General features: G+C 35.4%; 9 protein-coding genes and 1 long non-coding RNA gene across 19 annotated transcripts; 6 read left to right on the top strand and 4 right to left on the bottom strand.

Moving 5' to 3' along the window:
* The first annotated feature begins 8,307 nt into the window (after positions 1–8,307).
* LOC132308724 (zinc finger CCCH domain-containing protein 18) lies at positions 8,308–16,139 on the top strand. Of its 3 annotated transcripts, none has more exons than XM_059806916.1 (8): positions 8,308–8,622; positions 9,881–10,847; positions 10,939–11,106; positions 11,220–11,399; positions 14,852–14,928; positions 15,036–15,206; positions 15,342–15,468; positions 15,623–16,139. In XM_059806916.1, the coding sequence occupies exons 2-8, from the start codon at positions 9,895–9,897 to the stop codon at positions 15,690–15,692; spliced, it is 1,746 nt and encodes a 581-aa protein (XP_059662899.1). In that variant the 5' UTR covers positions 8,308–8,622; positions 9,881–9,894; the 3' UTR covers positions 15,693–16,139. The 3 variants fall into 3 exon arrangements, with proteins under 3 accessions (XP_059662899.1, XP_059662900.1, XP_059662898.1); XM_059806917.1 differs by having other exon boundaries at positions 8,310–8,622; positions 15,045–15,206; positions 15,620–16,139; XM_059806915.1 differs by having other exon boundaries at positions 8,314–8,622; positions 15,620–16,139.
* A 3,962-nt stretch (positions 16,140–20,101) lies between these two features.
* On the top strand, positions 20,102–23,709 carry LOC132308726 (scarecrow-like transcription factor PAT1). 5 transcript variants are annotated; one of them, XM_059806919.1, is made up of 3 exons: positions 20,102–20,231; positions 20,401–20,490; positions 21,716–23,709. In XM_059806919.1, the coding sequence occupies exon 3, from the start codon at positions 21,905–21,907 to the stop codon at positions 23,540–23,542; it is 1,638 nt and encodes a 545-aa protein (XP_059662902.1). In that variant the 5' UTR covers positions 20,102–20,231; positions 20,401–20,490; positions 21,716–21,904; the 3' UTR covers positions 23,543–23,709. The 5 variants fall into 5 exon arrangements, with proteins under 5 accessions (XP_059662902.1, XP_059662901.1, XP_059662903.1 ...); XM_059806918.1 differs by having other exon boundaries at positions 21,720–23,709; XM_059806920.1 differs by having other exon boundaries at positions 20,105–20,227; positions 21,720–23,709.
* A 791-nt stretch (positions 23,710–24,500) lies between these two features.
* LOC132308727 (probable WRKY transcription factor 20) lies at positions 24,501–31,608 on the bottom strand. Of its 3 annotated transcripts, none has more exons than XM_059806925.1 (5): positions 31,481–31,608; positions 27,726–28,618; positions 27,483–27,639; positions 27,214–27,372; positions 24,501–25,534 (listed from the first exon to the last, which is right to left on the bottom strand). In XM_059806925.1, exons 2-5 carry the CDS (start codon positions 28,507–28,509, stop codon positions 25,279–25,281), a joined length of 1,356 nt encoding a protein of 451 aa, XP_059662908.1. In that variant the 5' UTR covers positions 28,510–28,618; positions 31,481–31,608; the 3' UTR covers positions 24,501–25,278. The 3 variants fall into 3 exon arrangements, with proteins under 3 accessions (XP_059662908.1, XP_059662909.1, XP_059662907.1); XM_059806926.1 differs by having other exon boundaries at positions 27,726–28,496; positions 31,339–31,608; XM_059806924.1 differs by having other exon boundaries at positions 31,339–31,608.
* A 24,110-nt stretch (positions 31,609–55,718) lies between these two features.
* LOC132310005 (uncharacterized) lies at positions 55,719–56,660 on the bottom strand. The gene has a single exon (XM_059808248.1). It carries the CDS (start codon positions 56,658–56,660, stop codon positions 55,719–55,721), a length of 942 nt encoding a protein of 313 aa, XP_059664231.1.
* Positions 56,661–61,898: 5,238 nt separating this feature from the next.
* On the top strand, positions 61,899–64,676 carry LOC132310006 (BTB/POZ domain-containing protein At5g48130). The gene is given in 4 exon segments (XM_059808249.1): positions 61,899–62,002; positions 62,094–62,163; positions 62,226–63,515; positions 63,918–64,676. Coding segments are annotated over 4 exon segments (2,223 nt in total).
* Positions 64,677–67,168: 2,492 nt separating this feature from the next.
* On the top strand, positions 67,169–74,760 carry LOC132308728 (heterogeneous nuclear ribonucleoprotein 1-like). Of its 2 annotated transcripts, XM_059806928.1 has the most exons (5): positions 67,170–67,535; positions 67,649–67,774; positions 68,034–68,260; positions 68,600–69,785; positions 74,250–74,760. In XM_059806928.1, exons 3-5 carry the CDS (start codon positions 68,039–68,041, stop codon positions 74,261–74,263), a joined length of 1,422 nt encoding a protein of 473 aa, XP_059662911.1. In that variant the 5' UTR covers positions 67,170–67,535; positions 67,649–67,774; positions 68,034–68,038; the 3' UTR covers positions 74,264–74,760. The 2 variants fall into 2 exon arrangements, with proteins under 2 accessions (XP_059662910.1, XP_059662911.1); XM_059806927.1 differs by lacking the exon at positions 74,250–74,760 and having other exon boundaries at positions 67,169–67,535; positions 68,600–69,820.
* Positions 74,761–75,720: 960 nt separating this feature from the next.
* LOC132310493 (cytochrome b561 and DOMON domain-containing protein At5g47530-like) lies at positions 75,721–76,497 on the bottom strand. The gene has a single exon (XM_059808664.1). It carries the CDS (start codon positions 76,416–76,418, stop codon positions 75,861–75,863), a length of 558 nt encoding a protein of 185 aa, XP_059664647.1. The 5' UTR covers positions 76,419–76,497; the 3' UTR covers positions 75,721–75,860.
* Positions 76,498–87,035: 10,538 nt separating this feature from the next.
* Positions 87,036–89,782, top strand: LOC132308729 (cytochrome b561 and DOMON domain-containing protein At5g47530-like). The gene is made up of 3 exons (XM_059806929.1): positions 87,036–88,194; positions 88,313–88,567; positions 89,207–89,782. Exons 1-3 carry the CDS (start codon positions 87,565–87,567, stop codon positions 89,531–89,533), a joined length of 1,212 nt encoding a protein of 403 aa, XP_059662912.1. The 5' UTR covers positions 87,036–87,564; the 3' UTR covers positions 89,534–89,782.
* A 10,463-nt stretch (positions 89,783–100,245) lies between these two features.
* Positions 100,246–108,404, top strand: LOC132308730 (threonine--tRNA ligase, chloroplastic/mitochondrial 2). The gene is made up of 8 exons (XM_059806930.1): positions 100,246–100,646; positions 101,501–101,647; positions 101,774–101,921; positions 104,284–104,537; positions 104,853–105,230; positions 105,592–105,900; positions 106,091–106,291; positions 108,030–108,404. Exons 1-8 carry the CDS (start codon positions 100,320–100,322, stop codon positions 108,288–108,290), a joined length of 2,025 nt encoding a protein of 674 aa, XP_059662913.1. The 5' UTR covers positions 100,246–100,319; the 3' UTR covers positions 108,291–108,404.
* Positions 108,405–115,991: 7,587 nt separating this feature from the next.
* LOC132308735 (uncharacterized) lies at positions 115,992–116,934 on the bottom strand. Its single transcript, XR_009482464.1, has 2 exons — positions 116,612–116,934; positions 115,992–116,438 (listed from the first exon to the last, which is right to left on the bottom strand). It is a non-coding gene; the product is annotated as an uncharacterized LOC132308735 (long non-coding RNA).
* Positions 116,935–127,786: the final 10,852 nt, after the last annotated feature.

Raw genomic sequence — 127,786 nt, forward strand, 5'->3', positions numbered from 1 at the left:
AGCTATTGTTGAATTGTTTAGGATGTACATGCGTATCGGGCCTCTGTTTGGATTGTAGTAGTATAGAACTTGCGCGTGGGCCTGACCCACTTCTATTTTTTCAGGTACACGACAGTTCCAAGCTTAGACGTGTTCGTGCCAAGCAGAGGTCTCTATTCACTCTTCCGACGATGTAAGGCTCTCTCTATAGTTTTATTTCTGGACGTTTATTACAGTTGTTTTATCTTCCGTTTGGATGTTTAATAGGGGTCCACTAGAGATGGATTCCCAAGTTGTAAACTGATGGAGTTTTGGAGTTTGGGTTTGATGGATTTTTAATATTTTGCGGATTTTATTTTTAGTTCCTTCCAGCTTTAATTTCATTTCTTAATTTATTTTGTATTCCGTGTTCATTATAAAATATTAATTGTTTGATATTCCCTCGGGTTTGGGCCTGGGCCTGATCAACCCGTGTCTCGGATCCGAGGGGTATCACAACATTTGTTTAGTCTCAGTCCTCAAGTATGCACTTGACCTTTTTTGCTCAATGTCTGGTCTGGACATAAATCTCTCAAAAAGTGAAGTCTATTTCTCTGAAATCAATGACCATACACAGCATAATATCACTTCACTATTGGGAATCAATACAGGTACACTTCCAGTGAAATACCTAGGTGTACCTTTAATCTCCACCAACTTGAAGGCTCAACACTGCAGCTTATTGGTAAACAAGATCAACCACAGAATCACTAACTGGACCTCAAGATCCCTATCCTATGCAGGTAGACTACAATTGATTAAGTCTGTTTTGATCTCTACACAAAACTATTGGTGCAATATTTTCATTATACCAAAGGGTGTTTTAGATGAACTTAACAAGATTTTCAGGAGGTTTCTCTGGTCTGAACCAGAGATGAAATCCACAGGCTCTAAAGTGGCTTGGAGTAGGGTATACAGCCCTAAATATGTGGGTGGGTTGGGAATCCCCAACTTAGAAATTATAAACAAGGCTGGGATTATCAGATTTATTTGGGAACTCCTAACAGATGAATCAAACAGGCTTTGGGTATGATGGTGCCACTCTCACTTCCTTAAGTCAAAAAATCTCTGGACACCTAACTATCCTCAACCTTACTCATGGAGTTGGAGAAAAATCCTTCAATTAAGGCACCCCACAAGATTGCTTATTAAACACTCTATTAGCAATGGTGCCTCAACTTCATCCTGGTGGGACAACTGGGCTCCTGGAGGTCCATTGTGTACAAGGTTTCTAATCAGCTTGTTTAACGAGGGTGGAGTCACTGAGGCTACAACTGTGGATTTTTTCATTGAGAACAACAATTGGAACTTCCCTCTAGTTCTAACCAACTCAATCACTGAATTGTTAACCCTTCTTGCTCCTGATGTACATAGATCAGACATTAAGAGATGGACAGCTTCACCAATAGGCCTATACTCCTTCAAGCACACTGTTGCACACCTTTCAGGTGAGTTCCCCATTGTCCCATGGCAAGATCTGGTTTGGCACTCTCCCATCATACCAAAAATGAAATTCAATCTTTGGTTGGCTGTTCAATCCAATTTGCCTACCTTTGATAGCAAATCAATGGCTACACACCATAACATTTGCTCACTGTGCAATATGTCTACTAAGTCTCATAGTCACCTGTTCTTCAACTGCTCCTTCACGTCGCCCCTTTGGCGTTTCATCAAATACAAGACAAGTATTCACACAGCAATAGACAAGTGGGACAATTTAGTGATGTGGATCAGTGATCATTGTAAAGCTAATACTCCTATTAATCTACATAGGACACTATGCTTTTTTGCTTTAGTGTATCATACCTGGGAAGAGAGGAATGCAAGAATCTTCAAAGGTCAGAAGTCTTTGCGGAGGGTGGTTTGTGTAAAGGTCTCATCCACAATTGCTGCAATTTTGAAATTGGGTTATTTGAGGGACTGTTCTTCCTCTAGATCGATTCTCCAAGGTTGGAATCTCTCACTGTCTTACTGTAGACCTTCTCCTCGGCCGTCGGACTAGTTCACGGCGGCCCAGCCATTGCTATATCTCCACCGGATTGTTTATAGACTCCATTTTCATCCTTCAGTTAGTGATAGTTACTTTGTATTTGGGTTCGTCCCCATTTTGGGCTTGTATGCTGCCTAGGCGCTTACCCGTTTTCTACTTTGGGCCAAAGGCCCACCTCCTGTAAATTTTTATCCACATTTGAAAATTGCTTTAATTTTTGAAAAAAAAACTATAAATTAAGTATTTTCGGTATTCGGTGCTCTCAAATGTAATGTGAAGTTCATTCTATACATAATCTAAGAATTGAGTTCTTATAATTTAAAATTCAAACCTGATCAAAGTTAATCCATTCACACTTGAATTTTGATTGGATTGAACAACGTAGTTAAAGTTTGTTCCAACTCTGAATCCTTTAAAGTTGTTTTTATGACTCCAACAACCCAAATCATCACCAAGTATGTATATATATATAAATATGTATATATATATATATATAATTTAATTATAAAATAAAAGAGTATCTAACCAAATTATCTTTCATAAATTGAATGATATGACCTATGTCTGGTAATATAGCATTTCATATATTGACTAAAACCAGCTTTCGCTTACCATCACATTTGATCAGGTTGCCAATAATGATCGTGAAGGATCGATTGAGAATCAAGATGTTGATTTGATTGGAATCTTATTATCTTAAACCAGGTGGTTAGACCATGCCAAGAGCCAACATCACAGTCTTGGACTCTTTTAATTACTTTATTAGGTATGAGAAGAAACGCAAAGTAAAATATGTGATGTCAGCCCTCTTCTTTTCCCTTTTAATTAAGTTTATCTGATATGGACATAGGTTTAAAATTTAAAATCGTCTCCAGTGATTTGTATTGAAAAAAAAAAAAAAAATCAATATTTAATGTTATATTTATAAAGTGATCCTTTCAGATTTGAAGACACATTCTTTCACACAGTCACACTTGACTATCCAAATATTTTATTATTATATTAGTTCACAAATATAGTAATGTAAAATTGAAGCCTGAAAGAAAAAATAAAAATTATATTAAATATAAGGTTAAGGTCCAATCGAAATGTCCCTATTTATTTAAGCAACGTTTTAAACACGAAATAACCTAAGCTCGTCGTATTTGTCAACGAACTCAATTAACGTGGCTAACAAATAAAGCTACGAAATTATAGTTTATGTTTTACCTTAATTGATGCTATATTTGTAAATCGAATTTATACTATAATATTGTCTCAACTTGTGCAACACAATACCTTTCAAAAAAAAAAAAAAAAACTTGTGCAACACAACGTATGAAATTCTTTTTGGGCCGAATCAAGCCCAAGCTGCTGGATACAAAGGTGAGGGCGGGCAACAGTTAGCTTAGCAGGACTCGTCATTTAAGCACTTGTTTCACAGCGTTTTTGCTTATTTTGTGTTGTCCAGTGTGTTCAATAGTTGTTGAAAGTATATCTTATAATGTTATTATTGTTGTAACAATTTTGAAAATAAAAACATGAAATCATATTTGAAAAAATTGTTACAGATTTGAAAAATAATATGACTAGTTTAAAAAGTCATTTAAGAATTTTTTTTCTAGTACTATTCATCACTACAGTATTTTTGTTGTAGTGCATAAACAACCGAAAACATCAATTTGGTGTTTCTAGTTTTGGCCTCTTTTTCAAAAATATTGTGATACTATTCAAATAGTAGCAAAACGTTATCAAACATGCTTATATATTTTGCTTCGCTAGAGTATGCTTTTTAAAATAAAAAAAACACAAAACAAAAGTAGTTGTCACGCGGTGCCTTAGTAAACTAATTTGGCATTGAAATTGTTTTACTCGTGTGTTCTTTACAGACATTTATATCACATGGGTGTTCTTTTTGATTCGTGAATTCGAATTGATCCAATTTGATGATCGGATTTGTTTTTTAGCCCATTGATTTAGTGGCTGATTTATAAAATAGAAATTCATAGGAATGAAATTGATTCACACATTATGATTTCAAAAATCTGATCCAATCTGTGAATCTAATATGATCATTCAATCATATAGTATATTCAAATATTACATATTCATATATATATAACCCTAAACTAAACCCACAGCCTCACTCTCTTTAATAAATACAAATATATTGAGTTTTTTATTCCAATTTGAATTTTAAATTAGTTATAATAATGTGGGGTTACTGTTTTGGTCACTACATGTTGTTGGATGTGTCAATGATCATTTGGTGTTATTTATTTATTTATTTTATTGTTATTTTTAAATATATCAACTTATGTTTGATAAATTGAGAATTCATTCATAGGGAGAAAAAAAAAATAGATTTATTTGGCTATTTAGAAAAGCTCAATATGTAAAATCAATTCAATCCAATTCAATATTTTACGATCGAATAAAATTAAAGTTTTCCAATAACACATATTGGATTGGATTTAACTTTCATCAATCCTTAGGAATCAAATTGGTTAATGGTTTAAGTTTAATGTCTAAACCGAACCAATCCAATCCTTGGTCACTCATAATCATACTTGTCCGTCTGAAAAAAATAAAACATAAGCGTGGTGACAGTACATATTGAACCAAGATTCTTTCTTATGTCATTTTTATTCCATATTTGTACTATGCTTAATGCAATAATTTTACATTGCGGACGTAATTACTTTAAATAGTGAATGCAACAACTTCAAATTGACAATATAACAACTATGTAAATATGTTAAATCCTATATTTAATTGTGTTATAATATTGCAACTGTTTTACGAGGGCCGTATCTTTAATATAAGTGCGTTACATAATTTTTTTAAAAATTATTGCATGAGTATTATATTTTGTGATATAACTCTCTTGAGTGATGTTCCTGTATTCTTCGCGCCCTTGCACAGGATCCGAGGTGATACAAATGATTTTATGTTTGAACTTATAGCTTTGCTTCTAACCGGAAAATTGTTTTGACTCTAAATTGATGGTGATTCTATATGGGCATGTTCATATACCTAGACCTGATATTTGATTTTCACATCTTTTAGTAGTTAAAAAGAAGAAGAAGAACATTGGAACCTGGACACTCATTTTGCATGAAAACATAGGACAACCGCTTGGTGAATGGGTAAATGTACCAAACACGTGAAAGTTAATGTGGGCACCGAGAATAGTAAACTTTGTACAGGTAATTTTATAGTGCATTGGTAAATGTAAAAAGTATTAATACATCTAAATAAACTTTAATGTATTAACATGACATCTGAAGAAAGGAAAAAAATACTTGGGACTAACAGCAAATATCACAAAAGAGTAGGGCAACAATAAATAGGAAAGCAAAGATGGTTTAAAAGTATAGCAAAATATAAACAAACACCTACATACTAATGTGGTGTAATAATATAAATTCATTAAAAATCATTTGTTTGGACGTAAATATTTTTTTATGTAAAATATTCTTTTTATTTATTATTTTTCGGTGTTTGGTAAGGATCGGGAAATATTTTTTAGATAAACTTTAATGTGTGCACAATTAATTCTCTCTCTTTAATGTTCCTCACCAACAAAGAATAGTCCTTACAATTTACTCGCGGTCTCTTTCTTCAGTATTCCTCACCAACAAGGAATGGTACCCATAAACCATCCCCCTCTCTCCTCGTTACCTTTTCTCTTTGTATGCTAAATCATCTATTTCTCTTTCTTAAGTATTCCTCATCAACAAGGAATGGTACCCAACCCCCTCTCTCCTCGTTACTTTTTTTCTCTCTCTCTACGATAAACCATCTCTCCCTCTCCTCATTACTTTCTCTTTCCACTTTTTTTCTATATCAGAACATGCTCTTGACCTATATGTTCATCTACCAATCTAAATTTGTATCCATTTTTCTCTCTTTTCTCACTCTATCTATATAAATAGAAAAATAATAGTGAAGATTAGATTTTTAGATTGGGAGGACTAAAAATGATTAATTATTAGAAAGAAATATGATTCAATAAGATTACGAATGGTTAGATGAATCAAGATGGAATAATGATAGGGAGATTGGTGAATTATCCCTGAATAGAATGTTTTTATCTACCTCATTTACTTAAACAGTTTCTAAAAATGATTATTTAACACGAGATAAGAATGGTCAAATTCGATATTAATTCGGTGATTCCTTTTCGGTTCCCTATCATTACTCGTCACGATAACATGTGAAAAATGACTTATTGAAACATTTTTGATAAATTATTTTTTACATGAAATATAATTTTCTAACCTTTGAATGCCTCAAAACACAGCCAGAAAAATAATTTTGGAAAAATATTTTACTGTAAAATAAACGTAACCTTAATGATAATCACAAATTCATGAATAATTTTAAGATAGGGCCCACTACGGGGACAGCTCATCACCAAGAAAACTAACACCTCAATGATAGTGGGGCCCACTATGGGGACAGCTCATCACGACCATAAACTAATCACCTCAATCATTCCTTCAAATGTACATTTGTGTCGCTATTTCAATTTTAAATTAGTAGAAGTTTATCTAATCATGTTTGCTATATTAAGCTGACGTGGAAGGATTTAGATAAGATTGGATCAGTTCAGCCTTCAGGCGTCATAACACAACTTTCAATTTGTGATGCACCAAAATTTGCTAATCTTAATAACACTCGCCGAAATATTCCCTCCTTTTTTATTTATTTATTTATATCTCCTGCCCCAAACATTAGTTTTGTCTTCGTATGTAATATAAAAACCTGCAATTATTTTAGACCAAGACATTAAGCTATGGGTGCAGTGGTGCACCGGTGCAATTCCCTTTGGACTTCAGGGGTGGTCCATTTTTTTTTTTTTTGTGAACAATAGTGTCAGGTGGATGAATATGGTCCAAAATTATTTTCTTGAGCTCTATTCAAATGAATTGGCTCATTTTCGTTATGTTGGTTCAAGTTAAGAGCCATCTTAATCTTTAGATCACTAATAATAAATATAACAATACAAATTAAATTTAGGTCATCAGAATCTTACTTGAATTAAAATAGATTGAGAATTTTGGACTCAAATGAATTCGAAAAAATAAAATGAACTGTTCGAAAGATGGGGTTTGACTTGAGTTAGTGCAATGAATTAGGAAAATCAGAGCTGAAAATATTGACAGTTTGGGCAACGTTTTACGTGGTAGTTTAAGGGAGAAAAATCATAACTGCCCTAAAATTTCTCTGTGGGTAGATCTAAATTTGGACTCTATATAAATCTTTAGGATAACGTTGATTGGAAGTCATATAGCCCTCCTTCCCAGCCGGTTGAACCGGTCACCTCCCAAATTGCACTTATTACCCAAATTACCCTTGGCCATCACATTATTACATGTGTATCGGACCAAAATATAAATTTGTATTTTTGGGCCACTGACTAAGTAGGACCCACGAATTGCCAGGTATGATTTTGTGCTTTGGACCATGTAGGTCCTACTCGACTGATATCTGGTCCGAGGGTTACAGTGGGTTTTTATCTGTATGTAGCAACTACCTGCGTCAGCCAGACTGTGTAGCAACTCTCTATATTGACTATGAGCTATAAGGTGACTGACTAGTGGCATCCATGGAAAGAAAGGCTGGTAATACAAATTACACACACACACACATATATATATATTCTGAAAATATAATGTCAAAAAAATAACAACCACCAGATAGACATTCGTGGGGGCAAGATTGACGGCATGTGTGCCATCTATGCCACACCAAAGTCCATAAAACTCTTTGCTGTTGGTCTTACTCACAGACAAAGATTTCCATACACTTTTGATAATAATGGGTCCCACAAGAACTCAAATAGAAACCCTAAAGTGGTAACTGGTAACTCTTGTTCCTGTACTCTTGGTTGACACTGATCCACCTTTGATCTTCAAAGCCTAATCATATAACTTTTTGCTCACAAGAAAAGAAAAAGAAAAAGAAAATTCATGCTCATACAATCAAGTTTGATCCATAATAGAAACACCTTAGTCTATCTTTTTTTCCTTCTAAGCTTTTCCATCATTTTTTTGGCCATATAGGCATATGACATAACTCTGTGGACCCTAACGGGATATAAAAAAAAATGTGGACCATACAAAATTCAATATGGACATTAAAGTCATTTCGAGCTGTGGGCTGTTCTCACTGAATTCGAAATTCATGGCGCATTTCCAATAAATTCCATTAATTTTCCGTAAAGACAAATACTATAGTACTAGTATTTGTTAATTTTTCAAATTATTTTTCATTAAACAAGAAAAGCATCAAATTTTAAAAAATAAAAAATATATACTTGTATGTGTATATAGGTTTTCTCTGAGCCTTTGCTGTACGGAAATTTGTTGATTCAAACAAAAGAGACCCTTGAAAACTATCCTTTCTGTCATTTTACTTTCTTAGATAATGCTGTCGTTTTTAGGGAGAATTTATTTTTATTAATGAACTTTTTGCGGAGAATTAAGGGGTATGATTTCAGAATAGTAGAAGATAAAAATAGCAAAGAGGGTGAGGTCGAGGTAGAGAGAGAAAACCAGATTAGTCAATCAATTATGGAAGAGTTTGAGGTCTGACCTTATTGTTTGTTCAGAGGCCTGCAAGAATTGGTGGGTATATGAGATCTTTGCTCTAAAATGATTGGTCTCCATGCTTTTCTTTTTCAACTTATTTTTTGTGGTCAATTATTTTACCAAATTTGTAGATTCGGACATGGTTTTGTTTCTGAACATGGGTGTTGAACATTGAGAAAGTGTTAAAGAATTTTTCTTTTTGTTTCGTTTTTTGTTTTTTTTTTTTTTTTTTACTGTTTTGTAATGGTTAATCCTTTAGAAAAAATATGTGATTTTGGACTTGGGTTTGTTTAAGAATTGCTGCAGAACAATTATTTGAGTGTTTTAAATCTTTTTACATGTTGGGTTTTCACTGAAATGATAGAAGTACAGACTTTTGATTATGTGAGGAACTATTCTGGAAAAAAAAAAAATCAAATTTTGGATATGGGTTTGTTTCAAAATTGTTGTAAAACAGTAGTAATTGATGCTCAATATGTGTTTTCTCTGATGTTAGGTTACTGGGAAACGTCAAAACCTTGTGTTAATTTCTGTTTCTTCTCTCAATTTCTTAGTAAAATGGTTTTATTTTTGTTCGTGGTTGAAATGATAACTATGTTTCTTCCTTCAGATTTTCCTTGGAAAAGAAATTATCCTTTTCTGGTCCTAATGTTTCTTCAAATCTGGTTACCAAAACCAGTTTTTGTTTCTTACTCCATTGTGATGGTGAAGATGGTCTTCTTCCCTGTTATTTTAACCAATGAAGAAGCTTCTCATTTATAAAATTGGGTTCTACTTCTCAACATGGAATCAACGTGTTCATTTTGGTGGGGGTTGTGTTGATGCATTTCTTGTTCAAATTAAATTTCCTATTATGCCTAACATAAAAATAGTCGCTTTTTGCCCTTCCAATTTCTCCTAGACTACATTCAGCTTTAGTATCTGTGTTATCTGGCTATGACTTGTATACCATTTCTCCTTATATGGCAAAAAAAATTCTGTTTAATTTATACCCTTTGATTTGGTTCTATTCTATTAAAATTTAGTAGAAGAAAATGGAATAAAAATTCTAGGTTTTTTCAATGTTTCAAGTCTTACCCATATTTGAAGTGTTTGTTAATTCTTCGGTTTTCTGGGGCAGGAAATATTTTTATGAACCTTATTGATCTCTCGTCTGAAGACATTTTTTGATGTGTTTGTTTACTAATTTTGAAGCTGTCTTCGATGAAATTTGTTTTCTTCGGTTAGATTATTATTATTTTGTTCCCCCACAAGTGTAAAGTATCTCATCCAACTCTTGTTTCATTTGTTGTAGGGTTGGAGTTTGAGATGGACTTTTCTGAGTCCACAAAAGTTCTATACAGTAGAATCCAGAAACTAGAGCCTGAAAATGTCTCTAAGATTGTTGGGTATCTCCTGTTGCAAGATCCCGGTGAGCGCGAGATGATCCGGCTGGCCTTTAGCCCTGACAATTTGATCCACAGTTTGATTAACAAAGCTAAAACTGACCTTGGATTGTCTTCTAATCAGGCAGTTTCTGCTCCAATTTCACCTCCTCAGGTGAAGCCAGCACTTTCTGCTGATCTTCCTTTACATTTCTCACCATTTTCACCATCTTCATCGCGCTCTTTTTCTTCTCCGGCAACACTTGGGGCTGCTAATCCCTACTGGGATCCACAAGTCACTGTTGATCAGCAATCAGTCCACAATTTTGGATTTGTCCAACCACCTTACTCGGAATCAGTCGCTGATGACTATTGCCTCCAGAACCAACTTCAGTTTCTGTCTTTGGAAGACCAATTAGACTCGATTAATTCAGTTGGTTTGGATTTCTCTAGCAATCTCTATTACCCAGAACCTGCATTGGGCCCAAGAACCAGTCGCAGGTCTCCGAGCCTGCCTGAATTCCCTATTAAGGTTTGCCATTACTTTAGTAAGGGGTTCTGTAAGCATGGAAGCAACTGTAGGTATTTCCATGGTCATCTCATGCCAGAAGGCTTCTCTCGCATTGTCAATTTAAGCCCAAGTGAGCTAGCAAATGAAGATCATGTAGTCTCTCCTGGCTCTCTTGAAAAGCTAGAATTGGAAATTACTGAGCTTCTGAAATCAAGGAGAGGGTTTCCTGTTTCCATTGCATCTTTGCCAATGTTGTACTATGAGAAGTATGGGAGGACTCTTCAGGCCGAGGGGTACCTCACAGAGAGCCAGAGACATGGCAAGGCCGGTTACAGTCTGACCAAACTTCTTGCTCGACTGAAGAACAGTATTCGTCTAATTGACAGGTACAATTCATTTCTTTTATTGGTTTTCATAAACTACAGGTTTTTCATTTGATAAAGCATATAATGTTGGGTTGTTACCATTGCTTTACAGACCTCATGGGCAGCATTCAGTAATTTTGGCAGAAGATATACCTAAATACATGGAATACAATGCTGAAAGAAATGACCATGGAGGAATTGTTGCCGGTTCTCGGCAGATATATCTCACTTTTCCGGCTGAGAGTACTTTCACCGAGCAAGATGTGTCCAATTATTTCAAGTAAGAAAGTCATATGCTCTTATCTGTGATTGCTGGTCTTTTTGTATTTTGTATCTTTGGTTTCTCAAGATTAAAACTTCCTATTTTCCCTTTTGGTACTTCTTTTTGTGTAGCAATTTTGGGCCAGTTCAAGATGTTAGGATTCCTTGCCAACAGAAGAGGATGTTTGGGTTTGTGACTTTTCTTTTTGCAGAGACTGTCAAGCAGATTTTGGCCAAGGGGAATCCTCATTTCGTTTGTGGGGCTCGTGTTTTGGTAAAACCCTATAGGGAAAAGTCAAGGCTTTTTGACAGGTATAGTTTTAGCGTTTTGGAAGATGGAAATATATATTTTTGTATTGCTCGTGGCATTAGCGGTACTGTTAATGTATGGTTTAGTTTTTTCCTTAAGTTTGAAAGGCATAATATCAGAACTTTCCTTTTGTTTACGACAAGATTCTGCTCAACAATGCAGCCTAGTGAGGCCTTTTTTCTTTTAAAGTTTTGTTCATGTCATTTTTGGCCTTTGTTTTTGAATCTTTCACTTGTTATGTGTATCTTCTCATAGCTCTCAGACATGCAGATCTATACTTTGGCCTTTCTTAGGTTTTGTATAGTCCACTGAACTCAACTTTTTCATAGCTATTGGAGCAGCGGTACAGCTGATTAGTTGTAGGTTTATGTTGGGACTTTTTGATGCATCAATTATCACAATGTTAGTATTATTTAATTCTCTAGCATTTTTTTTTATTGTGCTTGTTCTGTAATGTCCTAAATGGGGGAAAAATGATGAAAATTTTAGTTCTCTCATTGCCACCTTCTAAGATTCCAGCTGGTCGTTGTCCTCATGTACAAGTTAAGTCCTTAATTTGCTTATCCATAGGCTTTTTAAAGTCGTCGTCATGACAATTTTATTTCAAGGTTCCCTTTATCCTCACTTTTCCCTGATAATTTAAATTCGATTTTGAACATCGCCACAAGAATTCTGTTTCATCATTAGAATCTTTTTTCAAAGTTATTTTTGTACTATTGCAAACTATAGAAACCATAAAATTGGGTCAAGTACACTGACACTCCCTGAGGTTTACCCTAATTATTGATAGATGTTGTGTCTAGAAAAATCTAGACACCCCTTGTTAGTGTCAGAAGACTCAGGATGATGATAAAAAAAAAGAAAGTGTGAAATGTAATGTTTGTCCCTTTTTTTATAATGCATTTTTGGACAAAAAAAAATCTTTCAGTTTTAATGACTAAAATGCTCATACCAACCCCCCATGCCTCACTCTCCCGCCTACCCTTTCTCACTTCACCACCTCTCATCCCTCCTCCCCCTCTCCTCTTTCTCTCTACTGACCAATAAGCTAGCTGAATTGTCTTCCCTACTAAGTGAAACCGAAGCCTATTTGGAATATATGCGCACACACACACACACACAAGTTTACAAGATTGAGATCATATATGTATACATGTAATCACGTCAATGGATGATCGATTGGATTGGGCGTGCTTGCATGCGACAATGTGGGTTCGATAACGGCTCCTTCTGCACCTGCTGCGGCTCCAAGCCAAATACATCATCACCAACACCTTGGACAATACTCATCAAAGTCCACAATGGTACCTGGTCTGACAACCCAATATCAGACTTTAGCTTTTACTAACATTCTGCATTCTTATAGGAATTGAAGAGTACAGCCTTTTTACTCTATCAATGTATAGCAAAGGAAGGGCTATATATATATTGACAATCAAATGAGTAATAATGATCTATTACCAAGGATTTTGGAGGAGTGAGAGGAGACGGCACTGAGAATTTGCAAATCCCTAGCTGAAATCGAAGCGCGCTTAATGATGCAACTCTCCATCCCCTTCTTTCTCCAACAATGGTTTCTCGTCTGTCAAAACAAGAAAATTTCCCTTCTCCATTTTGGCTCTCCCTCTTTCCTCTCTAAATCAAACACCTTCATCTCTCTATTTTTGTCTATCTAGCTTTCTCTCATTCTTTTCCTCTGTCAATAACACTTTCTCTCTTGAAATTGCTTTCTTTGTTGGTTCTACAATTTGATATGTTAGAAGACATTGAATTGAAGAATAAGATGGTTCTTTTGTTACTTTAAAGAAGGTCTCTTTTTTATTTTATGGTTAATATTAATATATATATTTATTTTCTTTTTTACTTATCAAAAAATATATATATATATATATATATATATATTTTTCTTCCCTATCCTCAAAGAGGAGGGGAGGGGTTCGATCCCCGGCATGGGCAATGTGTGTGTGAGTACTTACCTGATACAAAAAAAGAAAAAAAAAAAGTGAGGCTCTATAGTTTATATTAGGGGTGACAAATTACAACACGACACGACACGACAAAATGACACGAACACGACATGAGTTAAAAGGGTTTGGGTCATAAAAGGGTCGACACGATTAACTCGTTTATTTAACCGTGTCGGGTTAGGGTTGAGGGGTTCAACCCGTGTAACCCGTTTATGACCCATTTAAATCAACATGTTATAATCATGAATATGATTTATGTAATATGTTACTTGTTTAAACCCAATTACTATGGATATTTAAGTATTTTCAACATAAATCTTGTTTATGCCTTATGATTTTTCTTTTTATTTTGAATATTAGAGTTAATTATGACAATTTTTTTTCTATTATTTAGTATTTGATTAAATATTAAATGTCTTATTTTAATAAACAGGTCATTAAACGGGTTAACACATTTACCTGTTTAATAAACGGGTTGGGTTAGTGTTGAGGATTCTTGACACGATTATTAAATGGGTTGGGTTTGGTTTTACCTATTTAGTATAATACCCTTACATTGACACGACACGAACACCACCCACGAATACAAATTGCCACCCTTAGTCTATATAGATATATCTGGCATTATAAGTTACAAAGCAAGTAAAGGGTAATTTTGTCCATACAAGAAAGTAACAATGGGGCAACTTGGTCAGTTCATATGATGCATTAAGGTTCAAGATGTATTTTCACTACCTGAAGGGGTAGAGAAGTAATTTCACATGGTGTCAGATTATTGACATAATGGCTGATTAACTGGAGGGGATGGGTAGTTATTACGCGCCAAACCTCAAGGGGGTGTTTCTATAGGTTCTCAAACATAGAATCTATGTGTAATAAGGATAAACCCGATGTCAATGTAATTACCCTAAAGCTCCGTTTCATTGGAGATTTGGAGGGATGGGAAAATGGATGGAAGGGGGAGGAGGAGGGATAGATGAGGCATCCCTAGAGAAGGAAAGGTGTCTCCCTCACTTTTTGTTTGGTTCAATGGAAGGGATAGTAGAAAAGATGGATGGGGTAACACCTTTTTTTTTTTGTTTGATTGGAAGGGAGGGAGAGTTTTTATATTCTTTTTACCAATATAGTCTCATTATATAAAATTGTAGTAAAAAGTTGTTGTCCATTTCAAGTTTTTGAAAAGGTTAAAATTGAAAATTAAATATTTGTCGGTAGTTATTTCTTCACTCCCTCCTCTCTTTGGCTCAATTTTGGAAGGATGAAAAACTTTCCAAGAACATAGGTAAGGAGGGATGCTTCCTCCTTCCTTGCTTCCTCCCTCCAAACACGAACACTTTCATCCATACTTCCTCTCATCCATCCCTCCTCAATCCTTCCTTCCAACCAAACATAGCATAAAAGATTCCTCAATTTTCTGCTGAAATGGATGTTTCTTGACTGTGAGTTGAAATTTTAAGGTCAATTCTGACAGATATGTTTCTGTGCAGAAAGTATGCAGATAAAATTCAGCACCCTATGTACAATGGTTCACACTTTCTAGATGCAGAATCTGAGCTTCACTCAAGTGAGAAAAATCCTCAAATGAATTCCCAATTATTTTTATTTTATTAGTTTTTCTGATGCATGTTACCCTAAATGTTTGATAACATTTTGTTACGGACTTTTCTTTAGTGCCTGTAGTTTCTGAGAATTCAAGAATTGTCAGGAAGCAGCTCATGGAAGAACATGAGCAAGCTCTTGAACTTGAGAGAAGGCGTTTCTCAGAGTTGCAGTTAGTGCCTAAATCCTTGAATCATCACGCATATTTTACCCATTCAATGGATGATGTGAAGCTTTCAGAAGGTTTCAATCTTTATACTCCATAGACAATAGTAAATTAAAATCTTCTTGAACTTTTTTTTTTTTTTGGTAGATACATTAATCCCTTTTTGATATTCTTCTAGCCTAATTTTTTTCCTTTTCTTTTTGTCACCATAGCCCGTGCAGAACAAGCGGAGTTCCCATCTCCGGAGCGTCTCAATTACCTTCTGGATGTTCTGAACAATGGTTCTACCAGTGAAGACAACATTAGGCATATAAGCACCAATCACAACGAACAGGACAGGTATGAGTTATGTTTTTTTTGGGTATTTAAGATAGTGTGATGAAAGGGGTAAGAGTTGTTTATTATTATTATTTTTAAAAGTCTTCTTGGAAGTCAAACAGAGTCTAAATCTTGATAATTTCTATTTGGGTTTATTTTCTAAACATTGCAGCAGTCAAGGACTTAATCTTCCCGACAGTCCATTCGCATCTCCAATAAGGAGTGGCATTTCAACAGTCATATAGATTCAGAAATAGAGAAGAACAATAGAGGTAGAGAAATGAAGTTCAAAGACCATTTCATGGGTTTGATACGACACAAACTTTCTCCTTGTTTCACAGTTTTATCAATTAATCTCGAGCGCCAGTCAGCAGTTCATTGCGTGTTCATACCTAGTGAAGCAGAAGCAACAGATGGTTTTTCTTCTCTGTTACTTTAGGGTGGAGGAGATTGCAAAGAAGAGTGATACAAAAATCTAATTTGTAACAAGTTTCTTAATTTTATATTTTTTTACTAACGTTAATCACAGAGAGGTCTTTAGAAGGGAATGTAATTATAGTATGCTTTTAGTTGAAGAAGAAAGGATCTAGAAAAATTTGCAGGATTCAGGGTGAAAGAAAATGTAGAGATCTCTGCAAAACTCAGAGACAAATGCTAATAATAGTTCAAATTATACAAAGTTACAGTCTTAATCTGCGTCTCTTTTTGAGTCTTTTCAGTGCATGGATAACTTTTGTTTTTATTTCCTTTTATTGTTTAATGCTTTTAATCATAACAGTATTGCAGGTAATTTTCTTATCTTGCTCTAAACAACTCAAGAAAGAGATGTCAAATTCTAGCCTCGCCTTTTACTATGAGACTGGGATACAATTTATTTGGTGTGACATTTTCAAATTACAATATATTTTAACTAGAACAGTGGGTTAGTTTTTAGAAATGATTTCTTTCTGATATATATATATATATATATATATATATATATATATATAATTTGCATTTTTAAGAGCATGGTGTTTTCAATCGTCTTGAGATTTAATTTCCTTTTTTTTTTTTTTTCGAGAATGGCAAGCAGCAACACAAACCACTTTTTTATATTTTTTGTAGGTAAGTGAACAAAAGTAGAAAAATAATTTTTAGAAGTTTTTATTTATTAGAAAGTGTGTCAGATGGTTCCATGTTTTTTAGTTTAATTGGTTTAGTTGTTTGAAAATAGTTTTATGTTTCCAAAGAATTAAAATTAGAAGTGTTGAAAACAATTAAGAAAAGACTTGTTTTCAAAGAAATTTTTTTTATAATTATCTAAAAACAGTTTATTTTATTTTATTTTATTTTTAATAAAATTGAAGTAAATAGACCTAGTTTTTCAGGAAATTGCTTTTGAATTTATATTTGCAGCGATAAACCCTTCACAACCCCAATAATGAAAATATTGAATGATTAGTATATGTGTAGTGATATTTGGTTTTATTACAGGAAGACATTTCATATCCCATGAGTGAAGTTTTTTTTTTTAATAAAAACACACACAATAATGATGTAAAAGGAAATGAAAACATGTTCATAATGTTTATCTTTAACCTATATAATGGGTCCAAGAAAGCAAAAAAAAAAAAAAAAGAAGCTCTAATGATGTAAAAGGAAAGGAAAACCATGTCCATAATATTTACACCATATAATGGGTCCTGCATGCTATTAGTATCAGCAAACATGATAGTTGTTGGGTTGTATAGCACCTGCATCATTGTGTTATTTACCCTCTCTTTCTCTCGCTTATTATATATATATATATATATATTGAATAATTGACATAAAGAAAGAACCAAGTTCTTATTCTGGTGCAATTAAATAATGAGGTTCACAGCCAACCAAAAGGATCATTGACTGTCTGATGAGTGAGGTCAGAATTGCGTGTTGTTAAAGTAGGATTTCTGACTATAAAACAAGGAGGTTGATTGGAGTTTTGTGGACCACTGCCACCAAGGTAATGGAATTTTTACACTGCAGCTGAGTAATGAAATTTTTTTCGAAATAGTTGATATTTTGATAGGATGATAGAAAAAGAATTATTTCGTCTCAAAATTTGAATAATATTCATTACTTGAAAGTGATTCTTTCGGGCATTCATCGAAAGGGGACACTTGCTTCGAATTTAACCAATTGAGATATCTAGAAACAATATTTTTTATTATTATTTCTCCATTCTAAATTCGAAGTGGATTATGATTTTATTTATGTATTTTTTCTAGATTCAAAGACTAACCACGAAATCACAAATAAAAAACAGAATAGATTCATAGGTTTGCCAAATTCCACAACAATTATGTGAGTCATAATTATATAATCGTGACTTCTTTTCTATTGAATGAGATAGAATATATTATCAAACTTACTTTATTTAATCGACAAACGGTTAGGGTAAAAAAGTGTAGAGGGAGAGAGCAAGACAATAAACAACTACTCACTTCTCATCTTTCACGGCTTGTCCAATTTTAGTTTGGGCCTGATTAATTATAGTTCAAGCCCATTTTAGGGCAGGCCTAAACTACATCAAGCTAAAGATCGTGTTAGAGGTTAGAACAGGTTCAAGGTGGCATAAGACATCCTTGTTTCCTAAGCCAGCTCATCGCTACAATTATAAATATATATAAATATTATTCGTTGGTGGTGGTGTTAACACATCATCGGTTCAATCGTTTCATTATCGAAATTTTTTTTTCAAAATTATACCATGCATTGTGCAATAATTCAAATTTGTAAAAGAATGCTTTATAATTTATTCCATGTTTGGAATTCACAATATTAAATTAATAATCGGAATTTCCACCCTTACACTTGCATTGTGGGACGCGAGTAATCTATTAAATTGTAGGGAGGGAACAATGTTGTTGATATGTTCAATTTGTTTGGTCTGTGTCTTCTTCTCCTATAAAGTCGTAATAAAGCAGTCAAAGAGTTCAACAGGAAGGGTAGCGATGGGCATTTTAGGGTCAGAAGGACCCACCTGAGACCCAAAACACCAAACCAAAAAATTGTAGTTGGACCCATTTGTAAGTTTGTAAAGTCTGTAATTTTAGAAAATGAAGATGAAGACAAGAGCAGAAAGAACATTGGAATTGCAAGTCATACATATATGTACATTTTTTAATCGAGTCAGTCTCCCAAAAGCCCAAACATAGTCGGTGAATGAACAGAGAAGTTGCATAGCTCTGTTATCTTCTCTTCTTGTATTTTGGTCCGTAGAATTTACTGAAATACAAACACCCCACACACACACACACACACACACACATAGTTTTATTATATACAGTAAATAAGTTGGACTAGTACCTTGGCGTTATTGTGCAGAATTGGGCCCCATCAAATGTGGGCTAAATGAAGCCACCTGGGGTTGAGGGGTACGTGCTATAATTATATATTTGATTAATATCACACGCGGATCTAGGAAACATAGCACAACTGATGATGATTATCAACAAGAATAAATAATAAACAAGGAACTTTAATATAAGCTCAAGAAATAGTTTAGCGATAGAGATTTACTCACATTTTCAACTTTTTGACAATTATTATTAAGTGTATGTGTCCAACACCACCATCATAATTTTTTTTAATAGTTTTATTTTCTATAAAAAGTGTTTTGTGAGGAGGATAGATTATTCAAAGTAAGAAAATACTAGTAAAGGAATGGGCAAAAGAGTTATTGAAGATAAGATGGTGGGGCCAAGAGATAGTCGACCTTTTTGGAGGGGACAAGCAAGCAACAAGATTCTCTTTTTTTTTTTTTTTTTTTATCTTAAAATCTCTGGACATTTGATTCCAAAAACATATAGAGTTGTGTTTTGGGGGAATCCACTGCGTGATTACGTATTTATGATTTTTTAAATCCCAAGGGGGGTGGAACTTTAACACCTTCCAGAGAGGAACGTTCATATAGCATCTAACTTAATTTTACTAAAATACCCTCCTAATTCTTTAATTTGTCTTATTTGTTAATGAAATATTTATTTATTGAGCAAAAATATATTGGGAATAGTTATTTTATTGGGCTTTAAATTAGGTAGAGTTGATAATAAGAGGGGATTATGGTCAAGTAAAGGAATAAGACAACAATAGTGATACTGAAAGGCCATTCTGAGAGGAAAAGAAAAAAGGGGGAGTGGAGGTGAAGTGGAAGACACTTGTTCCTGCGTCATCTCTCTAGTTGTAAAACGCCTTTAAACCAAAGGTGCTCTCTCAGGAACCGTGTGGGTCACTGTCCTAACTTGGTCCCACTATTCTCTCTATTTTGCCCCTTCTATTCGCTAAATCCACCATATTGCTCATACCACTAAATCTTCCTCCTTTAAATTATAGAGTTCATTCTATCTTTGTGGTTCCTTTTAAAGATGATTTTTTTTTTTTTTTTTTTTTTTTTTTAAAGTTGAGACAGAGAAAGAAAAATGATTAGATGGACGGTAGAAGCTAAAAGAAACGGGAGATACATAAATAAGGGGGAAAAAGGAAGAATAAGTGAATGAATATAAGTGGTACATCAAATTTAGCATAGCCAAAAATTGAACAACTTAATGAACATAAGTGGCAAGAATGTAGTTTTACAGAACATTAAGGGCTTTTCGCTTCCATATTCTTCTTATAATGCAGGTGTTTTCCTCTGTCAGGGGACTCCTCGGAGTCCTCTCTCTCTCTCTCTCTCACACACACACACACACACACACACACACACACACAAACTCAGATTCTGGTATGGAGCGTAATACGAAACTGTGATTCTTCAATTACGGTGGGTATGTAATGTCAAACCAGCGACTGATTTTACATTAACAACCGAAATTATTCCCCCACTAAGTGAATTGTTATTGCTTTTTGCAGACTTTTTCCCCCCTCTTAATTGTCTCTGTTCTTGAGGTTTTTGTGACAATTTGGTTTTGACATTGCCAATTTGGTTTGGTTTAGGGAGTTGGGAGGATTTTAAGCTCCGAGTTTATTACATTTTCATGGATGATATGGAGTTACAGAGCATGGTGGGTGATAGATCCGTAAAAGGTAAGATTTTTCACTTCATTTGTCATCATTTCTCTCAGGTGCTTGGAGCTTTAGTTTTGTGTTAATGGGTCTCACTTGGAATGTCCATTTTTTCATTTTAATGTGTTCTGAGGTTGCATTTTCAAATCAAGAAATGGTAAGACTATTGCTTGTCTGTTTATTTATTTGTTAATTGTGCAATCTGTGTACTGGGTTTTAACTGTTTGTGAGGACTGAAGACATAATTAAGTTAAAATAATTGAGATTTAGGGAGAGAGATGAAACAATTTTTTTAAATGTGTATGTGTTCATACATAATGTGTATGTGTTCTTTAAATTTTCGGTTGTGGTGAAGAATAATGTGTTCAATTGGTCTTGATATTGTTAAGAGCATTGCTGGGAATTGGCAGTTTAGTTACATTACTGGGTCTGCTGTTTGCAAGAACCCGAAGTGGAGAATTACTCCATTTTATCGTGTTAATTGATTTCAGATTTTCTATTATTTGTAAGAATGCCTTGTTATTTGTTGATGCTTTATATGGAAGTCAAGTAGATTAGTAGTGGAGTTGTGTGTTTCATGGTTTTTGTTGCAAGAAATCTCGAATCACGGTGTATCATACAATCCTCATTGTGGTTGTTAAGATATCCATACATGAATGGTTGTTAAAATATTCAACTTGAGAACATGAAGAAGGGAAAGGACTGTGATTAAAAGGAAGAACCAGCTAGTTTGAAGTCGTAATAGTCGTATAATCCCCAACTTTGAAGTGTCCCCAAACTTTTATCGGAACTTTGTATGGACCTTGATCTCATTTTCTGAGAGTCCTTTACCTGCCGGCTGCCACCAATTACTGAACCAGAATAGTATTATATAAGATTAGTTGAAACAAATTGGTTAGAAGAATTGTGATACTTTTGCTAATTCCATTTTTTATTTTTTATTTTCAATGCATGGTTGATTCTTTAATCTTTAAGGAGGAAGGATCTTTTATTTGGTATGCGAGTAACAAAATTGAAATAGCAATGTTGTTAGATGTAAAGCAACAGATTCAGGGGAGAAAAAGAAACTTTACTGATTTAATACTGATAGCAGGAGTGGTATTCTGCAATAAAAAAACATTTCTATTTTGAGTTGGAAAGCTTATTGGAACACTTGATTTTTCAATCGTATAATTACGAGTTTTCTGATTGAGAGTATAATCTGAAGACATGTTTTAGGGGCATAACTGAAGTCTTTTTTTGTCAGACAGATCATCTAGCTGTTTATGAAGAAAAATTGAGGGCATCCTGTTCCACAGCCATAAATACTAAGTTACTTCAATAGAACTCCACATTCAGACATCGAGTTTGTGTGAAGTTCAGAGGAAAAAGAAAAAGAGGAAGACTACCAATTTAATCAGAAAATATACGGGGTCCAAGCACAATCATTTCTTTAATGCAAGCTTCACAGCAACACAAAAGATCAACAATGTCCAAGACATTATACTACCATCCGGAGCAGAAGGTTGAGGCATATTGTTTACCTCAGATTCAAATGTTAGACCACCAATTATGCAACACTACCAGCAGCGGTGGGAGCCACTTCTCTGTTTGGACTTCCCGAGAACAGTACTGCACTTTGGAATCGTCCTCAGCAAACGGCAGTTATACTGTTTACAACTCACCATCAACTGTCACTTTCTCACCCAACGGGAGCCCCATGTCCCAGCAAGATTCTCATTCATACCCTCCTGACCAGCGGCATTCCCCAGACAGTAATCATGGTTCTCCTATAAGCGGTTCCTGCATAACTGATGATGTTAGTGACCTTAGGCACAAGTTGAGAGAATTAGAAACTGTAATGCTAGGACCTGATTCTGATATACTCGACTGCTATAACAGTACCTTACAGGGCAGTATTGCCTCACCGGAGATGGACAGCTGGAGACAAATGATGGATGCGATTCCCAGAGGGGACTTGAAACAGGTTCTCATTGCCTGCGCCAAAGCCATATCAGATAATGATTTGTTGACTGCACAATGGTTGATGGCTGAATTACGGCAGATGGTGTCAGTTTCAGGTGAACCAATCCAACGTCTGGGAGCATACATGTTGGAAGGGCTTGTTGCGAGACTGGCCTCTTCTGGGAGTTCCATCTATAAATCTTTGAGATGCAAAGAGCCTGCAAGTGATGAGCTTCTTTCTTACATGCACATTCTGTATGAGGTTTGTCCTTACTTCAAGTTTGGGTACATGTCAGCGAATGGTGCCATTGCAGAAGCAATGAAGGATGAAAAGAGAGTTCACATCATTGACTTCCAAATTGCTCAGGGGAGTCAGTGGATTACTCTAATCCAGGCTTTTGCAGCTCGGCCTGGTGGGCCACCCCACATTTGTATAACGGGTATTGATGATTCGACTTCTGCTTATGCTCGTGGAGGAGGACTAAATATCGTTGGTCAAAGGCTATCTAGGCTTGCTGCGCTATTTAAAGTGCCATTTGAGTTCCATGCTGCTGCCATATCTGCTTGTGATGTTCAGCTTGTGAATCTTAGGATTCGACCTGGTGAAGCTCTTGCTGTCAATTTTGCATTTATGTTGCATCACATGCCAGATGAAAGTGTCAGCACTCAAAATCATCGGGACCGACTGTTGAGGCTGGTTAAGAGCCTGTCTCCCAAGGTGGTGACCCTGGTTGAGCAAGAGTCTAACACAAACACTGCCGCATTCTTCCCCCGGTTTCTAGAGACACTCAACTATTATACGGCCATGTTTGAATCGATTGATGTGACTCTACCAAGGGAACACAAGGAGCGGATCAATGTGGAGCAGCACTGCCTGGCAAGGGATGTTGTCAATATAATAGCATGCGAGGGGACTGAGAGGGTGGAACGGCATGAGCTTCTCGGCAAGTGGAAGTCACGATTCAGAATGGCGGGGTTTACTCCTCACCCGTTAAGCTCTTTGGTGAATGCTACCATCAAAACGCTGCTAGAAAACTACTGTAACAGATATAGGCTTGAAGAGAGAGATGGAGCTTTATATCTTGGTTGGATGGACAGAGATCTGGTTGCTTCTTGTGCATGGAAGTGAAAACGGGGTATCGAGATTGACTTTTACTTTAGGATGAGAATCAGCAGGCTGAGGTAGAACTTTCAATTTTTTCTGTTTTCTTAATGTGTTAGCTAGTAATAGTTTTACCAGAATGGTTCCCTCAGCATTGTACTTCTATTAATCAAAATGAGCTGCTTTCTTCCCCATCATATATTCGTATATTTCTTATTTGGTGACATAAATTGCATTGATTGAGATCATTGTCATGTCCTCCAAATTCATGTCCGCCTTATTTGTTACCTCAGAAACCGTTTTGTATAAAAGTGACCATAGTTTGTGGAATCTTGGGGGTTCTTAGAACAGCAAGTTCAAGCATTCATACGATTATGGTAAAACCCTAATTCCTTAATGAATATGGAAACTGATCCAAGTGAACTCTTCTTCTTACAGAATCAACCCACATTACCCATGAAATGGAGAAAGCTAATCCAAATAAAATTTTAACAGTGTTTGGATCACTAGGAGAGACTGGGTAGGAAATTGTTGATGCTAATGTTTGTGCATAATTAGGGAGGGCAAAATAAAATAAAGGAAAGGAAGGGTAATAATTAAACCTAATCTTGTTTGGATTATTTGGGTGCGAGGCGATTGTAGTATGCCTTTCCTCTTGTTTGGAAGCACAAGAAAAGAAAGTAATATTTTGATTAGATGAGTGAGTGGGCCACAGATATTAAATCCTGAATGCTTTAAGAATCAACCAATCACATAGTTGCCAAAGAACCAGATTCTATAATAACTCAAATTATTGGATATGTAACAGGTTTCAGATTGTTTGAGCAGATTCTACAACTTCATTTACTCCAGCTTCATTCGTTTCTCTAGATTATGCTTTAAATTTTCATACATTTGGAGATCATTTGTAAATTTCACTCAAACGAAAGGATCCGTTTTTTTTTTTTTTTTTTTTTTTTTTTTTTTTTTTTTGTGTCCCCCACCCTTTTGTTAAAAAGCTCCACGTATTTGCTTTTTCAACCCATATCAGGCTTATCAGCTTATTGATTTTCCCCTATCTTCATATAAAAATATTTTCACAGAGGAGTAATTTTCAACTGTTAATTATGCAACTTTAAGTTGGAAAAAAAAAAAAAAATCGTTATTTGTTTACTCTTTGTTCTCTTCAGCTGAAACAGGGAAGACATTGCATTCAACCCAGTTTATAATAAGTTAAAAAGAATTGACTATCATCATCACTGACTGAAAAAAATTGTCTCTCATCAGTTTCACATTGCATAACTATTTTAAAGCTCAAAAAAGTTTTAGCAGACAGCTATATGTATCCTGCAGACACCAAAAAGATGACCACAAAGGTGTGTTAGTACCAACTAGAGGAAAAAAAAAAAAAAGGATGACCACAGAACTGCAGGTAATACAAAATACTATGAATGCCTGCTAAATTTAGGAATTTCATATAATATCTAAATTTTATTTCTTCTTCCTTATTAGAATAATTTACAACTAATCAAGTTTTTTCTACCTTCTGTCACCAATTAGAAGCATAGTTTAAGTCAGGGTTATAGGGGTAAAAGCACGGCCCCCTCTCTCCCCTCTCCACCTCAGGGAGAAAAAAGAAAATAAAAAAGTAAAAAGAAAATCATCAATGCACACACCTCCTCGTTTAGGTCAATCAACATCATCATTTGAGCTAGAATACACAGCTTCAAGTGGGTCTGAACAAGCGAGTTCATCTTTGAAAATCCTCATCTGGAGTTTGTTACTCAGTTTGCACTGATGCGAACAGCCATTTCAAGACCAACTGCATTGTTCTCTTCTGCTTTAGATCTCGACTCCTCGTTCAAGGCTGTTATATTACTAGTACTAGCTCCTGCTGCATTAGAGGTAACAGTCCTAGTAGGAGGCATATCATGGTCATGTTGTCCCTCATATGTAGTAATGACCACTTTGGGATCATGGGATGCTCTCTCTACATGTTTCTTAACTGGGCAACCAGCATTTGAGCACCTGTAGTAACTCCTACATAACAAAAAAAAAAAGAGTGAATTCCAATGATAGAGGATATAGATCTGCATCACTTTCCCTGCCTCTCTGGGTGGGTAAGGACATGCATCACAAGTTGTATGCAGATATTAGAACAGTGAAAATTCTGTATCGGCTTTCAGTCAACTTATACAACAGCGCAAGATTTGTTGCCAAAAAGCTATGTAACCTTATTATTTAATTAGGAACAGTGTATGCTATTTTAAAACCAAAATTCTTAACCAAAAGATGAGCTGTCACTCCTAAAACCAAAACTATGAATTACTGAATTGAAAATCTATGCTTCAACATTTAAAATCCAAGACCATGGGGCAGCCCATAGAAGGAACTGGGAAATGGTTTGACACATCAATCACCTGCTTTTAAGCAAGTTCTTGAACCGTTGATTTAATTCCCATTGGAAAGTGATTGATATTCCCAGATTGGAGGCATGAAAGAAATGCAGAGATGCTGCTTTTTCATTCTCTTCATCATTGCCTTCCGTGGGTAAATGATAATCTACTAATGTGAAATCTAGGTTCAGTTTCCCAAGCTAATAACAAGATTTAATACTTGCAGTGTCTGATTCTCTACTTGCCTTATTAATTCTTGAGTAAAATCATCCATTTTGGTTTACTGTATATGGACCATCGACTAATAACCCAATGGAACCAGATCAATGTTCTTGAGGATGACAAACACAACCACGAATGGACATCAAACACTTGGAACAACTACAATTGAACGGAGCGGGAGGTGATGGTGGTGAGGTACTCTCCAGTACCACAAACAGAACTGAAGATGGGTCAGAAAATGGGTTGGTGGATATAAATATAGAGAGAGAGAGAGAGATTCTGGTGATATAATCTAGTTCAACAAAGATGAAGAAGAAAAAGGAGAAGGAGAGGAAGATAAGGGCAAAAGCGCACACGCGTGATTAAAATAATCATGAGCACATCAATGAGTTTTCCATCAGTTGTATTAATGGCGAGTTGTGCGAGGGTAGAAGCATATTTTAACCTTGTTACTACCCAAATCTTGTTCTCCGACTGAGATGTATGAAATTCCTCCTTTTGGGATTCTTAGAGATATAAGTAATCCAGAGTCCATCTACTTTGCTGGATGAGAACTCGTTTTCTCTCTCTCTCTCTCTCTCAACACCACCAGAACCAGTTCTTCCACTTGGACTGTGAGTATGGGACCAGATCAAGGATATAATTGAGCTGATTGTTAGTCCTCAACAAGGTGATTACCAGTGGAATCTTGTTAGCTGAAAGAACCACACAGATACAGATGCCACATGAATTACAGAGAATGAGTATTTGTCACATTTATTCTTATCTATGACAATCCATAACTAAAATAACAAGAAATCCCAAAAAGATATTGAATTTTAAAAAATTACATGCCTGAGGATGACTAGACGTAACAGATGAATCACTTCATCGTCCTAGATTAGAGTTGATCAGGTGGATCAAACTAAGAAATGTATTGGGTGAAAATCTTGGTCTATTACAATGCAGAATCTTCCCAATGCCTAAATCATTCAAAACCACTTGGAGAATGACATATCTTCAGATTATTCATTACCAATGAACATATGATGCAATACAGTTACACATCAAAATTTAAGGAAAAATTTGGTCACTGTCTAAAGATTGAAATCTAGTACTGACCTTGGATTTGGATTGCCTTTTACTAATTTCTGTCCATACTTGCGCCAGCGGTAGCCATCATTAACTACGTCAACCTCACTCCGAGTCTGAACAACAAGCCGTCGTTCACCATTCAGCTTATCTGCCAGATTCTCATCAACCTTACAGAGATCTCTCTTCCTGTTGCAGATTATGTATTTTTTATTTTATTGTGGGTGGAAAAATTAAGAAAAGTTAGCCCATGGAAGCATCTATAGAGAACAAAATTGAACAGCTCATATTTGACATACTGTCTCTTTGAGTCTGGATCATTGTCGTTTTCAACCTCGTCTTTTGTTCTATTTGATCGTACAAGTACATCATCACTTTCTCTAACAATAGAAAGCTGAGGAGTTTGAGTAGGCTCCATATGATGAGATATCTGACCGTGTGCATCAGACAATTCCTCTTCAAGAAAGACATCAACACACAAGTCAAGTGATTAATTGGTTAGGATACAAAGCCAGAAATCAGCGATAAAGTTCATCTCTTACCTTCTGCAATAGCCATAGCAGGCTCCTCTACTCTTCTTGCTTGGATGGGCTGAACATTGCTAACAGCTGCCTGGGAACTAGGTTGAGGTTTAGGATGTTCATGCTTGCCCCGATAAATAGTATCTGTGATCTGCCCTGCATGAGAGCGTTCCACTTGCCTCTTCGCTTGGCAGTTCGGATGTGTACATTTGTAATAGCCCCTGATAAATTCATTTCCCTTAACAAATTTCTGCCCATATTTTCGCCAATTATAACCATCTTCCGGTGCTTTATCAGGTATTATAGTGGGACTGCTTCCTTCTTGATCACATTGTAATGCATGAACCCCAGTATCAGGGATCTTGATTTGCCGTAAATTATCTGACGGTTTTTCTGGCATTGTAGAAAATGTGCTTCCTTCTTGATTGGACCCAATATCAGTACTCTGTCTCTGATGTAAATTATCCAATATCTTCTCAGGTACTTTACAGGAAGTGCTTCTTTCTTCATTGGATTGGGTTGTGTGATCACCCCTATTAGGGCTCTGTCTCTGCTCCAAATTATCAGACATTTTAACAGGTACAATAGAGAGAGTCTTTCCCTCTTCATCAGATTGTGATGCATGAATTGCAGCACCAGGGCTCTGTCCCTGCTGCAATTCACCCAATGATTTCTCTGTTAACATAGAGAGGGTGCTTCCTTCTTGATTGGATGGTGATCCGTTGAACCCAGTGTCAGAGCTCTGTCTCCGCTGCAATTTATCAGAAGCAACTTCATCTTGTACACTTTCCCCTGAAGTAACCATGTAAGTTTGTTATCGGAGATGCTACAGATAGATTCAGTTCTCACACATTAAACAGGAGGTGAAGGTGCAAATGCTCAACATAAAATGCCTCATCTTCAGTCACTCAAATCTACAGAATAAAAGCAGATAATATTAGCCAGATATTGACATGTCCCAGGTAGAGGGTTGTTAGGAACTAGAATAATTCAAAATTGACATAATTTGGAGAAATTCACAGCTGAAAATGAGAGAGCAACACATGCCAAAGGGAAAATTTTCTACAGAAAATAAAAACTCTACCATAAGAAAATAAAATAATCTAATTTTTTTGTGCAACTGTTTCAGAAATTAGTAAACTATACCACCAGAATCAAAGTGTCAAAAATAAATAATTAAAATTTTTACAGGTCTTAAAAGGTCAGGATATTTTAATAACGCATCAAAGAATAAGAGTAATATAACCCCAAGGGTAGGCTTGGGAAGCATTGGGTCTAAGGTTCGAGTCCTCTTGGGTGCATTGAGCACACGCGCGCCCCCGCGGGGGGGGGGGGGGGGGGGGGGTGGGTGGTGGTGGTGGTTGGGGGGAAAAAAAGAAATAATATCATAAAAAATAAAAAGTACTACTATTGTTGGCAATTATCAGTACATTTTCTTCTTAACCCAAACCATCTTCTTCCGATCATTTAAAATAGACAACAAGAACCATGCTTTTTAATTTTCAATATATCAAAAGCCATCACCTTTGTTTTCCATTTATGTGAAATTGCAAAATTTCCTAACACTACACCAAGGGACTAACAAAATGTGTTCCCCCCGATTTGTTCTTTGGGAGGGACCAAGTTGCCATATTGATAGAATAAGAGTAACATAATGATGATGACAATGGTGAATGTCCCACAATTCACCAAAAAAAAAAAAAAGTGATATAAATGCCTCCAATTTAGGAGAAGCAGGACAACATTAGAACTGCAGGCAAATTGCAGAATGGAACAATTTCAAATTTAAATAAGATCAACACCACGCAGCCTGTCCAATTTGCACTGATACTAATATAGACTATGGAGTGGAGTCCAATAACATCCAAAAGTGAAAAAACTTGTGTTTACATCAAGTAAGTTAGCTATATCTTAGCTCATAATTGACCTAAACTTCTAAAAGAACACCTAAAAAAGAAAAAGAAAATAAAGAAAGAAAATAAGAAGTTTAAAGACTCTCAGGTCTTTACACCTAACGGGGCATGAGGGCTGGAAGTTTCAGTAAAGTTGCCTGCTAGCAGCCCAACAACCAGTAATTGTCTACTTAAATCAATCTAAAAAATAGAAGCATTAATATGTAATGAATTATCTCCTGTGTGCAAACCTGACAGATAATTAAGAAGAAACTAAGAATCAGATCAGTTGCTCGAGGACACTGGCCTCAAGTTCCATCCAAACACAATTAACGTGCTTCAAGGCATCACCTGTTTTTCAATCATTATTCAAAACCAAGGTAGATTCACATTTTTTCTTCACTTATCATTTTTTTAATCTTTTCAATTTATTTAACTATTAAACAGTAAAGGTAGAACAGAAAGCTTGTCAACAATGACCAACTGTGGTCATAGGGACGAAGCTACCTTCAATTCAAAGGCAGCTTTTGTATTCAGTAATAAATTTAATATTTAATTTGTATCTCACGTGATTACTTATGAAAAAGACAACTATAGACTTAAGTTATGAGACTACCTAATCAACTTGCATGTTGAGTCCAAATGTACTAGCAACCGGTTTAAATTGGTGCACTGTTTCAGATTTATCAATACATTTAACTTTTATCTCTATTTCTTTTTTGCTCACAGGGCTCCAAAATTTTAAGCAGGCTTAAACGCAATGAGGTAATTTCCATCAGTTCCTTACCTAGCATAATAGTAAGCCTACCTAATTAACTTGTGGATTATTACAAATATAAATAAAAAAAGAGGAAGAATTTCTGTTTCACGAAAGAAACAATTTGAATATCTTTTCCAACTGGAATTTTGTCTTCCCACACTTGGTTTACTCATAAAAAGAAAAGAACCAGGTACCGAATAAAAAGTGTGAAAATTAGGATATTTTGATAAAAGTTTTTTCCCGAAACAAATCATTGTAGAAAATACAGGCCTTGACAAAATGACATCCATAACTATGGAATCAGTTACACACATGCACTTATTTTTGTAATATAAAAAATTGGGCAAGCTGCCAACTTCTTGTTGGGCAACTTTATACCCTAAGTCCCTAACACATTTGTAGTTTTTCTTCAAATATTGAATATTTAGGTTTCCAACTAGACCATACGCTAAATAAATATAAGAACCTTGGAAGGCAGATTTGCAAAGTAAAGCCCTCAAATTCGTTGTTCATACAAATTACATCCAAATTTTAAATGTTTCCAGCAATGAAATTTTGTTCATAATTTCAAGCATAATTCTTTTCCATACAAGTATTTAACTACCCGGAGAGAAATTTCAAGAAATGAAAAGGGAACAAAACATTTTAGAAAATAATAACAGAAGAATTATAACATATTCATTATATGACATGTAACATATCAATTAATTTGCAGGAATTTAAATCAAAGGAAGTCGAAAAATATAATAGAGATATGGTAATAGAAGTAAAGAATACAATGAAATTAAAGTCGACTATATCAGCAAATAATTAGGCGAAATTAAAATTCGAATTTCCAGAAACTTATCGAGAGCTCGTCAGTTAACTCCAAAATACTTCAATTGCAATTAACATACAAATACGTACACACGCGCACACAAATATAGTACCGAAAAGAAGAAACGGAAAATCGATCAGAAGAGCCCAAGTTTAAATCACAAACCCTAGATATTTTTGACAACAATTCTCCAAAAAACGTTTCCTTTGTTGTGGTAACGGAGCCGGGAAGATAATCACATAGGTAGATCACAACAGAACAACCGGTCGAGCCACCGGAGAAACTCCGAAGCTGTGGCGGACTTTACCTGAGACTGTCAAAGCGTAAAGCTTCACATCAGAATCCACAATTGACTAAACGAAGCATAACAAGAGCTGGAGAGATGGGGAGAGAGAGAGAGAGGGTTTGGTGTGACTGTGTGTGTGTGTAACGAAGAATGTGTGTGTATTTGTTGCTGTTTTGATGGGCGAGACCGTATCAAAGACCACGTGGTGCTCTAAGAATGACCGTTGGATATTAATTGGTGGGGTTCACGTGTGAGGATTGTAAGGCCGTTGATGATGAGAAAGTGTGGGTCCAGCGAAGTTGCTACTACTCGCGGGACTGTACATTGTTTGACTTGTTCACAGCGTCATGACAATTTTGTCCTCAAATTTTTCGCCACTTTATTTTAGTGATTGGTCATTATTGATTTTCTTGTAGGACTAGTTAGTAATGTTTTGGAATATGCCAGGAATGCTCTAGGGCCATTTGTTAGCATGTACCGTTTGCTTTGGAATACTTCTGATAAGGATCTGTTTTTACAAAAGATAATTAAAGTGTCAACAGTCAAAGTAAGATAAATGTGTCGAAAGCTGAAAAAAAAAAATTAAAAAATAAAAAAGAAAGTATTATTTCACATCTTATTATTCATAAGTTTTTATAGGAGTAAATTAGTGCTTGTATTAAATAATAATAATAAATAATGTAGAGAAAAAGGTATCGGCTAATTTCATACTCAAAAGTCAAAGCTAAAAGATTAAGGAGAGAATGAAAATGGAAAGAAAGGAAACCAAAGGTAATGGAAGGAAATAAAAAATAAAAATAAAAAATTATGTTTGGTATGAAATGTTAGACGAAAATGAAAGAATAAAAAGGAAGGATTTGAATGGATGGAATAAGGTTTGAATAGTAATTTTTGTTATTCTTTCAAAAATGAGAGGAAAGGAAGGAAAATTTAATATTTCTAATAAAACTTTGTTAATATCAAATTTATCCTTATTTTTATAAAAGACAAACTCTATGAAAATGGGTATGGTTTTAAATTTATTAAAATTGTTTCATTTCCTTTCTTTCTCCTATTACTATCATTTTCCTTTCTTTTCCTTTATTAATTAACCAAATACGATAAGCAATTAATACTATCATTTTTTTTTTTTTTTAATTTTCGTCCTAACTAATGTTATCATTTCTTTTCTTTTTCACTGTACCAAACAAATTGTTTTGTGGTGTTTTTTTTGTATTTATTTAAAAGAATCGAGACAGCTCAATCAACAATTGTTATGACTTAAGATTTTTGTCTGGGCATAATGTGTAAATTTTATGATTGGCCATGACTAACAATCCCGGAGTCATTTAAAATATACATGGACGGAGCCAATAAAGGGCCAGTGGGCACGTGCCCTGGCCCTGCCCTCTATAATATAATGTTAATTTCCATATATATGAAGAAAAAAAATTATACAGTGCCTCCCTAAATTTTGTGGTTTCTAAAATTATCTATTTATTTACTTTTAAAATTCCTTAAATTTCCTTAGAAGAAAAAGTTAAATTTTCTTTTCTCAATCGAAATTCTTAACTTTTTCCTTTTATAGTTCTCTCAATTTTCATTCATACAAAAATATATCTATTTAAACTTTTGGCAATTTATTTAAATAAAAAACTAGTTTTTTAAAGAAAATTTTTATCAAACTTTCTGAACAAACACAAATAAGATTTATGCCAAAATTATAAAAAAAAAAATTCAATTAAACAATTAGATTTTGATTTGTAAAAAAAAAAAAAAGAAAAAAAAAATTCATGTAACACTTGATAATCATTACACAATATATCAATAAAAAACAAACAACAACAAATCAATTTTGACTAACTTAAATCAAAGAATATTGGCAAGTAAAAAAAAAAAAAAGTGATAAATAAACATTGTTACTTTTTTAGAAACTTATTTGAGATGGAAAACAAAACTATAGTACAGTATTAATATTAAAAAATGCATATATTGGATCAAGGAAAGAATGTTATGTGTTTTTATAAACTAAAAATCAATACAACCATATGCCAAGTAAAATTTTGAGAAATTCAACTTTTCTAGAGATTAAGAAAAATTAGAAAATCATAACTAATTAGTTTAATCCAATCTAAATTTAGGAAAACCAAAAAAAAAAAAAAAAGACACACACCCACACAAAAATACATATATACATACAAAATTTATATAGAGAGAGAAAAAGAAAAAACTTTGAGATTAACCTGGATTGCAGTGTGTATAAAAATCATCTATATTGATGAGAATTAAATAATTTTTTAGGTCAAATCAATATATGTGTGCAATGAAATAAGGGATTTTTTTTTTTTTTTTTTCCTTTTTCGGAAGTTACATTGAAATAAGGATGGTAAGGGTATAATTTTTCTCTGTGTGTGAAATTTGTCTCTCTACACTCTCTTTCTTTCGGGAGAAAAAAGGGCAAATAAATTCAAGTGGGAAACAAGACAAAACAAAAAGGTCAAAGGAGTGGATGAAAAACATTAAATAGCAGTGTGAATATAGGTAATTTAAAACCAAAATATAAAATGCTTTCCAAAACAACAACACTCCAAAAATAAATTAACAAAAATAACTCTCTTTAATCACCAAAAAGAAAAAAGAAAAAAAACAAAAATAATTATAAAAAAAAAGTAACAATTGAAAATTTAACAAAACAATAACAATGATAAAAAAAAAAAAAAAACAAATTAATAAAATAAGAATTTAGATTCTTCAATCAGATTTTGGTTTGATATTTAAAATTTCAAATGAAATTTTTGTTCTAGATTTTGTAAAAATTAATTTCTTATAAAATTCTTATAAAAGCATTAAAAAAAAAAAAAAAAAAGTAATGGAAAGAATCATGTATAAGATGGAATTTTAGGTTAATAAGGTTATGGAAATAATTGTGTTTGAGTTAAAAGGATTATAAGATAGTCACGTTATGAAAATGATGATGTTTTAGTTGAAATTTTAAGATACCCACATTAAATTTTTATGCGACTCAGTTTTTATCGGGTTCTATAGTAGTTAATTAAATCAATTGTTTTAGATTATATATAAACTATCCTTTGTTAAATACTAATTAAAGAAAGTTTTTTATTTTTATTTTTTTATTTTAAGATGGGCCAGTATAGATTTTATACCATATATACTATACCATCTTTATTTTAACCTATACTATAAAAAATAAAAATAAAATAAAAAAATTCCAAAAAATTAAGGGGAGCCATGGCCACCCCCAGCCTCCCCTTCCCTTCGCCCCTGGCTCCAAGCCTCTATGTAGAAGTATATCAAGTAAGGGTGGTAAATTACGACACGACACGACAACACGATATGAGTTAAAAGAGTTTGAGTTTGACATAAACGGGTTTGAGTCATAAAATGGTCAACACGATTAACCCGTTTATTTAACCATGTCGGGTTAAGGTTGAGTGGTTCAACCCGTGTAATCTGTCTATGACCCATTTAACTCAACATATTATAATCGTGAATATGACCTATGTAATATGTTATATATTTAAACCCAATTATTATGGATAGTTAAGTTATTTCAACTTAAACCTTACCTATGCCTTATGATTTTTCCTTTTATTTTGAATATTTAGGTTAATTATGACAATTTTTTTTTTTTATTATTTAGTATTTGATTAACTATTAAATATCTCATTTTGATAAACAGGTCATTAAACGGGTTAACACTTTTACCTGTTTAATAAACGGGTTGTGTTAGTGTTGAGGATTCTTAACACGATTATTAAATGAGCTGTGTTTGAATTTACTAATTCAGTATAATATTCTTAAATCGACATAAACACGACTCACGAACACAAATTAAGGACTCAAAAAAGAAGATCACTTCCATCTTTTCACTCTCTAATCTATTAACACAAATTATAGCACCTATTAATGTTTAGGGCAAATGGAAAATTTATTCGATTTTTTTAGATTGGAAACATAAATATAATTTTAAAAAGGGCAATACTATAACCAATTTAAAGGACATATATACTCATGATGTCATCTCACTATTGTCTATTGATTATTTGTACTTAAGGGCGGGCCTTCCCAAGGCGGTCGCCCAGGGCCTCCAAAATTAGAGGGAAACAAATTTTGGCCCTTCTTACACTACAAGTTTTTAACAAAATGCTCAAGACCCAAAGAAGCCCAAAATAAATGGGACAACTACAAGTCTAATTAAGGCCCATACACAGCCAGTACAATGAGGATAGCCCAACCCTAAACAAATCCAGAATTGCCAAAACTGATAGCTAGGACAAATCAAGTCTCCAGTGACGCAATAGAAAGCTCCATCAGAGTTTGTTTTGGTGATCTATTCAGGCCATTTTAGGACATGGGCCAATTTGAAAGGGCCTCAAAATTAGGTCACTCATCAGCCGCCCTCTCTCTTCGTTCTTTCCACAGTATTAGGGCTAAATTTACAAACCACAACTCTTGCTACTCGATGAGATCAATTGGTTTCACGATGCTTTCAGACCTTGAAGTTGATAGTTCATTTAGCATGTATCGTTAATTCGGGTCAATTTTATCCTTGATTTCGGAGGCTTAAGCTTCACAAAGGTTTCAAAAAATTTCTTAAGTAAAGATCTATCGCAAACCATATTAATTTTCTTTTGCATGTTATGTGTCAATTCTATTGATTCCGGTGTTTTTGTATTATATATATAAATTGGAGTGACAATGGTGGTAATAGCAGAGCAGAGGATCCTAACTATTGCCTATTGGGCGAAGCTGAAAGTTCCAAGTTATGTTGGATATCGTAAATATGATTTTTGTGTGACTCATTAAGTTGGATAGGTTTAGGATTTTTCATGAGCTTTCACATGTATAAATTTATTATAATTTTGTCTTCGCTGCAAAAAGGCAATATTTGTTTGCATTTGTGGAAAGGACATTTTCTATTGTCTTCTTGGATTCAGATTGTACAATGTGTCAAGTTCTACAATGTGTCAAGTTCTACGGTGCCTTGCTCCAATTGAATTAGTGTGACTCTAAACTTAAATTGGTATATTTTAGACATATTCAAAACTTTTGATAATCAAATTACCCAATCCTGTTAATTCCCTAATCAATAAAAATCTTGAAAACATAGCCATACTGCAAACCATAAACAAAAAAATATCAGTTTTAAAGAACTTTGAAAATATAATAGAGATTTCTTTTGGGTATCTAAATTTATACATACGTGAATATATAATAGAACATATACAATCTTATGTTGGTATAATGTAAAAAAAATGTCAACCAGCAGGATAGTATTTCAATTAATTGATAACATCAAGGGGCAACAAATAAAAATATGATATATCAAATATCGAGGTAAAATAGTATATAAGTTTGAGCGAGCATATAAATATAAATATATATATATATATAAATGTAATTCCCATGGCAAATCCCAGGAGGTAATTGCAGAAAGTCTGCTCCCCAAGGCGATAGGATATGAGAACACCTCCCTTTGAATGCAGGATACTCCCATTGAAGGGAGTCTCAACTGCTCAGACTCAAAGAGGGTTTACTCTGCGACGATTTATCATTGGACTTTACGAACACGGAATAGTTCGCTCCAAATCATCATAATCGTCACCCCCAATTCAAAACCCTAAAACAAAAACAAAAACAACATATATTTATACATATACATACACACAACAATACATATATCAATATAGAGTGAGACCATCCGATTATAACAAGCCTTTTGGAGCAAAACCCTAAAATTTCTGAGAAGAGCGTTGTTGTCACTAGGATATTTATAGGTTGATGGTTCCATTCTGGCCGTTGATCGAATTTAATCGCGTGGTGAATAACTCAATACATTTTTGGCAAGTAACGAAATCGCCGTAAATTTCCTCCCTCCTGGTTTTGTATTTTGTTGGCTTTCCGTTATGCCCGTGACGCCCGTCCTAGAGTTTATTATTTTTATTATTATTCAACGTAAAGAATAAAGAGTAAATAATTAATGATCAATAAGTCATTCTAACCCTCTAAGCCACATAAAGCAGGAGTGCGATAGCGACAAAATTAAATCATAAATAGTAAGAATTTGAGCGCGCGGAGTATGAGAGCGACACCTGTTAAGAAGGATTGTGTGAGTTAGATTATTCCTCCACAGACAAATCATAATTGTGATGCTAAAATTATTAAATTAGTCTTACCTTAGAGAGAAATTTATAAATATAAAATTATAGTGGCAATATTGGCAGCAACAAAATTTTTAGATAGAAAAAGCAAAATTATTGAGATAACATTGACAGCCACAGAGAATTTTTAGAGAGGGAAAAAAATTTATTGAGAGATATAACAAAAATTAGACATATATATATGGGCAGATATTTTAGAGAGAGAAAAAATTGAGACATTATAGAGAGAGCTGTTTACTTGGACAAGTCTTGAAACACACCCAAACGGCCCATTTAATATTCAAATATATACAAAATTGGTAGGTGCATTCTTGTCACATAAAAAAAGCACTTTTGGATATTTAAATATAGATGAGCTCACCAAGGGCTCTTTTTTAACGGATCTATTTAATAGGTGCCAAATGGTTCAAAAGATGGATAACTTTTTTAAAAGTATTTTTTGCACATTTTCCATATAGCAGATTTTTTACAAGATAATTAGTCGTTTTGCTATATACTACATTATTGATAGTTAATAATTGTTTTACAAAAATAATATCACATTATTATTACAATAACAATACTTTATATAGAAAAACTAATTTATGCTTTAGTGGTAGGCACAAATCACAAATCACAATATACAATTATACAAATATCATATAAATAAAAGAGTTTGGAGCCTGTGAATGTGAATATCTCAAGCTCCTTCCAAGGTGTGGTCCGCCCTTATAGAAGGTTTTTATGAAGCTCAACTTTGACACTGTATTCAACTCCATAGCTTTGACATGCGGTGGAGGCATGATTTTGAGGAATCATTTGGGCCAACAAATTAATCGGTGGTAGTTGAAGGGAATTGTCAGTTGGTGCAGCGCCTTCAACCCAATGTGGAGTCACTTGTGATGGTCCTTGAGGATATTTCTTTCCTTTTTTTCGGTTTGTCCGGAATCTTCTCTGGCTTAGAACTCCACAAAAAAGAAACATAGTTACTTATTTGATTGCTGAATGTGAGGATTTGAAGCAGAACATATAATTTCAATGGTTATATTGTGATTGTATGATTTCTCCTTTTAATTGATATACATGTTTAAATGCCAAAAGCTACATCCAAATATAATTAGATCAATGAGTTGATGTTTCTAAATTCATTATTTTTTTTTTTCTTTTGAGTCAAGATAAACTCTATAAGCTTACAGCTTAAAAATCACAACCATTACAAATAGTTTATGGGCTGGGCTAAGCCTAATGTCACGGGCTTAGAGTTTCAGCACCACTCTAGCTACTCCCGTGCGGCACCAAGATGTTGCTTCTACTCTCACAAGTACTTGGTCAGCCTAACTAGCGTGCACACCTTAGCCAACGCACTCCTCTCGTGCACTTACTAGTGTTGTAGTGGCCCTCGCCCTCTCCTCACTTGGCTTGCACACTCATACACATTAAGGCACTTAAGTTTGCAAGAAAAGAACACTTCTATTACTTCAAAGAATGCTTTATACAAGGCTAGCTCTCAAACTCTCTATAAGGCTCTCAAGACTCACTCTAGGACTTGTTGGCTACAAAATAAAGTCCTACTCCTATTTATAGGCATCCCCATCCCTAATGGATGGCTATGATGCATTCTAACCGATGGTGGAGATCGATTCTCTAGAATCTTCTTCCACCTTCTTCACACTTTCATATATAACTATAAGTATCTACAACATTCTAGAACTCTCCATACTACTCCACACAACTCTGGAGAACTTTAGAACCTTCCACACAACTCTACAATATTCTACACATATCTAGAATCTTCCACACAACTCTAGACTACTCCGGAAGATTCTAGAAACTCCACTCGCCATGCAGTTGCCATGCAGTGTCCTACTCAGCGCCTACGTGGCGTAACCTTTATAGACGGGGCGTGACATTCTCCCCCACCCATTTCCGTGACGCCCTCGTCACAGTTTCTTCAACTCACCCAGCTTCTCGCAGGTCATTAGTACTTGCGCATATGTCCTTGGCCCAAACGTGCGTGCGCCCTTCGGGAAGTGTGAGGTCCTCACGAGCGTCATCGTGTTGACTGCCACCTTTGAACTTTCCTTCCTGCCTACGAGCGGCACCATGTATGCGGCCTTGTCTTCCTCGCCTCCAAGTATCATCAATGCACTAAGGCATGGTAGTCGCGCGACGTTGTTCTTGTCCATGAACTCCAGCCCCAGCACCATGTCGTAGTCGTCCATCTCTGCAACCTGGAAGTCGGCCTTGCCCTTCCACCTTTGCATGCATGGCTCCACCTCCTTGCACACTTTGCTCACGCATGCCTCCTCGAAGTTGACGGCTTTGATTCAGCCCTCCGTTTTGTGCATCTCCAAGCCAAGTCGTTGCACCTCCTTTGGGGTAATGAAGTTATATGTGGCGCCCGTATCCACTAACGCTTGCACGGCTTTGCCATTAACTTGCGCATCCACATAGTGCACCCTGGTTACCTTCTTCGCCTTGCCCTTTTTCTTGGTGTCATGCGCCATGCTACTCAGCATCTGCATAGCCCCCATGCACTTGTCTTCATTGCTGCCAGCATCGTCCATCTTTCCCTTGCCCTTATCCTCAAAGGCGCTCATGGTCTTCTTATTGGGGCAGTGTTGCAATATGTGCGGCTCATTGCATAAGTAGCACTTCAGCTCCCCCTTGCCCTTGTCGTGGTGCTCTCCTTTGTCACTAACCTTGGACCTCTCTCCATAGTCCTTACTCTTGTCATGGTGTGGACATTTCTCCTTATTGCTGTGTTCATAATCACTGGACTTGGGCGAGCCCCATTTCTTGAAACCCCAGTCTCCCCCACCTTTGCCGTGGTCCTTTCTAGGAGACGTGGCCCTTTTGTCATTGCGCCTAAAGTCTTCAAGGCGCTCCGCTATAGTCATTGTGGATGCCAAGTCTCTAGGCTCCCTCCTTCTCAGCTCTGTGGCCACCCAAGACTGCAACCCATCAATGAATAAGCACACGCGTTGCCGCTCCGGCATCTCTGGGATCTCCACATCAAGTTGGAGTACTCGTTCGCATACTCCCTTATGCTGCCCTTCTGCTTCATGCGCCTTAGGTTGATCATAGCGAAATCCTCGACGCATTCGGGGTAGAATTGCCTCTTAAGTTGCCTCTTGAACTCCTTCCATGTGTCAATCGCTCTTGCGCCCTTACCGATGAAGCGCTGCCTCCACCATAGAATAACGGTGTCCGTGAGGTACATGGTGCCTATTTGCACCTTCTCCTCATCATCTTAGATCTTCATACACTTGAAGTACCGCTCCATGTGCTAGAAGAAGTTGTCAATCTGGCGCGTATTCCTTGCCCCATCATACTCCTTGGGCTCTGGTGCCTTCTTCTTTCTTGGCTTCACCATGACTTCGCGTGCCTAGGAGAACTCCTTCTTGCACTCGATAATCTCCACGCGCAAGTCGTCTACTAGATCATGCAAGTCCCTTTCCTTCTCTCGTGCCTTGTTGGCGATGCTGTCAATCAACTTGTAGAGCTCCGCCATCTTTCTCTTGAGCCTATTGAACTTAGTCTCCGTGTAGACCAATTGTGTGACGAGCTTCTCCTTCAAGCTCTACTCCAAGACATGGACATGGTGGTCTCTTTCGCTAGCCATGTCTACTTCAACAAAGCTCATTTGACGAACCTGCTCTGATACCAACTGTCACGGGTTTAAAGTTTTAGTACCATTCTAGCTACTCCCGTGCGGCACCAAGACGTTGCTTCTACTTTCGCAAGTACTTGGTCAGCCTAACTACCGTACACACCTTATCCAACGCACTCCCTTCGTGTGCTTACTAGTGTTATAGTGGCCCTCACCTTCTCCTCACTTGGCTTGCACACTCACACATACTAAAGCACTCAAGTTGGCAAGGAAAGAACACTTCTATTACTTCAAAGAATGCTTTGTACAAAGCTAGCTCTCAAACTCTCTACAAGGCTCTCAAGACTCGCTCTAGGACTTGTTGGCTACAAAATGAAGTCCTACTCCTATTTATAGGTATCCCCATCCCTAATGGACGGCTAGGATGCATTCTAACCGATGGTGGAGATTGATTCTCTAGAATTTGCCATATATAACTATAAGTATCTACAACATTCTAGAATTCTCCATAATACTCCATACAACTCTAGAACCTTCCACACAATTCTACAATATTCTACACATATCCAGAATCTTCCACACAACTCTAGACTACTCTAGAAGACTCTAGAAACTCTACTCGCCATGCAGCGTTCTACTCAGCGCCTGCGTGGCGTAATCTCCATAGGAGGGGCGTGACACTAAGCTCATTTTATACTCGAATCAAGTTAGGGCTGGGTTAGTGACACATTATATAGACTGACCCATTTAACATGTCGCTAAAAACATTTATTGCATAATTTGTATTCCAGCTAATAAATAGCAGCAACATTATTAGATAGGTGCCACAAATGGTTGTCAAATACAAACAGGACATACGAGTACGATATGATATAAACATAGATACGATAATACGCCAAATTTCAAAGGAATATAACACGGGTATGATATGATATAGACACATATACAATAATATGACTGTAGGTGCAAAATTTCGCTTAACCAATTACAATTGAGAGAGAATAATACAATACACTCAACAAATAATAAAAATAAACAAGAACAGTGTCTATAGAAGAATTGAATTGCTCGCCCCTTTATTGGAGGTCTAGGTCTCTATTTATACACAAAAAGTTGGTAGAATTATAGTATGACTCTCGTTGCTTGTCCCCCAATTCTTCCCTTACATGAGTTTCTTTACAAATAGAATTCTTTCCATTGTATTATATTTCCTACGTAGGATTTGCTTTGTATAAAGACTTTCCTTCTGGGTTGACTCCTTTGCTTAATAAGACTGAGCCATATTTAATTATACTTGGGCCGGATATGGTTTGGCGTAAGTGACTTGACTAATGAATTAAAACTTCAACAGCGGTGATGTTGGGTTAATCGATACTCTTGCCTGGTTTTGGAGGCCCAACATACATGATAATGGGTTAAAGCACAACGTAACTTGGGCTTGATCCGGATGGGCTAATGAGATATCCTAAATGCAGATTTGTATAATGGTGACGTGTTTCATTCTTATTGGAGGGAAATTTTTCCTTCCACACTTTGCCCCCAATTCCACTTTAATTGCGTTACGGCTCCTAATTAAAGGGGAATTGAAGTCGTGTAGTTGCCATTTTCGCACGAGGCGTTTCCACTTGCGTCTATTGTTATTCTGACTCAAGGGCTTCTTCAAGATTCGCTTTTGTTCTCAGTGTGCTCGTTCTGTCTACTGCGTTCTTTATTCTCTCATATCTCCAGGTTAGTTCTTCTTTCCCTTATTCTAATATTATGAGTACTTCAACCACTCCTGAGCGTATAGAGATCATAGATTCTGAGTCCACGCCTTCGTCTTCCCCTAATCTCATTAGGGTTCCCCCTCCTAAGGTTTCGAACTTTCCTAAGCCTGCAAATGACTCGGTTAATCAGCCGGATACTTCCCCAATCTAGGCTGAAACATCCAACTCTGGGTCAGACAATATCTTCATTAAGGAAGAAAGGAATGCAATTTTATTTATTCGTCGTATCCCATTCTCCATTGAATCCGTAATGGAAGAATTTGAGATTCCCGAGGGGGTAGAAATTGCAGAATACCCCAAAGGCGCTGATTTTTGCGCCGGCGAGGGCGTCGGAGAAGACGAGTTACTCCTCTCTGTTGGGTATCTCAACGCTCTTAGGTTCCCCCTTCATTCTTTCTATCACTTAGTCTTCAACAAATTGGGGATTGCACCCCTGCAAGTAAACCCTAACTTCCTTCGAGTAATCTCGGCACTTCTCATTCGCCGATGGCTGGAGAGTCTTGACCTGACTTTGGCTGACTTTCTGATTACTTATTCCATTTCTAAGCACGGGACCGAACCTGGTCGTTTCTTTTTCACCTCCCCCTTACACTAAAGGATATGTATAGACCTCCCTACTTCTGAGAGAAAATGGAAAGAGAGGATGATAATTATTAAAGGGAGATGGGCCATGCCCCAATCGAGCAAACTCCCAATCCCTCACAAGTTCGGGAAGTTAGGTATAGAACATCTCCCATTTCTTCATGAAGATTGTTCTGGCTGTTTCCCATGCCGAGTCTTATTCTTTCGATATATTTATGAGTTTCTTGGTGTTTTTTCAGTGACATTTCTTTCTTCAGCTGCAAAGAAGAGGCTTTCCTTCCTTGAAGGGCAGGTTTGAAAAGACCCTCCTTTGGTTGAGAACTTGCTTACCTCTGCAAATCTCAAAGCAGTTGCTTCCAGAGCTATAGCCGCTGATCTCATGGACCTTTCACTTCCATCATTTGACAGCTTCCCCATGACTAAGGAAGAAAAACAAAGGGTTGAAGCCTTGAAGAGGAAGGTTGCAGAGAGTGCCCCACTAACTATATTGCGCTCAAACGAACAGGAGAAGGAGATTGACAAAGTCCCCTTGAACAAAAAGACGAGGCTGAACTCTTCTTCAACCACGAAACCCAAGAGTGCTTCCAACTGAAAAAGTAAAGGGAAGAAAGCTGAAGAGATTAACCCTGAAGATGAGGTCAGCGCTTACGTCCTCGCTGAGGCTGGGGCACCTTGGACTCCTTCTTTCTCGAGGGCTGACAAGTCCATCCTCCATGTTGGTGATTCTATTATCACTGACCCATCTGCAGCGCTGGCTGTTGCTCGAGGAATGTGGCTCCCTAAGGATGAAGAAATTATCGGCAGAATGGGATTTGAACAACTATTCCCATCTGCCCTTATTCGAGCCATAGAGGTTTGCTCCTTTCTTTTCCATTGTTATAATTATCTCACCAATTTTCTTACATTGTTACTGTCTCTATCTTGATAACGCAGGGCCTGTATCACACCATGGCTCTTTGTGCCACTGCTGAGGCTCAATCTCTCTCCATTCAGAAGCTGGAGAAAGACCTCAGCAATTCTGAGAAGAAGGCATCCCATGCCATTACAAATGCATAAATTGCATATGAGGCTAGGGATGTTTATAAGAAACGTCTGGCTGTTTCTGATGCAAAAGTGGAATCGCTGGAGGCTGAAGTCTAGCGTTTGAATGATGCCCTTAGCACCTGCATCATTGCAGGGAGGCAGATGTAAGATCGTTACTCCAGTTTGGTGCGCTTATCTAGCGCCAAGGCCTTCAGGTCCGGCTTCAACCAAGGTTCAGGGGAAAAAATAACAGATCCCGAGGCCTTTGATGCTCATATGGGAGTGTTTTTCCCTTATGATGAGGGTCCGAAGGCTCAGGAAGCTGAAGTTCTTTTCGCTGAGATGGTGAAAGCTCATCCTGAGGTCTCTTTAGCTCCAAGTGTCTCCACTCCTGCGACTGGCCCATCAAATCCTCCACCCGCAAGTCCAGCTGTGGTAGATGCTTTTGAATCTGCCCCGTTTGATCCGAAGAGGAAGTAGGATCGAGTTTTCTTTTTTTCTTTTGTAATGGAACAACATTGGGAATGATAAACATGAATGATATAACCCTGTTTTTTAAGCTGTGTCACTTCTATTCTGCTTCGACTGAGTATGCATGTATGCTTTTGATATTGTACACACTTTGTTGGATGATAGATTTTTTATTTTTATTTTTAAAGGAAGTACCCTGCCTGAGGGTTCCTTATCTGTTCTAGTCCGAAGCAAAATAAATAAGATGTGAAGAAGAGATCTCCTCTAACGGTTTATCTGATAATAAAGGATTGTTTTTTTCCTTCGGTGATTTAACCGTCAAGGGAACCCTTCTTAAAATGGATTTGTGTGACGCAAGTATATTTATACTTGTTTCCTCTTGCAATTTTTCGATGTGGGACAATCTCGTGGCTTATATTACCGAACTTAGAATCAGTGAATATGAGCGTGAGAGTAAGGTTTGTTGAGCCGGACACTTAGGGTCCGAGGCGAGTAAATTACTCCCCGGGGCTGAGCCTGAGGGGAGGTTTGCCGAGCCGGACACTTAGGGTCCGAGGCGAATAAATTACTCCCCGGCGCTGAGCCGAAGAGGAGGTTTGCCGAGCTGGACACTTAGGGTCTGATGAGAATAAATTACTCCCCAGCGCTGAGCCTGAGGGGAGGTTTGCCGTGCTGGACACTTAGGGTCCGAGGCGAATAAATTACTCCCCGGCTCTGAGCCTGAGGGGAGGTTTGCCGTGCCGGACACTTAAGATCCGAAGCGAATAAATTACTCCCCGGCACTGAACCTGAGGGGAGGTTTGCCGTGCTGGACACTTAGGGTCCGAGGCGAATAAATTACTCCCCAGCGCTGAGCCTGAGGGGAGGTTTGCTGAGCCGGACACTTAGGGTCCGAGGCGAATAAATTACTCCCCGGCGCTGAACCTGAGGGGAGGTTGGCTGATCCAGACACTTAGGGTCCGAGGCGAGTAGGTTCCTCCTCGGCGTTGAGCCTGAGGAGAAGTTTGCATATACATACATATTCTTTTTTCTTTTTCAAACAACTTATCATGAGGCCGAGGACTCAAAAATGATAATAGGCCAAGAAAGCGAGTAACAGTGGCTGGGAAGTTTCCTATTTGTTTACTTTGAAGACTTTCCTCCATTGATACTCCCTTTTTGGCAACCAAATGTAATGGACTACGCATATATTAACCACATTTCTTTTCTATTTTTATCCGATGTGGGACATAAACTAAATTTTGTCAAAAAGGTTGGTGTAAGGAATGCCTCTGGTATTGAGCTTGACAGCCTTTAATACCAGTGGGCCCTCCTTACACCGCAATCAACTATTTGAATATTCCCATATATAACAGAATGTAACTCATTCTTTTTTATCTATGTGGGACAGAGAATTTTAACCATAGGCCATAACTCATGTTTTTTTTTTTTTTTTTTTTCAAATAAAAATTTCTTTGTATAAAAATTGCATAATGCGACGCAAAGTTGCATAATCATAGAGTGGTATGGCCCCCATTTTTATGGAAAGAAACAAATGGAGTAAAATTGTACTTAATATGATAGAAGCAAAATAAAGAAAAGCTTGGCTGACTGTGAGCATACGCAGCCTTATTTGTAAAGAATTCTTAACAAAATTGACAAACTTATCTAATGGAAATACCTTTTAAGGTGTATTGCATTCCAAAGACGCGCAATGGGACATCCGTCAGCTTCAGCCAAACGATATACTCCATTCCCCACTACTTCGGTAACCCTGTAAGGTCCGGTCCAATCAGGTTCCAGTTTCTTTAAAAGAGCTGTCTCTTGCTTCAGAACCCAATCGCCTACCACAAAGCTCCTGAATCTGACGCGTTTGTTATAACTGTTGCGCAGCTGTTGCTGATATGAAGCAAGCCTAATGCTGCAGCATCCCTTTTTTCGTTCAAGAGATCGAGACTATGTTCGAGCTGCTGACTATTGTTTCCCTCAAGCAACAAGAATGTCTGAAGGGTTGGAACTGCTGACTATTGTTTCCCTCAAGCAACAAGAATGTCTGAAGGGTTGGAACTGCCGCTTCGGTTGGGATCACAGCTTCGGATCCATAAGCCATGGCAAAGGGATTTTCCCCCGTCGGCCGCCGTGGAGTGGTTTAGTACGCCCAAAGCACCTGAGGGAGATTCTCGTACCATTTTGTTTTGAGTTTCTCCATCTTCTTCTTTAGACAACTGAAAATGGTTCGGTTAGTTATTTCAACCTGTCCATTCCCTTGTGGATGATTGACTGCAGCTAGCTTTTGTACAATTCCATGCTCAGCGAAGAATTTTCTTGTACTTTTATTGTCGATGTTCTTACCATTGTCCATCATGATGACTTTCGGAACCCCAAACCGGCAAATGATGTTGTTCCAAAGAAACTTTTTACCTGCTCATGGGTCACACTTGAGTAAGCCTCGGCTTCAACCCATTTAGTAAAGTAATCTGTAGCCAGTAGCACGTACTCCTTTTGCTCCACGGTTTTGGGTAAAGGGCTCACCATATCAATCCCCCTTTGTGCGAATGACCATGGATTTGCCATTGCATGCAAATCTTCAGCAGATTGATGCTTCATTGGACCGTGGCGTTGATATTTGTCACATCTCCGAGTATACTCTTCTGCATTCCGGGCCAAGTACGGCCAGAAGTAGCCTCGAGTTAGAACTTTATGTGCAAGGGATCTACCCCCAGAATGGTTGCCGCAATCTCCATCATGGATTTGTTTCAACACCACAAGAGCCTCAGTAGGGCTTAAACATTTCAGGTAAGGACCTGAAAATGACTTCCGGTATAAATGGTTGTTAATGATGGCATATTTTGCTGCGGTGAGTCGGAGCTTCCGTGTTTCAGGCTTCTGGTTTGGAAGAATTTCATACTTGAGGTAGGCTTCCAATGAATCAATCTAGCATGATTTTTGAGGAATAACTGGAATCACCATTACTTCTTGCCGAGGGTTAATGCTGGGTTCGTCCAAGACGTCAATCGGCACAATCTGAGTCAGATTTTCATTTGAGGATGACGCTGCTGTGGCCAATTGATCTGCTTCAGCATTCTCAACACGAGGTACCTGACAGAATTTGATTTGATCAAATCCCCGTGTAACATTCTCCACAGTTTCTTTATATGCCTTCATTCTTTCCTCTTTGGGGTGGTACTTGTGATACCCCTCGGATCTGAGACATGGGTTGATCAAGCCCAGGCCCAAACCCGAGGGATGTCAAACAATTAATATGTAACCGAACACAGAATACAAGATGAAATACGAAATAAAAATAATAATAAGCTGAAAGAATCTAGAAATACAATCCTTTATAATTAAATACTTAAAACCTGATAATCCAAAACTCCATAAGTTTACAACTCGGGAATCCATCCATTAGACCCCTTATTTAAATTCTCCAAACGATACTGAAATCATAAAAATAAAATCCAAAGCTAACATAGAGAAAATTCCTACATAATCGGAGGAGTGACTAGCTGTATCTGCTCTGCACGTCCAAACTCTAACCCTGGAACTGACGAGCACCTGAAAAATAAAGAAGTGGGTCAGGCCCACATGCAAGTCCTGATCTACTACAATCCAAACAGTAATCCGATACGCAGATACATCCTAGGAAGACTCAACAATATCTAGAGTAGTCTATATATGTATATAGTACACACTATAGGACGTTCGCTAGTCCAGTAGGTTTGTCTCAGCCTGAATAGAAGGCAACATACGAATACGCACCCTAGGGTGGGCATGAGTACCTAGACCTACCAGGGAACAACACCTATGTCCAGTTATCCATCCTGGGCGATATACGCGCCCTAACCATGGTCATGAGACTCAAGCTCATTCCACGGCACCGTATAATATATATATAAAGTCCGAACTCCTCCTAATACAATATACCATCCATCTGTGTAGTGGTCTGATATATGTATAATCAATCCATCCTGAAACCATAGTAGGTCATTCAATTCACAATTGATATGACACATGTAAGTGATGGACTTAACCTTTATGATTAATTCATACCTTAATCCAAATTTAGGTAGGCTTAGTGTCTGAACTAATTTGTACCTAGTATGACACCGTCCCATACTGGTGCATACCATCCTCCAGTTTACATAGTTAATAACACAGTATATCTATTTATTAACCACATCCCAGAATAAGCATAAATATAGTTTAGCGTGTATAGAAACCAATTTATGCCTCCAATACAACATTTAGATATCCCATTGCAGTTCTTTATAAAAATAAAAGACTGTACACTTAGCTCCTCCAGTTAGCGTAGTTTGACGAAAACAGTGTCAGATACTAACCAACTGAGATACCCTTCGGATCCGAGACACGGGTTGATCAAGCCCAGGCCTAAACCCGATGGAATATCAAACAATTAATATTTTATAATGAACACGGATACAAAATAAATTAAGAAATGAAATTAAAGCTGGAAGGAACTAAAACTAGAATTCGCAAAATATTATAATTATTAAAATCCATCAAACCCAAACTCCAAAACTCCATCAGTTTACAACTTGGGAATCCATCTCTAGTGGACCCCTATTAAACATCCAAACGGAAGATAGAACAACTGTAACAAACGTTCAGAAATAAAATTATAGAGAGAGCCCTACATCGTCGGAAGAGTGAATAGAGACCTCTGCTCAGCACGAACACGTCTAAGCCTGGAACTGTCGTGTACTTAAAAAATAAAAGTGGGTCAGGCCCACGCGCAAGTTCTATACTACTACAATCAAACCAGAGGCCCGATACGCATGTACATCCTAAACAATTCAACAATAGCTAATAGTCCGTAAATATATATATATAGTCACACTAAAGGACTCTCACTGGACTACAGGCCGGTCTCAACCTGAATAGAGGTAACATGCTAAAACGCACACGAAGTGGGCATATGTACCTATACCTAAACAGAGTACACCTCCAACCATCGTAGCCAGCTACACATCCCGATGCATATACGCTCCCTAGCCATCGGTCCTGAGGCTCAAGCTCATACCGAGGCACCATAACAGTACATATATAAAATCCATCCAAAATCCCTGGTATTGCCGCTCAACAAGTAGTTGCCATGACAATACAAATCCACGGGACTTAACTTTTAGTTAATCCCATCCTTATTCCAAGTAGGTGGGTAATGATATTGTTTTAAAAACCAAACCCATCCTTAGTATGCCACCGTCCCATACCGGTGCCTACTTTCCAATCCTCCAGTAGTCAATAATACCAATAAATCAAGTATATATCAACTAAATTCCAATATCCAACATTCAATGTTAGCAGTGATAAAATAAGCATTGATAAACAGGGTCACAACAACAACATATACATGCCCAATTTAAGTTGTTCCCTTTAGTCTGATAGAAAGACAGAATTAATTAAAACTTCCATTTAACACCTTACAAATGACATACAGATATGTAGGGTATGTATCACAAAATCCTAACCTCCACAGTTGATACTAACTGTGATAATGTAAGCATCAAAACAATATTCACAGTATGTATGTAGACATGCTCAAATTATAGTGTTCCACAAAACCGATCTAGTGTTAAACTCAAATCCTCCTAGTATTTAAGTTCCAACAGTTGCTATTACAGAAGTTAAGATAGCTATCATCTAGACCCATCCTTCCAATAATTTATACTAGCAGTGGTAAGGGAAAACGTGAACCACAGAACCACAATGCATCCACAAACATGCTTAGTCTAGGTTGAACAAGCATACAACACTACTGTAACTACCAGTTTCATAGCGAAACAAATATCATTTTAGTTTGGTTTAATCTTCATTAATCCTGAAATCATTTAAGAGTGCAAAGAGTATGAAGCCTAAGGGAAAGAGTAAGGATAGAATCTTGCCTCGGAAACTTTTGTTCAAAGTTTCAACGTCGTCTTCTTAAAAAATCCCGACGAGTTCCAAAACCTGGTTACTGTTCACGGGTACGAAACACTATTCCCGAACTCAAAATCTGATCTTTACCGTTCAGATTGTGTGACACTGAGTCATGAACCTATCCTCCAAATTTCAGCTCGATCGGACCACGGACGAAGCGGGATCGGATGTTTGATGAAATCTGGGCAGAATGGAAAAAACCTGTGCGACCCAGTTACTGTTCACGAGTACGAATCACTGTTCCCGAGGTCAAACTCTGATCTCTACCGTTCAGATTGTGCGTCACTGAGTCATGAACCTCTCCTCCAAAATTCAGCTCGATCGGACCATGGACAAAGCGGGATCGGATGTTTAATGAAATCTGGGCAGAATGGAAAAAACCTGTGCGACCCAGTTACTGTTCATGAGTACGAATCACTGTTCCCGAGGTCAAACTCTGATCTCCACCGTTCAGATTGTGCGTCACTGAGTCGTGAACCTCTCCTCCAAAATTCAGCTCAATCGGACCACGGACGAAGTGGGATCGGAGCTTTGATCAAACCTTGGCAGAATGTGAAAAACTGCGTTTTTCCTTCTCCACTTCCACAAAACGTGTGCTTTGTTTAAAAAAAAACCCTACACAGACGTCTACCTTATACTTATAGAGTTTTCCTAAACCCTAGGTTCATTTAAGTCTAACTCACAATCCTAACCGGCCCATCTAATTAACGTAGAAACCTACGACGGTTATAATATAAAATCCTAATTTATACTGTAATTAAAACCCTAGTTAGATGTATTTACCTAATTACCCTATTCACCATTAAATACTTAACAAATAATCTAATTGAACAAAATAATAATTAGTAAACCCAATTAAACCCAAATAAGACACACATAAAATAAGACACACATAGAATAATTAAACCAATTACACTTAAACCATTAATGCCAATTAAATAATTAAAACACTAACAAGTAATTCCAATCAAATAACTAAACCAATTACACTTAAACCATTAATGCCACTTAAATAATTAAAACACTAACAAGTAATTCCAATCAAATAACTAAAAATAAATATCATTTAAATAAATTAAATCACCACAAAAGAAAACAATTAAACATCTAATAAAAAAAATAATGACACATAATCAAATAAAATGCACTTAAATAATAAATTAAATACCATTAAATACCAGGAATATCTTTTTTAAAATTAGGGGTATTACACCAACCACACTCCAAAATTTGCATAAATATAGTTTAACATGTGTATAACCAAATTGTGCCTCCAATAACAATTTTAGAATCCCAGTTCCAATCCTTTAAATTGACAAATCAAGATTATACAATTTATTTCTCCATATAATACCATAACTGATGCGTTGTATGTTAGTTTGTAAACATTAGTTAATTCCAGCTAAGAACACATATATTTTAACAGTCATATGCTCTTAACACAACTAACAATATGATTCATAATTTAAGATCATGCAATAAAACCAATTGCTAAAACAGTAAGCAGCGTAATCTATATATTTAACCATTCACCTACGAGCCCTCTATTTAATCTTAAATTAATTCCAATCCTCAATAACTGAATGTGAACTTGCTTCTTAACATTATTATAAGTCTCAAACACATATTTACAACATTTAGTAGCTTCAAACAGTTCCAGAAAATTCAATTTCAGCCAAACGAACCACAAAAAAACAGTTTCTGGACCTTTTAAGAGAGAGCAGGATTTAGAAATTAAAAGAGCCTGCTCTTCTTTTCTTCAGAGCCGGCTCTAGGCTCATTAGAGCCGGCTCCACAACATCCTAGAGCCGGCTCTACCTTCTAGGAGCTGGCTCTAAGGGGTTATAAGAGCCTGCTCCCTTTTCCCCTTAGCAGCTTCGTCCGCTTCGTCGTCTTCTCTATTTTCTGTGAGTACCAGTTCTTGTAGAAATTTTTAGTGCATGTTTTAAGGCCTAATTCAGTTCCAGATCGATTGTGAAACAATGATATATCATCAAATTAGAATTGAAAACAAAATACTACACAACGAAGCCAAATTACAAAACTACAGTTTATTTACTATCTTTCTGAAACAATGAAGAACAGGTTCAATTCCATGAAGTTAAACATTGATTAAATATGCATAAAAGTTGTAATTAAGCCTTAGTTTAATCCCTGGAGTCTTCCTAACCATGCACAGAACACAGATTAGGGAGATAGAGAAGAACAAGACTTGCCTTGAGTTTCAGACTTTGAAACTCTAATTCCACAGTTTATGTAGTCTTCCTTGAACTGCTCTGCCAATTCCCTAAGTTCACACTCTGTTTCTTAGCAGCCCTTGGTGATACAGACGTAGCTTTATGTTTTCTAAAACCCTAAACCCCAGTATGTACATGTATATATAGGCTTCAATTTACCAAATCCTATTCCAACTCTGACTATAAGTCGGCCAACGATAAATCCTAAAACCCTAAATTTAGATAAATAAAATAATTACACCGTGAAAAACTTAAACATTTAAATTAAACCAATAAAATAAAATAAATTAAATTAAGTCAATTTAAAAACAACCCATTAACATAAAAATGAAAAATACTCAATTAATCAATTCAAACAAAACCAAAACCAAAACCAATTAAAATAACAACTAAATAAAATCACAATTAATTCAAACATTCCAGCAAGCAAATAATCAATTAAATAAAAAAAATGCAATTAAACAAATAAATAAATACCAATTAAATACATGTCACATAGGTAAACAATTAAATAAAATAATTAAACCAAATAATCACGCAAAAATACAATAAAAATAAAAAATAAATGCCGAGACTATCCTTTTAAAATTAGGGGTATTACAGTACTGACCTGTCACTTGATTTATAACAAGCTGTGAGTCACTAAAAATCTTTAAACAACGTACCTAAAGGCTGCTGACCAATCGAAGACCAGTAAGTAACGCCTCATATTCGGCCTCATTGTTCGTAGCAGGGAATTTCAAGCAAATAAACTGCTGCAACTTGGTGCCTTCGGGTGTTGACATAACAACCCCTACCCCTGGCTTGATTCGAGGAGCCATCGATCCGAAGCTCCCACTGTGGTTCAAGGGGTTCCGGCTCTTCGGGAGTGTCTTCATATTCTAGAAGAAAGTCTACTACGGCTTGTCCTTTGTGCGACACCTTCGGTTCATAAGTTATGTCGAAGGACCTGAGCTCGATAGCCAATTTGGTAATTCTCCCAGATAGATTGGGTTTAGAGAGTATACCCCGTATAGGATAGTTAGTGAGTACCACAATGCTGTGAGATTCAAAATAATGCCAAAGCTTTCTCTTGGCATAAACCAAGGCTAAGATGATTTTCTCTGCTTTGCTATACCGTGTCTCCGCATCTATCATTGTCTTACTTGTGTAGAAAACTGGATATTGCCTCTTTCCTTCCGTTCTAATCAATGCTGCACTTGTCGCTATACTAGAAATTGCCAAATACATAATAAGAACCTCCCCGGGTTTTGGAGCGGATAGAACTGGTGGTTCGGCCATGTAACCTTTCAACTGATTGAGGGCCTCCTGCTGCTGAGGTCCCCATATATTTTTATTCTTAGATCTTATAGTATTGAAGAATGGTTTGCACTTATCTGACAATCAGGATATAAACCGGCTGAGGGCTGCGATCCGACCGGTAAGAACTTGTACCTCTCTGCAATTTTTTGGTTCCTGATTCTGGATGAGGGCCTTAGCTTGAGCCGGACTTACCTCTATTCCTCTTTTATTCACTATGTGGCCGAGGAATTGACCTGATGATACCGCAAATGAGTACTTGGATGGATTCAGCTTCATGTTGTACTTCTTCAAGGTATCGAAAACTTCCTGGAAGTGCTTCGGATGGTCTTCATTCTTCACACTTTTGACCACCATGTCATCTATATATGCTTCAACTGTCTTTCCTAATAAATTGTCAAAGATCTTATTGACAAGACGTTGATAAGTAGCCCCAGCGTTCTTCAGTCCAAAGGGCATGACCCTGTAATAATAAGTCCTTTTTTCTGTAATGAAAGCCGTTTTTTCTTCATCTTCAGGGTTCATAGGAATTTGATTGTATCCCGAGTATGCATCAAGGAATGTTAGCCTCTCGTAGCCGATGGTAGCATCAACCATCTGATCTATCTTGGGCAGAGGGAAGCTATCTTTAGGGCAGGCTTTGTTAAGGTTGGTATAATCTACACAAACCTTTCACTTTCCATTATTCTTTTGTACGACCACCACGTTTGACAACCACTGTGGATATTGCACTTCTCGAATGAAACCTACTTGCAACAACTTGTTCACTTCTTCAGCTATAATGCGATTGCGTTCGGGGGCAAACCTTCGGTGTTTCTGCTTAACCGGTTTGAACCCCGGATCCACCTTCAGGCTATGGCAGGAAACTAAATGATCGATTCCTACCATGTCCGAGTGATCCCATGCAAAAGCATCTGCATTGCTCTGAATAACATCAATTAATTTTCTTCGGACGCGGAGGAGGAGCCTAAATAAGTGACCTTCTGAGGGTCGCCGAGGATAACTTCCAAGGCTTCAAGGGTCTCTTTGGTGGGTTTCGCAATTTTTTCTTCTTCCTCTACCTTAAGATACTTGGGCAGAAGGTTCTGTAATTGCTATTTGGGTATACTTTTGGAAGCCACACCTGGCTGCTGCTGAGTAGACACCTTCTTTGCTTCAGCCTGTGTCAACATATAGCATTCCTTCTCAGCGACTTGATCGCCCCATAAATTAATCACTTTTTTTCCCGTCTAGAGATAAACACTGCATCACCTGGTGAAGGGTGGACGGAACTCCTCTCATCCGGTGTATCCAGCCTCTTCCCATAATGAGATTATAAGAAGGATGGATCTCTGTTAAAACAAAGTTATCCTTTAGAGTCCTCTTCGCCGCAGTTACGGACAAGTCTATTACTCCAAAGGGATTTACTCTTGTGCCATCGAATCCCATCAACGGGCTGGAGGTAGGTCGAATAGATGATGACAGGATCTCTAGCTGCTCAAAGACCGTCTTTGTGATGATGTTGGCGTTACTTCCTGGATCTATCAAAACCTTCTTGATCATACAATTGGCCACTAAACGACTGATGACCAATGGATCCTCGTGGGGGAGTTGAACTCTGGATAGGTCGCCATTTCCGAATCCAATACTGATGCTACCCGAAGTGATAACATTGACCGAGGATATCTTTCTGAGCTTGTGGGCTACCCTCAATCTGGATCTATATACCCTCTCGGACTCTTGATCATCTTCAGACCTGCCATGTATTACATGAATGACTTTTACTTGCGTACCTTCCACCTTGCGGGGATAGACCTCGCGGGGCTTTGCATACTCCTTGGTCACAAGGTAATCCGCCGACTCACCTCTGGCGATCATATTCTCCACATATCGCCTAAGGGATCTGCAATCATTGGTTAAATGCCTATAATCTCGGTGATAAGCGCAATGCTTGCTTTTGTCCCTTTGCTCCAGGGGTTGCTTTATTGGCTGCGGGGTTGTGAACTTCATCTTATTCTCTTGGAAGAGCCGAGCCAAGGTAGTTCGAAGAGGTGTAAATCCTTCCTCTACCCTTTGTTTCTTCTCAGGTTCCTGGGTGATCGGCGTTGAGGTAGATTGGCTTTTTTGAATCTTTGAAGTTGGAATTCTCTCTCGAGGCTTGTTCTCCACCATCACGAGGGTGGCGTGCTGCGTTCAGTGGGCTATATTTTCCTCAAGCTGAATGTAGATTTGGGCCCTGGTATTGAGAGTCTGCATGTCGGGGTGAGAATATTTGACCAAGGAAGTGTGGAACTTCGTCCCCTGAATCATCGCAAGTTTAAATGTCTCTATAGCAGTCGCGGGATGACAATCTGCTATTTCTGAGGCTTCCATGTTGAATCTTGATAAGAAATCCTACAATGTCTCCCTCTTCTTTTGCCTTACGGTGAAGAGGCTGGCAATACTCTTCTTTGCTTCTTATTTCCGCAATACTGTGCCAGGAACATGGTGCACAGAGTTACGTAATCCGGGATGGACTTGTGCGGTCTATTCCTGAACCACTCTAGTGCTGCTCCTGTCAAGCTGGTAGGAAAAACTCTGCACATCCAAGGGTCATTACAATCATGCAAAGCCATCTTTTGAGCGTAATGATCTAGGTGTCGAGAAGGATCCCCCGTTCCATCAAACTGGGTGAAAGAAGGCATGGTGAATTTCTTGGGCCTTTCAACCAGATACACATCGTCAGTGAAAGGAGTTTTGACCAAGGAATTTTTGTGTTCTCTAGCCATCTCAGCTGGTGTTTGAATCTTCAGGAGTCTTTTCTCATCAAAGGCATCCTGAACACCTGCACCATCTGGAATTCCATTGGACCACACCGTGAGCTTATGGCTGGATTCGACTTGCTCGTCCTGCGTGCGATGAGGGACGTTATCTGAAGCCACAGCCTCGGATCTTGCCCTCTGTTATTGTTGAACCTCATTTGGCTGAGCCTCATTGGGTCGTGCCCCATTAGGTGGAGACCCATTAGGTGGAAGCCCGGTAATCGGAGGAATATTCTGATTAGGGGGTGCTGCTGCGTCACCCATTGGTGGCGGTGGTGCCAATTGAGCCATCGCCGTTTGCAGAGTGTTATTCTGCTGTTGAAGTAAGGCGATCTGAGCCACGCTCGCTTCGTTTGCCTGACGAAGTACGTCAAACTGGTGTAAAAACTCTTCACGCATCTTCTGCATCAACTCCGTCTGTTGATCTGTTGAAGATCCTCCATTCGACATTCTGGATGGTAGTTGCAGGATTCACCTGTAAAACAAGAGTGGGAATATATTTACACACGTTCCCACAGATGGCGCCAAAATGTAGGTGCAAAATTCCGCTCAACCAATTACGATTGAGAGAGAATAATACAATACACTCAACAAATAATAAAAATAAACAAGAACAGTGTCTATAGAAGAATTGAATTGCTCGCCCCTTTATTGGGCCTAGGCCTCTATTTATACACAAAAAGTTGGTAGAATTATCGTAGGACTCGCGTTACTTGTCCCCTAATTCTCCCTTACATGAGTTTCTTTACAAATAGAATTCTTTCCATTATATCATATTTCCTACGTATGACTTGCTTTGTATAAAAACTTTCCTTCTGGGTTGACTCTTTTGCTTAATAGGACTGAGCCATATTTAGTTATACTTGGGCCGGATGTGGTTTGGCGTAAGTGACTTGACTAATGGACCAAAACTTCAACAGCGGTGATGTTGAGTTGATTGATACTCTTGCCTGGTTTTGGACGCCCAACATACATGATAATGGGTTAAAGCACAACGTAACTTGGGCTTGATCTGGATGGGCTTATGAGATCTCCTAAATGCAGATTTGTATAATGGTGACGTGTTTCATTCTTATTGGAGGGAAATTTTTCCTTCCACAATGACAAATTTCAAAAGAAAATAACACGGGTAAGACATAGATACGTTAAAAATAAACATATAATATATAATATATATATATATTATCTTTTAATTAATTCATGATATATTTTAAATTGCATTGAATCTTACGTTTTAAAAAATAATAATTACAAAACCATCCTGTTATATGGTCTCCAATCAAAAACTAAATTATTCAATTTTCAAGATATTTCTTTTTATATAAGTAAATCACTTTTTAATATTATAAATTAGAAAAGTGATTTACAATTAAAAGAATATGTTGTGATTGGATGAAATCACTGGACGATGTGACACTCTTAAAATACTAGGACATGACCATGTATTGAAGATTTTATAGGGTACTTGTGCACAGTGAACTTCATATATAGAATGTAGTCTTCATATAATCCACTTTATTAATTAGTATAACTTAACGGTGTTAAAAAAAAAAAAAAAAAATAGTATAACTTAACCACGTGCCTTCATTTGTGCGCAAATTTTGAATACTAGTATAATTAATTTTACACACTTCATTGTTGCCATTAATATTCTTTATTTTCTTTTTCAAACAAAATATGGTTTTTTTTAAAAAATAAAATAAAAATTTGGGCACCTTGTCTGCTGCAGATGAAAAAAATGGTTGTTTTCTAATAGCAATCAAACCAGGACTTTCTAGCAGGAAAATAATTGATCATCGAATAGCAGCCAAGGCATGGCTGTAAATTAGGGTAAAGTGCAAAAAACCCCCTTCAATTATTGGTCATGTGCAATTAACCCCCCTGAACTACAATTTGCCCCCTTGAACTATTGAATTTGGTGCAATTAATTCCCAATGTGACATCTCCGGCCAATTGGTGAAAACGAAAATAGTAAAAGACAATTTTACCCCTTATAAAAACTGCGTCGTTTCAGTGTGTCCCGTCTCTGAAAAAAAAAAAAAAAAAAAAAAAAAAATTTCCTTCTTTACTCCATCCTCACCGATCACCACGTTCTCAATCTACATCCTCACCGATCCCGTCTCTGTAAAATCCTTAACTTTCTTTCACACTGAAACTTGCTTTCCTCTTTCTTTATTTATATATAGAGATAAATATATCATATATATATATATATATATATATATATATATATAGAGAGAGAGAGAGAGAGAGAGAGAGAGAGAGAGAGAATCAACGTCGGCGACCATAACTTCACAACGCCGAAAATCAAAGACTGTTCCGGCGATGTACGAGCAGTGAGTTCACTCCACCGTCCTCTCCACCGCCGGCCGCCACCATCCGAAGCCAAGCTCGTAGTCGTTCAGTCCCGCCGGCCGCCATCAAACCCAATCACGGGCGAGCTTCTTTATAACATCCCATCACCGGAATCGCGGCTTCTTTAATCGCTGATTCGCTACTGTCCTACGAGATGGTCGGAGAACGTAGAACGACTTTTTTGTGCTCGGAGAACGCTGACAATAAAGAACGGCTACGAGATGGTCGTGACGACGACAGGGTTAACTGGTGGTCGGCGACAAGGACTGATGATGGCAGAAAATAGAACGCCGGCGAAATAATCGGAAGTTGCAGGTTGTCGATACAATCTGATATAGAGAGGGTTTGGTGCGTACTGACGCGTGGTGCGCGATTCCGACGATGGGCAAGGAAGGAAGAAAACACTGCGAGCAAGGATCAGCATTGAGTACGGGATGGCTGTGACTAACTGCAACCTATGAGCTCGGTGAGGATGGCGTCGAAAGGTGATTGGGATCACCGGGACAGGTCTGTGATATCGTCGGATTCGTAATCGGATTCCTACCAGAGACCGAACTTGCTACGAATCCGTGGCCGGCGTCTCGACTCCGTCAATCTCTTCGCTCCCGACAAATCTCCGTCACCGATTGCTTTGCTTGATGGTGATTCCATGGTGGTGATGCCGGCCGTAGGAAAGAGAGAAGATAGAGATGGCAGGGGAGTGAGAGAAACTGAATAAAAGTGGAAAAGAGTTGCAGCTGACACGTGTTGTCGGTTTTGGTTGGGGAAAAGCAAGTCGGGTAGAATAGCACTGCTATTTAGGAAAATAAGGCAATGTTTGGTTGGATTTAATGGTAATAAAAGGGGCATTATGGTCTTTTAGATTCATAAAGGGTTGTATGGTCATTTAAAAAAATTTGGGTTGTCACGTGACCCATCATGTGCGTCTTCACGGCCAAATTCAACCGGCTTATCACCGGACGGGGTAAATTGCACCAAATTCGTTAGTTCAGGGGGGTTATATGTCAAATTAGTAGATCATGGGGGTTTTCTGTTACATGACGCATAATTGAAGGGGGTTTTTTGCACTTTACCCTGTAAATTATAATACTACTAATAGCTATTCTATATTTATAATTATAAAAATAAGATGACCAAGATCCAAACAACTTTATTAGTCTCGTTTTGCCACTTCATTGTGTGTGTGTGGATATATATATTTTTTTGCATGTTTAAAGGAATGTATTGCTCGAGTTCTAAGGACCTAAAGCTGTAACTCTGCTCCTTTCTAAGGAATTTAATTGATATATTTTTTATTGTATAATTAAACTCTTTGGAAAACAAAAAACTATTGACATAAACAACTAAGCAATCCTATATACAATATCAAAACATATATATTAAATAAATTATGGGGATTGAGACTTGTGGTAGTAAGCAAAGCAAGCAAACCCATCAACCAAAAACCACCCCAATTTTCAGAAGCCGTGCCGTCTTGGGTGTTAGCTTATACCACAATTCACACTACAAAACTTCATCCGCACTTCATCTCCTTCACTTTTTAATTTATCATATATTTTGATATCTTCTAGTTCCACCTTTTCACTTTCCCAACACACTCTTTCATCCATCTATGTGATTCATGTCATCTTAAGAATACATTACCATACAATTTGTACAGTGAATCTTGGCATAATGGTAAAGTTATGAAATAACGGGCTTATCATATGAAGTTAAAATTACACACAATATGATCTCTTCAAATCCTGTAATGACGAAATCTCGTGAATTGGGATAGCCTTTTAGCCCTTAGCATCCAATTCAATGTTCAGGATCAATCCATCATTTATACATGTGTCTACATGGGTTACATACTAGAACTCGGTTATACAAGAATCACATGAAGATTTTCAACTTCCCAACACTCGAGAACGTTTTTGAAGCCTTAAAATTTGGATTTTGAGTTCCACTCGTGTGCCTATGACTTTGACTAAAAAATGTGCCACAATAGAAAACTGCACGGGTGTGTGAACAAAGTGCTTAAACCACCTCTTTTCTCTCTTTCACTCCCATTCAATTCCACTGGTTTTCTGGGTTCTAGAACCTCTAACAATAATTAAAATACTATTATTTCGATCTTTGGGACCAAGATTAAGCATTTATGGCAATAAAAGAGAGTAAGACATACAAAAAACTTATGTTTATCCTTGGTTATAAGTTCAGCTGTGACTGTGATCAATAGTTTCACTTTCACAGATTCTAGTGTCCTCTAGTAATGGACACTGCTAGCCTGAAAGATGGTACATCGGTCTCCACTCTATCCAGTCCTTTCTTGTCACCTAATGTTGGGGCCTTGCTTAAGATCAAAACTATTTCATGGTAAGATGTCAATTCATTAATTCTGTTTTATCTTTCAAAGGATACCATAAAAGAATTCTTAAATGTATCTTATTCAAAAATGTTATTTCAGGAGCCAAGAAACCGGTTTACCTGTTTCTGTTCGTGTTCATGCTGCCGATAGGACCTTTCACCTGCACAAGGTAAGTTAGTGGTAAGAATCTCAATTCAAGTTTAAAGTTTATGCATATAGAAGTGAAAACAGAAACTATCAACCAAACATATTTTTTTTACCCTTTTTCAATTTTATGTTCTCACTAAAACAGAAAACTGTTCTCAAAAAAACCTTAACAAGCAGACCCTTTCTAATTCAAATTTTTTGTTTTTTTTTTTGGCTTTGCAGTACCCTTTATTTTCGAAGAGTGGATACTTCAAGAGGAGATTGAATGAGTCAAATGAGGTTGAGATACCACAAAATTTCCCAGGAGGACCAGAGACCTTTGAGATGATTGCACTGTTCATCTATGGTTCTTCCACATTAGTTGACCCCTTCAACGTTGCAGCCTTGAGATGTGCAGCAGAGTTTCTTGAAATGACGGAAGAGTATGGCTCCGGCAACCTCTGTGACAGGTTCGATATTTATTTGAACCAAGTGGTCCTTCAAAGTTGGGATGATACATTAATTGTTCTCCAAAAGTGCCAAACATTGCTTCCATGGGCCGAAGAGCTTCTAATTGTGAGCCGCTGCATTGAATCTCTCGCCTTCATGGCTTGTATGGAGATTCTTGATCCAGAAAGGAAAAGGGACCAGCCAGTGGTCACATTGGAGGCTTTGGCTGGTCAAGCTTGGAGCAATGAAACGGTGAAGGAGTTAGTGAGCAAAGATTTGTGGATCAAAGATCTAATTGCTTTGCCATTTGGATTCTTCAAAAGGCTAATTGGATCTTTGAGAAGACAAGGAATGAAAGAGAAATATGTGAGCCCCATTATTGTTTTCTATGCAAACAAATGGGTAGTATCAAAGAAGACACGCCAGTTTTGGGAGAATTCCGGTGAGAGAACCGGAGATAATGACACGAAGAACAAAGTTTCAGTGATCTTAGAGGGTATTCTTGATTTGTTGCCAATGGGAGAGAAGGCTAGTAAAGTGATCCCACTTGGGTTTTACTTCTCATTGCTTTCTAGGTCTCTTGAACTTGGTTTGAAGAGTGAGAGCAAGACAAAGTTGCAAGATCAAATTTCATCTCTTCTACAATTGTCACAAATGGATTATTTTCTCTTTCCAACAAGAGGAACAGCGTCCATTTCTCACAGCATTGAGTTGGCTACAATGGAGAGCATATTCTCAACCTATGTGTCATCTAACATGGATCCAAATCATGCTCCTTCACTGAGTAATTTCAGAGTTGCAGAATTGTGGGATGCTTATCTTTCGCATATAGCTGCTGATCCTAACATGGGGCCTAAAAGATTCATGGACCTCATTGAAACTGTACCTCTATTTAGCAGACAAAGCCATGATCATCTCTACAGAGCAATGAACAACTTCCTACTGGTAAGTTTTATCACTGCTTAAACTCTGGTACAACTTAGTTTGAATAGGGTCAGTTTGACATCAAACACTAAGCAAATTAAAATTGCATTTGATCAACCAAACCCTCTCACCTCTTGACCTACATAACCAATCTCCAATTCAATTCGAGGGTATTGGTAAGATAAATCTAGGTAGGTTCGCATCAATGAGTGCAAAAGAATCATATGCACGCGCACACAAACCTTATACATTGCTTCTTAATTGGTTTGGTTTACTGATTTTCTGTCGTAACAAAATTGAACATATTAATCTGCAAATACCCATCTCAAATTCATCAATATGTTATTGTTGGCACATATTTGCAGCCTATTCAAAGCTCAATCTTTTTTACTAGCTAAGAGGGAAGTTTTTTTTGTTATTCAGGCACACCAAGACATGTCACAAGATGAGAAAGGGTTGGTATGCAAATACCTCAACTGCCAAAAACTATCACAGGAGGTGTGCATTGAGGCAGTCCAAAACGAGTTGATGCCACTGCGTCTGATTGTCCAGGCGCTTTTCGTTCAGCAACTAAACACTCATCAAGCCTTCAAAGAATGCTCAGACTCATTTAGATATGCACATTGTGGCGAATTCTCGGGAAGCCTCTCGAGCTCTAGATATGCAAACTCCAAAAGCCAGAACCTAGGTGAGAGTCCATACATAGATGGAGGAGAAACAGGCAATTCTAGACCACTAAGCTTCTCGCTGCAGAAAGACACAGCAATGCCAAGGTCTGAATTCTCAAGGAAGGAGTACGAATCCACAAGCTTCAGAATCCAAAACCTTGAACAAGAACTCTTGTCCTTGAAGAGAAGCCTTCATTCCCAAAACATTTCGAAGAAAACAGAAGCAGATTCGAATAAAACAAAACAAGTTACAGGCAATTCACAGAGCTTGAGACCATATGGTCTAGAGGGAAGGACATTGAGCAAGAAGAGGAATCCACTAGGACAAGTGACTGCTTGCATCGGTTCTGTGAACTTTGCTTCCCAGAGAAAATATGCCAGTAGGCTGCTCAAGGTATTTAGGAGCATAAGTTTGTTTGGAAGAGGAAAATCAAAGAGGAAGCCAGGTGCTCCTGGTCTATGGGCTTAGGTGATTTAACGCATTAACTATATATATATATATATGAATCTATGATTTTGATGTATGATAGTTAAATCAGTAAACAAGAATCAAATTTAACCAGGAATTAGAGTAATTAATCTGTCAAGTTTACTGAAATGGAGGGAAATTTGCAGATAGTTGATTTTGTTCAAATAAGAGAACATATTTCATTCGCTGGTTAATTTAACTGACACCGGCTCATATTTGGTCAAATATTAATATTTTTAGAAAATTACTATTACTCATATTATAATCATTTGTTTAGTTTTTCACTCAGACCCCAAATGTTACTTTTTAAAGTTGTCAGATTATTTTTTGAATGTAAAATAATATTGCTACCCATTTGACTTTGTTAAAACCCCTTTTACCCTAAATAAATTATTTAAAAGACAAAAATACTGGTGACAAACTTTGTCTTTTCCACTTATTATTGCCATCTCTCTCTCTATTTTGGCTTCAATGTAATTTTTTTAATAATATTTTGCTCTGTATGATCAAATATGCCAGAAAAAAAAAATTATTTATGCAAATTTAGATTTTGGGTTTGTTGTAGATTTTCCCTATTTTTTTTAAAAAAAGTTTCCTTATTGTCTTATGTTTTTTTTTTGGTACTATAATGATTTTTTAACCTCTAGACGTGTATAATGCATTATATTTATATAAACAAAAAAGTTATAATATGTGAAAGCTCTTGATTCTTGAACTTCAATAACGAATTTCATTTGCTTTATATAGTATTCCGACCAAACGATTTAGACACATAACACATTACAAAAGAATACACATAAATCACTGTAAAAATAAATTTTTTTTTTTTTTTAACCACTTCAAAATTCAAACTGAACTGAGGATTATTATTATTTTTTGATAAATGAATTTTATTAAAGAGCACAAAAGCTCTGATGATTGAAAAATTGGAGTAATTTGTGTTTGTGTGTTATATAAAGGATATATTTCTTTTATTTAGTTGTGTGACTCCTTTTCTTTTATGAGTTTTATTTGAAACAAATTATTGATAATGTATTCAACTAGTAATGGCGGTGAGGTTGTGGGAGGTGACCCACATACGACGATAAAGAGAATGTATGACTAAGAGTGAGAGTGAGGGTGATGTTGGATAATTAATTATTGAGGGTAATTTCATCCTTATATAATTATAATATTTTAGATTAAAAGGCTAAATGAAGGTAAAAATATTATTTCACACATTTTCTGATGGTGTCAATAATGAAAAAATAATTTGGAGTGTCAGTAATTTTTTAAAGGTGTTTTAAAGTGATATTTGGTTAAATTTGAAAGGGTGGCAGTGAAATTAACCCTTTATTCAACTAACATAAACACAAAGACATATGATATGTTTGTAACTATAAAAACAACTTTCTATTTTCAAAAAACATAAAACTTAACAAAAAAAAATCTCCTTTGTTCATTTTCCTGAAAACTCATTTATAAAAGTGTCTATTTTCAGATAATTATAAAAATTATTCTCTAAAAACTATTTTTAAAGTTAAAAACTAAATATGTCCATATTTATTCGTTACTCCAAACATGTCTATGTGTCAATCTCACAAGTACAAATCAAAGAAGTTGATAAATTATTAAGTGACATAATTTGAGATCCTTGCTTGAGAACTCCAACATAACATGGAGGGAAAAACTATTATATTGAAACTTACTTCTGACGATTTTTGATGATACAAAATGTGTGTTTTTGTTTTAAATATTAGTGTTGTCCTACAAAATCAACTTAATCATATTGGACCTCCAAGTAAACATCATTATTCATTAGAGAGATTCGTAATAGCATCACAAATTAAATTTGAGGGAAAAACATGCGCAACAACATCATACACCCGAGGGGATCCACGATTTAGAGATTTCGTAATTCCATTTACAGTTAAATTTGAGTAACTTTTTCTTTTAATAGACAAGCTTCTTCCTTTCCATATGTAAACATGAAACATACCACATTCGTATATAAAGTTAGTGTTATTTTCTGCAAACAAATTGAAATTGAAGAATACCATCAACATAAAGGGTGATTTAAATATTACAGCACTAAATATTGAGTAAGATTAAATCAGTCAACACTTTAGGACAACTCAAATTAGAATCATTAAAAACATAACATAACCATTCAAAATTAGAATCATACCACACGAATGACTAATGAACGATGTAAATTCAAAAATTCAAAAATATCAAATCAACACAGCAGACAAATTTTTTTCATTTGACTGATAGGGTGAATTTGAGTTTATTTCAGGTAAATACATAATCGATGAATCAAGAAAAATCATGAAGGCAACACAATCAAGCAATCAGAACCGTTGGTTGCCCATTCCTTGCAATACTAAAAAGCATGATGCTAGTAGCCGAAAGTATTCAAAATCTACGGCTGCTTCTTTGCAATCAGAGTGTGGGGCTCACATGATGTGGGCTCAGACATGAAGTTACACGAGTTGTTGAACTGTAGGGTAGATATTCCTAAATATGGCACCACCTCCATTTATCAGATCAAACATTCCATTTTCATTTGTCCATTTTCTTTCTCTCACTACAACATATATACTCGTATTTCTTTTCTTCCCACAAAAAATAACAGAGGAAAAAATAAAATAAAAACACACTTCCATTATAAGTTATATTTATATATAGATATATCTTCCAATAATTATACATCAAACCTTGCACATACATCTTCTTATATACCATCTGTTTGGTTTATCTGAATTTGCATTGTTTGTAATTAAAATTAAAAGAATTGAAAGAACAAAGAGAGAGAAAACAGGGGGCATATTGAGGAGGATGAACACGCCCTCGGTTCTTACTTTGCCTCCTCTCAGATCTTAGTTTTTTTCAATATTTCTCATCTGGGTTTTCTTCAACAAGGTGTTCTTTTATTTATTTATTTTTTCTTTCAACAAAAATCTGGATATGTCTCGGGTGTTGGTAAATTGCAAATAAGAAATTTTATGATTGATTTCGTTGTTGGGTTTTTTCAGGTTGTTGGATATTTAGTGGATTGGTCGTCGAAGGATCCCATCCTATGTTTTTGAATTGAATCCGAGAAAATTCAATTGGTATCCGAGATACCATTTTGTGTTTCTCTCACAATTATCCAAAACAAGGTATACTTTCTATTGTTTGATTGTTTTTATCAATCTACATTTCAATTTCATGGTGCTTCAATTGTTATGATAGCTACAAGATGGAATTTTGATTGATCTTTTGATGCCCAGAGCTGTCTATGTGATGGATCAACTGTATAAGATGTTGAAATGGTCTTTGTTTAGAAAGAAGTTTAGCTTTTGTTTTTGAATTGAATAATGGTGATTTGAATTTATAAATTTTAGAACTTGGATTGATGAAGTGATATTTTCCATGTAGAGAAAATGCAGTCTGATCTTGGTAAGTTATTCATTGGTGGAATTTCTTGGGACACAAATGAGGAACGTCTAAAGGAGTATTTTAGTACTTATGGGGAGGTGATGGAAGCAGTAATTATGAAGGATCGGACCACCGGACGTGCTCGTGGTTTTGGCTTTATTGTCTTTTCCGACCCAGCTGTTGCTGAGAGAGTCATTAAGGAGAAGCACAACATTGATGGTAGGATGGTAAGTTCTTTGAATCTATTGTATATTAAGTGTCGTATTAGTAAATTGATCACTCAAAAGTATTGGGGTGTGTTTGTCTATCTGTGGGTGGAAGGAAGGAAGAGGATTCATCTTCAAGTTCAAAATTTTAATTGCCCAGGTTTGGTATCGGTCAGATAATATATACCATTCAGTTTCAGATTAGGCCAAATGTATTTCATGTCATTGGTTCTTGCTTTTGTTGCTCTTTCACGGTTTTACTTTTTGTGCACAAATTTTGTTGTATAATTTGACTTCAGAAAGTTATTGAATTGTATACTGTTTGAGTTGGGGTTTCATTATCGAATTCCTAATTGTCAGGTTGAGGCAAAAAAGGCTGTTCCAAGGGATGACCAGAACACAATGAGTAGAAGCAATAGTAGCATTCAAGGTTCTCCTGGTCCAGGACGCACTAGAAAGATATTTGTAGGAGGTTTAGCATCCACAGTTACAGAGAGCGATTTTAAGAAGTACTTTGAGCAATTTGGGACAATTACAGATGTTGTGGTGATGTATGATCACGCCACTCAGAGGCCAAGAGGGTTTGGATTCATAACTTATCATTCAGAGGACGCGGTAGACAAAGTGTTACTCAAAACTTTTCATGAGCTGAATGGTAAAATGGTTGAAGTCAAGCGAGCAGTTCCCAAGGAGCTATCACCGGGTCCTAGCAGGAGCCCACTTGGTGGATATAACTATGGAATGAATAGGATCAATAGCTTTCTCAATGGCTACACTCAAGGATACCCTCCAAGTACAGTTGGAGGCTATGGAGTTAGGATGGATGGTAGATTCAGTCCAATCGCTGGTGGTCGAAGTGGGTTTGCTCCATTTGGTTCTGGTTATGGAATGGGCGTGAACTTTGAACCAGGGTTGAGCCCAAGTTATGGGGGAAGTGCAAACTTTAATAGTACTCTCAGCTATGGACGGGGATTGAACCCTTATTACATTGGCAATTCAAATAGGCTGGGTAGTCCTATCACATATGAAGGAGGAAACTCTTCTTTTTTCAGCACAGCAACTCGGAATTTGTTGGGTAATGGGGGGTTTAATTATGGAACAAACCCTGCAAATTCAAACGCTTATATGGGATCAGGAAGCGGGAGCATTGGAGGAGGCACCTTTGGCAACAGTGCAGTTAATTGGGGTTCTTCTCCAATTTTGCCTCAAGGTGGAGGAAATATTTCTAGCAACAGCGGTAATATTGGTTATGGAGGTGGTGAAAACAATTATGGTTTGGGAGTAGGAGGATACGGCAGAAGTGGTGCAACTAGTGGACCCCCCACATCATCATATACTGCATCAAATGGGGGTCATGACGGAGCTTTTGCAGACTTCTATGGTGGTGGTTTGGTTTATGGAGACTCCACCTGGCGTTCAGCAAATTCTGAGCGAGACGGATCTGGCTCATTTGGGTATGGGCTTGGCGGAGCTTCTGATATTCCATCTAAAAGTTCTTCTGGTTTTATTGGCGGTTATAGTGTTACTAAGAGGCAGGCAGATAGAGGTAAGAGTCTGGTCAATTAATCTATTAGCTAGTGTTTGCTCAATCTAATCTTTTTAATGACATGCTATCTAGTTTAGAACTTTATGTTACATAGCCAATATGCATGTTTTCACAGAACGTCAATAGTTGCATAATATAATGAAGTATGCTGTTTTAAATAGAGAATTATTATTAATTTTCTAAATTATGCACAATATCATCTGGATTCCCTCACACTTATTGAATGTTGTCATCTTATTGAACATCCGAAAAAGCGACCAAATTGCTCTCATGATTTCATGGATGCTGTAATTTTGACTAGAAATTGTGGTGAAGTTCACATTCTGAAAATAAAATAATGTTATAATATGTAGTTCATTGGGTGAACTTCAGTCGTAACCATAATTTTACTTCCACTATTTTTATGGAAAGAAGAATATAATTGATTACTAATGTGAATGTCATGTTTGAGGTGCGGAAAATTATCCGAAGTAGGTGATTGTGACTGAGGAAAAAGATTAAGTATTAGATTGAAGGTTTGACCCTTGACGTTTTGTGCTTTTAATACTTGATGCACTCCTACTCTTGCTCTGGAAACTTGATTAGGCGAACTCATGTTGATCCTTGTTTGGACCTCAATCCTGTAGTTGGGTACACGATTCCTAGTTTTCAAACTTGATTTTTCTTTTGTTGAGATTGTGGAATTTGCTCTTTTATTGTTTGAAGAACTAGTTTTGATTAATATTGAGAGAAATGTTCCCTGATATGGTGTTCAGTTAGTCTTCTGCTTATGTTCTGATTTACTGGGTTAGAAGTTGATTGCTGAGAGGTTTGATCTTGGTTCAGATAATCTGTTCATTTTCTCCTTCTATGGTTTTTTTTCTTGGTGTTGAGGATCTGCTCTTAATTTATATGTGATCTTCTGGTTTGGTGTGATACAAAGAGCAGTCAATATTTTATATAGACTGCCTTCTTTCATACTATCTTGGTTATGGATAGGGTCACTGAATTTTGAGTTAGTTCAAGTTGAGTTTATTTCTAGTTTCTGTTAGTTCATGCGTATGGTAGTTTAGTTGAGTTAGTTCAAGCCGAGTTTATTTCTAGTTTCTGTTAGTTAATGTTTGTGGTAGTTTTGTTCTTGTGTTTGCATGTGCTGCAGAGTTGCCCTGTTGGTGTTCCATATCTGGGGGTTGTTCCCTGTATACTGTATCCTGTTCATTGGTTATTGTTATCGTGTTCTCTTTTGATGAAATCTAACTTACTGACAAAAAGATATTGAGAGGATTCGTTCCTTTTTTAAGACATTTGATGGACATAGTAGTTTGTTTTGTTTTGTGGTGGTGTTTTTTTTTTTTTTTCATTTATGCCCGAAATTTATTTGGGTGGGGACACACCTTAATGCTTCGATATAACTTGGACTGGAAAAAAAATCGAGGAAGCTGAAAAATTAGGGAAACATAAAGATCCTATATTGATTTTAATAAGTAAAATTGATAAAATGGAAAAATTCACAATAATTTTAAAAATTATATATTTGATTTAGAACTCCTGTATGAAGAGTAGCAAGTATATATAGATGATAGAAATTAATCAATGCAGCATGTTAGGACGCCCTTAGGATGTATAGTAGTAATATTCTGCTGTTGAACATCCCCCTCATTCAGTCTCACATTTATGTATTTAGTATTTACATCTGTTGTAGTTATGCTAGACAAAAGTGTAGTCTTTTTTGATAGATACAAAAGTGTAATTTTAATTTAATGCTGTGAGTCTTCCACTCTTCCCTATCATCTGTTCACTGAGTTTGTGTATGGCATAAAGGAATACATAGAAAAGGATATTCTAACAGTTGGGAATGATGTCATGGACTTGTTCATTAACATTCTACTTGGGACATTGGAGGATTGGTGCCACTCTTTGCTCCTAAGGTTCAATGGCTAAGCATAGAGGCAATATGTAACGGATGTGCCACATCCCTTCTCTATGATTTAATATATATTTATGTCTCATCACTGGAAGATTCAGATCCGTGATTGCGTGTTTCCCATTTTTGTGCAAGACCGGGATATGTACTATTCCTCTAAGTTTGGTGTGCCCTTGTTGATATGATAAAAACTCAGGTCTCTCTCTTGTTCTCTCTGCAGGAGGCGCTATAATTTTCGTTTCTTTTCTTGTCATAAGTTGACAGTGGGCTGTGTGATTGAGTGGGAGAGGGGGTAACCTTCATTCTCAAACTCCCATTCCCCCCTAAACCCTGAACCCTGATGAAGGCTTGTTTGTTTCCAATCACTAGTAGAACCACATAGAGATATTACGAGGAAGCTAGCTGGAACTTTTAATCCTTAAACTACAGCTTCCCGCCCTAGATCAGCCCAATTTTGAAGCCCATCGATGTAGCTGATTCTTTATTTGTTATATTAATTGGAGTAGAATAGTAATGATAGATATGGATGTGCTGTCTGTGGCTGACTGAGGTTGATTTGTTGCCACAGGATAAGTCTTGATCTCATAGATCTTACCTGTGTATCCTTTTATTAAGAGTTTGTGAAATTATATAATTTATACAAATAACAGCAATCCCCATGCTTTTTGTTACTTTCTTTCTTTTGTTTTTGTTTTAGGTGGTGTGTGTAGAAAGGGAGAGTTGTCCGTTGACAGAGCTGTAGGAATAAGTCTTGGTAGTAGTCTTACCAATCTCTATGTTATTTTGATTCCATAGTCTCACCATTATTGGAGAAGAATAGGATTCAGCCCTCAAACCTAGCGTGAACAGTTAATGTTAAAAGAGAACATAATTATGTACCCAACACTAGATAGTTGGGACAAGACTTTCTTGAGATTAATCTAGTTAGGTAATAACTCACAACTGATTTAGTTTAATGATTACTTGTGACATTCATAAATAGTGACAAACAAAAGATGCACAACTCTATTCTGGATCTTGTTTTTGGGTTGCTCAAGCAGGAATCTTTGAGCAAGTTGTCCAATGGTTTTGGTAGATGTTTATTTTAAATATGTGCATGGTAATAAAATTATGAGGCTTTTTTTTTTCAAAAAAAAAAAAATCTTTAATTTATCCTGATTTTCATGGAACCTATGATTCCTAAATTTCTTTTGCATATTTATTAATACCAGAACTGCGTAAAGTCCCTTTTTTTTATAATCCAGAATTACTTTAGAGATGAAAATTACAAGTAATACTCAATTGAATTATTTAGACTAAATATAAAATAAGACCTTGTGCTTTTAATATTTTAAATAGTGTTGGGTTTTAGCACACATAAGGATCCCCCCTCCCCCACTTCTCTCTCTCCGAACAGTTCTCAGTATTTTCCGGGATCTCCCTAATTGCGAACTATCCATGTGTCGAATAATTCCCATTTTCCAAATATTTTCATGATTATGAGTAGAGAGATTTCTTTACTATGCTCTGAGCAAAGACTAAAGAGTAGAGAGGAGAGATCTTCCTCCAATCCCTTAAACTTATTGTTTCAGGAATTTTCATATTTAAAGCAGTGAATTGCTTATTGCAATCCATTTTATCAGTTTCACCATTTTAGAGATATTTACGAAGTTCTTCAATTTGGAGAAAAGGGTTTCCTTTTTTTTTTTTTTTTTTTCCCCTTGAAGTGGAATGGGACTTCCTAATTTCCTAATTGTCGTTGTAGCAGGTTTAAGTTTTATCAAGTCTAATTGTTTGAGTTTGAGCTTATTCCTAATTGATTATGTGCCAAATGATATATAGAATTCATTAATTGAATAGGAAGAAGAAGAATGCTGCACTCTTTGTTTGATGTGGTACATTTGTTTCCATTTTTTTTTTTTTTTTTTTTTCGGTGGGGGTAGAGAAATGGATGGCCTTTTTTATGGAAGGGCATTTCTTTTTTCTTGGGTGACTGGAAGGGTGAATAATTTGGTAGATGGTTTCTTGTCTTTAAGAGTATTCAGGTTCAGTGGCTCCATACTGGGATATGTAGGTGTTTATTTTTTATTTTTTATTTTTTATTTTTTTTGTGGTAGATTTTCCATAGGTAAACCTTTTCTTTTTCTTGTCAAAAAATACAAAAATGCGTCAAGGTCTCTTAGACTGACTTTGCCAACTTTAAATGCTATAAAGTGTTGGAGTTGACAAGGCGTGCTTTGACTATGACTTCTAGGATTAGGGACTACCTAATTTCCATCACACGGTTTGCTAACATGTGCCTTGGTATCAAAGTACTGCATAAAAGCTTCTACATTTTAATTATTCAAGGCATGTCTCAACTATTTAAGGTCATTTACATGAATCCCGTTTTACTATTTCATTATCAAGGGTCATAATTTTTTCCCTCTTTAATTTTTTCTTTGAATTTAGGCTCATTTTTTTTTCCAATTAAACCACAATCATATATAATTCCTTATTATCTAAACATATTATTAGTTCTCACTTCTCGTTTTGGATTTTATCTTGGGGTGTTTATGAGTTCTGGTTTTCACTTGCTGCAGGAATTACTGGCTAGGAGGATATTGGACGTCAGAATTTTATAGTTGAAGTAATTTGGTGTAGCAGATGAACTGTGACATTTGCGCAGTCCCTCGTTAATATATCACTTTAAAAAATTGGTATCTGGAGCTGACTGGTTGCATGTTTTGAAGAATTAAGTTTAGGGATAGAAGTTACAAAGGATTTTGTGTTAAGGATTGAGTTTTGTGTCACCATTTTAGGTGTTATTTTTTGGTTTTGAGTGAGATGTAACATCAGGTTGCGGCATATAGTCGGGAATGTATCAGGCATCTCTGGTGAGGCGGGTGATACATAAAGAAAAATTGACTGATTCTTTTCTGGAGGGTTCAATTTCTAAAATTTATACTTCCTGCTGTAATGTCTCTGCAAAGTTGCAGGTTGTGGTCAGTATGCCTTGTTTTTGTTGTTCTCTGTTTTTGGGATTTATTTCTCCTCAGATTGTATCAGAGGTTCTTGTTGATTTACTAGTGTGAAACATTTGAAAGTTGCCCATCTTGGTTCCCGTGAATAAGTTTACCCATATTCTGATTCTCCTCCCACACGAACTTTCTTTGCTACAAGTTTAAGCTTTACACTTGTGAGGTGGACTATAGAATATGCATATTTGACACCATGTTTTTCCTCTGCTCTGGAAGGACCAATTAAACTAATACAACTCGATTTGTTCTCAACTTATTTTGAATAGTGGTACTATTAAGAATTCACACCAGCTTCTATCTTTTGCTAATCTGGTAAATGGAATAGGATGGGCGAAATTCTGCACATCACATTGCATATTTACTTGACAACACTGTTTTTTCCATTGCTGATTCATCTGAGCTTCTGTAATATCTTTTCTCCTTCAGCTTGAAGCTTCCGTGTGAGGGTTGGCGTTTATTCTAACTCTTCGCAACCATTATATATATTGCATTGGGGAGCTATATTTTTTGCTTTGGTCTAATATTATAGAAAGATGCTAGAATTATATTGCAATTTTTATTTTATTTTTGAAAGTATATTGCACTTACAAGATCATGATTAATAATAATAAAAGCCTAGATTTTCTTTTCCTTTCTCTCTCTTTTTTGACCAAGCCCTACCTATACAGTTCGGCATGATGCCTGCTGCACTCATTTGCCTTTTCCTGTAGTTGCTTCTTTGATATTTCTAGCTAGAAATTTAGTACCTAAAAGGTTTAGAAGAGACTGGAATCTGCTATTGGCCAAAAGGTGAAAAGAGAAGTTAAAGATTAGATGGAACATTGCCTTGCTTACCTTCTAGTTGTTCTCTATTTTTTTTCTGTCTTATTTTATATAATCAACATATAAATGTACGTACCTTCCAAATATAAATATATATATATATATATATATATATATATATATATATATATAAATGTAAATAGTTGATATATATACTGAGGTACCATGGTAAGGCAGACAAATAAGTTCATTAAATCAGAAGTTCAACTGTCTTGAGGAGTGTTGGATAGATGATAACAAACTACAAGAGCTTTATAACATTGAGTAATAAACATGACCTCTCTTATGAAAATGGTTCACAGACAAATTTGATCACTTATTTGCTATAGTTCCCTCTATGAATCTTTGTTTCTAATCAGATAGAAAATTAAGTGCCCCCATTGAATGCAGATTTGGCATTGACATCGAGTGAACCTGAGGGACATTGTTGGTAACCGAACTTCCTGCTTGCCAAACAAGATTGACAACAGTTCCATTATCAAGTGGACCTACATCTGCGAAGATCATCATCTCCTTATTCGAATATTCTGCAGAGATGTTTGAAACCTGAAAGCTGAGAGTCCCCGGTAGCATTGAAGGGCTGTAACTGGTTATCGGTGTTGGATAGACAGTCATAGTCCCATTAGCGTTTTGAAATGCAACAAGTGCCTGTGAACCAACCATGCCTGTGTCAGTCGGATTGATTGCCCACGCAACCCATCCGTTGGAAGTTTGGTTGGCTCTATAAGCGATCTCAAGTTTTCCAGTGGATGGAATGTAGTTCCAGTGAAGGTGGGCTTGTAAATGTGGAAGGTCGGTGCAAGAAGTGAAGGCTCTGTTGGATGAAAAGGTGTAGTTTGAGCAAGTTTGAGCATGGGAAATGAGGAAAAGTGAAGCAAGAATACAAAACAGTAAAAGGGTTGTAGCCATTGGTTATCAAAATTTCAATGGCTATACAAAAAAGCTTTAATAAGAGAAGTGATGATGATTGAAATTAAGGTGACTGGTTCATGAAGTTAGTTTCTTTGGATAACTGCAATTTGTAGGTTAAGTGAGGTGATTCAATGTAGATCAATCATGAAAGTTTTCTTCTCTTGCTTCTACTTAAATGTGACTGCTACTTTTCCAACCTAATACCAATTCAGCAACAAAACGTGGTCCAAGAAGTGAATACTGCCTGATTAACCTAATATGCTAACTGATTGGAAAGTTGTGGATTCATCAAGCACATACATCTTACTAACTTTTTCTAAACCTGTACAACTCTTAGATGGATTATTTCTTTGCAAAAAATATAAAATAAAATAAATGATGGATTATTTGCTTGTAATTAAGGATAGAAAAAAGATGTACATCATCCGACTTTGGAGGATGCTAATTGAGGGGTTGTGGGTGGTGTGTGATGTCATGCAATAAGGGCCCACACCCTCTCACATAATTTTACGTTGGCATTCTTAAAATTTAAAGAATGTATAGTAACTTTTTAAGAATATCCCGTAAAACTATGTTAGAGAAATATTATCAATGGTGGCCACAGCTACTTCATACAAATAATAACGTATCCCTTTTTACTAGGGCATTGAATGATGGACCACGATGCTAAATGACTTTTTTTTTATAATGAAAATCCTGTTAATTGGGTGATGTGGATGTGGTCATTAGGTATATAATATCTAATTTTCCTTCTGTTGCTATCAAGTGCATGTGTAATTAGAAACAGTTGATTTGAAGATTAGTTATAGTAATTTAATGAGAAAAATAAACATAACATCGAATAAGTTTCACTAATGCTGTTACAATACCATTCAAAGTTTCTTTTTTTGGTTCAGACTTCAGGGTCAGACCTGAACTCTTCTAACTTTGAGTTGAAAGCTTATATTGTGTGTTACGCAGTTTTTATTTTATTTTATTTATGTATATATATAGAATGACTAGTTCATCAATTGTTCATAGTCTTTTACTTTGTGCCCATGATTGAATCACATTGAAAAATGCATATCTTATGGCTAATTATCAAAGTTTCCAAAATATCTATGTTATTTCACGTTTTCATAAATTTCTGCTTATTACATATCCTCACTTAAGACAAAAACCTTAGAATTTACAACAGAGAATTTAAATTTTCCATTTAAATTTATTCTGGATTTATCTATTTAAATTTGTTGCCTCGTCCATGAAACATACCAAAACACACTAGGGTTAGGCAAATGTGAAAGAAAAGTATAATGTTTAGAAATTTAAGTAATCTTAAGAAAAGGAGTTGTAATCTGAACCTTAAATGTGTCTTATCTTGTCCGGTGCATACGACTTGTGAGATATTACGTGTGCTTTGAGATAGATTAGTCCCACACGTAATGTCACATACTTCCTTTTTAAAAAATTAAAAAAAATAAGGAGTTAAGACATAAAAAAAAATGGAGGAGATTGTTTGAGTCTTATGCTTATATATGAAGTTAAAATTGGTGATGATTGAAGACGTAAACAAAGTCTACTGAGATTTTGAATCCTTTGGTTTGAAGCCATGGTTCTGCACAAATACAAATACATGTAGTCAACAAAGGCTGCTGATTCACCATCTATATAGTTGTGTGTTGTGATCAAGTGAAATGAGCCCAAAATGACTATTTCAAAATGTCTCGTAATTCTCTCCAAATAGTAGGTATCAAGCAAATTTAGGGTGGAGGCTTAATGTCCCTAAATTAATATGCATACACAATCTTATTCGCACATACTTAAGAACCTTAAAGTCGGGTACTGTTATGTTGTCCTCCCTGACACTAAACAGCGATTGAGAGGTTTCTTTATATACAATTATATGCATAAAATATTAAAACAATATCTATAATGAAGACTTCTAACATTTTGTTTACTCCTTACTCAATAGTTTAAGGCAGACTTTGAACAATTAAGTTGAATATGAAACTGACAAATATACATGGATAGAAGTGATGATATTTTAATAGCACAAATATATATATATATATTTTTTTTGGGGGTAAATTTTAATCCCACATCTGTTGATGCTATCACAAATAGTATTATTCTACCGAGAAAGTAAAATATTTTTTGTTCATAAATTTGGTGACTTCATCATCTCTTTTTGTGTGTGTATATATATTAATTATTTAATTTAGTTTATATCTGCACTAACAAATAACAATGATGCTGAACAATCGAACAAAACATAGAAAATTGTGTAGGAGCAGTCGGTGGGAATGAATTATATTTTATTTTATTTTATTTTATTTTTTGCCCTTAGTAAAGACTAGAGTCCTCAACACTTCATATATCACACATGACTATTGACTACTAATTCTTTAGACGTGTCCTTTAATTTGAAACCTAATAAATGTCTCCATTTTTAATTAGAACATCCAAACAAAGGACAGGTCTAAAGAATAGGTAATAGTTTGATGTATTTGTCAAACCCTCTCTACATATATATATATTTATAATTTTTATATATATTTACGTATACATATAAAAAAGACTTGTCATGCTACTTGGGTTATGCTTATGGCTTTGGTTGTGCCATTTGGCATAGGCAAACTGCCAAAATATTTAAATTTTGATTAAGAGGTAATTGATGAGTCATGCTGATGCAATTGTATTTTTACATATACACACACATTTATATACTGTAATTTACGTTGAGGCAGATATGATTAACGGTGGTACCACGTGGTGGATAGTACAAGGACGATATATAAAGATTTGTATTTAATGTGACATTGTCAATAAAATTCAACATAGTTTTTAATCATTCATGTGGCAACTGGCAAGGTTCAATTTATAGATTTTGATATTTGAAAATGTGGCAAAGATTACATCATGTTTAAACTATGCCAAGACTATTATTACCTGTTTTTGAAGTTTCAATGGCGGCGATCTTAGAATCCCATGGGACGGGCCAATACAAATGTTCCAACCAACAGAGGATTGATTCCTCAACTTGTCACCGGAATCTGTTGGTCTCCTTTTCTTCCTTTGCCACTAGCGACTCGTTAAAGTTCTATATCTCTTTGTGGATTAAAATTTCCGGATTGATAGGTATTTGCAATATTTAGGATCACCCCATATCACAAAATAATGTGATTTTGTCCTAAAATAAAGTAGGTGAAATTTATCATTGAATTGTTAAAATACAAAGCTAAGTGGTCATTGACTGAATTTAACAATTTCCTTATTAGATTCTATATTTCTTTCTATCCTTCAAACCATCCCTCACCTTTCTTTGCCCAGTGGTGTCCATCTTTTCCTCTTCTTCTTTCCCTCCCTTTCTCCTCCTCTTTCCGAGGAGAAAAGATTAGATTAATCAATTCAATCTCTTTTTAATTTCAATCCTGAGACACCCAGAATCAATTTCTTTCTCACAATTTATTTGTTTGGCTTCATTCATTCATTCACATTATCATTATTAATATTATTATTATTATCAGCATTTCCATCTCTTCAATCTTGAGGCACAAACAAGCAGTTTCCTTCTCATTTTCTCTTTTCTTTTCTGTTTGGCTCAATTAAATTATACATTATTATCATATCAACACTTTCCAGATATCTTCAATCTTGAGACACCACCCACTTGTGTCTCTTTTTGTTCCTGTTGAAACTAAAGTCGGCCTCCTTAATCAGAGGATTGGTTCCTCAATGGCAGAAACATCTCTGTTGCAATGTCTGGGTTGGTAGGTGGGTGTATGGTATAATGGTCACTTATCTAATCTGATATTTTGGAATAAAAGAGATTAAAAAATTAGGGATAAAGTTGTCTTTTCTTATATATTTAACAGAATATTTAACGAAAAATTAGAAATGGACTTAAGTGATAGTTATTTTTGAAATATGTTTGAGGATGATATTTGGCCAAACCTGAAGGGGTGTAAGTGAAATTAATCCTAAAGTTTATGTCTTGTAATTCTCTTTACATCGTAGGTATCAAGCAAATTTGGGGTGGAGGTTTAATGTCCCAAAATTAATACACATACACGGATCTTATTCGGTCATACTTAAGAACCTTAGGGCCCGTTTGGTATGTGATTTGTTTTAGGCGGGTTTTTTTTTTTTTTTTTATTTTTACAACAGAAATAGTGTTTTTGCTGTAGGAGAGTTTTGGAAAAAAAAATCGAAGCATGTTTGGGAACGATGTTTTGTTGTGAAAATGTCGGAAACAGAAATATGCAAAGTATGATTTTGGGTTATGAACAGTTGTCAAAAAAAAATATAATAATAATTTTTTCGTATTTTGATTTTGGGCCATGTTCATGAAGTGTTTTAGCACTATGTAAAATAAAATAAGGCCGTATCAAATATGTTTTTGTTGTCAAAATTGACACTATAGTAGCCCAAAAATAAAATCAATAGAAACAAAAAGCATGTCAAACGAAACCTTAAAATCAGCTACTATTACGTTGTCATTCCTGACACTAAAATAAGTAAAATATTAAAACAATATCTATAATGAAGACTTAGGACAATTTTTTTCTCCTTACACATTAGTTTAAGGCAGACTTTGAACAATTAAGTTGAATATGAAACTGACAAATATACAAGGATAGAGTGATGATATTTTAATAGCACAAATTTTTTTTTTGGGGGGGGGGGGGGGGGGGTAAATTTTAATCCCACATCTGTCGATGCTATCACAAATAGTATTATTCTACTGAGAAAGTAAACTATTTTTTATTCATAAATTTGTTGACTTCGTCATTTCTTTTGTGTGTGTATATATATATTAATTATTTAATTTAGTTTATATCTGTATTAACAAATATCTCGAACAAAGCATAGAAAATTGTGTAGGAGCAGTTGTTGGGTATGGTTTTTATTTTATTTTATTTTATATTTTTTTTCTGCCCTTTGTAAGGGCTGGAGTCCTCTGCACCTTGTACATCACTAATGACTATTGACTACTAGTACTACCCATTATTTGGACCTGTCCTTCAATTTGAACCATTTTTAATTAGGACTGTTTTTGTCAAACCCCTCTCTCTCTCTCTCTCTCTCTCTCTCTCTCTCTCTCTCTCTCTCTCTCTCTCTATATATATATATATATATACTCCTATATATTAACACATATATTTATAATTTTTCTATATATTTACGTCTACATATCAAAAAGACTTGTCGTGCAACTTGGGTTATAGCCGCCCCTTTCTCTCTTTTTACAGCCTCGCGGACGGACGAAGGGAAGTTACAGAACGGGGCTGTGTATGCTAATGAGTAACGGCTTTGGTTGTGCCATTTGGCATAGGCAAACTGCCAAAATAATTTCATCAACTTTGAAATTTTGATTAAGAGGTAATTGATGAGTCATGCTGATGCAATTGTATTTTATACATGTATACACACACATTTATATACTGTAATTTACGTTGAGGCAGATATGATTAACAGTGATACCACGTGGTGGATAGTACAAGGACGATATATAAAGATTTGTATTTAATGTGACATTGTCAATAAAATTCAACATAGTTTTTAATCATTCATGTCGCAACTGGCAAGGTTCAATTTATAGATTTTGATATTTGAAAATGTAGCAAAGATTACATCATGTTTAGCTATGCCAAGACTTTTATTCTTTGGAATTTTTACCAATACATGGGGCTTATGACCCAAATACTACAATACAATGAGGATAACGTTTTAAAATTTTAATAAATGAATGGATCACTAAAATACTACTCTAAAATGAACTTCACTTTATGCTTTATACCTCACAACAAACTATATTGCTATAATGACCCCAAACAATGGATTATTATAACACAAAAGCCTTAGAACATGAAATAAACTTACAAAAGGTCCTTGAACAAACTATTTTTTATTTTTTTTTATTTTTTCATAGTAATTAAAATTTCACAGTAAATTAATATGGACTTATAAACTTCTTTAGACAAAAGATCATATATATAAATTAAATTTAACGAAACATATAGGCTCTGATACCAAAATTAAGTTGAAGCTAACCGGATAGAAGCATGCAAATAACATAGAGATAAAATTAAGAATTAAATCACAGAAATGACTGCCGAACTTGATAACGCTCTGATAATGCCCTGTAAAAACACCTGAACACCGACAAGAACGAGCCAACAAGCCAGTAGTTCAAGTCAACTCACAGAAGAAATTATTAAATTGAAACTAAGGCTGCTTGTACTGGTTGGATTCAAGAAAATTTTAGGATCTACACTGTCTAGCTAAATAAAATCTATATATTTAATCTTTTTGTCGACAGAAGTCTTTTGTCCGAAGATACCGAAAATACTAAATAAGGAAAAGAAATTTGTTGAACATGAGCAAACTGGATTATTTATTTCATAGAAAATATACATGGATACACATTGTTTGTACATGGATACATTCTCACACAATAATTTACAAAAGGAAATATACTGAAAGAAATCACAAAGGAAACAGACTGGAAATTATGGTTAAAAGCTGGAGAGTTTGATGGTACTAGGCTTGATTGCTCTAAACTTGATTGATTCTTACTTGAGCAGAGAGGCTCCTTTTATAGGAGAAGTGGGAGATGAATCTTCAGTTGAGATTGCAGATGCTGCATAGACAGTTGAGATGCAAGATGCTTTAGTGATAAGATGGCTTGAATTATTGCTGAATTATTGATGTCTGCTTCTAGAGAATTTTATCAACTTTTACTGTTGAAAATTTGCTTTCGGTGGATCTGTTTTTATCTGTACAGTATTGAATCTGCTTTTCTTGGATGCTGAGGTCGCCTTTATCTATATACTGTGGCGAATCTGTTTTTCCTTAGATACCTTTAGAATTCTTACATATTGGACAAATTTATGCCGGTTGTGCTATCTGGTGGGCTATCATCTCTGTGCATGTGGGCCAAATAGGTATCAGTGCTCTCTGGTGAACTGGTTTCTTCATTTCTGTAGGCAAGTTCGAACTGTTCAAGTAACATTTTTTCTTCATTTATTATTTCTTCAAATTCTGGAGATATCTCAATCTCTGGAGGAGATTTAATAACATGATGAATTCTTGCTTTGACAAAAATTTCCAAGTTAATATTATGGTCATAGAGTCTGAAGCCAATGTTATAGCTTGAGTTAACATGTCGATAGGCTTTATAATAAACCAAATGGTTAAAGGTGGCTGGTTCTATATCTTTACGAATGTTGTTTACAAAATCAACATGTCGGATAAGAATTTGAACTTCTGTGGGATCAGAATGAATGTAAATTCGATGTTGTCCCAAAATTATAGCTCCATCTTTTACCCATTCTGGGGGAGTATTGTGGATTTGAAGGAGAATTGGACTTTCTGGCATGAAATTTTGAGTTAGTTTTTGTTCGAAAGTAATGGCTTGATTTAATCGATTGGAAAAATTACCTAGGGAGTTTAGATATTCTAATGGCATGTCTTTCGGTATGGAAATGCTGTAGACCATTCCTAATTCTAAGAGCTTGCTTAAATAACATGTGGTAGTTTTTGTAAAGAAATAGGTTTTTTGGGTTATTTCAAAAGGATATAAGAAAACAATGTTTACGTCTAACAAAATAATGGTCATAGGTATGAGATTCTTTGTTTGTATAAATCTTAGGAAAAAATAGTTATAACGGGTTCCTTTGGGTGGACTATTATTTTTGAGGTAGTTTTGGGTATCAACCCATTCTTTGAAATTATCAAACTTACCTTCTTCAAGGATAAGGTCTTTGAGGTCATCAGGGAAGAGCTCAACTTGTTGTCTCAGGATTTCTCTATATGTTGGGGAGAAAATGGGTAATAACTTGGCATACTTGGTTTGTGCCTGCAGAAATTGAACTTTCTGAAGATTTTCATCTTCATTAGTCCTTTACTCAGAAATAGTTGTTATGTGGGATTTGCTGTCATTTTTTTATAAGATAAATTCAGCTTTCTAAAATGAGATATAAGCGTCTTATGTTCTTGCTGTAAAGTATGATATGTTTTGTTAGATGTTACAAAATATTCACTTAAAGTACTTAGATTTCTAACGAGGGTTCTATTGAGATTATTTTTCGAAAACCAAATATTATCTAAAATAAGTTTTTGGTCAGGAAAAAGATTATGTCTAACGCGGAACTATTGAGTTGGGTTTTGGATAATCAAAAGAGGATTTGAAGTGCCTGATATAAGGCTATAGCTGTTGCTGCTCTTTGTTTCCATTCCTGCAAAAATTATTTTATCAGATAATTCAGATAATTCTTTAAAAGATTCTCTGGAAATATTTTCTTGTATTATTTCTAATTTTTCTTCAAGTTTATTAACTTTTTCAGACAACTGAAGTACTAGCTGGATTAAAAAGTTATTTTATCTAATATGTATATTAGTTAATTGTACGTCTGTTTTAAAACTTGTAAATCCTACTGGTTCTTTATCAATTTTATAAAGCTCGGCTAAAGCTGTTAGATAGTCAGGATTACTAGTGCTCATAAAACTATTGTAATAGTCTTTTAATATCAGTTTTAAGAGATTCTAAATGGTTTATAATTATTTTTTGATTTTCAGAAATACTTTAATATCGTTATTAATATCTTTAATGGTGACTAATATTATTTTGTTATTCAAATTATTTGGACTAGAATTCTGTACTACTTGTTCTTTAATATAGTCAAGATTTTTTCCTAAACGTTTTATAGAATCATCTAAGTTATTAAAGTCTATTCTATTCATAAACTAAAATTGTTGCGTTCTAATTTCTAAAATATTCTTTATTAAAATAATACTAAACCTAAGGTCTTCTATTCTACGTTGTAAACTACGCTTTGTGTCTCTTAATTCTTGTGCTATGTCACAATTCCTAAGTGCTATTTGACAAAATTCTAGGACTTGCACAACTTGTTCTTTGGGTAAGTTATGCATAAAATAAATTTTTGGGGTGAAAATATAATTTTAGTTTAATAAAGGGTTAAAATAGAAATTGGTTCATGTATTTGTAAATATACAAACTACATTTATGACTAAGTAATATATTTTTCTTACTACCACTATTTTGTAAAATTTCCTTATTCTTTTCGTCCACATCGTAATCATATTTACCTGTTTTTGAAGTTTCAATGGCGGCGATCTTAGAATCCCATGGGACGGGCCAATTCAAATGTTCCATCACTAAACAAATAAAAATAGGGCGGTGAGATTCTAGCAGAAAATTTTCATTATTTTTCTATTTTCATTGAATAACAAATTTTTGGATCCAAATCACATAATTTATAATATATTCAGTCGATTTATTATTATTATTTTGAATAAATATTAGGACCCAAATCACATTATCTAGGAAAAAAATTGTAGTTAATATCTATGAAAGTAGCATAAATTTTGTTGAAATTACAACTTGTGATACGTGTTCGTGGTTGAATTAATTCATCCTTGAGTCATTTACTTAAAATTTTTGTAGATGAGGTCCACAAATGAATGTTTTATTTTTAAAATTATTTTCTTTTTTTTCTTTATCTGAATAGAGGCTCCCTCTTACTTTCTCTTTCCTTCCATCGTAAGAATGTGACATGTGACAAACAAAGAGGGAGATAATTTAGTGCGGATTCAGAAATTGTTAATGAGATTGGTTATATATATATATATATATATTGACTAGGCAAAAATTGCTTTACCTTCTACCTTTTCAATTGGAAGTTACAAAATTTTTGTGGCCAAACAATAACCACCATGACTTATATATATATATATCATTACATCTATTTTCAGTATATTTAAATTTACTTATTATTAAAAATAGTTGTGGTCCTTGTTAAAATGTATAGAAAACCTGTGCAGCTGATGAGGATCAGAACAAATATATGCAATAATATCTCTCAATGACAAATTCAAATTGGTGCATGCAAGCCAAAAAAACAGGTACTATGATATAGGAGGAGGTGGCAAAGGGGTTACGGTTGTCCGCCACCCACCACACGATCGACCGCAAGCCCATTTCGCCATGTGCACGACGCATCTCATTGGAACACGGCATATGGACCCCATCAACATCTCTATATATATAACGCCATATATATATATACATGGTGAGGTTGGTGAGTTTTTGGTATTGACCATGACTAAAGGCACTGAATCGATGGTACATGCGGCAATTTGAACATTAGTGTGAATTTCATTTTCCTCCACATTTCCCTGTTTCAGGCTACCAGACTGAGTCAACACGTTAACGTTACTCTTTTTCCTGGTTTAAATTTATCTTTTGATATTTTCTCTATATATTACTCGTAGATATTGTTCTTCTACACATAGATTCATTAGAAAATAAATCAAGGAGACATTTATTTGGATATTGATTTATGAATCCTTAATTCATTCTTTCAACTCAAAAAAGTTCGTACTTTAGCAACATAAAAAATTAATTGCGCAGCCCCAAAAAATATTTATCCTTGCGTAAACTTATCTAGGTCAATAATCTTCCATGCTTATTTTAATGTGATTGACCAACATGTGGTAATTCCGTAATTACAGGGTTCCTCACAACAAAAGTCTTTAAAAGAAGAAAAAGAACAGAAACAAAAAAATAGAGAGAGAGAGAGGCGGTGGAAATGGAAAAGAGGGAGAGAAAAATGAAACGCTGCTCCAAAGGTCAATATGATTCTCATGTCATACACGGCAGCAATGATGTGTGAACATTTTTTCTTAATTTGATAGTTGAGGTTGAACCAACTTGGTGTGAACACACAAAAGTGGTTGAAACATCAAGAGAGATTTGCATCTTTATAAAACATATAAGAAAACCCCAAGACTTTCTAGGCTGCTTCCATTCCAAAATTTTCTTCTTTGTCTTATTAAATTGGAATCAATATATATATATATATATATATATATATATATATGCACTGACATTCTACAAAAGAGCCAGTCAACAACCCCAACTCTTCATCAACAACCTTCAAAGACTCCTATAAAATCTATATCTGCCCCTTTCTCATTGATCAAACAAAAGGTTTTTCACTACCCAGATAGAGAAAATACCTTGAAAACCATTTTTTTGTATCAATTGGGACACACCCAGATACTAAAAACTGGTTTTCACAATCAGGGTATTGATCTTCTAGGCACCTTAAAACCATTATTTTTGATAAATCAATCAATCATGATGGATATATCTTCAAAAACCATCCCGTTTTCATGTGTTTTCTTGATTTCCCTATTTGTTTCATCATCTGCACAAAGTTGCAGCACTTACACATTTGCCAACACCAACAATTTGTTCAGCAGATGCAATGACCTTCCATACCTGAACTCTTTCCTTCACTGGAACTACCACCAGTCCAACAGCACAGTCGACATCGCGTACCGGCACACCGGGATTTCGTCCACCCAGTGGGTGGCTTGGGCACTCAATCTCCAAGGGACAGGTATGATTGGGGCACAGAGTCTGGTTGCTTTCCACAACACCAGTGGGGCTGTCCGTGCCTACACAGTTCCTGTGACTAGCTATGGGACTCAGATGGCTGAAGGTAATTTGAGCTTTAATGTGCCAAAGATAACAGCAGAGTATGTCAACAGTGAGATGATCATATATGCCACTTTGGAACTCCCAAGTAATCAGACCACTTTTAACCAGGTGTGGCAAGAAGGTCCAGTTTCAGGGAACACACTTAATGTACATCCCATGGCTAACAGTAATAAAAATTCTTTAGGGTCTGTGAATTTCCTTTCGGACCAGAATACTGTTTCACCCACTGGAGGAGCAGTGATTCCAAGACTCAAAAGAAAAAATGTAAGCAATTCAATCTCTGCTTATTATTATTATTTTTTTACGAATTGGTCATTAAATTATCTTTTGGGGTTTGATTGATTGATTGATTGTTTTTTGTGATTGGGATGTAAAATTTCAGGTTCATGGAGTGTTGAATGCAGTGAGTTGGGGAATTCTGCTGCCTTTGGGTGCAGTGATTGCAAGGTACTTGAAGGTGTTCAAGTCGGGTGATCCAGCATGGTTTTACCTGCACGTTGCTTGCCAGTCGTCGGCCTACGCCGTCGGGGTCGCCGGGTGGGCAACTGGTCTGAAACTTGGCAGTGATTCTAAAGGACTCAAAGAGGAAACTCATGGGAACATAGGCTTGGTCCTCTTCATCCTCGGAACACTTCAGGTACCTAATCCTCGTCTTATACCACCTAATTATATAACACACATTTTTAAAGAGACACTTTTATTTGTTTAGCTTTTTATTTCTTATACTATCAATTATCATTCTATCATTTTAACCAAGCTCGTTTAATCATGGAATTGAATCAATTTAGTATAGAAGTTATAAGAAAACTATAGATAAAGTACCATATAAATGACATGGTTAGATGGTCATGACTGGGTGGTTGCACACTTATACTATTTAAGAATCTATTACTTTATTTAGATAAGGTGGGTGAAGGTAGTAAAAACCATTTTAAACTTGTAAGATGAAGGATTTTTCAATCAATTTTATTGTTATTAATCTCAATAAATGTAACGATTTGGGGTTGAGGTGGTTGAGACTTATATGTGTTTTGGACACATTTCAATTGTGTAAACGTTTTTTTAAACATAAATAGCAGAAGAAAGCATGCAACATGAACAACAATATTTACATGGTGGGGATAGTAATTTCAAATATGCAGAGCAATTTATTTATTTATTTTTCCCCTTAATATGTCCATACCTGCGATGGTTGTCAAGTACTTCTTCTATTATATGATTGCGCATGGTGTGGTTTAGCTTTTTAAAATTGTGGGATGTTTGTTGACGCATGTAGGTATTTGCCTTGCTTTTGAGGCCTAAGAAGGACCACAAATACAGATTGTATTGGAACATCTACCACCACTCTGTTGGATACACTGTGATTGTTCTGAGCATCATCAATGTGTTCAAGGGCCTGGAAATATTGGACCCAGCGGAGAAATGGAAAAAAGCATACATTGGCGTCCTCATATTCTTGGGCGTCAATGCAGCTATGTTGGAGGCCTTTACATGGTACCTTGTTATCAAGAGGAAGAAGGCTGGCTCTGATAAACACCCGCACGCCGCCAACGGAACTAATGGAGTTAGTGATTATGGATCTAGACCACAGCAGGCAGTGTAGAGATTATACATACATAATACATCTATGCTTTGTGCTAGGCTTGGTATCTTTTAGACAGGGTTGAGAGGGGTTATTTGGACACCATATCCCAAGGGAGATTACTCTAGCTTGTGATGTTATTCTTTCTTCGTGTGATTGTGAATTTTTTAGTAGATTAGGGTTCCCTTTAGACATTGATATGGTGTAATTTTTCTGTTATATATGTATTTATAATGTAATATATATATAGTGAGTTCCTGTTTTCGTTTATATTGACTGAGATTCAAGTTCTTGCATTAATTTAATTTTTGAGTGAAATTTGCTTCTTGAGGGGTAAGTTTTGGCACAATAATAAGATTGTTACATTATTTAGGAGGTTACAGTACAGGGACCAGGATCACCTCCAGTTGTATAGTGCAACCATTTGCTCCATTTGAAATAAGTGGCTGAGAATGTGCCACATCAATTAAAAAAATTGGGTAACTAATTTTTTACCACCCCTTTAAATATTGTATTATATATATATATATAAACTTTAAATATTATTTCTAAAATATGATAGCTGTCTCCCTTTCTCTCTCTAGAAGGGAAGAAGGAAATAGTACCAACGGCAGTATGAGGCGAAGAAGAAGAAGTGAAGAACGGCGGTCTAAAGCGAAGAAGAAGAAGTGATGATCGAAGGTCTGAGACGAAGAAAAAAAAGGGAAGAAGGAAGGTCTGAGGCAAAGAAGAAGGGAAGAAAGAAAGTCTGAGGGTTAGGGTTTGAATTTCGAATAAACAAAGATGAAGAAGAAGGGTAGGGAAAACGAAGAAGGTCTGAGGCTAGGTTTGAAAAGTTGGGATAAATTGGGATGCACCTTAGGAAAATGTTGGGATTTACCGTAGGAAAATGTTGGTATGCACCAGAACGGCGGTGAGGCGAAGAAGAAGTGAAGAACGATGGTATGAGGCGAAGAAGAAGAAGGAAATGGTACCATTTTAAATGGTACACTAACAATTAAAATGTTAAAATGCACCTTAGGAAAATGTTGGGATTCACCTTAGGAAAATGTTGGAATGCACTTTACAAATAAGTTGGGATGTTTGTACGAAAATTTTAGGATGTACCTTAGTAAAATGTTGTGATGCACCACTGTACAAATACGTTGGGATATATGTTACGAAAACGTTGGGAAATTATTGTGATGTAACAAATGAGGATAAATTGGGATACAGGTATAATTTTCAGATTTTATTTTCAAGGAAATCCTCTTATTTCCATAAGAATAGTATAAATAAAGAAATCGTACCTCTTGCTTCGATTTGGAGAAGTCTGATCTGACCTTCAATTTGGAAATAATATCGCTTATTCTACTTCGAATTAAAGCCTGCTTCCTACTTCTATTTGGAAAGAAATCAAAATTTATTTGGAAAGAAATCAAATTTTAAAATGCGTTGATTGATATTTTGGGAGAGAAGAATGGTAGCTAGGTGGCGGGATTTCAATTTTATTTCAAATGGGTTGCTGAAATAAATGAGGGAGTGAAGAAGAAATAAGGGAGGAAAGAAGAGTATATTTGAAGACTATATATATATATTATGTATATACAAAATTATGTATAAAGCAAATATGATTTTTTATCTACCATGGTAAGTACTATTCATTCACAAAAATGAAGGAGGTGATTTTCCACCTACAATATAGAAAGAATTTGTGAAGATAAAATTGTGTACAAATTGGCTATGGCGCTGTGCAACAGTAATTTGCTTCTTCAATCTTTGCACGTTTGTAATTTGAGTCAGCTTGGGCTGAATAAAAGCCAAGGCTAATATCAAGACCATGAACTAGTTTTATGTAGCCTAAAGCCTAATCCGGTCTAAAAAGCAACCATTTGTATATTTATCAATTTTATGCGAACGTCTTTTATTTTCAATAACATGAATTCAATAAAATAATGACCAAAAAGCACGAAACATGAGGTTAGATGAATCCACTAACATATGTGTATATGTAAAACCATGAGATTAATTTTAGTAGTATGTTCCCTTGTTTTTTGGGGGGAAAAAAATAAAAAATCCCCTGTTTTTAAGTGGAGAGTGGACAGTTCAAATTCTCAAACAAAACAATTGGGAAAACATTTATTTTGACTTTTTCATCTTCTTCTTGAAATTAACTAGCACCTTGTAAAATGTGATTGGCTTATTTCATCAATTTGAAAAAACAAGGCCTAAAAAATGGCAAATGTCTCGATAATTGAATGGGTTAGTGAATTTTAGAATGTCAGGATGTCAGGTTTCGACTCTCTATATCTATTAATCTAACTTCTAACCCTTTTTATTTTATAAAATAAATAAATAAATAACTTTCACCTGAAAGAACGAATTTACTATAAAAAAAATTCAAATATAAACTTTTTCATTTTACATAAATTTGCATATTCTCCCTCCAAATTTACATATTAATTTGTAAGAATTTAGGGATTGATGCAATTTTGAAAATTAGCAAAATAATGTTAAAAAATTTTAAAATTGCAAATATGAAATATAGATTTATATATAAACTTTAAAATCTCAAGGATTTGCAAATTATATATATACTTATTCACATTAAAAGATGTGTAATTATATATATTTTTAAAAAATACAATTTATTAAATTAAATTGAAAATGTAATTGAATTGAATTTGTTACAAATTATTATATATTTGTAGATATATAAAGAGAAGGGTTTCAATAGTTGAAGTGGTCGGGTGGAGTGAGAGAGAAGGATTGGTAGTGGACCTGGTGGTGGTGGTGGTGGTGGGTGGTAGGTGGAGTGAGAAATTAAGAGAGGGAGAGGGGATGGTGAAAACACGTGGATGGAGAGAGAGGAAGGGTGACGGTGGCAGAGGTGGGTAGGTGAAAAGAGAAGAAAAAAATACGCATTTATGGTGAACTCGGCCTCCAGTGGAATAGCAAGTCTTTGTTTCGTCCAATTTGATCAGTTCAAAGACTTTAATTAAGAGCTGAAGGAGCAAATTAGTGCACGATTTGAAGAAGGGGGTGGGGGGTTGAGAGGAAGTGATATTTTCTAGATAAAAAATATGTTATTATATTTGAGGACAAAAATAATATTCCATGTAAAATAATGTATATTAAAAGTTTATTTTTTATTTGGATTAAATTAAGTAAAATAATTATAAATGTATCAAAATTTATTGATAGGTTCAAAATACCTTTTTAAACTTTTAGGGATAATTTCACTTACTTTTTCTAAGGTTAATTGTAATTATAGACTGTATCCCTTAAATTTCAAAAATTACATCGTCCTCCCTCAAAGGTTACTTTGTCGTAACACTTAGCCCTCTTCAGTGAAAATCAACCTAGTCAATAATGATTTTTAATGGCTTCAGTTATTTTTAATCCTATAATACCACACATGTCCTTATTATATTTGAAAAAACATTTTATCCTTACTTTTGTATTAAAATAACCTATATCCCCAGGAAAGAAAAAAAAAATACTGTATATAAATTTTCTCATCACTGCCGAGATCGCCACCGCCTACCCCAGCAATGGCGGTTTCATCCTCTGGCCCACCGCACCTTCTACCCTTCGTCAGCTCTCTCATGGGTACTTAGAATTCCTCTTCGCCGTCCGGCATGTCTCGCCGCCTTCCCCATCCACTACTTGGGAAATCTTCCCCGTCTTCAGCACCCAACTATAAACCCAAATTGTGAGAGTGAGTTTCAATTATTCTCGGTTTATCTTTAGTTCATGCGTGCTTCAGTTCCGGCGACGGTTTCCTTCATCAAATCGGTGAGTTTCAGAACAACGAATAAACCGGAAAAGCTTTTGTACCAACGGTTAGTTTCACATTGGCACAGCAGAAAGAAAGAATCCCAACCCTAAATCATTTGTGATGCAAGCTTCATCGTCGCCATTTCAACTTGGGGGGTCATCGCGTTCTTTTATTGGTGGATGGTTGTGGTTGTCGGTATACCATAGTCGTCGAGTGACTAGTTGGGGAGTCGTGGTTTGATTTGGTTGACACTACGCTGCCTGATCTCACCGTTGTGCATCGCCGGCGAATTGGATGATTGGGGCTTTCAGCATTACCGATCGCTAAATCATCCATCCATACCTCTATTGGCCAAACCAGGTGACAATATGTTTCTTTATTCTAGAGCTCCGATGATTCCAGCACGGCGATTCGTCGACAATACAATATGTTTCTTGATTCCTTTACATGCTGATTGCAACAATTAAACAAAGTTGTAAATATATATGACGAGAAAGATGTAGAGAGACCTTGTATATAGAGTTTTAGAGAGAAATGTTCAGACATAGACTTATATAAAGTAGAAAGAGAGAAATATTGATCAGAAAAGAAATATTGATCAGAATTTTTGAAACATTGATCAGAAAAGAAATATGTGATCACAGATTCTCCAAACACCAATTCCACAATTATAGCTGTTATATCTGGCACAGTTACTGATGATAATGTTCTTCTCAACTTATCTTCATCACCTTTGAAGCCCCCTTCAGATGACGATTTCTTCTTCTCCGCCTCTTTCGCCTCTTCCTCCTCCGACGACGATGTTCATGCCAACAAGCCTTCGTCACCTTCACCGCCACCTGTTCTTGCTCGGCCTCAGATCTCTATATTATGGCCTTCAGACAGCAATCTAACCCTAGATTGGGTCATGGACCTCATCGCAGCCTTTGATTGGTCCTCCAAGAATCTGCCTCTGCAGGATTTGCCTTCGGTGTTGCCGGTACACGTGTTTGCCGAAAAATGCTGATCAGTTTGAAGAGAGGTGAGTGTAATTTTTGAAACGTAAAAAGTGCTGTAATTATGCCTAACACTTAAGGAAGGTAAGTGAAATTATTTTAAATTTTTATTTCAAAATATCAAAATATATATATTTTTAAATCATATAATTTTAAAATACAAAATAGATAGTTGAAAATCAGTTTGAACTAACAAATATGAATTAGATAGTTGATAATGACCAACTTAAAATATTTACTAGTGCATTGTTTTTAAAATAGTTAATTTGAAGAACTCAGTAATATATGACATAAATAAGTCGTGCAAGGAAAGAAAAATGAGCAAAATACTAATTATATCCTCATTCTTACTATGGACTTTTTTTTTTTTTCGGAAAGTTGTTACTACGGATTAATTATTCTTTTGTTCCAACTCGGTGTTGGACTTATTACATAAAATTTTTTTTTTTTCAAAGTCTATTATGTCAAAAATTGAAGTAAGTAAATATTCACAAAAGTTTTTTTCACACAAACACATGAGTCTTTATTTAAAAAATATTTAAAAAATAATAACCTCTTATTATGTCATATTCCAGAATCTTGAACTACAAAGATTTTGAAGGTTTATCTCGATTCTCCAAGATTGGAATCTCTCACCGTCTTACTGCAGACCACCTCCTCGGCCGCCGGATTAGTTCATAGCGGCCCAACCGCTGCTGTTTTTCCACCGGATAGTTTAATAGTGACTCCATTTTCATCCTTCAGTTAGCTGTAGTTACTTTGTTTTTGGGTTCGTCCTTTTTGGGCTTGTTTGCGGCCTTGGTGCTTACTATTTCCCTACTTTGGGCCAAAGACCCACCACCTGTAAATATATATGAAATTTGCTTTAAATTTCGAAAAAAATAAAAGAAAAAAAACTTTTTTTTTCAAAAATAATTCCAAAAAAATAAGAACCAATTTGAACAAGCAAATACTCATTAAATAGTTGAAATTTATTTTCCATCAAGAAAAAAAATATCAACTTTTTTTAATTTAAAAGAAACGAAAGAAATAATAAATAATAATTCTTGACGCATTAATAATTATTTTGTTTACAAATTAAAAAATAAAATTTTAAAATAGACTAATTTGTTACTTAGAATTGTTAACTCTACTTATGTGTTATTTTTTCAGAAGAAGAAAAAGAGAAAAAGTAGCAACCCTGACTGTAATTTATCTATAAATATTCATTGTTATTTTTATTTTTAAAGGGATGTTACAAGTAATAAATAGTTAAAAAAAAAAAAAAAAAGGAAAATTATACATAGGTAGAGTTGGGAGTCTAAAATCACAAAATGGTCTATTTTAAAAGTCTAATTTTCAATTTGACAGATTTAAACAAAATAATTAAAAATACATCAAGAATTATTATTAAAGTCCCAAATACTCTCTTTGTAAGTTGTAAGGAAATATGTCTCTTTAGGTGCTGCTCGTTTTCTTCTTTAATAAAATTGATTAATTATCAATATATATATATATCAAAAAAAAAATTTCCCGAATTATCTTTTCAAATTGATGTCATGTATATTTTTAGTGAGACCAAATTTACAAGATTATAGAATAAAATAAAATAAACGTATTATTTTGCTAAGAACACAACAAGTATTACATAATTCCAACAAAATAATGTAACAAGTACTAATATTTCATTCTCAAGCCAATGGTCATCTTTATTATAAAGTCAAGGAAATAACTGAAAGTAGTATTTCTTGCAACAATAAGTCATATGCCTTACACCATAAAATCTTATTACAATTTTTATGTTTCAAAAAGTGTTTTGTGTTTTTAATTAGACTTTTACACGATATTGGTACGTTTATTGGTAGGTTTATCTTATTTTGCTTTTTAATTTTATTTCATAATTTTGTAAATTTGGTCTTACTACAAATTATATATAACATCACTTTGAAAAGATAATTGGGGAAACTTTCATATATATATATATATTGATAATTAAGCAAAGAAACAAATAACTCAACAACAAAAAAGCAAGTCATATTACAAAGAGGGTATTTGGGACTTTAATAATAATTCTTGATGCATTTATAATTATTTTGTTTAAATCAATCAAATTAAAAAATAGACGTTTAAAATAGATCATTTTGTTATTTAAGACTCTTAACTCTACCTATATGTAGTTTTCTCAAAAAAAAAAAAAAAAAAAAAATTACATTCCAAATGTTTTGATGAAAATGAGATAAAAAGAAAGAGAATAATTTGAAGGAATCTCATCTTGTCATATTTATTTTTGAAAAGTGAACAAAAATGTTGACAGGACTCATTTAGTCTTTCAAAAATGGACAAAGAGAAATAAAAAAGATACAAGGGTTATTATTAATTTTTTTTTGGTGTCTGTTTTTTGAACTAAGATCTTCTGTTGTAAACGGATTGTACTGTACCCATGTTGTAGTGAAAAAAGATATATTTTTTAAATGGGTAACTTTAGAGTCACACCGAAAAAGGAACGATGTTAACAAAAATAAAATAGAACGAAAAAAATAAAAACAAAATATCCTCTTCTACTTCAGCACCTCCCTCCCCTGTCACCGTCCCGCCATCTCCCTCTCTCGTCACGATGTACCTCAAAATAGTATAATTGTACTGGGTTGTTCAGGCATTACCTAAAAAATAAAATAGAAAGAAAAAAAATATTCTCAACACATTTTTTTTTTTTTTGTTTCTCAACACCTTTAATATTTTTCTCAACTTATTTAATTTTGTTCTCAACACTTTTTAATCTTTTTATCAACACCTTTTAATCTTATTCTCAGTACTTTTAATCTTGTTCACAATACTTTTTAATTTTTTTCTCAATACCTTAAATCTTGTCCTCAACAATTTTTAATCTTTTTTCTCAACACATTTATTGTTGTTATCAATACATTTAATCTTATTGTCAATAATTTTTAATCTTGTTATCAACACCTCTAATCTTGTTTTTAACACTTTTTAATCTTGTTCTCAACACCATTTAATCATATTTTCAACACCTTTAATCTCTAACTCAAAACATTTTAATCATATCCTCAATACATTTTAATCTTTATCTCAACACTTTTAATCTTTACCTCAATATCTTTTAATTTTTACCTCACTACCTTTCAACTCTTTTTAATTTTTTTTCTTAACAACTTTAATCTTATTCTCAACACTTTTTAATATTTTTTCTCAATACCTTTTAATCAATACCTCAATACTTTTTAATCTTTATCTCAACACTTTTAATGTTTGCATCAATACATTTTAATCTTTATCTCAATACCCTTCAACACTTTTTAATCTTTTTTCTTAACACTTTTTAATCTTTTTTCTCAATACCTTCAATCTTGTTATCAACACCATTTTTCATTTTTTCTCAACACATTTAATCTTAATATCAATCTCTTTAATCTTATTCTTAACACTTTTTTTATCTTATTCTTAGCACCTTTAATCTTGTTATCAACACTTTTTAATCTTTTTTCTCAACACCTTTAATCTTGTTTTCAATAATTTTTAATCTTTTTTCTCAACAACTTTAATCTTGTTTCTCAACACCATTTAATCTTATTTTCAACACCTTTAATGTATAGCTGAAAACATTTTAATCATTACATCAACACATTTTAATCTTTACCTCAACACTTTTAATCTTTACCTCAATACATTTAATTTTGTTCTCAACACCATTTAATTTTATTCTCAACATCATTTAATCTTGCTATCAACACCTTTAATTTTTTTCTCAATCCCTTAGACACTTTTTTTTTTTTTTTAATCTTTTTTCACAACACCTTTTAATCTTATTCATCTTTAAAGATAACACTTTTTAATCTTTTTTCTCAACACCTTCAATCTTGTTATCAAAACCTTTTTTTTTTTTTTCAACACCTTTAATCTTTTTATTTACTTATTTAATTTTATTCTGAACACTTTTTAGTCTTTTTATCAACACCTTTTAATCTTATTTTCAACACTTTTAATCTTATTCTCAACACTTTTTAATATTTTTCTCAATTCCTTAAATCTTGTCCTCAACAATTTTTAATCTTTTTCTTAACACTTTTAATGTTTTTATCAATACATTTAATCAATACCTTTTAATCTTGTTATCAATACTTTTAATCTTATTTTCAACACTTTTTAATCTTATTCTCAACACCATTTAATCTTATTTTCAACATCTTTAATATCTAGCTTAATACATTTTAATCATTATTTCAATACATTTTAATCTTTATCTTAATACTTTTAATCTTTACCTCAATACCTTTTAATTTTTACTTTAGTACCTTTCAACATTTTTTTTATCTTTTTTTCTCAACACATTTAATCTTATTATCAACACCATTTAATCTTGTTTTCAATACATTTAATCTGTAACTCAACACCTTTTAATCATTACCTCAATACCTTTTAATCTTTATCTCAACGCTTTTAAATCCTGTTCTCAAAACTTTATCTCAACACCTTAAATCTTGTTCTTAAAACTTTTTAATCTTGTTCTCAACACCTTTTAATCTTTATCTCAACACTTTAAATCTTGTTCTTAAAACTTTTTAATCTTTTTCTCAACACCTTTAATCTTATTCTCAACATTTTTTTAATCTTTTTATCAACACCTTAAATCTTGTTTTCAATACTTTTTAATCTTTTTGATTTCAACATCTTAAATCTCGTTCTCAACACTTTTTAATCTTTTTTCTCGACACCTTCAATCTTGTTATCAAAACCTCATTTTTTTTTTTTTTCTTCTTCTTCTCAACATCTTTAATCTTATTCTAAACTTCTTTAATCTTGTTGTCAACATTTTTTTTTTTTTTTTTTTCAACACCTTTAATCTTTTTCTCAATTTATTTAATTTTGTTCTCAACACTTTTTAATTTTTTTATCAATACCTTTTAATTTTTTTTTCAACACTTTTAATCTTGTTCTCAATATTTTTTAATATTTTTCTCAACATCTTAAATCTTATCCTCAACAATTTTTAATCTTTTTCTCAACACATTTAATGTTGTTATCAATACATTTAATCTTGTTCTCAACATCTTTTAATCTTATTATCAACACCTTTAATCTTGTTTTCAACACTTTTTAATATTATTCTCAATATCATTTAATCTTGTTTTTAACACCTTTAATCTCTAATTCAACACCTTTTAATCATTATCTCAATACATTTTAACCTTTATCTCAACAGTTTTGAAAATAAGACTAAAAAGTGTAAAGAATAAGATTAAACGTATTGATAATAATATTAAGGTGTCGAGAAAAAGATTAAAAATTATTGAGAACAAAATTTAAGGTGTTGAGAAAAAGATTGAAAAATGTTAAGAATAAGATTAAAAATGTTGACAATAAGATTAAAATGTGTTGATAAAAAGATTAAAAAGTATTAAGAATAAAATTAAATAAGTTGAGAAAAATATTAAAGGTTCTGAGAGACAGAAAAAAAAAAGTGTTAGAGAATATTTTATTTTACTTTTTATTTTTTATTTTTTTTTCTTTCTATTTTATTTTTTAGCTGATGCCTGAACAATTTAGTACAACTATGCTATTTTGAGGTACACTGTGACGAGGGTGGGAGATGGCGGGATGGTGACGAGGGAGGAAGGCGCTGAAGCAGAAAAGGATATTGTATTTTCCTTTTTTTCTCTTAGTAGAGAGGCGTTGAAGCAGAAAAGAATATTTTATTTTTTTTTTAATTTTATTTTTTTTAATTTTATTTTTTTGTCTGTCAGACTCTAAAATTACCAATTTATAAAAAAATTCATTTTTTCACTACTACGTGGTATAACAAGTCAACTCCAATTTTATTTTTATTACAACATAAAAACAATCTTTTACATTTTTTTCTCTACATTTTATTTTATAAACAAAACATAGAGTCAATGCCATATCTTTCTTTGATATGAAAATTAATAATACCTATGGTTTCTTAATTATTTTCCTGTGAAAATTTAATTGGGAGAGTGGCAAAACCTCCACCACAAACCCTCAGAAAACCGCAAACCTTAGCTCAAGTTTAGAGAATAGAGAGGGAGTGGAATTCACAATGCTCGTCCTACACAGAATGGCTTCGTCATCTCACTTCCTCTTCACTTCCTCTCTTCGTGTCTCAAACCCTACCTCTTCTTTGCCTCTCCACTTTCCCCTCAAAAGCTTCGTCTCCATCTCCAGACCAAACACACAGAGAGAAACCACTATTTTCTCTCTCTACAAGAAGAGAAATGTACTATCAACATCGGCTTCTGCTGTGGCCACCGATTCGACCGATGCAGCTATCCTTACCGAAGACAAGACCTCCGATGAGGTGTCCAAGGACAAAATCGTTCTTCCCACTAACGATTCGTCTGAGAGACTTCTGCGAATACGCCACTCGGTAATATCGATTTCATTATATGTTCTGCTAATCTGTTTGATCACTGAGAAAATTGAGAAAAATAAATGAAATATGTGCATATATTTATTTCTTTTTTCTGCGAATTTTGATGTTCATTTTATATTTTGGGTTGTTTGTTTGAAAAAATTGGTGTATTAACTGTCATGTAAGTCATAGTTGTATTCGTGTCACTTTAGTGAAGGTTGTTGTTTTTTCTTTTGGTGTCCAATTAATTGATTCTGAAAAATCAAAATTCTAGTTTCTCTTACATTTTCAATATCTATCCTAATCCACAATTTGGAGCTATTGAATTTTCAGTAAGTCATGCTTTGTGCATGTTGTGATTTTATTATAATTTCTTTGATTTTAATTTATTATTTTGCTCTCTTTGATGGACAAGAATATGAAGGAAAAGTAAAGAAATTCAAAACCTTGCATATGACCGCCATGCCAACCATATCACTCTTAGAACCTTCCACACAGAAAAACCCCAACCACATATAATTATGATTTATTTTATTATTATTGAGTTGATAGGAAATGCTATATTGGTTATGCTACTTAATTGGAAAGATTTAGTGATTATATCTTCTTTTAGAATTGTCTCTTTTGAAAGTTAACTCAAAGCATTCCGCTCTGAACACATTAACATTGACTCTGATGCTGTCACTTGAGTCACTTTTTTTTTTTTTTACATTTATAAAAAACTGATGTGTTTGTTAGTACAGGATCCCAAGTTCATTGCTACCAGTCATTTACATGCGTAGAGTGTAGAAATACAATCTTGTATTCAGGAACAGACTAATACTGCATATCTTTTTTATGGACTAAACAAATCTTATGCATGGATACAGTGTGCTCATGTGATGGCTATGGCTGTTCAAAAGCTCTTTCCAGATGCAAAAGTTACCATTGGGCCGTGGATAGACAATGGGTTCTATTATGACTTTGACATGGAGCCTTTGACTGACAAAGACCTGAAGATAATTAAGAAGGAGATGGTGAGCAGAATCAGTCTATAATTACTATTAATATCCCTTTTGACAATTTGTAAGTTATTTACTTGGGAAAATATTCATTAGCCTATGGTTTCAGGGTACAGAATTTATTTCTTAAATCATCTGTAGGATCGCATTATTGGCCGAAATTTACCTCTAATTAGAGAAGAAGTTACCAGAGATGAAGCTCAAAGGCGAATAAGGGCTATCAATGAACCTTACAAAATGGAAATATTGGAAAGTATCAAGGAAGATCCTATAACAATCTATCATATTGGTAAGGCTTCTCTCACTATCTGAATTATTTTGTCCTCTAATAGTTTTGAAGTCAGATTTACTTTTCAAAGTTTAACTACTCATAAACTTGTTTTACATACCCATGATTAACTATTTTGTTATTTTTATTTGCATTTCATAGTTAATCTTTTCTTCCAATTCTTCGTTAAACCAACCTTTCAGAGTTCATTAGTCTGGAAAATTCTTACATATTTATAAAATTATGCTTCAGTTCATGGTTTTGGAAAATAAATGGGTTCTATTTAATTTATACTTTTTCACTTTAAATTAGCATTCCAAGTGCTACTTAGTATATTATTTATAAAGTAAGATTTTAGGGCTCACTAAATCTCCAGTGTGTGATGAACGGGCATGCTCTATCATTAAAGCATTGCATGCCAGTTGCTTGCCATAAATTTCCCAGCCTCAAAGGAGAATGAAAAACTGGAGAATATCTGCATCACAGGATAATGAATCATGAACAAAATAATTTCTGGTATAAGGAGGCTGTAGAGGAAATAGAGATATTTGTGCTCTATCAGTCAAATTCTCTTCCTGTCCCAAGTTTGGTAAAAAAAAAATAATAAATAAAAAAGAAGAGAGAAATCAACACTTTCTTCTAGCCATTGAATGATAGAGAGATATTTATCTTTTGTGCATTTTCACACAAGGAGCAAAGTAGCCTCTCATTTTCCTTCTTTCAACTAGTACATTTTTGTATGTCATGTTAGAGATGGTGACAGGGTGGGTTTTGGACAGGTTTCTCTGGACCCTACCTGCTACATTTATTAGCACCAAGACCTTCTCTTTCTCTAGCTTTCGTGGGTTACAAGATCGAATTGCACATCCAGCTTACTCTATCTACAATTTAGCCAGATAAAGGATCAAGGAACAGCATGAACCGGTCCCAAACCTGGGACGGGTTTAAATTCCCGATGCCCTCCCCGGTTAATGTAAGAACTCATGGTCCTTGTTCTGCCCTTTCAGAAAACCACATATCCTGATTTTATTTGATTGTTCACAATCAAATTACTATAATCTTGACTGTGAAACCCTAATTTAGGATTACTGGACTTCAATTAACACAACCTATACAAACAAAATGCAAGTTATGGAGACTGAAAACATAAACTTATGAAAAATGGAATATTAAATTCAAACCTTTCAACAATCATATATAGGGTTTTGATACAACTAAGACAATGTTAACCATCACATTTTCCATCACAATAAATCAACTTGAAATCACGGCCATCGAAAAATATAGTCTTCTTTAGGGGCATGATTTGGCCTATTAGTGCTTGGTTCTTGAGAGACTATGACGTTTGTCGAGTTGCAAAGCATCCATTGTGGTCGCTAATGGGGAGGGCTAGTGGAAGTTGGCCGAGACGTCAGCAAGAAGTCATAGGCGATAAGAGAGAAGATGATGAAGCATTAGAGAGAGAAAGAGAGATGTAGGTTAGAGAAGAGAAAGGCACAGGAGTGACTGAGAGGAGGAGGTGTGACGGGAAGGCTATCGAGCCCAAGAGGCAGAGCGGCTGAGCTGAGTGGTGAATCTGTGTTGGAGATGATAAAACTAAAAACCTAAGTACATACATATCTCTGGGGAAACTTGGGATATTAAAACAATGCAAGGGTAGTGAAGTGATTTCACTATATAATCTTTCTATTAACCCCAAACGCTCCCCTATCCCATTTATAAGCTTCCCATACCTGTTCCATTTGGGGTGGGGCGGAAACCCTGCGGGCCAGGACATTTTGCAATCTCTATGTGATATACAGTTAACGCTCAGGAACCAATTTATTCTTTTTTTAATCTTTTTTAATTACCATGTCATATACCAAAACAGCCAACAGAATACAACCAAGTTCCAAGTGCTAATAACTGAAATTCATGTTACCATCTTTGATAACCACACTTAAAACATGCATCCCTAACCGTCCTACAGTGATTAACACCACCAAGTAGGGTAAAATGAAAAAAGTTTAGAATGGATGAAAGAATAGAGCGGCATAAAAGAAAAGGGAAAAGAATCAAAGATGAAAAAAATATCTATCTATCATAAGCAAGAATCGCTCCATTTTCTACTTAAAGCAGGCTCTGTTAAAGTTATAAGTTTATAACTGGTGCTTGAAGGGATTTTGGCAGAGCCCCCTGCTTGGTATAATACTACAGGTATAGTAGATTCTTTTTCGAGGTCCATTGTACGCCTAGGCTTGTAGAAGTGAATACATATATTGTATGTGGGTAGGTCCAATGTTTTCTTTTGCATAGTTTCAGATATATGAAATGGCATGCAGCGGGATTCAACCTTCTTAGTTATTTGTCATCCTTTCTGCTCCTTATTTTATATAGTTTTCAGGTAATGAATGGTGGGATCTTTGTGCTGGCCCTCATGTTGAATCCACTGGAAATATTAATAGAAAAGCTGTTGAACTCGAATCTGTTGCTGGTGCTTATTGGAGAGGAGACACGAATAAACCAATGCTCCAAAGGATATATGGTACAGCATGGGAGAATGCAGAACAATTGAAAGCTTTCCTTCATTTTAAGGAGGAGGCTAAACGCCGTGATCACCGGCGCCTTGGCCAAGATCTTGATCTGTTTTCAATACAGGTAGCTCTCATTTGAAATTGCAATGAAATTTTGTTGTGCATTTTTTCAGTAAAGATTAACTGGTTAGAGTTTCTATTCATAGTCTCAAATATTTATGTGTGTATATATTATATTTTGGAAGTTAAAGCAAACACACGCACATTATCCACATGTCCCTAGTGGGACTTGAACCTTCAACGTCCCCATTTGGAGAAGAGAAATTATGCCATTGGGCTAGAAGCCCTTTGGTCATAATCTCAAATGTTGTCATTGCTATTCATCTACAAAGATGAATTTACAGAGTGAAACTGAAGCTTGTGAGTGAAAAATCTGCAGGATGAAGCTGGCGGTGGATTAGTGTTCTGGCATCCAAAGGGTGCTATTATAAGGCACATAATAGAGTCAGCCTGGAAAAAAATTCACATGGAACAAGGATATGATCTGCTGTACACTCCACATGTTGCAAGGGCAGATCTTTGGAAGATCAGTGGTCATCTAGACTTTTATAGGGAAAATATGTATGATCAGATGAAGATTGAAGAAGAACTTTATCAGCTTCGACCGATGAATTGCCCTTACCATATTCTGGTCTACAAAAGGAAGATGCACTCTTATCGGGATTTCCCAATTAGGGTTGCAGAGCTGGGGACAGTGTATAGATACGAGTTATCTGGAAGCTTACATGGCCTCTTCCGCGTACGAGGTTTTACGCAGGTACATCTTTCTTTCTTATAATAGTCAGAAACTGTTAGTCTAGACATTTGGATTTTTTCAGTTGATGATTTTGATTTGTTGCATTACTTGCATTACATTTTCAATGGACAATCATTTTTTGGATTTAGACTTCTTTTTTCATATGATCTATTATGGATCCAGGGTGCCTATTGACTAGATCATGGAGAGCATCATACTAACTGCTTACTGCATCAATTGGGGGCATGCTTCTGAGTCAGACCCATAATTTAAAGAACTCCCAGTGCATTTCACATACACAAACAAAAAAGAAGAAAAAATGTTGGCAGAGACCGTGGTTTGGCCTACTTACTAATTGTTTCAATTTCTATCAAATTTGCAGGATGATGCTCACATTTTTTGTTTAGAAGATCAAATCAAGGATGAAATCAAGGGTGTTCTAGATCTCACGGAGGAAATACTACTGCAGTTTGGTTTTAGCAAGTATGAAGTGAACCTTTCAACAAGGCCAGAGAAAGCTGTGGGAGGTGATGATATATGGGAAAAAGCTACATCTGCCCTTAAAGATGCTTTGGAGGATAAGGGGTGGTGCTATCAAATTGATGAAGGCGGTGGTGCCTTTTATGGTCCAAAGATTGATCTCAAGATTGAGGATGCTCTTGGAAGGAAGTGGCAATGCTCAACAATACAGGCAAGTTCTGAACACACAATAAGCTTATATTTTGGTGTGCCATTCTCTCAGCACAAATAAAATTGTCACATCTTTAGACCATATGAGTTTAATCTTTTAGTCAAGAATGCTGCAAGGTTGATACATTGCCTTGTAATATAGTTGATGTGCAGTGTAACTGACAAATAATTTTCTCTTTTAATATTTACAGGTTGATTTTAATTTACCACAACGTTTTGACATTACATACGTTGATGCAAATTCGGAGAGGCAGCGCCCTATAATGATCCATAGAGCAGTTCTTGGATCTCTGGAGCGGTTCTTCGGTGTCCTTATAGAGCACTACGCTGGAGATTTTCCATTATGGCTTTCACCAATCCAAGCTCGAGTTTTACCAGTCACAGACACACAGGTGCATGTAGCTTCCATTGTTTCACAAGTTCAACTTTAGCTCACAGAATTGAGTCTCCACTTGATTTAAGAGAAAATTACAAAGAAGTCCTACTTTTAAAAATATAAGACCATCATGCTTAGAAGAATATGTTAGAGATGCTTTTTCTCAAAGATGGAAAAGTTATTACGAGAAATTGTTAAATTAAAACCATTTAGGAAGTCTAGGCATAGAAGAATATGTTAAAGAGAACATATTTTTCCATAGGGTGAAGGAGTGAGAGGTCGTCCTGAAAAAAAGAAAAGAAAAAAGGAGTTGGAGGTAACGAATTCCTTGAGGAAGATGAAATCGGGGAAAGCTTTAGGAAAAGTGACATAGTCCACGTTGAGGGTAAATACTAGGGGAAGAGGAAGACTAAAGTTAACGTGGGTAGAGTAAGTAAAGAAATATATGATAGCATGTGGATTAAGCTGAGGTTATGGCGTTAAATAGAGCAAAATAGAAATATGGGATTCATTTGGCCGACCCCAAATAATTGGGAAAAGGCTTGGTGGTAGTGGTGGTGGTGGTGGTGATTGTTTTATCAGTCTTTTGAATAGTAATTTCTTATTTCATGGGTCTCCTCATACCTACTGTCGGTATGCTAGTAGACTTCCACGACTTGTTTTTTTTTTTTTTTTTTTTAATTCTTTTTCCCACTTGCTGTCATAATGAAGCTAGGGCTGCAAATGAACCGAGCCGAGCCGAGCTTTGGCTTGCTAGGGCTTGGCTCGTCAACTTCAGAGAGGTGCTCGGGCTCGGCTTGGGCTCGAGCAAGCTTTGCCTAGCCAAGCTCGAGCTCGGGCTCGGCTCGGCTCGTTTACATATATCGTTACTACCGATTCAAGAAATGAGCATGATTTCTTCCATGAAATCTGATCGTCGTCGACAAGAAAGAAATTTATCGAAGCTCCATCTCCAATTAGAAAGAAAAGAAAAGAAACATAACATATTTTCAAGATAAAATCAAAGCTTACAATGTTTTATCATCTCTTTATGCAAAATCAACTCGATCTACACATATGTTGTACTGCTGAACCTTAAGATCTGTTTGGGAGGGAGAGTTCTGTGTCACATTAGGAGGGCTGCTGCAGGCTAGATCTTGCGACATAGCTGTCTGAAGGATCTTGCGACATAGCTGTCTGAAGGAGTCCTGCCGCTGGAGACATCTAGTTTTAGGTTTATTTTCTCTCTTAACAGAACCAACGGTTGAGATGTATTGAAGTCCAGTGGCTAAGATTAAATCTGATTTAGATGTTGGGCTGATGAATTATATAATTTTTGGGCCTTATTAATGAATTGATGGGAGTTGGGCCAAACTTATATTGATTTGGGCTACACTTTTTTAGTATAAAATGATAAATACAATTGGGCCTTAACGAGCTTGTTCACGAGCCTAATGAGCTGAGCTCAATGATGTTCAAGCTCGGCTTGTTTACTAAACGAGCCTAGAAATTGAGCCTGAGTTTGGCTCGTTTACTAAATGAACGAGCCCGAGCCGAACTTTTAACGAGCCGAGCCCGAGCTGTTCATGAGCGGCTCGGTTCATTTGCAGCTCTAAATGAAGCCCTCAACTTCCATAAAACAGCAATAGTGGCCTCTTTTTCCAGCACGATATGTTTTTGTTAAGATAAATGGAGTTTGACATATTCATAATTGCTTATGATTTGTGGTTATAAAGGAAGCACTAAATAACGAATTTCATGCATTTGTTTTTCAGCTCGAATACTGCAAAGAGGTTACCAGCAAGTTGAAAGCTAGTGGTATCCGGGCCGAAGTTTGCAGTGGCGAACGTTTGCCAAAGCTCATTAGAAATGCTGAGAAGCAGAAAATCCCATTGATGGCTGTTGTGGGGCCTAAAGAGGTTGAAACACAAACTGTTACAGTTAGATCTAGGTTTGGTGGGGAGCTAGGGACCATGTCAATTGATGATATTATTAGCAGAATGAAGCACGCTGTTGAAAACAGAACATTAATTTGAAATGCTTGTAATAGGTAGTTGTTGGCGTTCCTGTGAACCAATTTCTTGTATAACTTGAAGATCAAATAGGAAAAAAGACGGCAATAATAAGAGATTATTATTATTTTTTTTCTATATGCTCTGGTCTCTCTAGCTTTTTGTTCATAATTGGACCAGTTATTTAGTCTTTTTCAGGTATAAGAAGGTGTATTGTGCAACAGAGAATAATTACCTACTGTCTATGTGCAAATTGTAAAACTACTTCAGTTATATTGTAAAATTAAAATATAGCTGTGCTTCGAAACTAGATTTTATTCCTTGCAGTATTCCTTGGAAAGACTTGCAAGACGGTAAGCTAAGTTGGTTAATTTTCAGTATGAAACCAAGTGCAACCAACAAGTGTGTGAAGTTCACGTGACCTGACCATACAATCAGCTACTCCATTTGGTTTTGCATACAGCAAAGAAAAGGAAATATAATTTCATCTGAAATTGGATTATTAAAGCAAACAAACCATTAGTTTTGCATTTATAGCACAAAACTAGAGTTGGCTGATTATGAACTAGTAAAAGAAAAGCATAGTAAACCTTGATAAACTGGTATCTTCTTCTTGTTCATCATTACATGGGTAGGTGTAGGTGTTTATGCTGGATCCTGAAATAACAGATATGGAGCTCTTCGCACTGCTGAATTTTTTACCATTGCCTCATTGATGAAAAGGGAGAATCTTGCTCGGTGAGTGATTACTTTAACCCTTTCATTAATCCCAGTTTCAATATTTCTGAAGGTTTTGGTTCGGGGGTCATAAGCAACGACATCAGTATTATTCCTTACCATCAAGATTTCCTGACCTCTAATATCTTCCCTCTTACCCAAGTTTACACAAAATTTCAGGAATTCTAATGGTTGAAGAGGTACACCGGAGGAGGCTAATGCAGATGGATATTGGATAACAAACTCTTTAACCCAAACCTCCACCATGCTTCCATCAATAATATTCTCCTCCATCTTTCTCATCCATATGTCAAAGTGGGTTTCAGAAGAATGATCATATATGGCGAGACACCCTCCCAACGCCCCTAGCTTTATCTGAGCACGCCGTGCCCTGTGTTGCGGGCCAAAATGTGCTGGGGGTTGTATTAGTTGCCATGTCTCCTCCTCAACAAGAAGTGAACATATCAAATATGGTATATTGTCCACAGTGTCAGCAACCAGCCAATGTATGGCTCCTCCAACAAAAACCCCAAAACATGGTGCCCAAAGTTTGCATGGCAAGGGTGGTTGCATAAGCCTCCATGAACTTGTCCCGAGGGTGTAGATTGCAGACCTAAAAGCATGGGGGTCGCGGGACAAATACCAGAAATGGATGAGCTTGTACTGGTTTGAGATGGGACTAAAGCCAAACCCACACAAAAAATGAGCAGATGAACCCAATTCTTGGAAATTACGGAAATTTGGAATGGTTAACCACTCCCCGGTCAGTGGGTTACATATGTAGTAAGGGTCAGCAATTGATGCTTGGAATGTACAAAGCAAGCCGTTACATGAATGTGCATAAGTTAAATTGGGTCTAGGGAGGATAGAGTTTAGCTTGGTATTCACAGCAGCAGCACACTGCTCATCAATCTCAACCAAGTATAACTCGGGTTGTGTGCAAATTTATAGTCTGTTAGTAGTTTATAGTAGAATTTACTCACACACCTCCAACTCAAGATCGCCTTGGACGGTAGCACGGAAACAATATCTGTTATGAGAGATTCTGGCAATTCTGGCATCGACTCACATAGCTCCTGATTTTGATCTTCTCTTGATATCTCTTGATCTTTATATTCTGGTTTTTTGTATTTTCTTGTAGCCATGACGGTTGTTTCGTAAACGGTTGTGGAACGAAAACTAATCAAAGAGGATGAATAAAATTCTTTGCACTTGATTGTGCGTGCTTATATATAGAGAATAAAATGTAATGCCTGTGTCTCCCTCCCATTCTTCAACTGATTAGGTTGGCTTGTATACTTTTTAATAATAAGAGTTATATTTTGTTTAGAAAAGGTTTTTGTTAAGAAAAGAAAATAAAAAAAAGCCAAGTTATGTTGGGCTTAGGAAAGCTTTTGTTACGAAAATTTGGGTGAAAAGTAACTACTATAATGAATACTCTCTCCATGGTTGGATTTTAATTTGGATAAATTACAATGACCTCTCCTCATGTTTAATATAATTACAATTAAATTTGAAGTTTGACATTTTTTTACAACATGTCCCCTGAGTTTGCCCATTTTTGCAAAGACGTCCCCTCCGTACAAAAAAAAAAACAATACTTTTTGTCAAAAAATTAGTTTGAAGTGACCAAAATACCTTTCAATGAAGTAAAAAGACCTTATTACTCTTATTATGTCGTTGTAACACCCCCACATTTCCCACGCATAAGTTGATCAGGCTTATACACGAAAAACGAGGGATATCAAAAACAATTGGCAATATACAAGCATGGAATACAAAATGATGGAAATAAAAGAATTTAGACAGGAAAGAAACATTAAATAATACAACATCCATCCATCCTTTATTTAATACAGTACTTCATTACAACTTGGAAATCCTACGTCAGGGATCCCTAAATATAACCCTGAGAGTTCAACGTCAAAAGTAAATAAAAACTGAAACTGAAATACTACATAAAACTTCTACCCTGCACTGGATCGTAGGAGTAGATGAGTTCGGATGATGGTCCCACACTGCTAACCTCAGCCTTGAAACGGATACTGACCGTATCCTGAAATAACAACAATGGTGGGTCAACCCCACGAGCAAGTCCTCTCTACTATGACCCAAATCAGAGAATCAAATAAATTAATCATTATGAATCGGATGAGTACTATATCTGTATACATCCTATGGGAACTATCCAATGTATAACATGACCTCAACCAGAATAGACGGTGATCACTTAGACTCACACTAGGTGGTCAAGTGTCGCCTTTCCCTACCCGGGAAATCAGCTATTATACATGGTGCACGGTACTGACAACACAGACTATAACGAACTACACAGTGATAACACCTCGCAAAGTACTGATGAATATACTAAGCATATAAATTAGGCAACACATGCCAACAATATTAAGAAATATACCGAGTATGTCAATTAGGCAACACATGCCAATAATATTAAACCACATACCCCGACAGCCACACATCTGTCTATCGCAACGAATGCATAAGGTATAAATGAGTCTAAACTTATTAGTCAGCTCACATGGTTCTATATGGCAACACATCCATATAATATAAATGCGACATAATAAACAGTCCATTTATTCCCTGAAATGCACACAGCATAATAATCATGGTTTATATATCAATTAACAGTATAAACATCCTATAAGATATCATGGATAATTTATCTGACTAAAACCATGGCCTTATTTCATTTAACAGTAATGTTTGATACCATTAAATACGATAATAACACTATTTATATTTAACAATGTCGTTAAATAAATCACATTAGTATCCGTACTGCGAACGAGCCAATAAATACTTAGAAAAGATTAATCGGCCATAAAAATAAGTAACAGGTGTTAAAATAATAATTTCGTGGCCCGTTAAACCCGTAATTACCAACACAGTACCTAAAAATCCAAGTTTAAGGTTCTGGAATTTACAAAACAGGCCCTAGGGGTATTCTGGTAATTTCCAGCAGCTGTAGGGACCCCACACGCGCCCTCACGCGCCTCCCAGAGCCTCCCCACGCGCAGCCAAGCTTTCCCCACTCTCCCACGCGCCTCCACGCGCGTCTGGCATCAGCCACGCGCCCGCACGCGCGTCTGGAGAGTCCCACGCGCGCGCACGCGCTGCCACGCGCGCACTAAGGGTGCCTTGCTGACGCGGCGTCCTCCGGTTGGTTGGCTGCATCAGCTTTCCTGCATGCGCGCCACACCGGATCAATCCACCTGCATCTCCTCCATCCAACGTTCCCTGATCCGGGTGTACCGCGGTATCATGGACCGCGATGCACCGGATCAATCAGACTCCATTAATGGCCAGGATGCGCGCGTACACCCTCCTATGGTGCGCCGCGTCGCACCGGATCACTCCGGTCGTCTCCCCCACTGCCGGCGACCGGAAAACTCGCCGGAAGGTCGCCGGAAATTGCAGAAAATGCTCGGAAAAATCTAGAAAATTCTAGAAAAATCCCTAAAGTCTTATTTAATTATTTTTAGCCATTATTAATTTCATAGGACATTAGATAAATATATACCATCCTATATAATTAAAATTCCATTAATTTAATAAAATAAAATAAATTATTTATTAACCTCCTAACCTTGGCTCTATGCATAAAAATAAGCTAAACAATTAATTTATTAATTCAAAGGGGAAAAGTAGATAATAACTTGCCTTTTTGGATTTAAAATAAATCCGCCGGTCTGCGCGTAGTCGGGTAAAATTGCCTACACCGGTCCAAGCTTCTTTCTCTTTCTCTTTTCCTTTCACTCTTATAAAATAGCTCTCTAGAATTTATATTTTGCTTCTAACTCCCTTTTATTTTCTTCTAAGGCAAGCTAGTTAATTTATATACAAAATATATAATATAAATATTACAAATATCTTATTTATAATAACTTCTCACCCATTTCTCATACTCCTACCTATATGGCTTTAAGACAATGCTATCTTTAATCAAGATATTTGATCCACCATTCTACCATAGTAAATGAAATTCTATCCTAGTATTTAATTTTTCATCATTACCTTGATTTAATACTAATATTATTATTACTAATATTATTATTAATAAAACTTTTATAATTATTATTATTATATTATTATTATTATTATTATTAAATTAATATAATTATTATTATTACAAAATAATACATCATATCATCATAATACTATATAACACAAATAATACTTTAATTAACTAATATTGATTAATATAAGCATAACCAACAAATAAAAGTATTAATAATAATACATGCATAATTAAATGAATAAATTTACTATTTTAACATACACAATTAATTTACATGCACAATTAAATGAACTTAATATAATAATGTAGTATGCACAAATAAATAAAATTAATTAACCTAACACAAGATTAATTTAAATACATTCTTTAAAATTACGGGGTATTACAGTCGTAGTATTAATTTTTTGGGTAAAGTACAACCACACCTCATGAGGTTTGGCAAAAAGACACTCGGATTAAATTTACTTATTTTTTTGGATAAAGACACCACTGAAGGTTCAAAAATGGACAAAGACACCCCTTTACATGAGAAATTGACCAAATTACCCTTTGACCATCTAGGAGACTTTTTTAACTTTACAATTTAATAAATTGGACCAATCTACCCTCATGGACAATTTATGCATAAAAAAAAAAAAGTAACCAAAAAAAAAAAACTTTATATTGTTCACTTTTTTTTTTTTTTTTTTGTTATTTACTTTATAAATGTTCCAACTTCTTAAAAATGTAGACGTCTAAAATGATTTTTTGATCCAATACATATATTTCAAATAAATTATATTTTGTTATTACTTCTTTTTTTTAAAAAAAAAAAATTAAGATGCTTAATTCTTTCATCTAAAAAAATTAAACTAATCTCTTTTCCTTAAAAATAAAAAATATGGTACCAGTATAAATTTATACATCTTAAATTATATATAAAATATTATGCATTTTCCAACATAAAAGGGAAAAAAAATAATAATAAAACAAAGGGCAAAAAATAATAATAAAACAAAGGAAAAAAAAAAAAAAAAAACAAAGGCATGCATAAAGTTATACTGGTACCTATTTTCTTTTATGTTGGGAAATGTATAATATTTGATATATAATTTAAGATGCATAAAATTATACTGGTATTATATTTTTTATTTTTAAGGAAAAGAGATTGGTTTAATTTTTTTAGATGCAAGAATTAAGCATCTTAATTTAAAAATAAAAAAGAAAAGAAAAGAAATAATAACAAACTATAATTTATTTGAAATATATGTATTGAATCAAAAAGTCATTTTAAACGTCTACATTTTTAAGAAATTAGGACATTTATAAAGTAAATAATAATAAAAAAAAGGGTGAACAATATAAAAATTTTTTTTAACATTTTTTTATGCATAAATTATTTATAAGGGTAGATTGGTCCAATTTATTAAATTGTAAAGTTAAAAAAGTCTTCTAAACGGTCAAAGGGTAATTTGGTCAATTTTTCATGTAAATAGGTGTCCTTTTGAACCTTCAAGGGAAAAACAAGTAAATTTTCTCTGAGTGTCCTTTTGCCAAATCTCATGGGTGTGATTGTACTTTATCCTAATTTTTTAAAAAAAATTATTTTAAGTAACAAATTTGCCCTTTTCTCTCTCCACTCACTTACCACCACCACGAACACCAACTGCAATTTCCAAACAAATCCAAGAATTGAGAGCTTCGTGACCTATTCGCAAGCTTCAGTGCGTGTTTTAAAAAACACAATGAGCTTCATATTTTTTTTTGGGACGAAGAAAGTATATAGATATATATATAAAAGACAACGGAATAAAAAAGTTATAAGCCAATAATTTTTTTTTTTTTGAAGAAAAATAGTTTCTTTCATACAAGAAAAGGGAGGTTTTATTATTATTTTTTTTTCTCTTAATCATTCACAATATGAATTTAAGGGGAGGAAAAAATCAATTACAAAGGAAAGAATGAAGAATATTTATGTTTGTGTATATATATATATATTTTACACGCACTAGTGGAGAGAGATGAAAGAATTTTAAAGGGTAATTTTGTCTTGAAAATTTATGTTTTAAAGTTCCATAAATGTAAGAAAGAAGTATTAATTATATCTTTCATGATTGGTATTTCAATCAATAAAAAAAATGTGACTGTGAATGGACAATTGCATAGTGCCCCTAACACTCCTCTTTATACATCATTCTTTTATACCAATATAATAATCCATTCAATAAGATTATTTCCTCAAATTTTATTATCTTTTGTCCATTAATATAATCATATACGTATGTCTTACATCTGTTATGTAAATCAAACTTCTCATTTATCTAATCCTCTGTTTTCTTGATTTTAATGTAAAAATTATATTTATTATTATTCACCATGTTAATAAGGATTTACTTTATGGTCATGTCAATGTATGATCAATTTTAAATGTAATCAATTGTGGAATGTTATCATAAAAAAAATACAAAATAAATCAATTGTGGTATTTTTTTTTATTTTTGTGGAAATTACCTAGACTAGAATTACTCTGCAACATAAAATGTTTTTGCTGTGTAATTTCAAAACGATCCATATATATTAGTTAATTTGATAATAATAATGTAATAATAATAAATTAAAAAAAACAACTGAAATGGTGTTTGGAGGCTTTCCGGCTCTTATAATGCATTAACTATCTTGAAAAAATACAGTTGTAGCAGCTTCTGCTAATACATACAAAGACAAAGCGCTTGTTTTAACAGGACTAGTCTACCACAAAAACTTCTACTCCGTGTGCTTTCATGTTAACCACCATTGATTGCCTATTGCCATGCTTCTTTATATAATTAGCAGCCATGACAGAAGTCTGGTTTTATGAGTTATAGCTTTGTTTGTAGCTCTTCAATTGCTCTGCTGTTGTCCAAGGGTGTGCCCTTTAAGTTCATACATGTTTCGAATTATACACACTTGCTCACCATATAAAATAAAAAAAATCACATCCTATCAGGTGGATTGAATAGAAAAGAAATTAATCTTAAAATATTACACCAATTCATGTAATGCCACTAAAATTTCATAAATAACATTGAACAACTAGACTTAAAGCCCATTGACAAAGCCCCAAAAGTAAAACAGCAGATCAATGTCAATAACTATAAAAGCACTAGCTAAAACTGGTTTAAACGTGTGACACTAGTTCATCTTCTCCGTGCCGGGAAGTGAAACAAGACTCCCCGCATGAGTGACCAATGTGCTAGCCCAGTATCAAAGCTAAGCTTCCTCAATGCCATGGTTTGGGGATTATAAGACATCAAAACATGATCCATATTATTATTATTATCCAACATCAAAAGTTCCCCATTTTTTTGAAAGCATAGAATCTTAACGTCGTTGGTGTCCTTGGATCTTTTACGGGACCTATAGGTGTCATCAGAATTACGGATTATCCGAGCAACCTGAAATAAATTGATGGAGAAAAGTTTAGTCCAAGACTCCTCAACCCCATAATCCGGTGATGGGATTAAATATATAGTAAATTTTTATTTGGTCCTGGCAACGGAACAAACAGAGACCATTCCAAGAACCCACTTAGTGCTACATATGATGGGCCCAAGTGTGGAAATCTAACCTTTGTACAAGTGTAATCGTTGGTACCGTTGCTGTGTTCCAGGTAGTAGAATTTATCACCGATCGAGTGAGGTGGCTTTGAATGAATTGAGGGTCTCGTGCTAAGTTGCGCCAGCGTTTGCATACACAATTGCATCGCATCAGGGATCTAATGGGCAGTCTTGTGAGTATCTCCGTCACCATGTTGGTGTCTCCGATCACACTATCCATCTCTCGCTCTTGTGTCTCTTTCTACTAATCTGCCCTTATTTTCTTTCGAGCGTTTATGCAGAAAGCTATACATTTATAGGGTTTCATTGCGAACGAAAACCCTATTTTGTGTGGTGTGGGGCTGGGCTGGGTTGGGCTGGGATTTTTTCTTATATCATTATTTTTAATCTAGATATTCTTATGGATCAACTCGTACGGTTTTTTGGTATTTAGATGGTAAAAGTATTGGCTACTTCGGGTACCAGTTGTTGCCTAGTACTCTTAACAATGAAAAAATAAATAAAAAATTCAATTATAAACTGTTTCAAGATTAATAATCGAAGATTCTTGTAGTACAATCCAAGTATAATAAAAATCGAATAAGATTTTGTTATCTTTTTTAGATTTTAAACATCGAAAAGAAAAGCAGACAAGTCACCAAGTTTGCATCGCGTAGCATGTTTAATAGAATGGACCATGTTGCATTTGCAAGGCGACCATAGCATTACCGTATCCATTATAACACACACACATGTTTAGTAAAATAGACAACCATGTTGCATTTGCAAGGCGACCATAGCATAACCGTATCCATAACACACACACAGACACACACACACACACCATCTTTTGTTTTCTTTGTGCCATGTAAAAATTATATTTATTACTCTCTCCGTCTCAAATTATATGTTTACATTTTCATTTTTAGCAGTCTCAAAATAAATATGCCATTTGAAAAGTCAAAATACTATTTTTTGTAATATTAAAAATTTAAGAGATTGCTTGGTTTGTAACTCTGAAAATAATTCTGAAGAATTCAAAGGACAGAAAACATTTTTTAGAGAATAATAAAAAAACCGTTCTCTAAAAATAGACCATTTTATAATTGAGTTTTCAGAAAACATTTTTCAAAAATTGAACCAAGCAGAATTTTTTGTACAATTTCCTATTTTCAGTTTTTTGAGAAAAGAAAACTGTTTACAAAGTTACAAACCAAGTAAGGTTTAACCTTTTTGAAATTATAAAGTAATCATCACATCCTCAAACCCATTATGGATATATTTGGTAATTCATTCACTACCAAATAGGGCTGCAACTTGGGCGGGTTTGACTGGTTTGAGGTATAACTTGAGCCCAACCCACCATATGAAATGTTAAACCCAAATTCAACTCTAACCCTATTATCAACCTTAACTACTCAACCCAAGCCCAACCCATCATTCTACTTTTAAATTCGGGCTTACAACTAAGGATTATATTTCGAGTAAAAACTTCGGGTTAATTGGGGTTACTCATATGGCTAATCCTTACTCCGAAAATTTAATATGATCTTGAATTAGTTTTAGATTAAATTACTTTTAAATAAAAAAAAATTTAAAGACTTTTTGTAGATTTTTAATAAATTATAAACAAATTTTTAGAAAATTAATTCTCCTAAATGTTAACATACAATAAATTAAGATTTAACAAAAGAAATTAAAAAGAAAAAAAAGTAATCATAGTTTAAATATTATATATAATGTATTTAAAAGTAAAATATATATATGAAAATAATATTATAATTCAGTTTCGGCTTGGCTCAGGTTGCTAGCACTTCAACCCAGGCCAAACCCTACCCTAATTAAATTCGGGTTGAAAATTTTCAACTCAAGCCCAATAAAAAATGATTGTCCAAACCCGTAAAAAATTGGTCTCGGCTCGGGTTGGGTTCGGTATACCCAACCCAAGTTGCACCTCTACTACCAATGGGTCCAATACAATTAAAAAAAAAATATTAAGTTGAATTCCTAAAAATGAACATTTAATTTGAGATGAAGGGAGTATTATTCACCTTGTTGTAAGGATTTACGTTATGGTAATGTATGAATTTTAAATGTATTCAAAGGTGTAATGTTGTGAAATAATGTAAAAGCTTTACTGAATAATGTAAAATTTCTACTTAAGCAAAGTAAGCATGTTCGTGTAAAACTTAAGTGCATTGAATGTTTTACTTTATTTAAATGTGAGTTTTACATTGTTAAGCAAGAGTTTTACATTCTTAAGTGAAAGATTTACATTACATTAGTGCAGTAAAGGGTAAATCGGTCTCCATGTATAATTACTTCTGCTTAAATTACTTTTTGATGGAATTATTTTTGAGTGTTTACATTTTAGTAATTAAGGCTTCCTAAGATGCTTTTTTTTTATTAAATTTACCCAAATTTATTTATAATTTTAAATTGAGACCCTAATTATATTTTTAATAAACTAACATACAATAATAAATTTAATCATTAATAAATGAATATCCATACCATATATAATATGTGACAAGAGAAAAACAAAAATAAAAAATTAAGAAAAATACAATTTTAACCAAATGTGCAAAAAAATTATGAAACATATCTACAATGAACACAATTGAAAAAAAAAAAAAGTGTAAAAATTATTGAAACACTTACTCTTACTTTTTTCTATTTATTAAAACCAATGTTCACGAATGAGTAATATTTTATAATATAATCCAAGAAAATGATATTTATTGCATTTTAATGATTTTCATTGAATATTTTGAAAACATATAACACGTGTAGTAATTTATTTATGAATTTTAAATCGCAATCTAATTCTTTTTACAAAATTAATGAATAGAACTAAACTTAATAATGAGATAAATGAGATTCATATCATATATAATATGTGAAAATTTAAAAATAAAATAAAATAAATATATGTGATAATATTTTTTGCAATAAAATAAATGTGTTTATACTTTATTTTTAACACACCACTAAAACATACTTTAGGGTCAAGTGTAGAAAACACCCATAAAGTATCCTTACAGTGCATATCACATCCCTCATGTGCAAAAAAACACCCTAAAGTTTCAATTTGGTGCAAATAGGTCCCTTTGACAAATTTAAACCCTAAGTTGACTAAGTTACCTTTACTAAACTATTTTATAAAATATATAAAAATAAATAATTTTGTAAAATGACAAAAAAATAAAAATAAAAATAAAAAATAAAAAATTATTGGAGGATGCTCCTGACATGCAAAAAAACACCCCATTATTATTGTTGATAATGAAAGATTATTCGGAGTTGGCACATGATTTTTTTACTCTTTAATCTGAATGGTTTTCCACGTGTATCCTGGTGTTCATTGTGATATTGATTTTATTAATTGTTTGTTATCTCTGCTCTATATTTGTCAATCTTAGATGTTTCCACGGTGAAGGAAAAGTTCCAGTTTTGGATATTCAGTATTTGACTTGGAGTAATGCTTGATCCTGCCTTATCAAGACAAGAATTGTCTTCCAAGCTGACTTGGCACAAAAAATCCTTTTGGACACCTGCGCTTGTTGCGCAGACAAAGATCTGGTCGTGTGTGGAACACGGGCTTCGGATGTCTGAAAAGGGTTGGATTTAAATCCATACTCTCCTTTGACTTCGTCATGTTGCTGACTTAGAAATTTTAATTCCAAGTCACGTTGCTAGACTTGGAGATTTTAATTTGAAGTATTGTAACTTTGGTGGAGATCTATTTCTATACGTTTCCCACAGACGGCGCCAAAGTGTAGGTGCAAAATTTCGCTCAACCAATAATGATTAAGAAAAATAAAACAACTCACTCAATCAATAATAAAAATAAACAAGAACAATATATGTCGAAGCGTAGAATTGCTTGATCCCTTTATTGGAGGTCTATGCCTCTATTTATATACAAAAATTGGTAGAATTAAGGTAGGACTCGCGTTACTTGTCCTCCAATTCTTCCCATACATGACTTTTTTTACGAATAGAGTTTTTTCTATTGTATAATATTTCCTACGCAGAACTTGCCTTGTATAGAACTTCCTATCAAAGAATTCTCCTTTTATGGTAAATCCTTCTAACGATAGGACTTGTTCAATCTTGGAAAACTGGGCTGAATATACCTTGAACCAGCTGGGCTTGAATAACGGGCCGGATGTTTAATATTGACATATTGCCCGTAATTAATTAAATAGTTCAGTGTATTTAAATTCAATTATGTGTGGATTCCTGTACCTATTATTGTGCATGCTTCATTGTTATATTAAGTTCATTTAATGGTGCATGTAAATTAAATGTGTATGTTGAAATAGTAAATTTATTCATTTAATTGTTTATTTGTTAATTATGTTTAATTAAGCAATATTAGTTAATTAGAATATTATATTTGTGTTATAAAGTATTATGATGATATAATATATTATTTTGTAAAAACAATAATAATAATTATATTAGTTTAATAATAATAATAATAATAATAATATAATAATAATAATTATAAAAGTTTATTAATAATAATATTAGTAATAAATAATAATAATAGTTATAATAATAATAGTATTAAACCATTGTCATGATGAAATTAGAGATTAGGATAGGATTGCATCAATGGTTATGGTTGGAATTGAAGCCATATGGTTGGGAGGATGGTTAGTTGATGAAAAAATAAGATATTTGTAATATTTATATTATATATTTTGTATATAAATTAACTAGCTTGCCTTAGAAAAAAATAAAGGGAGTTAGAAGCAAAGTATAAATTCTAGAGAGCTATTTTATAAGAGTGAAAGGAAAAGAGAAAGAGAAAGAAGCTTGGACCGGTGTAGGCAATTTTACCCGACTACGCGCAGACCGGCGGATTTATTTTAAATCCAAAAAGGCAAGTTATTATCTACTTTTCCCCTTTGAATTAATAAATTAATTGTTTAGCTTATTTTTATGCATAGAGCCAAGGTTTGGAGGTTAATAAATTATTAATTTTATTTTATTAAATTAATGGAATTTTAATTATATAGGATGGTATATATTTATTTAATGTCCTATGAAATTAATAATGGCTAAAAATAATTAAATAAGACTTTAGGGATTTTTCTAGAATTTTCTAGATTTTTTCGGGCATTTTCTGCAATTTCCGACGACCTTCCGGCGAGTTTTCCGGTCGCCGGCAGTGGGGGAGACGACCGGAGTGATCCGGTGCGACGCGGCACACCATAGGAGGGTGTACGCGCGCATCCTGGCCATTAGTGGAGTCTGATTGATCCGGTGCATCGCGGTCCATGATACCGCGGTACACCCGGATCTGTGGGCGTTGGATGGAGGGAAGATAGGGTGAGATGATCCGGTGTGACGCGAGTACGGAATCCGGATGCAGCCAACCAACCAGGAAGTGACACGTCAGCAAGGCACCCTTAGTGCGCGCGTGGCAGCGCGTGGCAGCGCGTGGCTGATGCCAGACGCGCGTGGAGGCGCGTGGGAGAGTGGGGAAGGTTGGGCTGCGCGTGGGGAGGCTCTGGGAGGCGCGTGAGGGCGCGTGTGGGGTCCCTACAGCTGCTGGAAATTACCAGAATACCCTTAGGGCCTGTTTTGTAAATTCCAGAACCTTAAACTTGGATTTTTAGGTACTGTGTTGGTAATTACGGGTTTAACAGGCCACGAAATTATTATTTTAACACCCGTTACTTATTCTTATGGCCGATTAATCTTTTCTAAGCATTTATTGGCTCGTTCGCAGTACGGATACTAATGTGATTTATTTAACGACATTGTTAAATATAAATAGTGTTATTATCGTATTTAATGGTATCAAACATTACTGTTAAATTAAATAAGGCCATGGTTTTAGTCAGATAAATTATCCATGATATCTTATAGGATGTTTATACTGTTAATTGATATATAAACCATGATTATTATGCTGTGTGCATTTCAGGAAATAAATGGACTATTTAATTATGTCGCATTTATATTATATGGATGTGTTGCCATATAGAACCATATGAGCTGGCTAATAAGTTTAGACTCATTTATACCTTATGCATTCGTTGCGATAGACAGATGTGTGGCTGTCGGGGTATGTGGTTTAATATTATTGGCATGTGTTGCCTAATTGACATACTCGGTATATTTCTTAATATTGTTGGCATGTGTTGCCTAATTTATATGCTCAGTATATTCATCAGTACTTTGCGAGGTGTTATCACCGTGTAGTTCGTTATAGTCTGTGTTGTCAGTACCGTGCCCCATGTATAATAGCTGATTTCCCGGGTAGGGAAAGGCGACACTTAACCACCTAGTGTGAGTCTAAGTGATCACCGTCTATTCTGGTTGAGGTCATGTTATACATCGGATAGTTCTCGTAGGATGTATACAGATATAGTACTCATCCGATTCATAATAATTAATTTATTTGATTCTCTGATTTGGGTCATAGTAGAGAGGACTTGCTCGTGGGGTTGACCCACCATTGTTGTTATTTCAGGATACGGTCAGTATCCGTTTCAAGGCTGAGGTTAGCAGTGTGGGACCATCATCCGAACTCATCTACTCTTACGATCCAGTGCAGGGTAGAAGTTTTATGTAATACTTCAGTTTCAGTTTTTATTTACTTTTGACGTTGAACTCTCAGGGTTATATTTAGGGATCCCTGACGTAGGATTTCCAAGTTGTACTGAAATACTGTATTAAATAAAGGATGGATGGATGTTGTATTATTTAATGTTTCTTTCCTGTCTAAATTCTTTTATTTCCATCATTTTGTATTCCATGCTTGTATATTGCCAATTGTTTTTGATATCCCTCGTTTTTCGTGTATAAGCCTGATCAACTTATGCGTGGAAAATGTGGGGGTGTTACAGTTGGTATCAGAGCATTCCAGGTTCGAGTGTCTTAGGGATCTGTGATTACTATACTTCCGCGTTGTGTATTCTGATAATTAGAGCCTAAATATTAGGGTTCTTTGTATTCTTTTAGTCGGTCCATTATAATGTACTGATGTTAGATTTTTCTGAATTTAAAAGAAGGATGTCTCGGCGTGGGACAAGGAATGCGAACCGTCATCGCAGTATCTCCCCAACTCAAAATGAGAATCAGGAATTTTCTCCTCAAGTTGCTGATATCATTGCACGAGCTGTGGCAGCAGGAGTAGCATCTGCTCTACGAAACCAGCAACCTCCTCCGATAGTACCTGTTCCTGAACCAATGGCACAGCCAATGTCATGGGACAAAGTTCGTCACTCGTTCATCCGGGGAAATCCACCGACATTTGCAGGGTCCACAGATGTCTTGTTAGCATATCAGTGGAAACAGGAGAGCGAGCGTCATCTTCGGATGGTAATCTGTACCGAAGTGCAGAAACAGATGCTAGCTACGTTTATGCTGATAGTCAATGCATTGCAGTGGTGGAAGTCTATTACTACTGTCGAAGAGAGGACCAGATTGACGTATGTTGAATTTCAGACTCGCTTTGACGACAAGTATTTTCCTATGTCAGTAAGATCAGCGATGAAGACTGAATTTCTGGATCTGCAACAGGAGGATATGACTGTGGCTGAGTATGAACAGAAGTTCATAAATTTGTCCTTATTTGCACCAGAGGAGGTCAATACGGAAGAAAAGAAGAGAGACCGCTTTGTGAAAGGGTTGATATGGCCGATTAAAGTGGTGATTATAGGTAGTCCTGCATACTACTTATATCCAAGTGGTTAATGCCGCCTTACAGCACTGCCAGATGAGGAGTGATTACCGGAAGTCCAAGGGAGATAAGCGGACTAACCGAGACTACTAGACAGTGGAGAAAGGAAGCAGCAGTGGTACCAAGTCCAATGATCGGGGCAGATTTCAAGGACATCAACCTTGGAAGAAAAACAAAGGAAACCTAGATGTGCAGAGGGATGGAGTCCCTAATCAGGGTAGACAAGGTGGGATACCTCAGACCGGACAGGAACAGTGGTCGGGAAATCAACAGAGAAGGCAGGCAGGTCCTTTTATGGGACGTTGTTATCACTGTAGAGAGATTGGGCATCCGGCCAAGATGTGTCCCAAAGCTAAGCAGGGACAGTATGGGCAGCCGAGACCTAATCAGCCGTTTCCTCTACCGGCCCCACCGATGCCACGTGGGCAAGTTCAGAATTTTCCGGCACTTCCAGCACCACCATTTCCTCCGGGGCAACCTCCACAGCAGTTGCATCATGGCAGAGTTTATAACTTCATACCACATAATGCGCAGGCTCCTCAGGCTATTGAGGGTATGTTTTCTATACATGGTAGAACTGCTCGTATACTGTTTGACACTGGTGCATCACATTCTTTTGTGTCTAGATCTTTTGTTATCTTATCTGGTATGACGACTCAGTTATGTGACCAACCTCTTAATATTTATACACCACTGGGAGTTGGCGCAGTTTTACGAGAGTATAGCGGTGATATCCTTATAGATATGGGCCGACTTCGATTTCTTGCAAATTTGTTAGTGTTAGATATGCATTCGTATGATGTTATACTTGGGATGGACTGGTTATCTCAGTACCATGCTCAGGTTAACTGTTACGAAAAGTCTATTGTATTTTCTATACCAGGACAGGAGATGTATCTTCTCGTTGTACCACAACCTGATAGAGGGCCTAGCACTTATTTATTCGTTCTTGAGGAGGACTCGCAGGAAGCGACTGCGGTATCTCTTGACAGCATCCCGGTAGTACAGGAATTCCAGGATATATTCCAGGAAATTCCAGGCTTGCCACCGAGTCGAGAGATAGACTTCGTTATTGATTTAGCTCCAGGTACTACGCCTATTGCTAAGGCGCCGTACAGAATGGCACCAGTGGAGATGCGAGAGTTGAAGGATCAAATTCAGCAGTTGCTCAGCCAGGGATTTATTCGTAGGAGTACTTCACCATGGGGAGCACCAGTACTGTTTGTAAAGAAGAATGATGGATCTCTTCGTCTTTGTATTGATTACAGAGAACTGAACAAGGTCACTGTTCGCAACAAGTACCCGTTGCCCAGAATTGATGACCTGTTTGATTAGTTGAAGGGAGCTACTTAATTCTCAAAGATCGATTTGAGGTCTGGTTATCATCAGCTACGAGTCAGAGAACAAGATGTTCCAAAGACAGCATTTCTCACAAGGTACGGATCTTATGAGTTTCGTGTTATGCCTTTCGGTCTAACGAACGCTCCAGCTGTCTTTATGGACTTGATGAATAGAGTATTCAGAGAATACTTAGATCAGTTTGTCATTGTTTTCATTAATGATATTCTGGTTTACTCTAAGTCGGAGAAGGACCATGCCAGACATTTACGCACAGTATTGCAGACACTTCGAGAACATCAGTTGTTTGCGAAGTTTGAAAAGTGTGAATTTTGGCCGAAAGAGGTCAAATTTCTAGGTCATGTAGTGTCAGAAGAAGGGTTAGCAGTAGATCCAGCCAAGGTTGCGGCCGTTATGGAGTGGGGACAGCCTACCTCACCGACAGAGATTCGCAGTTTTCTGGTATTGGCGGGGTATTATCGCAGGTTCATCCAGGGATTTTCCAAAATTGCGGGTCTACTTACTCATCTGACTAAGAAGAATGTACCATTTGTATGGGATGATTCTTGTCAGACTGCTTTTGCTGAATTGAAGAGTAAGTTAACTTCTGCACCTGTCTTAGCCACACCTCAGAGTGGAATCGAGTATTTAGTATTTACAGACGCTTCTCTGAAGGGTTTGGGTTGTGTGTTGATGCAAGAAGAGCGACCAGTTTCTTATGGGTCTAGGAAGCTTAAGCCTCATGAGCTTAATTACCCGACTCACGATCTAGAGCTCGCAGCAGTGGTTTTTGCCTTGCGTATTTGGAGACATTATCTTTTGGGGGAGACTTTTCGATTGTTTAGCGATCATAAAAGTCTACAGTATTTGTTCACACAGAGGGAACTGAATATGAGACAGCGCAGATGGTTGGAGTTCATGAAAGACTATCATTTCTCTATTCAGTATCATCCAGGGAAAGCGAATGTTGTAGCAGACGCACTCAGCCGCCGACCCTATGTCAGCCTTTCAGCTTTGTTTACAACAGAGTGGGATGCTTTGAAGACTGTTGATGAGTTAGCAGACGATTTTATGGCATGTGTGGTAGTAACTCCTTCTATCATTCATCAGGTCATTCAAACGCAACTCTCAGATCAACAGTGTATTGATCGGGTTTTGGAGTTAGCCTCCGGAGATGTTCCTTTTTATTCTATAGGGACTGATGGAGGATTGAGGTACAAGGGACGTTTAATTGTGCCTTCAGCTGATAATTTGAGAAATGTTGTGATGAGAGACACACACACTTCTCAGTTCTCTGTACATCCAGGGGGAGACAAGATGTATCAGGACATGAAACGCCAGTTTTGGTGGGCCGGCATGAAAAGAGATATAGCTATCTTTGTCTCTAAATGTAGCACCTGTCAGATGATTAAGATTGATCATCAGAGACCGCCAGGATCGTTACAGCCACTTCCCATACCAGAGTGGAAATGGGAGAGTATTTCCATGGACTTCATAGAGGGATTACCTACTTCACAGCATAATCACAACTCTATTTGGGTCATTGTTGATAGATTGACCAAGTCCGCTCATTTTCTGCCTGTTCGGTCAAACTTTACGTCAGAATAGTATGCTAAGTTGTATATTGCAGAAATGGTGAAACTTCATGGCGTACCATTGTCCATCGTATCAGATAGAGATCCGAAGTTTGTATCATGATTTTGGAGGAGCTTTCAGCAGGCTTTGGGTACAGAACTTTATCTTAGCACTGCTTATCATCCTCAAACAGATGGACAGACTGAGCGAATTAATCAGATTTTAGAAGACATGTTGCGGGCATGTGTTCTTGATTTTAAGGGCAATTGGGAGGAATATTTACCGCTTTCAGAGTTTGCTTATAACAATAGTTATCAGAAAACTATTGGTATGGCACCATTTGAGGCTTTGTACGGCAGACCGTGTAGGTCTCCTGTCTGTTGGCTTGGAGTTGGTGAGAACAGCTTTTTGGGTCCTGAATTTATTAAGGACACGTCAGAAAAGATCGCTATCATTAGGGATCGGATGCGTACAGCTCAAAGCAGACAGAAAAGTTATGCTGACCGTCGAACTCGTGCTTTGGAGTTTAAGGTTGGTGATCAGGTTTTGCTTAAGGTTTCTCCCATGAAGGGAGTAATGCGGTTTGGGT

The sequence above is a fragment of the Cornus florida genome, unplaced genomic scaffold, assembly GCF_030987335.1.
Source record: "Cornus florida cultivar Cherokee Brave unplaced genomic scaffold, ASM3098733v1 CherokeeBrave_3.0.0_Hap2_Chr05, whole genome shotgun sequence".
Classification (NCBI taxonomy): domain Eukaryota; kingdom Viridiplantae; phylum Streptophyta; class Magnoliopsida; order Cornales; family Cornaceae; genus Cornus; species Cornus florida.

What these genes read in the sequence shown, in the direction of transcription:
- LOC132310005 (XM_059808248.1), bottom strand. Translation starts at nt 56,660, where the DNA reads ATGGTGGAGAACAAGCCTCGAGAGAGAATTCCAACTTCAAAGATTCAA.
- LOC132308726 (XM_059806919.1), top strand. Translation starts at nt 21,905, where the DNA reads ATGCAAGCTTCACAGCAACACAAAAGATCAACAATGTCCAAGACATTA.
- LOC132308727 (XM_059806925.1), bottom strand. Translation starts at nt 28,509, where the DNA reads ATGGTTACTTCAGGGGAAAGTGTACAAGATGAAGTTGCTTCTGATAAA. An exon ending in GATCCAGACTCAAAGAGACA is followed by an intron (nt 27,373 to 27,482) that starts GTATGTCAAATA and finishes AATCTGCAACAG; the next exon opens with GAAGAGAGATCTCTGTAAGG. An exon ending in AAAGGCAATCCAAATCCAAG is followed by an intron (nt 25,535 to 27,213) that starts GTCAGTACTAGA and finishes TTTGTTATGTAG; the next exon opens with GAGTTACTACAGGTGCTCAA.
- LOC132308730 (XM_059806930.1), top strand. Translation starts at nt 100,320, where the DNA reads ATGCTCGTCCTACACAGAATGGCTTCGTCATCTCACTTCCTCTTCACT. An exon ending in TTCTGCGAATACGCCACTCG is followed by an intron (nt 100,647 to 101,500) that starts GTAATATCGATT and finishes GCATGGATACAG; the next exon opens with TGTGCTCATGTGATGGCTAT. An exon ending in GCGTACGAGGTTTTACGCAG is followed by an intron (nt 105,231 to 105,591) that starts GTACATCTTTCT and finishes TCAAATTTGCAG; the next exon opens with GATGATGCTCACATTTTTTG.
- LOC132310493 (XM_059808664.1), bottom strand. Translation starts at nt 76,418, where the DNA reads ATGGCTACAACCCTTTTACTGTTTTGTATTCTTGCTTCACTTTTCCTC.
- LOC132308728 (XM_059806927.1), top strand. Translation starts at nt 68,039, where the DNA reads ATGCAGTCTGATCTTGGTAAGTTATTCATTGGTGGAATTTCTTGGGAC. An exon ending in ACAACATTGATGGTAGGATG is followed by an intron (nt 68,261 to 68,599) that starts GTAAGTTCTTTG and finishes CCTAATTGTCAG; the next exon opens with GTTGAGGCAAAAAAGGCTGT.
- LOC132308729 (XM_059806929.1), top strand. Translation starts at nt 87,565, where the DNA reads ATGATGGATATATCTTCAAAAACCATCCCGTTTTCATGTGTTTTCTTG. An exon ending in CAAGACTCAAAAGAAAAAAT is followed by an intron (nt 88,195 to 88,312) that starts GTAAGCAATTCA and finishes GTAAAATTTCAG; the next exon opens with GTTCATGGAGTGTTGAATGC. An exon ending in TCATCCTCGGAACACTTCAG is followed by an intron (nt 88,568 to 89,206) that starts GTACCTAATCCT and finishes TGACGCATGTAG; the next exon opens with GTATTTGCCTTGCTTTTGAG.
- LOC132308724 (XM_059806915.1), top strand. Translation starts at nt 9,895, where the DNA reads ATGGACTTTTCTGAGTCCACAAAAGTTCTATACAGTAGAATCCAGAAA. An exon ending in AGTATTCGTCTAATTGACAG is followed by an intron (nt 10,848 to 10,938) that starts GTACAATTCATT and finishes ATTGCTTTACAG; the next exon opens with ACCTCATGGGCAGCATTCAG. An exon ending in AGAATCTGAGCTTCACTCAA is followed by an intron (nt 14,929 to 15,035) that starts GTGAGAAAAATC and finishes ACTTTTCTTTAG; the next exon opens with TGCCTGTAGTTTCTGAGAAT.